Source organism: Erithacus rubecula (genome assembly GCF_903797595.1).
Source record: "Erithacus rubecula genome assembly, chromosome: 6".
Classification (NCBI taxonomy): domain Eukaryota; kingdom Metazoa; phylum Chordata; class Aves; order Passeriformes; family Muscicapidae; genus Erithacus; species Erithacus rubecula.
The window spans coordinates 14,789,372-14,905,539 of NC_136688.1; the positions used below are offsets into that span (position 1 = coordinate 14,789,372).

General features: G+C 36.2%; 1 protein-coding gene across 3 annotated transcripts; it reads left to right on the forward strand.

Moving 5' to 3' along the window:
- The first annotated feature begins 1,337 nt into the window (after positions 1-1,337).
- On the forward strand, positions 1,338-112,496 carry ANO3 (anoctamin 3). Of its 3 annotated transcripts, none has more exons than XM_079310090.1 (27): positions 1,338-1,598; positions 52,979-53,218; positions 54,086-54,157; positions 61,602-61,738; positions 75,951-76,103; positions 77,002-77,102; positions 80,307-80,351; positions 83,289-83,420; positions 85,282-85,388; positions 86,785-86,840; positions 89,609-89,730; positions 90,856-90,990; positions 91,637-91,733; positions 93,991-94,051; positions 97,850-97,932; positions 98,827-98,967; positions 99,323-99,487; positions 100,809-100,845; positions 101,758-101,869; positions 103,001-103,058; positions 103,880-103,977; positions 105,384-105,529; positions 105,636-105,788; positions 106,335-106,482; positions 107,684-107,764; positions 108,598-108,703; positions 109,265-112,496. In XM_079310090.1, the coding sequence occupies exons 1-27, from the start codon at positions 1,430-1,432 to the stop codon at positions 109,445-109,447; spliced, it is 3,138 nt and encodes a 1,045-aa protein (XP_079166216.1). In that variant the 5' UTR covers positions 1,338-1,429; the 3' UTR covers positions 109,448-112,496. The 3 variants fall into 3 exon arrangements, with proteins under 3 accessions (XP_079166216.1, XP_079166217.1, XP_079166218.1); XM_079310091.1 differs by lacking the exon at positions 1,338-1,598 and adding an exon at positions 27,195-27,282; XM_079310092.1 differs by lacking the exons at positions 1,338-1,598; positions 52,979-53,218; positions 61,602-61,738 and having other exon boundaries at positions 54,095-54,157.
- The last annotated feature ends 3,672 nt before the right edge of the window (positions 112,497-116,168 follow it).

Consider the following 116,168-nt stretch of genomic DNA (forward strand, 5'->3'; position numbering starts at 1 on the left):
TGCTTTGTGTTGTGACACTTGCACAAACTTTTCCTGCCCTTGATGTGCATTAATTGAAGTGAAATGGAAGCAAAACTGTCACATGCTTCTGGTGTCCTTGGAAAGTTTCCCCACTTACTGATTTTTTACTTATTTCCCTGTTTCTCTACTTATTAATAATATTAACCTTTTTACCTCAGCTGGGTTCCTAACTGCAATCACCATCTAGACATTATTATAGAAATTCCCCTAACCTAGATATCTAAAGAAGCATCCCACTGGTAAATAGATCTATTTATTTCTTTTTAAATATAATGGATCCTGTTTGAGGATATGTTTATTCTGCAAGCACATGGAACCTCCACTTGCTCCTTGCTTGCATTGAGATTGCTGCAGATGCTGCCCCAGCAGCTCAGTTTGAAACCTGCCATTCATTTAAACCTGACATTGCCTTGTTTTTCAAGCTGAGTTTAGGATTTTGGATTTGTCCTGCTTTTGCAGGACAAGGGAATGTTTAGTAAAAGTTGCATGGCTGCACAGATCTCTTGTTTTTCTTTGCATTATTTTCTTCTCTTTCTCATTGTGCAAAGAGAAAACTGTAGGGATATCAAATTAATAGCTGGCAAATTGCACCTCACCTTTTCTGTAGCTCAGGTTTTTTGTTTGTTGAGATTTAGTTGCATTTAAGGAAACAAAAATAATACTAAAAAAGCTTGAAAGATTAAACTGCTTTCCTTAATATTACTCTTGCTTAATATTTTCTTAGAAAGACATGTTTTTATACTCAGGGCTCTAAAAAAATAAGCAAGGAAAATGTGAAGCATTTCCTACTAATTCTAAAGGAATTACATACGTTTTGGTTACTTATCCTCCTACACACATCCCATACAGTGGCATGAGTGTTCACTGTGGAAATGCAGCTGCAGCACAAGTGCCAGGAACAGATGCCAGGATGGGTTGGGATGCTCTGGTTCCCAGTGGCACTGGCCCCTCCCAGCTGGGGAGCAAAGTGAGAGCTGGACTCTCAAAGTTAGGAAGTGCACGACTTAGCAGACATACAAATGTCTCTGCTTTTGTTTGTCCTTGCTGCTTTTCTGGCAGCTGTTCAGAAATGCCATAACGTGGTTGTCACTGCAAGAACAGCAGAACTTTTTAAAGTAGTAGTTTTGTATTTTAGAGATGCAAGATCTTTTAGATGCTCCAGAGCTGGAAGAACAGCTTCATGGAAATAGAGTTTCTCTGTCATTGATTTAAGAAAAAACGACAACAACAACCCAAAAATCCTGAATGTTCTCCACTGTTAGAATATGGGGTTTTTTGTTTTGTTGTTTGTTTGTTTGTTTTAGTTTTGATTTTTTTAAGTTTGTGACAGAAAATTATTTTCAGACTGCAAATTTGGGCGAGCTGAACTAAAACTCTCTTCTCCTTTTATTCAGTTCTGTTTTATTTAATGTCTGCTGAAACAATCAAAATGTCAGCTGTTGTAATTGAACTGGATAAGATTTCTTCAGATGAGACTGAGAGCAGAAGGGATTCCAAGCCAGATTTTAAGCAAGGGAAATTCTGTCACTCTGATGATCATGGTTCCCAACTTCGCTGCTCACGTTCTGCACCAGCTGGTAAGCATCATTTATATCACTTACTTCCTCAAATCTGTGTCTACTCACTCATGTAACATGAGAAAATTAAACTGTGAGACCCAGCCAGGAAAACAGGAATTGTTGCTGTCATGCAGGCATTACAGGAATTAATTTTGAGTTCATAAAAGGTTAGAAACAAATGGTTGTTTAAAGAGAATCTGTGTCTCCTGAGCCCTCCAGCACATGGTGGGATAATCCAGGAGACTGTCACCTTGGCATTACAGGAATATGAGCTTTCTGCAGTTTTTGTGTAAGTTATAGCAGTCTGAGCTGCTGCTCAGGTAAGAGACTTTGCAAAGTGTGTCTGTAAGCTGTGCTCTCTAGTGGCTCCTTGACTGTTTTTTTTTTATGGGGTTTTTTGTCATATGTAAAGAGGCAAATGCAGATTGCTTGCTTTTATATTGGGCAGGTGTTATGTATAGGTAGAACAAGTTAACAAAAATGTCTAATTTTTAAAAAAATTCACAGTAATGAAAAATATAGGCTGTAGCTATGTAGGATTGTCTAATGTAACTGAGGGAACATGCCTGCATTTAATTCGTTGAATCTCTGTTAATCCCAAATGTCTTCTTAAGTATTGGATAGTTCTTCACCTAGAAAACATCTTCTGAGAATGACTACTCTGATTTATTTTGGTCTACATACATACTATGACTTTCCCAACTCCCAAAGAATAATTTGATTTTCAACATGTTTTCACTTGTCCAGAACAAAACACATACTTAGCAAGTGGAGAATATCTGAATGTAATTGAAACTCTATATCCTGTGATTGGCTAAAGTAGGTAAATATATGAATCAAATGATAATATTTTTAACTCTGCAACAAATATTTGGAACATTTTCCAAATATGTTTATATTTATTGTTATTGTTATTGTTATTGTTATTGTTATTGTTATTATTTTATTTTATTTATAACTATTTTCTAGTTATAAATTCAGTTCTTATACATTAACATGGCCAAATGGTTGGGATCTTGCTTTTGCAAGAAAAGCAGATGACTTGTGCTTTATCTAATAGAAATTTTCTAATTTCTCTTTCTCTAAAGCCTTCAGTAACATTTGTAAAACAGAATTTTCACAGCCAATGGACTTCTGAAATTTTCTCTTGTATGTCAGCAGAGTTTGCAAGGTCAGGAATTAGGTGTCTGTCTGCTCCCCTGGGATTATTAATTATGCAAACTATCACATAATTTTAAAAATACCTCTTCTACCCCACAGCAGTGTCACTAAAGAACTTGTTCATGTGCTCGATGATGTGCTGAGCTGTTTCCCTTAAATGACAAATAAAGCTTCTCAACCTATCTTGTTGATAAAGAATTAAATGAACTTCCAGCAACATACTGTTGTTCAGAATTCTGCATGGAGGTAGTAAAAAAACACACTTTCTTTTGATTCTTCAACTCAAAAAAATTCTTTTTTTAAAAAAAGGATTTGTCATGTGAGTATTTGTTGCAAACATGATTTCATATTCCTGATGCAGAAACAGGGATAACAAACATCTCTGACAAATGTTTTGCCCGAATTTGGAGATTTTCTTTGTTTATATCTTTGCAACATGAGCACAATAAAATAAATACTGATGCATTGCCTTAGTGTTTTGGAGTGTTATGAATGATCTTAAAGGAAATGCCATATAATTTTCTTGCCTTCTAAAATTTTCCTTATATAATATATATATACAAAATAAATAAAATATATTTATTTTACCAGTCTTTAGGCAAGCCCTTTGTAGTTTCTAGTTCTGTGCTGTGTTGGTTGAAGTTTGAATGGAGAAATATAAATGAGTCCCATTTGGCTTCCACCTGTCTTTTCCTGAAGGGAATTTCTACTTGCTCAGACATGGCTATTGATACAAAAAAAGCAGTGCTTAGTTGATGGACTACAATGATGGACCCTATTTCTTTGAGTAGACTATTTACCAACAATGCTGCTTGTCAGGCAGAAGAAAATTTCAAGCAATGGTAATTAACAGAATTTTTTCCCTTAGAATTTATGTTTGGGTTGTTTTGGTTTATTTGATTGGATTTTTTTTCAAATGTTAATATGAAGATATCCAGGGAAATCAACAGCCTACATCTGGGTGCTGCCCTGTGGTTTGCTAATTCAGCTTCTCTGCCCCCAGGGACTCCACTTCCACAGCTGCAGCCTTGGGAATCTTATATTAAGTGTCAATGAACTTTAGACTTTCAACTGTTTTGGTTTTTTGTTTTTTTGGGGTTTTTTTGGTTTTGTTTTTTTTTTAAAGGGTTTTTAAAGGACTCTTATAAAATTGTCCATATCACCAACAAATGGTAGGTGAAAGTATGTAAGCTATGAAAATATAATACTTAAACACTCAGTGACCTACAGAAAAACTGTAACAGGGAACATTTCCTTGTTCTTCTATTCAATTTGCCATTCACCACATTATTTCTTTTGAGAGGCCAATTGTTTAAAATTTATTATACAGTGTTTATCATATAAGCCTTTTGGTATATGAAGCATAGAATCCAATATAGAGAGATTTCACTTGAGCTTTCCATATAGTACTGATGTGCTGCTACTTTTAAACATACAGAAAATGAACTGACAAAGTTAAGTGGTACCCTGAAATAAAATCTGATGCTCAAGAAATGTTTCTGGGACAGAAAAATATTAACCAGATTTTTTAATTTGTTTTATTTTCAGTTATGATGCAATTACCACTCCTGAGGTCAATTTTTTGGGCAGCTGTACATACATCAAAATATACTGGAGATTAATAACACTAGAATAAGAACAAAAGTATTGCTAAGTCCTAAGTACAGAGTAAAGAACTTTTTTCCATTTAGAGGCTTATTGAAATCTTTAGGGGTTTATCACTTGCATAAAAATATTGAGACATTGAATCAAGAAATGAAATGTGCTGGTTTGGCACTAGAGACAGCCCAGGGAAGTGACTTTTTCTTCAAGAAGCAGTTAGATTTTTGTCTGACAAAAGCAATCAGTGCAGTTTCTAGTAATATAGTGATGTTTCTGCCTGGTTGAAGGGAAACCAATGCAAATGTATAACCAAGAGAGTCGATGAATGCCCCAGGGGCAGATCAGAGACTGTTGCTGGCTTCATGGTGCTGGGATTGCATGGGCTCTGGAGGAAAGCCTGAGTAGAGCAGTGACATTCTAGACACAGCAGGTAACGTGGGGACTGACACTTAGAGATGAAAAGCAATCTTTAAAAATCAAGCTTATCTTGATTTTTAAGATACTTATTCTGAAAAGAAGAATTTTTAATACTATATATATATATATATATATATATATATATAACATGAATGCAAGGGTCACAGCCACAGCAGTTTATCTTCACCAATGGAAAACGGGCTGCTCCAAATATAGAAGTAGAGAACCATTTCTTTGTTGTACTGGCAAAAGTAGAACTTCCTCCAAGACCTGATCTATTTGATCTTCACTATTCTCACAGCCAGCAAAGCTTATCTGAATATTGCTGATTTTAATATTTGTGTAGATTTAAACCTTATTATCTCTGATATTTGCTTTACACCTATTTGGTTTTGCATTTAATGTGGTTCTTTCACTGCTGAGTTTTTTGTGGCTCTGTGGTGAATGCAGGTGAAGATAAAGGGGGGAGAATATTAGTTCATACAGGGATGGAAACTGGGGCACAAATTTATAGAGTATGTTCTTGGTCTTCAGTGCTGGCAAGAGTCAGCCTTCTTGCTACAGAGCCTCAAGATGTACCATGAGCTGTAACTGGAAGATCTATTGCTCTTTGGCACTCCCCGCTGAACTAAAATTTCATTAATAAAACACAAAATGAGCCTATATCTAAATAATAATTCAGTTAGCAGAGAGGCCTAACATACTGAGGCATTCACCTCTGCCCCGGGGTCATGACTTCTACCTTTACATGGCTTGGATAAATGGAAACTGAATTGAATATTAAAATTTAATTTATTTTCCCAGAGGCATCATTTCCCTTCTGTGCACTTCCTTCATTTAATGGGCTATTTACTTTCAGTGGAGAATGGGGTTGTTCAACAAACTCAGAGAAAAGACACCAATGACTTATAACAGTGGATTTTATTTCCCAACTATCCCAGCAGCAAAGTCTATGTAAAGAATATGTTGACCTCACAGATCAAACTTTCCTTGATTTAAAATGTGAAGTCAGTACTTACAAAACAGATGAGTCCAGACTTTGTAACAACAGTGAAAAAATGGAAGCAAGAGTGAAGTTTGAGCACTCTTCTGTAGCACAGTGTGTCTTACACTTGCAAAGCCTGAATACAACAGTGAAATACTTGTATCTTACCTGTTAGAAGTGGGTCTGTATGCTTAAGTCCTTTTTACCTAAATAGTGAGCATAAATTCATAAGCAGGTCTCCAGTATATCAGAAGATGCAAAATGACTCAGTGTAGATGAGGAGGTCTCTGAGGAATTTCAGGTTTCTTAAAAGTTAAGTCTTATGTGTCTATATACAATGTATTTTAAAAAACAGGTCTGAAGCTTGTGAGCAGTATAAGTAGAATGGACTGATGGCCATGGATCAAAAACTTTGGTAAATGGAGGATTCTCCTCTGGTGATGCAGAATGAAGTTGTGTTTCATGTTTGAACACTGAGCTAACTGTAAACTCTGGTTGCTGTGTCTAGACAATATGCATTCAGGAAACAAATTATGTAATTCAGTACATTGTATATAAGCTACTTCTTGCAGTGTTAGAAACCCCAAATATGGGTTGTTTCATTGTTCCACCACCAAAAATGTATAGAACCTCTGGTAGACTTTAAACCCTTGTGATATTTGTATCAGCATTGTAATATTATCTATGTTAATTTGCTTTAAAAAACCAAAACAATAAACTAAGAAAAAAAACTTCCTGAAAGCACAAGTTTAATAAAATTTAGAAAGGATATCATGGGAGAGAGGGTTACATGGAGTTATCTGTGCAGGGAGCTGAATGTTATAAACAGAAAGTTCTGAGTGGTTCTGGAAAACACAAGTGCCTTTTTCCGAAAGTACATGGTGAGAAAGGATTTGGCTGCCTATCAGTCTCAGCCCTCAAATGTGATGTTTTGCTGGTAAAATAAGAAATGGGGAATGGTATATTGAGGAGTTATGTGTTCATAGATGCAAAGGTATTTGTAAGCATTTAGATCTCTCATTTAGATTTTTGTGCTCCTGCCTCTGTGGGGGAGAGGGAAGTTGCAGCCCCTTGGATCCAACCACATCAACCTGTTGTGGCAGAACAATTATATCAAAACTATATTGGCTGCACTGGCTGTATAGTTTTTGGAGTCAAGTAGCCTTGGGCTTCTGTTTTGAAGATTTGACAATTTCAGATAATTATTTCTAAAATGTATATATTCTTTTGTGTATAAAAATAAAATAGCTGGCACTTCTAAACAGCACTCTGAATTACATTATATATCATAATTCTTTTAAGTAAGCAAGTCTTCCTTATTCTGCTTCCACACTTTTGTGTTGTAATGCAATGGGCCTTCTGTAAACTCAGATTGTAGTCAGATGCTAATGTTAATTATTTTAAAGTATTGTTAACAAGAAAAGTAGTAAATTGTTAAATGAATTTGATTTGAAGTCACATAATGAAGTATCTAGATCAGTCCTACCTGAGTATTGAAATGCATATTAATTTCTACAGTGTCTTCTTGAATATCTTGAAAAAAAAATTTCTGGTGCTTACTTTTAGAAAATAAGTTCTCTTCTTAGCAAAGTCTTCTTCTGGTAGGTTCATTCACTGTTCTTTTCCTTAATTTGTTTTTCTACCATTCTTTTCCTGATCTAATGAGGAATAACAGGCCAGTCATAGTAAGCATGGCACTGGAACTGTGAATAAAAGGTCTGAACTGATTTTTATTTTCCCTACCTAGGCATTGAGAAAGAACTAAATATCAGAAATTCATGAAATCACTAAAATAACTTGAGTAATTTCACATTTTTCTCATCTTATTTTGATGCACATTTGCTTTTTATATTATAAAGGTTTTGATTTTGACACTCAAAAATATCAAAGGAAAACACCCTTGTAGAAGTAGTTTACTCAATCTTTCCTTCACCCAAAAAACTCTGTGCTGAACCTGAAGAAGAGAATTAATGAATTATTTACCTGAACCACCATCAAAATCTCATGTTGCCATACTCTGGGTTCCTACTGTCTGATTCTCTTTTGACCAAGGATGAGACATACAAGGTCTACAAGTTTTCTCTTCCAGGATCCTGGCTGAGGCAAGCTCTGTTAATGTGGCTTTAAAGACAAAAATACTGAGGGGTAGGGGTTGTTGCTCTGTCAGCTTTAGCAAGGCAATTTTTTTTTTTTTTTTTTAAATTCAAAGCCATTTTAACAGAATAACGACTGGATTTAACAAAACCAGTCTTGCAGAAAGGCAGTTTCTGAAGCATATAAATCAAAGTACAATTATATTGACCTGTGTGTTTCTTAGAAGTATCTGTCTTGAAAAGTCCACAAACTCTGGAAGTACTCTCCCATAAAATACAAAATACAAAAACTAAGTAGAATATGAATTTGCTAGGATGGTTGGGTTTCCTGCTCTTTGTACAGAACACTTAGTGTGAGTTGCCAGTTGCTGCTCACTTCAATTGACTAAAATTTCTAGAGAGAAAATTGGAGTAATTCAGGAATAAGGAACTCTGTGTCTGTATATTTATGCACCTCTTTTATTTTTCTTTAAAAAATAAAAACCTAAGACATAAATCTTCTCAATTCACAGGCAATCAAAATAAGTTGAATAATGTTTATTCCAAATATTGACATCTTATTCTTGTTGAGAGTGATTTTGCCTTGTCCCCTGACTAATTTAACTAAATGATGTAACAAATACTCAGGGGGGTTTATATTTTTTCTTCATTTCTGGAAGAACGCAGTTTGTACATAGTTTTCACACAGGATATGACTGGCTTGCTCACTTACCTCAGGAAGGAAATAGCAAAGGCCGCTCAAACAAGTACAAATAGTTATTCTTAATTTATTTATGGACATCTTGTCATCCTCAAAATTCACAGGCAATACATTTCTGGCATGTTCTTTTTCTGTTAATGGTTATTGTAGAACTAAATGTGATGCCTATTACTTTCCTTTTTATGAAATTTTGTTTTCTGATGTTCTAATTTTGATTTCCTTGTGAATTCTTTTGCTTTGCTGGGAAAAGTAAAGCACAGATAATGGGGAGGTCTGGGAAGGGACTGTCCTTCATAACCCAAAGGAATCCCTATACAGACAGGTCAGAATCACTTGTTTGATATCCTGTTTTGGCAACAATCAGTAATGGCTATTTAAGAGGAAAAAGTAAACAGGAAAGCATGTTGTTGGTCAGGTTTCCATCTTCAGAGATGTCCTATCACTTGATCCAACTTGGCAGCACTGAAGCACTGCAAGAGTTATGGCATTCAGCTGGAGGAAAATGAGCCGCACAAAATGCAGAGTTTGTCGCTGGAGGCAGATGCTCCATATCCCTGCCTTCACCTAGTTCCAGCCTGGGATAAAGGGTGCAAAATGGGTTGGGGGAAAGAAAGACTCTCTGCAACTGATCATTTAATGGTTAGCCCTGAATCCCCTAATAACTAGCACCAGGAATTTGACTCATGATCTTCTTTCCCCATTTTGTCAGCAAAGTTGATTCCTTTCTTTCTATATATCTCATATTTTTCAAAGTTTAACAAAGTCTGTTACTCTCTTTTTTTTTTTTTTCACAAGAAGAAAACATTCTCTTCTTCCTTTTGTTTTAGTCATTATAAAGCACTTGAAACAATCTTCCTCTTTACTCAAATCCCTAACTTTGTTCTTGGCCTTTACATAAAAGTAACTTTTCTCATCTGCCCATCAATACTTTTGGTTTCATTTCATTTGGGACTTTTCACTTTACCTTACTTTTTTTTGTTTAGTTTTCTCATTCTTTTCCACTTTTGAAGTGATAATTACTTGTAAGTATAATATATTTTAAACATGCATTTTTGCTTTCTTTCTTAACAGCAGTTGTTTAACTTTCAGGTGCTTTCAATACCTTAACATTTATTATGCCACTTTTTGAATACTCTGATTTGTTTCTCATTTTGAAACTGCAACTTTTTCTTGTGGTGCCAAATGGACAAGTTTCCTCAGGAATTATAAGGCTTTGTGCTAACTTGGGCTAGAAAACAACTGGACCTTAAGTTTTGACTTCCTTGTTTACTCTTCAGCCCTTCCCATTTGGCCCTTTTCATTCTGTTTCAGGGTTGCCAGTAAGCTCTATGTTTGTTACTATTTTCACATTTAAAAGAGAAAGGGCACAACTGTGGGGACACTTTATTCGGGTCAACATTTGTAATTCTGCAATTCCTTTTAGATTATCTTGATATCTTAAAGGCTTCATTCTTGCAGAAGGTACTCAGATATTACAAGATGCCTTCTCAATGCATGTTCTTTGGCATGATTTTAGTAACTAGAATCAGACAGGCAGAGTGACTGGCAGTGTTTGGGATGGTGTACAAGCCTAGGATTGATTCTTAAATCTCTACTAATCAAACAGTCAGATATGACCATTATTGAGCCTGGAGTTTCCAGTACTTTCTTAACATAAAAATCATAGTCCTACAGTTGCACTGCAGATGAAGGTATAGGGGTGGTGTCTGGTTCTGCTTTGTTTAGAAGTAAGACTTGGAACAAAAGTTAACTTTTTAAAATTTTCTTCTTTTGTCTTTTTATTGGGGTTTGACCTCTGCAGGCAACTAAACACCACACAACCATTCACTCTCTCCCCCACCAGTGGGATGGGGGAGAAAATCCAAAGGACAAAAATGAGAAAATCTGAGGTTGAGATAAAGACAATTTAGTGAGTAAAGCAAAAGCAGTGCATGCAATAAAAATTTTTAATCTTTTGGATGCAGAGCTGGGAATAAACACTGCCAATTATGTCAGGATTGCATTATATTGATTAGATTTTTTTCCATCACTGGCTTTCAGAAACTAAAGGAGTATGCTCTAGAAGAATAGGAAACAAAAAAACTGTGGAAGAAATGTATTATTTTTACCACAGTAATATGAAACACAGGTATGATATGGTGATACAGCAGCAAAAAACCTTCTTCACTTTGAAATTGTACACATATCTGAGGAAGAATTCCAAATGGAATCAAACTCCAAATGCTGCAGAATGCAAATGTTTTATCTGTTGCTAATATGACATTAAAAAAAAAAAAAAAAAAAAAAAAAAAAAACATAAAAGGAAAACTGAAGGCTTAGAGGTACCTGAAGAATTAAATGCAAAATATGGTTTCAGAAATGTAGATTGTATCAGGAGGAATTCTTAACTTCTGCTGTTTAAAGTTAATTTCTTCACAAAATGTGAGCCAACTTGGGGAATAAGAACATAAAGGAGATGGACAATCCAACTTAGTAGAAGAAATAAAATGTGAAATCAGTTTATCTAGAGGGAAAGAGGAAAAACAAACTGAAACTCAAGCTCAAAACAAAGAATGAAAACTCAACATCTTTTTTCATCTGAGGTTTTTTTCTTTTATCCTTTTTTGAAGGTAAAGCAGAACAACATAAGAATAATGAGTCTTTGCCCATTAATAAATTTCACAGTGTTAGCTTTGTTTTTCAATAACAGTTTTTGGGAGAAACTAAGAATATGATTCTATATTTGAGTCTAATATGCCCTTCTTCAAAACAAAGTGGGATTTATTTTTATTTTTTTGGCTGAAAAAATGAACAAGTTCTAGACTAAGTGCGGGCTACAGCTCTGGTATTCCTTAACTAAATGGCAATTTAAATCAGTGTTAAACTCGATTGTGGTTTATAAGGACATGGCAAAAGACAGAATCTTGTTGGTAATTCTGTGCTGGCTGAAATTTTTCTGGGATTGGGAAGTTGGTTTTCTAAAAGGAGAAGGAAGTGCTTTATTAAAAAATTTATTTATTGCAATAGTTGGTTTCCTGGTTCATGTAAATTGATTATAAAATATTATCTTTTACCTTTTATGCTATCTTTTGTCTTTTGAGTACTTAGTGACAAGAATTGTATTTTAAGATGCCCAGTCATCAAGAGGACTCAGTTCTATTGTTCAGAACAAGTTTCAATTATAAAATTTGGCTTTTAGGTTGCACTTAAGTGCACAGTTCTGTAACTTCTAATATTCCATTTGTTACATGAGAGCAAATTCCACTGTTCTTTTCTGTGCAACAGTCTTCCTGTACAAAAGCTATAATTCCATAAATATCTTTGCAACTTAATTGAACTGCATACAAGTATGTCTCTTGAAGCAATACAGATTTTTCAAAATTTTAAAAGGATTTGAGAATTTCTGGTGGTGAACAATTGACTTTTTTGATTGAAAACTAAATTGTCTTTGGAAATATGTTGGGCATCAGAAAAGCAGTTTTCACTGTTTCTACTAACATAAACTCTTTTTTTCCCTGTCCAGTAAGGCACAAGGCAGTTAAAGCTTATTCTTTTGTAGCTATGCCCTTAAGTTCTGTATTTGTTCATATAGTGTGAATTATGATATATTTCTGCTTGCTGCTATGTGTTTTTGTTCTTTTTTTAAACAAAGTCCAATTGTTGAAAGAGGAGTTAGTTTGAAGGCTGTTACTTTATTTGACTACCTTGAGATTGTTCTTTTGGCTTTCTCTCTTCTCTTGCTTTGGAAACAAGGGAGTGGCATAAGAAAGTTTGACTGAATGATACCTCAGCTGCTGCCCTGGTCCTTATTCAGGAGACACCTTGAGCAGATGTCACTAGCTATTTTCAGGTTTCTGGACTCAATGGGGTAGCCTGAGGAACAAATGGTGGAACTAGTTAAAAAAGTATCTTCCTCAAGTCCTTCCTTCCCAGATGCCAGAATAGAATAAATAAGAATTGCTCTTGGTGGGGTGCAGCTTAACTTGGCTTGATAGATGTCACATTTCAAAGACCAGACATGTCAACAGTTACTAAAATGCTGTTTCTACTTTTCAAATAAACAGAAACACGTCTGTGTTTAGCTCTTGAAGGGAAGAATAGAATGCAATTCACAGTTTATGTAATATGTAAACTCCACCTTAGCCTTTTAAACCTAAGCTTGCAAACTGTCTTGAAAATTTTTCAATAAAACTATATGCCTTCTTTCAGATCATGTAGAATGCATAGCTAGTTTTATGAGAGCACTGTTTTCTTCTTGCCTGCTAGAAGCCTGAGCTCACAAACTGACCTGCTGTGGCTGCAAACACCCAGGACCTTGCCTGCCAAACCCTCTGTCCCAGTGTCACTCAGTGTCCAGCAGCCCTGTGTCCCAAGGACCAGCTCCTCTGCTGGGCTGGAATGTCTCTCCTGGGAAAGCACACTAGCTCTTGGTGCCATAAGAATACTTAGGGTAAAAATGTGTTTTGCTGCAAACAATGCCCAAATCTATTCAAACCCTTGAATGGATTTTAGATGAGACTCAACAGACATGAATAATGCAGCAGGGAATCACTGATGATTAAAGCATTAAAAATGGTTTACTCTGCCATCTGGTATTGTTGTTACTCTGCTGGCACCATGACTTGCAGATTCCTGTACATGTTGCCTCTGAGAAGATGTGTAAATATTTTTCTCTGCCATTATCATTAAAAGCTGTAAATATGTTTGGGAGGAAGAGTATGGCCAAGATCAGTTATGTGCAGAGAAAAAAAGAAAATCAAGATCTACTAAGAAATAACCTGTAGCTGTTATCTACTAACACTTACAGCTTTGTCAGTTTTTTGGTGACAGTATTTGGTGTGTAGCTCTTGCTTACCTCTCTTTTCCAAATGAGATGACATGAACTCCAATTTATATTATTACACTTTCATAAAGTGCTGTTCTGAGTTAATAAAAATGTCTGTAGTGTCTCTGGCTAAACCAAACATAGCTGCTTACACCATGGAGTAAGAAATGGGGTTTCACAGTCCAGGGTGCAGGTCTTATGTTTTTGATTGTGTGAGCCATTATGATGTGTATGGTTCTCTGCATCCCCATGGATCCCATGGGCTGTGAGTGGATCTCTGCATCCCCATGGATCTCTGCATCCTCATGGATCCTATTAAAATGCTATAAGCAGTGCTAAAAATTAGATTTTTTTTTTTCCTGTTGCCAGCTAGTCTAGTGTTCTGCCTGCTTCATGTTAACACTCTAATTTAGCATCTCAGATATTTCAGGTGCATTTACTGTAAAAATACCTAGAAATGACACTGTAAAATCCTAAATGTCAGGATTTACCTTATTATTATGTGATGTGCAAAAATTGCTCTTTAAGCAATTGATTTAGAGTGAAGACACAGATGAAACAGATTTCTTCAGACAAGGAGTAGTAACACTTTGCATCCTTCTTTCAAGCATAAAGTGCCTGAAGCATCTCAAAGAATATTAGAAAAGTTAGTATGCATTATAGGGGTTAAATGAATACAGACCTGGGATTTTGTATAGCATCACAGAATAAGATGATGATGAAGAGGACAACTCAACTCTTTAAATTGCTCAATTAATTCAGATTTAATACTAGCAATTTTAGCAAAGATGCAATATTAATGAAAGCTCTGTGTTCATTCATCTGGCATGATGAGTCTTTGATGGTTTTTATAGAGAAGAACAATGTTGCTGTATCCTGTTAACAATTCTGGGCATGATTTTTCAACATGAAGTGTTTGCTTCTATCATTCAATGCTTTGCAGTGTCCTGCCCTTCAGGATTTTTTAGACTGCTGACTCAAACTGTGGTTTCAGATATCAGAATGAAGAAACTGGGAAACCATGTAGTTCAAGTCAAAGACAGAATATCTTCAAAAACCTTTAATGCACATAGAAGTACTGTAGAAATAATTGTAATTACTTCTAAGACATTGCAAAGCTACCAGGTAGAAAACTCAATCTGTTCTCTTTTTTGGAAGTTTTTCCCACTCTTCAAATGAAAGGATGCCTGGAAAGGCTGACCTGGAACAGAGACTAGGCAGAGCAAAAGAAATAAAATAGATATTTATTGCAAGGATTCACCTTGGGCAGGGCAAGAGCCTGACCAGGGCCATACCCAAGTCAAACCAAAGTGGATCCTGGTCATGAGTTTTTACATTTCTATAAGTTTTGGTTCTTCTGCATACTGGGATCTGTGTCCAACCACAGCCCCAGGCCATGAATTTTCAGTCCCCTGTCTTGCCCCCTTCCCTTAGCTGTTGTTTGTGTATTTTGGATACCAGTTGTCCTTGATTCTCTAGTTAGGAAGGGATTGTTTTGTCTAACTACCCAGTGAAGAGGATTTACTAACATCTAATATGAAGTTTCAGAGTGACACACCAAGAGCAGAGAATCTGAAAAATATAAAAGCTAAAACCCAAGGCATCAAAGCATATACTTCAGAAGAAACTTTCCCATTAACTTGCACAAAATCTTAATATGAAGAAACACAGTAATACAAAAAAAATATAATTGATGAGAACTTGGTACTTCCATAGCAAAGGATCTGCTCCAAAGTTCTGATCTCATTCCATGCTGTACCCTGTGGTGGGCTATATGCCATCTAATGACTTTTAAAAATAAAGATGTATTTTAAAGAAGCAAAATCAAATCACAAATACCAAAAGGAGTGTTACCCTGAAAGTTTCTACCATCTCTTGGTATTTGAAGGAACCTTTATTGATATCCATAAGTACTAATCTCTGTCTTTGAGCACGTGCATTATTTTAGCATTATTTTCCCACAGAAAACAGCCAGAAAAAGCTCCAGAAAACAGCCGCTAGCTCATCTGAGACTCTCTTGCCACATTGTGCTTCCTGAAAATGAGAGACACAGAACTGTGGCAAGGAGGGTTCCACCCAGGGCTCTTCCTTTAGGCTTTTAAATTCTGGCTTTGAAGGTATGGCACATTGGAGTTGGGGGCCTTTTAGAACCAACAATATTTTGAATTTCAACATATTCACATCCTAATCTGTTGCCATAAGGCACTGTTTCAGATCACTTAATTTTTTATGACCTAACAAATTCCAATTCTCTTGTCCAAGGTGATGCAGGCTCACTGTCATTGAAGGTCAACACTTTCCCCAGTGCAACCTTATGCAAACTGAATGGAAATATCTAACAGGGGGCTGTTCTCCCCATTTCCATGATGAATAATCATTATTTCTTAGATAATTTCTTCATTTAAGTTAGTTCTTCAGTATTTTAAAAAAAGAACTGTATGCCTGTACCTGTGCTTAACCACTGATGTGTAAATGAATGTCCTCTGGTCTGGTTAGTGACATGAGAATTATACACTACTATAACTTAATTCATTAAATATTTGAAACAGAAATTAATGACTTGGTTTTTTAGTGGTTGCTGGGTTCTTTACCATATTTGAGTAACTAATATGCTCTTGCTGACATAGCACAGCGTTCAGAAGCAATTGCAGGGAGCTTGTGGCACTGGAAAGGATTTCTGAGAGCTGGAGAACGCTGGAGCAAGGAGCTCATGAGCCTGATGAAGTGCAGATGGCCCTTTATGAAAGGAAGGGCTGTGGTCTGGCAATCACCTCAGGGCATGGAGTTTCCTGGTTCCCTTTTCAACTGCTCTGCAGTCCTGCTTGGGTGGCTGTGAGTCAGTCAGGTGAGCTTTGTAAAGCTCTGCTTTCTCCTTCACAAACTGCTTTAGCACCCATGCTCTCAGGGTGCTCTGCATCTCCTGCCTTTCGAGATAAGAGGTTAATTTCTACATATTTGTATGTTGCTGTTCATTATCACTGGGCTCAAAAGTGAAAGGGAATTGAATTTAAAAATGGACAATTGGTTTCAGAAAACGCTACAAAATTTAATTGCAATTACCAAAGGAGCAAAGTCTGATGGTAACTGCCAGTGGTGCAAAACTGAATGTTCAAATCAAGAGAAATTACTGGCCTATCTACAGAAAATATGGTTTACTACTCTTAATTATACTTTTTTTTTGCACCAGCAAAACTGGTGTTGAACTTTCCATTTTTGGAGGTTTATTGTAATTCTATATAAATGTATGTTAATTCATCTCATGGGGCTACAGCAGAATTCACTGTCTTGAAATATATTTGGGTTTTATTGTTTAAATGGAACACTATTGACACTACTTGAAGCTACTCAGCAAAAGATACACTGCATCATCAAAATCCAGCAACCTATGCAAAATAGTCTTGCTTATGTAAATATATTTTCCTTTGGCATTTCATGGGGTTTTTGGTTAGTTTGTTTATTAGTCTAGGTTTTTTCAATTTGATTTGCTTAGTAAAGTAATTGAATAAAGAGGATAATATTCATTCAGGCTGTTAAATTGTACCAAAACACATGGTGAGATCCTTGCATAAACTCCCATTCCTAGCTCTAAATAAATTTGGAGCTCCCTCTGGTGAGAGTTTAAAATACAAATTTTTTCTCTCATTAGGAAGTTTAAAAGTAAAAGCAAATATTTCATTAGTCCATGAAGTACAAATATATTAAAGAAATCGGATAATTATTTTAGATAATTTGGAGGTGGGAAAAAAACTCTGGAGTTTTCTGTTTCTCACCTCTCAGAATGTTGAAGCTGCTTTCCAGACAGTGCATCTCACTTGTTCTTTTCTGTTTTCACAACTAAGTATAAATGAGTTCCATATCTGAGGTTCAGCTAGGGAATCACAAGCAATTAGTTTTACTCTTTTGAAATATGGTATTCCAGTGATTCAAGCACTTACACTTACCAGATATATTTTCTCATGTCTTTTCCATTATTTCCTGCTCCCAGTCACTAGTATGTGAAATGCCTTTCCTGTGATATTTTAGTGCTTCAATGCCTGATTTCAGTAGGAATGTGAAAAAACATGCACAACTGAAGATTTGTCAGCAAGTCCCTCAATCAGGTTAATTTTGGCTTTGTCTTGAGAAATGAGGGGAAGAAAAGGCTCAGATCAACCAGTTAGGTAAGTAAACTCTATTTTAGACCCAAATCATATCTCTCCCATCTCACTTAGAGGGAGTAATATCTGGCTATGCCTATATGTAGTCTTTTTTTTATGTTTGTCCTGTCAACATCCAGAGAGTTCCCCAGAAATAAGATACTCAGTGTAATAGGAAAGACTTGTACTTTTCCTATGAGAAATTGCCAGTGCTCCAAAGCCCTCATGAGCTAAATATAACATAGATAAGGCCTAGGGAAAATTGTCCTGTGGTTTCCACTCTTTTTTCTTACTCTTTGTAAACTACAGTCTGTGTATTTGGATCTTACTCAATTCTTCAGCCTTATAAGATGTAAGCAGTTAGCATGTCAGTGAGTGTGTAATCAATTTTGCTTGCAACTACAAATTATATTTATGTATCTTTATTTTGCTTTCCAAATGTGTCTTTCTTTTGGTAGATACAGGAAAAATGGCATTGGAAAGATGCAGGGGAGGTTTTTACCAAGATATTGCAGGAAACTTCAAAATTGGAAATTAACTTCCTTTCTGGTCTAGCACCATGTAGGGTATCAATCCAGCCAATTTCTTCTGTAGGCAGACATACCAACCCCAGCCCTACCAGTGGGAATCCTCCTGTCTATTTGGCTACTGGAGCCTGGTGCTGTCAGGATACTTCACAGCCCTTCAGCTGAATGCAGCTCACACCAAGCACAACTGCCCAGGAGAACTTCCTAATGCCTTTGGCATTAAGCACTTACCAGTGCTTTTGCTTTAGCAAAGTGGCTGGGTGGGTCATGGCCAATAACTGAAAAATACAGAAGCTGCCATAGCTGTCTGTGATAGTGGGAGTACTGTGTCTCATATAGTGTAGAGGAAATCTCCCAAATTCCAGGTGTCTCCTATCTACAAGATGGGGTTTGCCTTTTGTTTGTTTGCTTGTTTGTTTTTTCTCCTATGAAAGCTATTCTGAGAGCCACTGCTGTGTATAAATTTTTAAATGCTTATCACAGCAATAATTTTCACTCAGTGGGAATAACATGACATCAAATACCTTCTCCTGTGGTCACATAAATATTTAATTGGTGTGAAATTGGCTTTGGGACAGTAGAGGTTTGAATGATTTCTTATACTTTCCAGAGCCATGATATTGGTGGCTGTTTGGTACTGGTAGAGACAGTTCCCTTAACAACCAAGGAAAAGGTGGGGGAAACCTGGGACTGAATGCCCAGGTGTGGGTAGGGTGCAGACAGATAAATCCAAGGCCAGGAAGGATCAGGCAGGAAACATTTGAGGGTTTTTGAGAAACCTCATAATATCCCTAAGATCTTCTCTCTCCCTTACTCCACTGATGGCTAAAACAGAGCTTTGTTAATCCCTAGATATGTAGGACTCACAGCTGGTCTGTGGGCCAGAGGGGGTAAATGAACAAGGGCTATTTCTGAAAAGTATTCTTTATCAAGGCCATTGGCCTGGAGACTGAGAAGAGAAGAGAAGAAGGAGATAAGAGGGAAAGAAAACCTGCAGCAAGGAAAAGTACTTTCAGAAGAGTCTTGTGAAAAACAGAGGTGGAGATGGGTTTTACAGCAATGAATGTGATGTTGATCAATTGTAACCAATGAACAAAGTGTAAACTTTGCAAAGTGTATAAAAGACAGGCAGCTGTTGTAAGAAAAGGATATCAGCCTTCTGAAATGTAGTGTGTCTATTTGTACACTGACGCATAGAGGACAAAACTCACGGATCATGACAGCATGCAGTTTTAAATTGTTCCTTGCAATTCCTTGTAATAATTAACTGATTTATCTGAAATAAATATAAAGCTCTGCAGGCAGTTGTAGCATGCTCCCTTTTTCCTGATGCCTCTCCCAAAATCTGCATCTCAAAGCATCAGCATAAAACTTGACAAGTGCCTCCTATTCAAACAGTTATTGCACAGAGGTGTCAGTGAACATTCTCCTCCCACCATACTTGAGCATTGTTTCACACTTATTATTTCTCCAGTACTGACAGAATGACAGAAATAAAAGACAGGAAAAGGTTCAACCATCCAAGGCCACATTCCTTGTTTACTCAGGTTCTCACTTGCTGCTGTGTTCTGCAAACACAAGTTCCTTTTTGCAGCATAAACTCTTTCCCCATTGTGTCTTCTTTCCTGCAGAACAATTCACCAGTGTCAAGATGAACTGATGTATGTTATTACCATTTTACCTGCCACACACCACCAGGGAAGAGGTCCAGATACATAATGCTTGTAGCAATGGGGATTATTGTCTTTTCTTCCATACTTTCCTAACAGGATAGGCATTTTACAGAGAGGATGATGGGATTTTTTTTTTTTTTTTTTTTTTTTTTTTTTTTTTTTTTTTTTTTAGGGATATGGAGAATAAAAAATAAAAGGATGCCAGAACAACATAACTTTTAAAGGAGCAGTGAAAAACTTTATGTCTTTGCAATTAGCTAGATTTGTTCTCTTTGTTCTCTTAGGATTATTCAGTCTTGGCAACATTTTGCTCAGAAAATGAATATACTGTGTGGAAATACATGCTCTACTCATGACTGAAGTGGATGTACTAAGTTTGGGAGGCCACTAGCCCTGGCAAGCCAAGGCAGAGCCCTGAATGGGGAAGCAGAAGGTGTGCTTGGTGTGCTTTGTTTAAGACAAATCATGCAAGACCATACATCCCTATGCTGGTCTGTACAGGTCTGTGTAGAGATCTGATTAAGTAATGTTACTTAGAAACACCAATTGTGTGGTTGTGCTATTTTTAGCTAAAGTTGAAAAGGTATATATATAGATGTGAAATATATATAGAAATATATATGTGTGATATAGATAGAAATCAATAAATTGGGTCCATGCTTGCACCAAATGGGGAATCTTGTCTCTTCATTATGCAAGTGAGGGTCCTGTCTCTTAGTTGATTGGAGTCAATACTATGCATTGTTTTATAAGTAAGTTTTCTTTTTGCTTTTCTCCTTTTGTATTGAATTCTTCCATGAGATATCAGCAAATGGGAAATGGATTTCTAATCTTTCTTTTTTCTAAATTTTACTTTTATCTAATTTCTCATATAATTTACTTCTGCTTTTCTTAACAGTCTGGCCCCATCTTTTGACACCTGCCCTTAAGAGATATCTGTATACATTGATAAGATCCCTTCTTGACCATCTCCTCTCCAGGCTAAATGGGCCTGTGGTAGGCTTATGATGAAATTATTATTTTCATTTGTGCTACCTCTTTAAAATATTCCATTTGTAGTGATCCTGCTTCTTCTCTATAAGGACATCATAATTTGTTGTCTTAAGTTGCAGCATGTCTAATTTCAGTTAGACCAGTAAACTGAACCTGAAACTTGGGTGTTACCAGTGATCTGCAAAGTATTTTCCTGAAGCAGTCAAAAGCCTGACATTGCTTCCCTGAAGTTTGAAATAGAGCAGATATGTGGTCAAAGAAATCTGTATAATAAGAACTAAGAGGTTCTGCACAGAGCTAGCTTGAAGGTGATGAGAGGCTTGGCTATCAAAACTGTACTTAGCAACAATAGGGAGTTAATCTCTAAATCAGAGAGCTGACAGCCCAGGAGACAAAATCATCTCAGAGAAAAGACAAGAAATTCTTCATAAATCTAGGAAGAAATGCCTAAATGGTAGCTTTTTAAAACAATTAAATTTAGACTATGTAGCTAAGGACTATATCAATGTCTTGTTTCTAAAAGTCTCTAGCACTGTAACTCCTGAAGCTCCTTGTATTGAGAACATGATACTCAAGAAACAATGGGCACATTTGCAAAATAGGTCTACACAATGAGAATAAAGGAGATGATGGATAGTTTTATCACTGACAGTGATTTTTATTAGTCTAGCTGATTATTTTCTTCCTTACTTGAAAAATTAGGCTGCTAATCAGAAATATATTGCAGCAGTTTGATAGCTGGTACTGCAGAGTTAGAGAATAATCTTTCTTGGTGTTTGGTTCAGATAAAATGTAAAATAAGAAAACTGAGATGTGTAATAGAAGACAAAAATATCACAATGTAGAAGTTCGCCTACCTGAAAAATTTGTGTAAGTATGTAAATTGGATGCTGCTAATAAAAATCTGTTTTCACTCTTCACCTGTTTCTTGACATTAGTATTTTCTTTATAATCTTTTTGCATTATGATATAAGAGCTTTTTAGCAAGGGACATTTCTCTCATTTTTGCACTTCTATACAGGCATGTTCCAAGGATTCCAGTGTATACAAGGAACAAGAATGAGGAACTCTTTAGAATTCTAATTTAGTGTTTGAACCAAATATTTAACAATAAAATTGAGTTTCTTTGCTGAGGAAAATTAAATTTTTCTAAACGTGTGGACTATAAAGTTTCTTTCTTTCTTTCTTTCTTTCTTTCTTTCTTTCTTTCTTTCTTTCTTTCTTTCTTTCTTTCTTTCTTTCTTTCTTTCTTTCTTTCTTTCTTTCTCTCTTTCTTTCTCTCTTTCTTTCTTTCTCTCTTTCTCTCTTTCTCTCTTTCTTTTCTTTCTTTCTCTCTTTCTCTCTTTCTCTCCTTTCTTTCTTTCTCTCTTTCTCTCTTTCTTTTCTTTCTTTCTTTCTTTCTTTCTCTCTTTCTTTCTCTCTTTCTCTCTTTCTCTCTTTCTCTCTCTCTTTCTCTCTCTCTTTCTCTCTTTCTCTCTTTCTTTCTCTCTTTCTTTCTCTCTTTTTTTCTTTCTTTCTTTCTTTTTTTCTTTCTTTCTCTCTTTTTTTCTTTTTTTCTTTCTTTCTTTCTTTCTTTCTTTCTTTCTTTCTTTCTTTCTTTCTTTCTTTCTTTCTTTCTTTCTTTCTTTCTTTCTTTCTTTCTTTCTTTCATGTTAGCTTGATAAATTAAACTGCAAAAGTAACTCCATTCAGGGAGATGACCAGGATGAAAACATGAACCTATAAAAATAAACTATAAGCTTAAAAGTAAGCATGCAGTTCCAGTAAGCTACAGAATTGAATCCCAAACACTTTACCTCAGTCAGAAAACACAGTCTGTTCCATGGATATAAGAAAATTCTATCTATAGCAAGAGAAAATGTGTCTTAAATTACCATAGAAATGAAATATTAAAATATGGAAATCAGTGGAATTTCAATAGTTTGTTTCTTAGTAACATAAGGTGAAATCTTTATCATTGTGTTGTTCAGTTTTTAAACTAATCTACTACATACATTAGCATGCTTCAAAATCTGCTTTTTGGACCTTCTCCATAGTGACTGACACCCTCGTGAGAGCTAATCAGTCTATGGCAAAATTCTCATTGTTTTCCATAAGATTTAAAAATTTGGAAACAACTTTATTGCAAATATGGAACAAGATGAATTTTGCATTGCAGACCTTTAAGTAGTACAGAAAAGCTTTTCTTGAGAGGTGGATACAACAATTCCATAAACACTGATTTTTCATCCATTTAAATGGATCAAAAAACTGTTAGCAAAATAAATAATTTCGGATGCTGCTGTAAATATTCAATGTTCTTATTCAGACATTTTACACTAAAAAATCACCCTGTCTCAAAACCTTTCTTGCAAATTGATAAGAAACTGTACTTCACAAGAATTCCAGAAATTAGTATGTTTGAGAAAGGACATTTAATATCATCTTGCTATTTTGTCCTTTGAAAAGCTGCATAAGCATATATTCTATAAAACCCTCCACTGCAGACATGAAAAATTAACTTTATGGTTTATTTTAATTACAATTTAAAATTGTATGTCTACTTCCTGTTTTGCATCAGGCTGGTTCCAGCTCCCTTGCATTTTATTTTTATTGCATCCTTCATTATAACCATTGCAGGTCCAGCCTCCTGTTCTGAAGCTTTGCCAGTCCCATCACCAGAGAGGGTCAGACACAGCTTTGTCAAGGCATGTTTTGAAAACCTTCAGGGACAGATACTTCACCACGTTTTGGGTTACATGCTCTGAGGATGTATCACCAGTGTTGTAAAAACGCATTATTTGTGCTCAACCCGAGCCTCCCATGCCATCATGTGTGCTGCTGCCACTAACCACCCCATTTAGCACTACAAAGGGTTTAGTACTGAAATCTTTGCAAGTGATTTCCCGATAGTTGTAGGCTCCTGGAACCCCTTAGTTTGTTTTTCACACTAAATTAGCCCAGTCTATTAAATTTCTCACAGTCTATTGTAGACCCCTGACCTTCTTGAGTAGCATTTCATGGACCTTTTCCAATTTTCTAACACTTTTCCTAAACTGAGTGGGTGGGAAGTGGGAAAGCTAGAGACAAAATTGCAGGTACAGCTACAGTCACACCAAGTAAAAGGGATTGATAACACTTTGATATGCTGGCCGTATTTCTCCTAAGGTTTTTTATTTGTGATGCAAGTGCACAGTTGGCTGGTGTTCAAGGTGGTGCTTCCCATACATTCTGGTAGAAAGGACCAGAGCTGCTGCTCAGCCTGAATTGATGTGTGGGGATTTTTCAGGTGCAGGATTTTGCATTGCTGAACCTCGTGAGAGTAAGTTTCATTTTCTTTCTGGGCAATAGTTAACAACGGCTATAGTTAACTTTTGAGGTAGCTATATTTCTTAAGGAAACAATTGATGTAAAATACAACACAGGTGAATTAGGTTTTAATTTAGGGTTCTATTGCATCTGACTTTCTGAAAAGCACTGTGGAAGTACAAAAATTAATTCAAAGCATGTCTTCCTCTTAGACAGTTTTAGTGGCAAAACAACTCAGTCCTCCTGTTCTTATAATTTGAAAATTTTACAGATCTCAAATAATACAGAATTTCACAAGGCTAGGTGTCTTATGATGAAGCAAGGCCAAATCTTATTTCCTTATCTCTTCTGACAAAGACTACCTCATGAAAAGGATGTCTATCACAGAGAATTAATCTCACTGTCAAAACTAAAAGCCTGAAACTGAAGTAAAACTCAGTAAGATCAATCTTAAGCTTTTAAATAATAATTTTGATTCTGCTGATTGTCAAAGTAGAGAATTTAAATCTAGTTCTGTTTAATCCTGATCTCTCCATCTTACATCTGTTCTAGAAAAGATTGATAAAAATTTACACAGAGATGAATGTGAGACAGCATAATATAATGAAATCTTTCAAAGAGAGTATTCATCAGTTGTGTTTATGAGGGTAGATTTTTATTTTAATGAACTTCAGTCAATGAAAATGAAGCTTAAGAATGCATGAATTTCCTACATATCTTAGCCATCAATTCTTAATTGTTCTGTGATCTGCACTTTGAAAGGATCTTCAAACTCTGCTTATTTACCAAAGAAAAATCTTTCAGGATCCTCATATGATCATATTTTACAATTATCAAGTTCAGCCAGCTGACAGTACGAAGGACTTAATTTAAAAATTACCTTTGTAGAGGTATTTTTTCTTCTCTTGGTAGACCTTAACCCCAGCTGTCTGACCTGTTTCATGCATTCATACCAATTCATATTCTACTAAAGAGAGTAAAGTTTTATAATTACAATGTATATAATTATCATTTTCTAGTCTGAGAATTTAATCCTTGTGCAGAGTTTTTGAGCACTGCCTTACCCTGGTTTTGTCTTCCACCATTTTGTGTTTTATTAGTGTCAGTAAAATCTTGAATTCAGGAGTTCTGTAAGTCCTTGTGGAGAACCGTGGACCAGAATTTAGGATGGCCCTGAGTACCAGGCAGCTGAATGCCTTTTTTCCAAGAGTGAGCGTGATAATCTCTTTTGTCTGTTATTTTATTTATGAGCCTCTCTTTTTCCCCTCTGCATTTTGTAATTTTTATCATTGGAGAGCCAGTAATGGCCCTCCTTTGTTTTGTGCAGGTAAGAGCAGGAGCTCTACTATTTTACAGGCAAGTCAAAAGCTTTCTCATAGGAAAAGATCTGCCCTAGAACCTGACAAAGGTTTAGACCATTACAGTGGAAGAACTACATTTGCGTTCTGCAGATTGCATATAAACTACTACATTTATAGTTTTTATTATACTCTCTTTTTCCTCCCTGGCGTTCATGGTATAGATTTGGTTTTAATCTCTATGAATCCATTCTGATGGCTACATTAAAACTTCAAAGTAAACAACATTCTACCTCTTTTTGTAGATTGCTTTTAGTTTGCCAGAACTTGTTGACCAGCAAGAGTCAGCTGGCTGACTTATTCTGCCATGCAACATCTGCAGTCTGTTTCTCAGCAGGGAAGGGCTGTTCTCAGCAGCTTTTCTAAAACTGCAGGAGTGCACAGGAATGCCTCATCTATTATCTCCAGTGTGCAGAGAGCCACTGCAGACCAAAAACTGAGTGAGATACACAGCACTAGAGCCTCTGCATCTGTTCTTAAACTAACAACAAACCTTCTGCAAACGTTGCAAACCAACCCAAAACATGGTCAGCTATCCTGAGGGGGTAATTTTATTTCTTCCTCTTATGGTATCAGTTGGATGTGCTAGCTGTGTGTTACATAAGAGCAATATCTGTTACACTCTAAAAAAAATTGCTGGGGAATACCGAGCCTGTTAGGATGCAGTTTTTATTCTGCCTACCGTTCTACAAGAGCCCCGGCAGGGATATACTGGTTTATACATGTTTATTTAGTAAGTTTTCATAGTGGAAAAACATTCTTACACAAAAATAAAAAGTGTGTATCCATCTTGTTTGCTTAACTACACTGATACAGACTAAGTAGCACAACTTTATAGTACAGATCGGCCTGTAGTAAGGGGCGGCAATTATGTAATTTTTTTTAGCAGATGGTATAGACAAGCCCCAGGCAGCTATGGGGAAGTCCTGCCTTTGCTGTCAGAGGAAATCTGACAGCACACAAATGGAGCCACAAACTTTGAAAGAACACTGTAGCAACGTGTGCTAGTTAGGTGATTGAATTGACTTCTGATGAGTAAATAATGTTTGCATCCCTAAAGGGAGAAGAGGATGCAGATACTACTAGATGCAGGCTAGAATATTTGGCTGAATGGAGGACCAAACCCTCTCGATTATTGTGGTAGAAAAAAAAATTAAACCCAAAACATTCCACAGGAATCCAGAGAGAATAATGTGAGCAGAAAGCAACAAAGAAAGAAATAAAAACCTTTTAAGTTTGAATCTTCTGTTGTCTGGAATGAACCTCTTGACATACACTGTAGAGAAGAGGGAAATTATAACACACATAGCATAGAGACGGGCCACATCAGGCTTGAATCTGCACTTTAGCATCTTCTTGTAAAAAATTATATGCAGTAAGGTTGAGACTATAAGTTTTATAAAATTGAAATTGACATTGAAATACACTGAAACGAACATTGAAACAGAAAAAGCTGGCGATGCAGCTTAGAGACGTGGTGCGAGGACGGGGACGGAGGCGATGTCCTAAGAACTCGGCTCACAACGCTGAGATTTAAATGCAGCTGTTTGTGCGTAAAGGAGCTGCGATTTTTATTTCGCTGCCCTTCACCCCAACAGACACCTGATGTCTTCCAAAAGGGAGGCGGGACGGCAATAGGAATAACAAAGCGCTAAAATACAGCGGAGTCACGCACTGTCCCGCCGGTTCCCGGCACAATTCCCTTCCCCGGGAACGGCCAGGGCAGGCTCCGCTCAGCCAGGGCGGGCTCAGCCAGGTCGGGCTCAGCCCCCGGCCCCGCGCCGCCCCTCGCCGCTCCGCCCCGCCCGCCGCCGTTCCCGCGGCTGCCACGGCGCGGCGGCCGGGTCGGGCCGGGCCGGGCCGGGCCCGCGGGATCCCGCCCCCCGCCGCCGCAGCCGCTGCAGCTGCTCCCCGCCACCATGGTTCACCACTCGGGCTCCATCCAGTCCTTCCGGCAGCAGAAAGGTCGGCAGGAGCCCGCTGTCGCCGCGGCGGCGCTGGGCACGGGGAGAGGCTCGGGGCTGGCGCGGTTCGGTGCTCGGTTCGGTGCCCGGTTCGGTGCCCGGTGGCTCCGTGTGCCCGATCCGCCCGTGGTGTCGGCGTGCGGGCTGTGGCTGGTCCCGCCCCGGAGCGCACTGATACTGCGGGATGCTGTGGGATTCTGCGGGATGATGCGGGATGATGCGGGATGCTGCGGGATGCTGTGGGATGCTGTGGGATGCTATGAGATGCTGTGGGATGCTATGAGATGCTGTGGGATTCTGCGGGATGATGCGGGATGCTGTGGAATGCTGCGGCATGCTATGGGATGCTGCGGGATGCTATGAGATGCTGGGGGATGCTATGGGATGCTGCGGGATGCTATGAGATGCTGTGGGATGCTGTGGGATACTGTGGGATGCTGCGGGATGCTATGGGATGATGCGGGATGTTGTGGGATGCTATGGGATCCTGTGGGATGCTGCGGGATGCTGTGGGATGCAGGGCCGGTGGACAGTGCGGCTGCAGGAGAACAGCCCGGTGCACCGGGCCGAGCCCACCCGCACGCTCCTTCCCCCGGGCTCGGCCCCGCCTCGGCCGCGCTTTCCTTCCAGACAGGCGCTGCTGCTTCTCGGCTGCTGGGCAGGGGAATCCAGAGATGCTCGTGTGCGTGATGCTCATAGGTCGTTCAACCTCTAGAGTTCACTGCAGTTGTTGCTGGGCTTGTTTAGTAAAGTCTATTTCAGTCTTTTTTCGTGTCACGCCGTTATCCAAGTACAAAAGTAGAGGAAGAGCATTATCTGTAATTGTGAGCAGGGCTCTGGTGTTACAGGTACAACTTGGGTTCAGTCTGTGTGTTGGGTTGTTTTTTTGGCTGGGGTTTTGATTGCCAAACAGAGGCTCTTTGCTGGTCAGCAAATATGAAGGTGAATTTCCAGTTGTGCTTGCCATCACTGTAAAACCTGTATTGTGTTCATGTTAGAAAAAGGATAATTCTCTCAATGAACTTTATTTTATTCTTTCTGTATTTTTTTTTTCTCTCTAATTCTACTTTGATGGATCAGATGAACTATTTCTCTCACTTTGTTATCTTTCAGTCATTGACAATCTTTTATTTTTTAAATTTATTCTTATAGTGCAGTATGACATAAATTATGATAGGAAATGGTATTCTTTATACATAAATCATGAGCTCACTTGCTGGATTTTGCCTCCTTCAAGTTCTTCTCTTTGACTGGTTAGCTGAAAATAAATAATTCAAAGCACTTTTTCCATTCTGGTAATCCCATAATAAATTTACTTCCTTGCTGTAGAGGTCTTGCATTTAATGCCAGTCTTGTGTGCAGTAACGAGTGGTGCTGTTTCAGAGTGTAAAAAGTCTAATTTAGTCAGGTTCAAAGGCAATTAATTAGTATAAAAACATATTTATTCAACTGTCAAGTCTACATTTATAAAAGCAGTGGAAGCCTTGAAGCCACAGTGTTAGTCCTTACTTTTTCCTAAGACTTACATCACAGCTTACACTACAGCAATGATTAGCAAGGCCCAGAATCATCAAGACCCTTCAGAAAAAATGCTGCTGTTCTGTAATAACCCTTAAAAAAACTATCCCAAAACTAACTTCATGTTCAAGTTCTTTGACTTGTGATCTATGCAACACTGTTTGCACAAGTTATAAAACTTTATAAAAGCTAAGTGAGTTTTGCCAGTTACTTTTTGAGAAGGTTGTTGTTCTCATCTCCTTATTCCTGAGGAAATCCTGATTAGCACATTGCCAGCCATCAGACTTTGGAAAAGAGGGGATGCTTTTATGGAGCTGTGTAGCCTGTGCAGTATTGACTAACACGACTGTCTCTTTCTCAGGCTTCTCAAATGCAGTGTGCTTTGTATGAAATGTACCTGAGTTCAGCCTGTTTTTCTCAGCCTAAAGCTTTTAAGAATGGAGGAGGACAGTGTGAAATCTTTATCAAAACACTACTGCAAAACTAAGCAAACAGAAATTGTAGTCAAGAATTCATCATCTTATCATGAGGTATTGAGAAGAAGCTGAGCATCTGGTACTCTGAAGTTCATAGACACAGATCTCAGAAGCAAAAAACATTGTGTCTTTTATTTCTTTTAATTTAATACTTTATATAAGACTTTATTTAAAATTTAATATTTTGTTTACTGTCATTCTAACTTTCTGTTGCTGAGATTTTGACTAAATGCACTGTTTGTTTTCAGCTGCTCACAAAATAGTGCCCCAAATTCCCCTTCTTTACAGAATCAGTGGTAATCTTCATGAAATGGCCAAATGCCCACAACAGCTGTGCCTTGTATGCTTCACTTGCATTAAGACCAAGCTTCATTTTTTTGGGGGGGGAGAGACATTGAGAAGCCATTATTTTTATATGGATTCTCAGTCATATAGGAAAAATATACATCAGTAAGTCTCATAGTTTCTGAAAACAAATAGAAAATAATGGTAAAAATTATTAAAAATAAATTTTAAACAATTTTAAGTTTTCTTCAGGAACAGAACCTACCTATTGCCAGGAAACATAATATTCAAACTCACTAAAGAGGAGTAACTCTTAAAATGGGACATAGAATGGGGTAGAGAGCATTTATTTTCTCTTACCTACTCTGAGCACTTTGTTCCAGTTGAGAAGTTTGGTTTCAGTACCAAAACTGTTTTTGCAAGGTTTGGAGGAATAAGACTAACTTTGGGTGTCTAGGAGCCTTCAACAGGAAGGAGAAAAGAAAGAAAGGAAAAAAATATGCAGTGGGTTTATGACTGTTTAGAATTTAGGTGTTGCTTTTCTTTAATGTATCTTTCCCTTCTTGGCAGAGTGAGGAGGTGTTCAGAGTAGGAGGCTGCTGCCATCATTTTGTCTTGCTCTTTGTTCAAATTGTGTATGCAGAGTGAAACCCTCAGTTTCAAAACCTCAGCAGAGCTCAATATAGTGTTATAACAAGACACAGAAAGGGTTGAAAAAAATGAATCTCATTCTTCTTCACCCCCACAATTCTTGTTCTTCTCCTTGTGTCCAAAGATAAATGTCTGTTGAGAAGGGCAGTGTCCTAGAGGCAGACTAATCTGTGTCTGCACAGCAGTGTGTTAGATCTGTTTAGCCATCTGTATACTATTCTCTGGCTATTTTTAACTTATGCTTTGGCAGAAGTGGGTTTTTCTGAAATTATTTTCCTCAGTGATATTCTTAGACAAAAACCATATTAATAAATATATACCTTTATACTTTTTTCATTTTTGAAAGGTGATGCAACCTATGGCCTCTGAATTGTCCAAGGAAAGGAAAATAAATGTTTATTATTTACTGGCTTCTTCCTTTACTAAAGAATAATCTTCTTCCTTAGAGATTAATATGCAGGTAATATATGCTGCATGTTACTGTAAATACTTCTTTAATATACAAGTTTGTTTAAAACTAGTAAGTAATCAATAGTTATTCATAATGGAAAAATAAGATATTGGTAAGAGCAAAGATAATCTCTATAATATAGAGATAATAGTAATTTGTAGTTCAATAATTGTAGCAATAATTTGTAGTTTAATAATTCCAGGGAAAGATAGCTAGTTAGGTATCATAATCTTTTACATGTAGGACATAAAAATATACTGCAGCCTTATGGAAGATTCTGTGTTTTCCATAACAGGTGTGGGGCAGGTGCTAAGCAATTGCTTGTTTTATTAGGGGACTCTGCTGAAAACTTATATTCTTTGAAAGGAAAGACAACATAATTTGCAACAGGCTCTTGGTAGGTGGGTTTGAACAAACCTGAGTTTAAGGTGCAGGTCAAGGTAATTGCTATGCTTAAAATTTTAAACCTCTAGGACTTTTATCCTGACACACAGACTACAATTTCCTACATACTTTGCTGGGTGCTTTTGCTGACTAGTGCTGGTTTTTTAATGAAAGAGTTCAATGCTGGGAAAAAGAAAATATGTTTGTGCTTTAAAATTGAGTTGCTTTCATCTTGGCATATGAGATTTATGGACTGTAGATTGAAATCCAGTGGCCAGTTTGGGGTGCTTCTGGTGTTTCTGGTTAAGGAGGTCAATGTCAGTGAGACAGGAAGGAGTTCATAGACTTCAATACACATTAAGTATTTGAGAGTACTGATTTAGCCTCTCAAGGGATTTATTTTGGAAAAGTTTGAATTGAGACTTCTGAAGAAATCAGGGATCTCCATAAAAGATGTATTTCTAGATGTATTCCAGTTCTCATCTGTGCCAAATAATTATTTTCATTTTACATATTGCCACTTGAAACTGTAGTGTGATTTAGAGGGATTGAGGGTTGGCTTGAAAATCTCTAATATCTCTGCCTTCACAGGGTAGCTCATTGCTTCATTGACTTTTTTGTTAAATTACTATGAGAACCTCTGTTGTTGTAGAGTAGAGCTTTCTGTTATGGTTTCTTTACTCTGATTTTAAGATCTTAATGGCCTGCATTCTTTATAAAACAGCTCGTGAAATCGATTTGCATTTCTTGTGAATTTAAATGAGAATTTGTAAACATCACATTTTAAGTTGCTCCAGAGTTTCCCGTGTTCAGGGACTTGGACTTGTGATTAAGAATCTCATGGAGACTTCTCCAGGGATGTTTGGTGCTTCTGTGGCATGACTGAACTCAGTAAACTTAATAATCCAAAGAGACTGCTGAAATCAGTAAAAGATGGAATTCTGTCACCCTGAAATTTAGGAGAGACAGTGCCCCTTTGCCACTGTTCTGCAGAGTTGAAAGGCCAGGTTGTCATGTCAGTGTGAGTAAAGCAATTCTTTTGGCCTCAGCTCTTCAGTTTCATTCCAAGGAGCACTAACACATACAGACAATTTCAAAGCCATGCTCATCTTTACTCTGAAAGCTTAGAGCAATGCAGCTATTAATACAGTCCCTTAAAACAATACTGTACTCCCACAGTGCTACCTAAAGTGTTTTTTGAGGGCACTGAAAGGTCCAGTGTTTGATAATGCTATATTTGCTCTTACTTCTTTTGGCTGATTCAGCTGTTCAGTCCATGATGCACTCCATCTTTCTCACTCAGACCCCTTTGGAGAGTCCATAGTATCTCTTTTTATTCCAGGTAATACTGTCATGGGTTGTAACTTCAAAAAAATAAAGAGCTTTTGGAAAGCAATCACTAAATAGGACATATTAAACCTTATATTATGCAGCTGCATGAGTGCTGTACATTTTTTTTTTAATTGAATGAATATGTAAAATGAGAAAGTTAAGGATATCAGAAAATTTTGGGATGTTGTATAACTCTATCTGGCTACAGATAATGATGCTGTGATTAGATGTTTGGGCATTAACTTCCTACATTCTGTTTTAAGTATATCTTGATATAGTAGTATCTGTGGACAAACCTTGTACCTATTCCACTGCTTTTCAAAATTTCCTAAGAACCTGTGAAAATAACTCTTGCCACCACTCATTTTCCTTAGAACTCTTGTCCATTATATTTAATTGGCTATCACCACAAAATTGAAAGTTCCTGATGTGCCTTCATATTTTGGTTTATTTATTCTGCTTTTTGTAATTTTTGAGGTCTGTTGAATGATTATGATAAATGAAACAGCCCTGTCAGTTTATATTCTGTTGTAGTAGTATTTTGAATATATTGATTTTTGGTGAAAAGTCTTTGCACTTGCAAAATCAGCACTAGTCAACATATTTTATGAATAGAGGTATTTTAAAGTTTTTAAAGTTCCAAAAACTATGAAAAATTGAAACAGTGTCTTAGCTAACAGTACCAAGAGCCTTGCATGCAGATGGCTAAATAGTAACTGGGAAAGTAATGAAAAAAATAAAAGCCATTTTGTATTTTAAACATAGTGTGATGGCAGAAGGTGGATTTGCTGAATTCACACGTTTATTGAGCAGCATGAAGATTACTTGCTTTCTGCTTTGGCCTGTCTAAGGTGAGGACTTGAGTCAAACATGCAATGACATTTGCAGAAAGCATTGTATATGTGGCTGCCCAGATTAAAATTGTTTACCAGACTTGTTCTGGGGTTAGGTCAGTTCTGTATATTCTACAGCCTGTGGTACAGGATTGTTGATCAGAGACAGTGTACTCAGACCCAAACTGCAGTGTGCAGCAATATGCTGTACCAGCTGTGAGCTACACTTAATGCATATTCATCACTGTGTTCTCAGAAAGAGGTTCTGGGTCTGCCTTATTGAATTATCATCTCTCTTGTGAGGGCTTTTAGCCAGTGCAGCTACTTAAGGGAGGAGCTGTTCATTTGTCACAGTTTAATTCACAGTATATTTGAGTATTTAAGTGAGGTTCTGGAGAAACTGATACCTTAAGTTTTCCTTTTGGATCATGTCTAATATTCATACATCAGGCAAACAGTGACATCTGTTATGTAACTTTGATCTGCTTAATGGTAGGATCTTCTGAGTGGGAAAAAAGATACTGTGAAAGCATGCTGAGTTAGATTCCATCTGCAACCTAGGCAAGAAAGTGTAGTTTGAAGAGTCTGCAGAAATCCCTTTTGAACTACAAATTGACACTGTTCATGTGGTTTTCATTGATTTCTTTGGCAACAACACAGGACAAAGCCACGTGTCTTCTGTTGCTTCTCATCTGTTGTTCTTACTGGATCCCCGTGTGGCACAAGAAGGATGCTCAAACTGAGGAATTTAGAGCTCACTCAAATCTGTGTTGAGAAATTTTTAAGTGCATCACAGTTACACAAGTGTAGAAGGGAGTCACGTATGCTCCAGATAGCTCCTGGATGATGGCAAGCTCTGAAGTTAGAATGTTTGAAATGCCATATTCTCTTCTCTGATTCAGTACAATTACTCCTGCTCAAAAATTTCCTTACTGTTTGCTTAGTAGCATCATCAGTAGTATGTGTTTATAATCCAGAAGGTCTAATGTGTATAATATCTCTATTACCTTTCTGATTCATTATACTAACAGAGTTAGTGCTTTTTTAATTTTCCTGAAGCATTAGTTGGTTTTTTTTTGTGTGGGAAGTCTGTTTTTAGCTGTGGGCTATTTGGTTGTCTGTCTGGTTTAAACGACAAGTGTCTGCCAAGGAAGGTGGAAACCTCCCTTGGAATGGAAACCATACTATTATAAATTTGAAATTTTCAGTGCTTCCATGTTTTTACACTGATCTTTATCTCCTAGACTGTCAGAGGTTTGTCCATATCTGAGGAGTGAAACAAACACCATTTAGGATATTACTTTGAATTAAATGTGTTGGTAGGGAATAATCAAAACTTTCTCTTCTTTTGTGGTGTTGGAAAGGAGCATCTATAACTTTTTATTATTTTATATTGTAGGAAATCTCAAAATAAACCTGAGATTGACTTATATTCAAGCTGAGGCATAAAAAAGTATTTTGAAATATGCATTCACAAATGCTTGTACTTTAATGGAAGGATTTTCTTTAGAGAGAAAAATAATTTAAATGTGAGGGTGACAGTAATCTGTTCATCAGTCTGACTGGACTGTTTCCCATCTTGGTTGCTACTTGTAGCTTTTTGTTCAATTTTGACACCTTGGTTCTGGAGTGTTACCTTAGGGGACTACTAATGTCATCATCTAGTTTATGTATAATCTATTAGACATTATTAATTTCATACCTGTGGCCATCATATATATTTGCTGGCTGTCTTTTCTGCCTAAGCAGAAGGAATCCAAATTTCTTGCAGCCTGGAATGGAAGGAAGGCAAAGCAAGGCATGGATTAAACTAGTTATTCAGCATTTTCTCCCTTTACCAAGGGGAAAAAAATAAAGAGAGAAGTGCTTTCAAAAGAGCTACTCCTTGATTTTTGAAAAGCACTTATATCAGTGCTAAACTTTGTCAGGCTTTCCAATTTCCTATTCAGCTTTCCAGTATTTAGTGTAGAAGACTATGCTATTAGGAGCAGCATGTGACAGGTATCTGTTGTTTGGTGCTTCTTGGTGCCATTTCTGAAAGAGGCAGGAGGGAATAAGTGGCTAAAAAGAAGGTCAAGTTTTTGTAAATTCGAGTATGTGAATATGTTGTGTATGTGATGCTGTTCCTTCCACTGCACTCATCTGGTGATCCTTTGCATGACACTGGGGCCTTAAAACAGCCCGTTTCTACATGGTTATGGGATCTTTAGTTCATTTCCAGCATGCTTGCCAAGCTGCCAGATGTCCATTTATATTTTATATATCTGGTGTATATGTCCATACTTCAGGAAAAGGAAGCAGTTATCAGTGCAAAGATGCTACCTTCAAACCATCACTCTTACAGTAATTATGTGAGCATTACTATGCAAAAAGACATGATGACAGCTAAATTCAAATCAGAATCTTTGTCCAGAACATTTCATAGATTTCTTCAAGAGTATCCCCAAAGTGTATACTTCCATGAAAAATACATTTAGTTAGACTTTTAGTTTACTTTTGCCTCTTATATCTTCATTAGGACAATTTCCTCTTGTTTTTTCTCTCCTGATTTGAAAAGCACTGTTTTCTGGAGGTGAAGGTCTGGAGGGGAGAGGGGCAACACCATTTTATTGCTACTATTGTCATTATTTTTTTACTGATTGTTAGGTGATTATTCAATACAGTTTCCACTAGCAATTGTGTATTAGTGTGGTTTTCACTATGTGGTGCCTTTCCTATGCTGTTCTGCTTTTGTCAGGAAAAATAATCCATGATGCCAGAGGTTTATGTCCAAAAAGGAGACAGAGGAGTTCTGTAACTTTATTTGAATAAAGAGAGAGGCCATGGGGCATTACCTGTAGGGTCTCTCAGACTCTTAGAGGACACAGCCTTTTTATCCTGTTTTCCTGGCTTCATTTCCCTCTCTTTGCTCTTTGGCTGGGGTACTTTAGACTTTCCAAATCACCTAATGCAGACCCCATTCCAACGTGCATCCCCTCCTTCTTTTTCTTTGTGTCTCTGCTCTTTTTCTCTTAAGTCCAGGAATTTAGCCTGGCTGAGTAACAGGGTGCGTCAATTAGTGTAATTCCTGTGGAATTTATATTTCCCCCCATTGCTTCTGTCACCTATCCGTATCTGGCTTTATCTACCAGCAGGTCCACAGTTTGTTTGTAAAGACACCTCCCTCTCATTCCTTTCACTTTTCATTTCATGTCTTCTTTTTTTTTGGTCATGACCTATCTTTTGTAGAAATAAGGTTTTCCTCACTGATTCAGTTGCAGTGTCGTTTTATACTTTGCTAAGTCACTAAAAAAACACTTCTTCCTAAAAATGGAATATAAATATTGAATGCCAATACATTTTAGGCTGCAGAGTAATTGCTAAATGTCATTGTTTGACATTGGACAAGCGCCAGGTACTCATGAATGCATTTGCTTACTTTCTTCTGCTACAGTTGAGCAGAGGAGAGGGGAAAAAATAATTTATGAAGAGCTCATGAGTTGAGATAAGGACTGGGAGAAAACACTCTAAGGGGCAAAGCAGGTTCAAATTTAAAGGTGTAAAGTAAATTTATTATTAAGAGAGTCAGAGGAGGATGATGAGATGTGTCTGTCAATAATCACAGATTTCTCTGGCACCCATCTGCTCCAGCGTGAGAACTTTTCCCATGGGCTGAAGATGTTCCTGATGAAATCTGTGAAATGTTCTGGACAAAGCAGCTGATTTGAATACAGCTGTCATAGTTTCTTTCTGCATATTAATTCTCACATGTTTATTGTCAGTGGGTCTCTGCATCCCCTGTAGATTTCATGCATTACAGCAGGACAGTTTGCTTCAACACAGTCCTCACTGTGGCTTGCAGAGGGATTTTGGCTCTGCCACTCGAAGCACCTCCTCCCCTTCTTTTCCACTGACTTTTTTCTTCACTTTTTAATTTTTTTTCCCCTAAGAATTGGTATCAGGGATGGTGATAGGATTGTAATTGCATGTGAGGTCTTTGTTTTCTAAGAAGTAAGCCAAAGTAATACATTTGATGAGAACAACTTTTATCATCTATCAGTATAACAGTATAATTTTAGGGTGTTGTTTTACCTGCAAATTGTCTGAATTTTAAGATTACTTACATGTAGTGATCCAGTTATCTTCAGATTTGTAAAATATTACTTTATTTTTCATTTTTCAATGAAAATACATAATAATACCTAAGAACCTGACCATTAATTTATAGTAGTGAAAAAGAATCATGAGATACTGATAATCTCCCTCTTTCCCTCCATGTTGTTTTTTCCTTTTTTTTTGTATTAGCCCAATAATCTGGGTATCCAATAAGTAAATACTCCATCATGCTGCATTGTAGAGCAGATGGACACTGAAACACTGATGGTTCCTATCCAAGAGCCTGTACTGAAAGAAGGAAAGGTCTGGGAAAGGGCAGATCTAATCCTGCTAGTTATGTCTATGGTAACAATTTTTCCCAATGTAGGAAAAAATACTACTCTTAAAAATAGGAAATAACACTCATAAAGGCCATATGTGAAATTATTCTACAAAATATTAATTTTTTCCCTGTCTTCTCATTTTCCTCCCAGTTTAATGCAAATGTGCTTTGTCAATTTTTTATAAAATTGTGTTGGAGGTTAGGATTTGCATCAATTTCAGTTCATGAAAAGGGAGATCTTGAGGATGGCATTAGGGAGTATGTGACAATTTCTTAAGGAACAGAGTTGTTTCACTGCCTCATGATTGTATGTTCTAAATGAATATATGATGCAAAGGCAATGGTGCAATGTACAAATAAGTGCTTTTTTCAGCACTGGAAGTCATGCAGGACTTCAGTCCATAATGGTGGGACACTGATTGTTCTACATGAAGTGCAATTTCTCTTTCTTGGCAAGTAGGTGGTTTTTGCACACAGTTGCCATCTTGCTGTATTTGGAAGCTGTTGTTTCTTTGAGAGTAACTGCAGTCGGAGTATTGAATGCTTTTGTAACATCTTTTTCTGTGGCCAGGTTTTCTGACATGGGCATTCACATTTTTAATAAAAAAGTGCAGGAAAACAAGCTCTTCTCAATAGACTACTTAGGTAAACCTAAGGTTGTAGAGAAACAACTCAGAGTTACCATTTCTTCAGTTCTATAAAACCTTGACATTTTTAATGCTTAATCTTCAAAATAAATTTGCATATATACTATTAAACTCAAGAATTTGATACTTGGACAGTAAAAGATCTCTTGTAAACACTATCAGTATAAAGAGACCATCTGTCTTATCAGCTTGCAGTATTAATCTTCAGATATAGGAAGTTACGATTTGTAGTTTGTAATTTCCAAATTAAGCCACCATGAATATGCTGGATGTCTGACTAGCAAAGGTAAGTTTCTTTCAGGAGGCTCTTTAGTAGTGGGTATGGCTGTCTCCATTACTTTCCATCTTTTATTTCCTTATTTCTTTTCTCTGCTAGTTTGCAGAATTTTTTACATTCATATTTGACAATTTTTGACTTCTTATTGTCCATTCTGTTCCCTTATTTTGAAGCTTCATCACGAATGAATAAAAAAATCTTCTGTCTTCATTCTCCTCTATTAACTTAACTCTTTACTCTTTCTTACTCTGAGGAAAACTTCCAGAACTTTATAAGAAATTAGGTCAGAAAATGTCTCTGGAGACATTTAGACTAAAAGTGCTCCAAACAGCCCAACTTTGAAACTAGGTCAGATTGCTCAGGGCATTATCCAGTCAGGGTTTGAAAATCTGTTCCACAGTCCTGTCTGCTGTTGTGTTTCAGAGTGCTTTCAGCTTATGACCAGTTGAAAATTTCTACATTGGATCTTCTGTCTGTTCTTAGTCGTCTTTTTCTTGGGCACCTATGTTGCTCTCCCTTCCCTCTGTAATTCCCTTTCTAAGGCAGTGGAGTTATCTTCAGAGTGGCCTGGATGTGCAGATAAGTGGTTTCTTAGACTGCTTTAGTAAGGTGCTGCTTCAGCAGCTGCTTGTCCTGTTCCATGCCCTTGAGCTTTTAACTGTGTTTGTAACCCTCCATTGAGTACCTTCAGTGTGCTGGGGTGTCCTGTACAGAGATGATATTGAAATAGTCTGGAAAATAAACTTTCTAACACAGTTTGAATCATTGTAGAGCAGGCACTGGACATGTTAGAAGGCTGTCTCCTTTAATGTGTGTGACAAGACTTTCTGAACAGGGTATTATCTATCATAATCATACATATTAATTGCAATGCACCTCCTAGCTAATGCATGAACATCACTTTCCTGGAACTGATTTGCATCCATCTGCCTCTTGCTGGAGTCCTTACATAGCTCTGGAGGCTCCTCTAGAGAGGTCTCTGGTGGTTATATTCACTGAATACTTCAATATTACAGGCAACCTTTGCTTGAACTTTTTCTTTGGGCATGTGCTGTTGCTTCTTGTTACATAACTCGCCAAAAAACCCAGTGTAGTTCTCTTTATCTATTTTCCCACTGGTTCCAGCTATATTTATCATCCTGTGTGCATACTTTTGCATCCTTTTATCTTCTTTTCATAGTTAGTCTTGAAGCTCTGTTCAGCAACTCCAGGGGACCTGAAGATTTATATTCTCTGTCTTATTTACCTGGAGGACCCCAAGCTGGATGCTGTTTGAGATGTGGCTGCAGGAGAGTCAGAGAGGAGTAATCCCTTCCCTTGACCTCCTAGCTTCACACTTGTCAAAGCAGCTCAAGGAGGAATCAGCCTTTGTTTCTGCAAGGGCTCCACTGCTGACACCACTGGGAGTCAACCTGTTGATAATTGCAGTGCTAATTATTGTAGCAAATAGCCAGTGCCACGGATTTAAATGCCAATAAATTGAATTTTGTTTCACCAGCCAAGTGAGGAGGAAACTGTTTGGAAGAAGTATGCATGGCCTTGTCAGTTGATGTGAATGGTGAGAGTTTGGCTGATGAAGGATTAACGATTATCTCGAGAAGCTCAAGTTTGTAAAGTGCTTGGATGGGTAACAGATCATCTGTGAAACCTTGATTTCAAGGCTCCAAATGCTGAATGCCTGCTAATCTGGAAATCTGGCTGCAATTGGAAGATTTTATAAGCATGGATGACTCAAAGAAGGACAGATCACCAACTGCAGATGAGCTGTGGTATTTTAATTTACTTTTACCCCAACACACTGAATGAATTTGGCCTAAAGAGCTGCCATCAATAAAAAAGCTGTGTCCTATTAGTAGAAAATCAAAAAGAGAATAAATCCTCACCATTCCTAAAGCAACCTTTCAAAGGCTTTGTTTTGTTTTTTGGCAAGGCTAAAAAAGGCACTAATTGAAGACTTTTCCATCAGTGTGACGATTTGTCAGTCAGGAATTAGACTAGTGGTGACTTCAGTATTTCAGAAAACCCAGTTCTTATAGCAAATGGGTCACCTTCCTGGAGTGTGCAGAGTTACAGAGAGAGCTTTGGAAAAAGTTGAAGGCAACTGGATGTACTAAAGAGGACTAGTTACACTGAACAAAAGCAGTTGATGAGCCCCAAGAGGTGTGAGATGTGTGTGCGTACCAAAACTTTCCACATGAAATCTGTTTTGTGTGCTTTTTTTATTTCTCCCCAAATATTTTACTTGCCATGTTTTCTGATTTTTTTTTTTTTTTAGTTAGTCTTTTAAAATAATTAATTGAAGGCTGTAAGCACTAGTAAACCATTGTACTAGTTTCTATGACTCACACCCAGGATTCAGATAACTTAAGCCAAACATTTAATGGATTTAATTTAATAAATTTAATGGATTTAAAAAAATAAACCCAACATTTAATGCATGGAATGACTTTCCAAATCACATGTATAACAGCCATTGCTATGACAGTGATTCAGTGAAGGCAGAGAATATCTTACATCCACTTTGAAGTTTTATTTACTGAGCATTCAGAAATCAATCTGCTTATCTTATGCAGTGACCATTCTGTTCTCTGGTCCTGGCTGCAGATCTCCAAGAAAATTCCAGTTTTTTCAACGTGAGCTTCCTTGGCATTGCTTCTTCCAGTCTTGTTTGAGAAACTTAAAAGATGGCAAAGTGCAAATGATTTTTCATCCAGGCAATATTTTTTCTAGCAAAAAGGGAATCTTTTAAGAGGTTGAAATTTTAGAGTAGCAGCACACTGAATTCTTCTTTTATCTGATGTTTTTACTTGAGAAGTTCTTTAACTTGAAAATAGAAGCAAATTGTTTTTTTCAATTTGAATAAAATAATTTTCAGACAAAAATGGGCAATTTCCATTATTCATGTGTATCAGAAAAAGCAAACCTTAGATCAGTTGAAGGACATATGTAGTTTTTTTTTCAAGCTAGTTGCAATATACAATGTATGTAACACTATGCATAGCCTAGTTCTAAATGGCATTGTCAGAGCTGTAGAGTAGAAAGCTCATCTTCTGCAACTGCCTCACTAAAATTTTGTGTTAATATTATAGGAAAGCATGGTGCTTCTGGTTTGTTTTAAGAAGATATTCCTGTAAGGTTGGTTTTTTCTCTGGTAGGATAGGCAATATTTACTTTCATTGTCATCACTGTCTATGCTTCAGTAACTGGTCTGGCAAGAAAGTAATTGAAATGAACAGTTCCTGTGAGTGTTTCTGATGATAATGTGCAAAGGTTTTCTATCAGCAAAATTCCCTTAGTATCTTGAAACAACTTTTGAAATCCAGTGTAGGAAGATTGTGGAGACAGCTGGAATCATTGCAGCAGCAGATGTTTAATCTCTTGGCTTCTTTGCAAATATCAAGATTAATTTTTTATTTTATCCGAAGTTGAATCTAGGCAGTTGGTCAGATTTAGTATTATGATGTTGATTCAATATCAGGGTTGAAAAACCATTAGGTGAATTGATTCGTTTGAGAAATTTTGGGGTTTTTTTTAATGGTGTACGTAGAAAAGCAGCTCTCATTGGAAGGCAGATTTGCTTTTAAAACCACTGTCCAAATATGATAAGCAAAATAATTGCTTTTACATAAAATAAAGAAAAAAAGGACAATGGATAGAGATTCTGTTTTTCTTTCTTTTCTAGAATGTATTCTTATTTATTTTGCTATTTTATCTGAAGGAATATGAAAGCAGAATTGTGGGTGCAGCTGCAGAGCTTGCATCTGAAGCCAAGGAAAAATATGGAGGTTTCACAGTATCAAAGGAATGTTTCTGTTGAATTGCTTCATAACAATCACTTCATAAAAAATTAATTTCTCCCTTGTTTATAGTGGTCAAACTCTAAACCACTTTTTTCAACTGGGAATATGTAAAAGTTATTCTTCAAACTCCTGTCATTCCTTTGTCTCTCCCTTGTCTGGTAGCATCTTGCTCTTTATTTTTTTCTTTATTTCCTTCTTTTCCCTCTTGTCTTTTAGGCAAAGAGAACCTACCCAAATGTCTTTGGCATGAAAAATAATTTTTCTGTAGAACGAATTGGTGATTGATTTTTAATTATTTACAAGCCTTTGAGGTATGGAAACAAGAAATAATACTGAAGGCAACTTTGTCATTTTAGCTGACAGACACTTTAGTTGAAAGACACTGGTTTTCCTCTATTTGAAGTGTTCTTCATGGCTCATGAAGTGAAAGGAGGCATCTGTAAATATGAATAATTAGAAAACAATTGTTAGGTCTTGTAAATCATGGTTTATTATTGTTTTATATGCTAATGCTCAGAAATGGTTGTCAGCTGAACATTGCTGTCTTTAGAATTAACATATCATCAGGCTTTTTGTTCAAGTGTGCTTGAAAAGAGACTTTATACATTTTGTCTCTTTTCCTCTTTTTCCTCCTTGTCTTCAACCAAGATGAAAATTTTTAATATGTGATGGCAGCAAGAGCTATTAGTATTTAGTCTACATGGAAACTTACACAATATAAAGCCAGAGGAGCACTACAGAGTTTTGTCATAGCACCACATAAAATTTTGGACCCATTTTTGTAGTCTTAATAAGTTGTTAAAGAGAGGTAGATTTTAGCTGTCATTTTGATGTAATGATTTGATAGAATGAAGAAAAGAGTGGATAGTGAGAAATGGTTTGGAATTCTGTTAGCAGCCTCCCGTTGTCTTCTGCATGGCCCCTGTTAGGGATGGCTGTTGGATTAAGAGCATGATGGATGGAAGTATATAGAAAAATAAAGTTCTTTGGTGGACATTGTGGCTGCACACCAATCTTCAGGAGATAACTCAAAATCAGTCAGACATTAGACTAGCACATCTCAAGGACTGACATATCCTCATTTCCAAAGTCCTGGTATGGCTAATCTACTTACTGTAGTTGATTCACTAATTCCCTGTTATGTTTCTTGGTGGATGCTAGTGTGCTATTTAAGCAGCTTTTTCCTGGGTCAGCATCATTCTTGCACCTTTGGATTTTGGTCACTAAGTCCACATGCTCTGCAGGATGTTTAGGCTGGGCTCTTTAGTCAAGTTTTACTGTGCTGAATTGTGCTTCAGGACAACTTGGGGAAAAAAAATGGATATATGAGTCTTGATGCTAAATAAAATTAGTTCATTGCAGATTATGTTTTTTGCAATCTCCTTAGTGCCAGCTATTCTTAATATTATATTCACTTCTGTTTTACATCCTTAAAAAAATTATTGTTCACTTTTTTCCTCCTTTCATGCATTAACATATATAGACATGGTTTTCAAATCCTTAAATGGAAGTAGTAATTTTAAAAAGGTCAATAGTCACTTCCAGAAAAACTTTTAATGGATTTAACTTAGACTCTGATTTTGTGTTGGATATGCTTTTTCTGTATTTAGTTCAACAGAATTGATTACAATGTTAGTAATTTTATGGACAGTGCTCTAAGAATGAAAGTGAGGCAAGTTTTGCAGTGCTAGAGAAAGTGTGTTTTAATTGTTACCTTAACTGGAAAAGTCAGAGAAGCTTCTTAGCATGTAAGAACTATTTGCAAATCTGAAATGAAAGCTGCAAATTTCAAATGCAAATTAAGAAATTGGTATGAGTTTAATAAACATCTGCTAAACCCTTGTCTTTTCTTTCAGATGATCTAATTGATTTAACTGAATTTTAATTAATCAGGACCATCTTGGTATTTCATAACTCCTATTAAAGTGCCTCAATATGCTTGACAGGTTCAGTAGGATGCTTCATTTAAAAAAGATAAGATCAATCTGTAAGCAATTATGATGGGGGTGTGTGTTCAATGGAGAGCATTATCAGGAGAGACCTTTTGTCACCCCTGATTTCTTGTGAGTGTATGCACATATTAAGGCATGTGTCCTGCAGGATGGATCTGTGACCTCTCAAGAACCTGTTGCAAATAAAATCTTTTTCCAGAGATGTTTGGAAGGATGTTCCATGTTTTTATGAAAGGAGATGCATATTTTAAAAAGTGACAAAATAATGGTTGAAATGAATTTGCATCTAGTTTTGGAAAAGAGAGATAAGAATTATGTTCTAAATCAGCAATTCTGTAATTTCATTAAATTAGAGAACATCATGCATGCAAAGAAAAATTATCTTCTAGTAATATTTAAATCTTAAATTAAGTGCAAATATGAACATAGAAGAGTTACATAGTTCTGTACATTTTGCTTAATTTTGTTTGCTGGAAGGATATAAATTTCTCTTTATATAGCAAGCTTTGAAGGAGCATGGGTAACTTTTTTTTTTTTTCCCAGATATTTAACCTTTAGAGTTTTAAGTGCTTTAGTAATAATCTCAACTTTACCCCTGTAATTTAGGAAAACCATAAAATGACAGATTTTTAAAATAGCTCTGTACACCTCCAGAGCATTGAGCTGCCTACGTGGGCCTGATGTTGAAGCAGCTGAGTTGAGTTTGGTACTGAAGGTTGCTGAAGGAGGTGAAAAAAGGGTCTTTTTGACAGGCTTTCTATTGTGTCTTACTCCTTCCTGCAAGCAGCCTTTGTCACATGCTGACTCTCACCAGTGAAACTGGGTTGCAGTTTGAGCAAGAGAACAAAGCTCAGCTCTTCAGGATGGAGAGCTCTAATGATTTGCAGATGGGCTCTCAGGTGAGCAAAATATTCACAGCCATGAGCTGATAGTACATGAGGAGTGCTGCTTTCATATGTGGCTGTGAGCAACAAAATCACATCTCAGTTTGTTCCAGTGTGAGCAAGCAAATGGGAAAGAGCAAGAACTCCACTTTCTCAGGGGTTAAGGATATCCTCTGTTCTTCCAGGTGTCCCAGTTCATAATTTCTGGGGTCACATCAGCATGCAGGTGCCTCTTTGTTGGCCTTTGTCTGCTCAGAGGTGAAGTCATCCAGATCTGTCTCACCCAACTGCATTTAGGAGAGAAACCTATATAGCTCTGCTTCTAGATGATGTTACTTTGATATTGTTACTAGTTGGCTTTATGCAACAAGTACATAAATTTTAAAGCTTCCATTTCAAAAAGCTTGGGAGTTACACTGAAGTTTCACAGTCAACAGGAGACCTGTTTAATAAGCAAATTTAATAATTGTGATCTTAGGCTTCTGAGCTTGCTTCATCATGTGAATATTTAGAATAGTCCAAGTTTTTATCTTGGTCCACATGGAGGTATATTTATCTGGTGGAACATAAACATGGTTTTGCAGCATTTGTAGGAATTTCTGTTCCTTGTTTTGTTCAAAGCAATTCCCACACAACAAAAGTAGTGTTGCCCATACCGAGTAGAAGATACCAACATCTCTGATTGAAGAAAACTGTGTTTTTCAGTAATGAGATGGCTGTGAAAAAAAATTTACAATTAACAACGTTATTTATTAGGAGAAATAAATATTTTAACGAGATACTTGATTGGTGTAGCCATTAGTAATGCCAGAGGTTATGGTCCCTTTCATGCTTCAAATGCTTGAAACCCTATAGACAGTGTTTTAAAAACAGTAGTAAAATACATTCACCTTTTCTGCAAAAGCTTTTCAAGGGTTAAAAATATAACCTAAGCATTTCAAATAACCTTGTGACAGGGAAAATAATATCACCATGGCTGTTGAAAAGCAAACTGTGAATATACTGAGTTCTTAGTAAAGAAATGTTTTCAATTCCCTCAACAGTAAACTTTGCTTTTTATCTACAGTGTAGGTGCTGCATACCTAGTAGTAGTTTCAGCTACCTAGCAACACATCAACTGCAATCTAATGAAGATAATTATGTGAAATCTGTACTAATTGTGCCTGTTGAGTGTTGCAACTCAGTCTTTTTGCTGCATATTTAAATTTTTTTAGCCAAAAAGATTAAATAGTGAACGAAATTACTGAGTTTCAGCTATTGAAGTAATTTTTTTTTATAAACTGGGTGGTGTTTTTGATGGCACACCATCTCAAAAGATAGGTGATTCAAAACCAGAGGATTCAAAATGTTTGGAAATTAGATTTCTAGATACTTAAGTAATCAATAAAAACCAGATTTATTTTTATCCTATTTACTAGATACATGCAGGATATATGCTAGAAGCAGGAAGGAAAAGGACCTAGACATTATTTCCTGTAAATATAGGAGGGAAAATATGACACTTAAGATACATACAATCTCTGATCCTTTCTTAGTTACATTTTATAGGAGAAACAAGACTTTAAAATAACATTTATTTCTTAACCAGTTACAGATAAATTTAGTTTTGAGCCTGCTCTTGGGAGTTTAAATGTCTGTAACAGTATAGTTCACCCAGGTGCTAAAGACAGTAATCTTGTGCCAGCAAAAGATAGCTGCTATCCAAAAACTGTTAAAACCTTGTAAAATGAGCCATTGAAAGCCTCAAGTACCATCTGACTTAATGAAGTAAGACATTACATTTATGTTTGAAAGTATTAATAAAAGTTGGAATTGTTTGATGTTGTCCTGCTGGTTGTGCAGTGAAGTTTAAATGCTTGACAAATCCAGTGGTGAAAATCATGTCATGCAGAAGGGCTGTGTTGTGGCATTAGCTGCTAGCTCAGGGAAGGGTCTTGTGTCCTGACACTGTTTGCTTCTTGTTCCATTGTTTTATGGTAGGATGATTCCCACAGCTCTCCGCATGGAGAGTGGATTTTGAAATGAGGGATGCTGTGACAATGCTTGATGTGAGAGAGTGAAAACATGTCTTGGAAAGATGTGGGCAAACTTCCATATTTCTCCAGTGCTTCACAGTATTTTGAAGTGTGTCAGAGAGCCATGCTGTGAAAAGCTGTTGCCCACGAAGGAGGCAGAGGAGTGCTAGAACTTCATTCAAATAAAAGGAGAGTCCACTGGGGCTTACCCCATGGGCTTTCTCTCCAGGTTTGGAGGACTCAGGCTCCTTTTACCCTAAACTCATGTTGTCCTCTTCCTTTCCCCATTGGCTGAGGCACTAGGAAGGTACATATACATATTCCTCCTTGAATGTGTGTTGTCATTTTTGGACAACACTTTTGTCAAGGTTTGGAATTTCAGGCTGTGGGTTCTGTGGATCCATGAGAAATTCAGACTGTCTGGGTTCTGCACTAGACTTGTGCAGACCCATTTCTCCTACTACTCTGCAGTGCAGAAGGTCAGACTGTCTGGGTTCTGTGACAAACTTGCTGATGTTCTTAAGAGGCATTAAGACCCATTTCTCCTAAAGATCCTCGTTGTCATTCTTTCAAAACCTGATTCATCCTTTCACACCTCGTTCCTGGAGACATCAGGACCCATTTCTCCTATCAGCAGTGAGGACCCCCACGCCCACTGAGTCATTTGTGAAGACATTAAAACCCATTTTTCATGTGCAGAAGCCAACTGCTGTAGTTCTGCAGCTTTTCCTTCTTTCTTGCAGAGTATAATCAAACAATGACCTTCACATGGGCCTCAGGTTAATTATCTTACTATTGCCTCACATGGCATCTTTAAAATAGTAACAGAAAAACTGCAAAATTTATAACTGAGGAAAAGTGAGTTCCTGCTTCAAGTGAGGGCCAGTGGGATCTCTTATAAAAATGTTGAGACCTGCTCAGCATGTCTGAGCTGTCTCAGAGTTTGTATTCTCTGTATTCATGCCCAGCAAATTCACCACAGTGTCTTCTGCAGAGCTCAGGAGCCTGTGGCTGGTGCTCTGGTCTTCTGGGCAAAAATCCAGGTTATATTCCCTAGACATCATAAATGGCTGACAAACAATATGGATTTGCTTTGTTTTGTTTTTTCCCAATAAAGTACCAGGGTTTTTCTGACTGGTCTAAGAGGCCCTCTTTAAAAGAAATTTAAAAGGTGGCTGAGACTTATGCCAGATACAGAACACTAGGAGAGCAATGTGTGTGTGGTGTATGAGACACACGGGGCACATGGAGGTTGCAGTCATTCAAATAAATGCATTTCTTTTAAATTTCTAATTCCAATCTAGATGATGTTTAATGAAATGTTGGAGTACTGTTTCCCATAATCAGATAACATCAATAGGAATTATTCGTAATACCTCATTACATCTCTTAATAGTATAATATTTTACCCAATTTATTGCAAAAACAAAGTACCAGCAAAGTAGGAAATGTCAATGATTTAGTTTGGATCACTGTCTAATACTGTAAAACAGATGTATCTTACTTTACTCAGAATTGTGCCTAGCATACAAAGTATTCCTTCCCAGGCAGCTGATGTAAAGTCACTGTAAACTCTCTACTTTACATTAAAATACATAAAGGAATGATATGCAATGACAAATACAGTAATTTGGATAGGTACTAAGAAATCTAAACACAAGTGCTTCTCTTCAGGTTATAGGAAAATGTGAGAATGAGTTACATAACAGCTGCTATAGTTCAGAGGGAAGGAAAAGTCTCCTTGGGGTGATGTTAACATCTAAAAGAATAAAAAAAGACAAAAAATTGAAGACAATCTGGCAGAATACCAAATCCCATCTTCAATTGTCTTATTCAACAGCATGGGCTCTGAACCTCTTTTCCAAGTAGGAAAGCTTGAAAAATGCATGCATGCATAGCTGATTTTTAAATTGAGTATATGTTTCTCTTTCAGGAAAAAAATAGAGACTTTAGAGAGTAAATGGGATAAAAGGATCTATCCAGTCTTGCACCATACATCCAGGCATTTCTCCTTGCTGAATATCCCTTTGGGAATATTTGTCCTCCTCCTCTTACCTCAGCAATTACAAGCCAGAAATAATAATACTGGAGCACATTGAACCTGTAAACGCATTAGTAAGAAGAATTGTTGATGGGCAGCTCTCAGTTGGCTTCACACATTTTCTTGGTATGTGTCTGCAGTGGACAAGATGCCCTCAGAAGAGGGTCAAGACACAAGGGTAGGAATAGAGGCTTTTGAAAGGGATGCAGCTGATTTTGGAAAAGCACATTTGAGAGTTAAGATATTTGATCTTGGTGGAAGGTGGATTCAGCTTTACATTTCCTGTAATCATGCATTTCTAAAATTGCTGATTTAGCTTTTAATGCAGTTAAAAAGCAGGAGTAATAACAATCATGGGGAGATGAAGAGAAGAAAAACTCCACCAGTTCTCTCTGTTTTGTTTTATTTTGTTTTCTTCAAATGTGAACCATGTTGCTAAGCGTATGTTCTAGGCATCTTTAAGAGGTATTACCTCTAAATATTTTATAAAGGACACTGAAGATTGCCTTCCTGCTGCATGCTAGCTAGTGTGCTGGTTTTTCAATAATTGATTGTTGTCAAAGAGGGAAAAAAATCAGCCACAGAAGTGATTGTCTGCTAGCAATTTCCTCTGTACCTGGTGGCACCAGTCACTGTCTGGCTCTTAGCATTGGGCACCTTGCTAAGCCAATTAGAAAAGCTAATTAGAAATACCTCTTTGCTAGCATATTTAAGAACAAAAAATTTTGAGGAAAACCCACAAAAGAAGCTCTCTTGCTCCCTGCTCTCTGCTGAGGAGTGGGGGCTGGCTGGGCTCCCCTTCCAAACCTATGAACACCAATAATGTCCCAAGTCAGAGAAAAAGAAAAATGACAAGTGAGGAGAGCGCGGTTGGTGCAAAAGAGGGAGGGGGAGAAGGAGGTGCTCCAAGCATCAGAGCTGAGATTCTGCTGCAAGTTGTGGTGAGGACTATAATGCAGCAAACTGTTTTTCTGTAATTCATGAAGTGCATGGAGGGATGCAGCATTTACCTGCAGCCCATGAGAAAAAGGCACTCATACTGGAGCATGGGAATGCTGAAAAACTGTAATCTGGTGAGAGCTTCAACAGAGAGAGAGAACCCTTGCTTTCAGAAATAGAGGAAGAAGACCCTTGCTTTTGTACTGGAACAGCCCATCCTTAAAACCTGCACCCCATAAATAAATATATAAATATATGGCCCATGGAAAGCATGTTCCAGCTGTGGGGAGACTGCAGGCTGTGGGAGGGACTTCCAGGTTCTGGGTGGACTGCCAGCTGTGAAAATTAAAACCACATTGTAAAAGTTCACAGAGAGCTGTTTCCCATAGGAAAGACCCAAAGCATAGCAAAAGAGACTCCTGTCCTTAAGAGAACTGAAGAAAGACCTTAAAACTGGAAAATTGACTAAAAATCCCATATTTTGTCTCCCTGCACTGTCAGTGCAGGAAGAAAAGAAAGGGAGGAAAGAAAGGCAGGGGTGGGGGAAAAAGTGTTCTAAAGGTTTATTTTAGTTTTCATTACCCTCTTTGAATTCTGTTAATAATCTTTTTTTCTTTATACCTTTTAAAGTTTTGGCCAGCATCAAGGCATCTCACTTAGATTCTAAATTATTCCACAATAAATCACTTATTATGTATCTAAGTTTGAAGATTTTTAGTTCCAGTCAGACCTGAATTCAACCATACGCTATTACAATAATTGTAAACAAAATTTCTGAAGGCAAATTTGACTTTTTTGACTATATGTAACTTAAACAACAAAAAAGACATAGTATATGAATGTGAGAGTAGAATTGTGCTCCAGTAATGCTATGAGCTAAGCCTTCCTCTGCACAGACAAGAACAGAATAGGATAATTGAGGGTTTAATCCTTTGTTTACTAAGCACACAGCAAATGCACAGTGACCTTTGTTTTTCCCCTGTAAATACTTCTCAGTGGATGTAGGCTTTCAATCAGTTTTTCATACAGAAGCACTGGGAAATTTCTGCATTCATCAGAGACTGTCAAGCTAGTGACAGACATGCAAAAAACCTAGTTTCTCTGATTCTGACCTCTTATCTTCACATAGCCGCACATAAATATTGGGTGATGTAAGTTCATCTTATGTGTAATGTGTTGAAAATAATAAAAGGGTTTCAATATGATTTACAGCTTTTGTTCTCCTATAATGGATTCAAATTTATTTCCTTTACTCTTAATGCACTTGAAATGTTTTTCTGCCATCACCATATAAATCATGGTGATTCCTGGTCTCAGCTCTGCATATATTTTGTGTACTTTTTGTTATGGGTCTACTATCTTAGCAGTATTTAGAGGCATTTTGAAATGCATGTAACCATATAAGTAAACCATATTAAAAGTATGAGGAAAAAGTTTTGAAGCCATTACTGTCACTTTTGTAGATAAGCACTTAAGTATTCTTAAATCCAGGGGTTATTTGACTCACATGTTGAGCTATTAAATCCTCATATAAAATGTAGCATGAACGTTTTGTTGATTATGAATTGTTTTATCACAGAATATAGCAGTAAGGACATTTATTCTTATAGAAAGAATTTCTGTTATGTCAGTAAGTTCTGAGGGGTTGGTCCATTATTTCCTTTTGAAAGAGTTAAAGCCTCTAGCACGGTTGCTGAGATAATGCCTGCAAGTCTGTGAATTCTAGTGAAACTGGTGTAAAAACTAGGCCATCTGTAGGAATGGCTTTGGTTTTTTTATCACACTCTTAAAAACACTGTGTAAGCACATCAGCATCCATTTCCCCCAGTCTTTTGAATTGAATTGCCTCATGAAAGCATTATGTTATATTTTTTTTATATGTATCACTTAAATTTGGGTTAAAATTGAGTGCCAGTATGTGTTATTAGTGTTATCATAAATTTCTTTAGTAATAGTGATTATCTTGCAGCACATACTGATTCCAGTATAGATGAAAGAAACATTTCCCTTTGACAACACTCATAATTATGCAGTGGGGCTCATAGTTGCTTGCAGCCTATCCCTGCTTAAGAAATCGATCATTAAAGCATCCAGAACAATTATGAAGTTTATGTCTTTATATATTATTCTGTATTACCCATTGCTGTGTGCAACTGCTGTAGATTTTTACCTAATAAACATGCCAGTTTAGGAAGAGCTTTAGAGCAGACTCCCTAGAAACCTTCAAAGTAGCACAATGGATGTATGTGGCATGGCTCTGCTCATAGCAAAGCATTGTCAAGGGCACCAGCCCAGTACCCACTGTGCTCTCTTCTTTATTAGGAAGCAGAGTTCTTTCTGCACATACTTATTTAAAGACCTGTGGCACCTTCTGAGTCAGTGGAAGCTTACTTGTCTACCTTCACCTGGTGCTGAGTAATTTGACCATGAACAGTTATGCTGTGCTGCAGGACTGGAAAGAATTGTCTTCAGTTAAATGCAGTTCTGCATTTCTTGATAAGAGAAACACGCAGACCAAAGCCTGCTCTGTGAGCTTGATGGAAGTTTTTAAAGAAAAGGCCATTTAAACCTTTCCTATTGTAGTTAAATATGGAGTGTATCCTGCTAGTCGAAGGATCTTCTTTGTAGACTCTTATATGTTCACTAGGTTGTTTTTTAATAACTTCAAACCTTCTAGCATGGCATTTTTGTTTAGCCGAGGAGTTGCTGATTAAGTGGATTGATAATTAGGCATTTATCTTTGTCATGGCCTAGCATGTAGAGCTTACTATGTTATTTTCTCTTGGCTCTTTCAGGTATGAATACAAGCAAGAGCGAGACAGTGAAAGAACACCCATTGAAGCCTTCCAGAAGATCTATGCCATGCCTGGCCCAGAGCCAAACACACCCTCAGAGCCTGAGCAGGCACTGCTCGTTTCTGCAGCCCCATTCCCATTCCCAGCCCCATCCCCATTCCCAGCCCCATCCCCATTCCCAGCCCCATTCCCATTCCCAGCCCGCAGGGGCGGCTGCTGCCGACGCCGTGGCACAGCGAGGTGAGAGCTGCTCCCAGCCCTGATGAACTCTGAGTTACTTAGATATCTAGGGCTTCTTGGAGAAATGGTTTGGCACAAAACACCTGCACGTAACCACATTAGCATATTATCTTTATGATGTTTGAAGTGAGTTTTAAACTATTTTTTTTTTCAATGATGGCATTGTTTCCTTCTCACTGGTAATGAAACAAGAAAGTCTTGCTCATTTATGCTGGAGAAAAGTGTGAAGGCTTCTGTAGTCTGTCCTAGATGAGAAAAAAAGAATAAATATTAGCCTTTTGTTTAAAAAAAGTCTTTATATATGAACATGTAGGAGGAGAGGCATTGGTTCACCAACAGTAGAATCAGGGAGGAGTGGTATGGAAAGAATGAGAATGAGTGGAGAAAATGCCTCCAAATTTTAGCTTGTGTGGAACAAGGAACTACTTTTATTTTAGTACTTCTAACTTAACAGATACACATGCCCTATCACAGAAACTAGTCTAGTTGGAGTCCTAATCACTGTGTGTCTCCTGTTGCCAGCTGTTGCCATCCTCTTTTGCCAGATGTGTGTGAACCTTTGAAGAATAAATTAACTCATCTGGTAGTAGATTTTGATAAGTTTCCTTAATGTTGCTCGACACTGGGGACTAATTATTGTTCTAGTGAGTTATTTTGTTGGGCTAAACTTCTCTCAGGAACACACTGAAAGTCTTCATTAAAGTGATCTTGCTCTTTTTTCTTTTGATAGAAAGTGCTCTTCAGAATTTCAGTCCAAAGTTTTTTTTTTAAGTTACTGACAACTTTAAAAAGGGTTTTTTACAGTAAGGATTTTTTTTACTTACAAAATACATGTGGATGCTGATACAGATATTGCCTTTATTCCAGCTAAAGTGATGGAGACTTTGGAAAACAACTTGATTAAGCTGTCTAATACAGAATACAGTGATCCATTTTTAGGTAAGTCGTTGTCTGAACTGAAATAATGAAAAATTAAGAATTCTTGGATTACATTCACAGTATTTATGCGTTGAAAGGCCATACTTATCCTGAATTTCCATTCTTTTTGAAAGAGGAGACTAAGTATGACTAAAGAAATGTGTGCTGTCATAAATTTCCTGATACTGTCTCACCTTTTAGTTTAAAAGTAGGGACTAAAGACAGAGGAGTGTCAGACACTCAGTATATAATTTTCCCACAAAAATCCTTCATAAAACCTTGATTTTGAACTATGTGCTTGAAACTCCTTTGAAGTTGTTATTATTCACTTATTTTTCCTGTATAGTCATGTCATTCACTACTATCATGGCTGCAGTTCTACTGTTGTTTTTGTTTGTAGATATTTTATATATTTGCTGTAGAGATTTACATATAAAAAGTGTCAAAATTCGGGAAACAAGAAAAGAAGTAATGCAGAAAATGGCCATATTTGTACTGCTTTACTATCATTTTGATATTGTAATTATATCAGAGTAAATAGGAAAGAACTTATTCTTGGAATAATCCCATCCTTGTAACTGCAACTTGAATCTGTAAATGCACACATGGGTAATAATTTACAGATTCCAAGATGAAGTAGTTGTCACCTGTTTTACCCATACACACACAAGGATATTGCTGCACCTTGCACAACTACTATGAAACATCAGACTAGAAATCATATCTTCATGCTGAATGAAAAATAGCTGCTTTCAGGAACCTAGGTCTGCTCACCTCTCACATGATTTAGCATTGATTTTTCTTGATGCCAAAAATATATGATAGATAGAGGCTTCTCAAGGTTTCCTGAATAGGTAATTATTTGGAATAGTAGAATTGATACTTCTTCAAAACCAGATATTCCAAAATCATGCTATAGACCAAAAATTTGGAATGAAGGTTGTATAAGAAAATCATGCCTTAGTAAGGTTCCAGTTAAAGCTGCTGCACTTTTCTAGCATAATTGGAAATGCATATTAGAAGATTTTACTGTTATAATTTCCTTCTTTTTTTTTTTTTAAATATCCTGCTCTGTTTTTCACTGAATTGTTTACACACACACATGCTGATATTGTTGTATATTTATATATGTCAGCAGTAATTCTTTCTCATAGTAAATGATGCTGGTTTTCATTGACATTACTTAGTTTTAACCTGAAAAGATACATGGAGGGCTCAGCAAATGAGAAAAAGATAGATTGATTATTTTCAGTTCAAAATTGTGTTAAACTTCGGTGTGTATGTTTCTTCTCTTCTGACTACAGCTATGGTCTGGAACCAGAAGAAAAAATATTTAAATAGTTGCCCTTTACTAACTTGATATGAATTTGCTCATGTTGAGTCAATCCCAAATTAGATAAGTGAAATCTGTTAAGTTATTCTGTATTTACAGAAATGTGACTGATTAGGTTATTCACTTACAAGCAAGAAAGAAAACTTTATTTAAAAATAAATCCCAGAGGTCAGTTGTAAGAATTGCTTTATTTTTATATCAGCATTTTTTGTTAGATTCATGAAGAGAAATAAGGGACAGTTAAAAGGTGCATGTAGAAAAGGCCTGCACACCTTCAAAATACAGTTTCTTGGTGCTTCAATATTATATTTATGTGGGTAAGAATTTGTGTTAAAATTTTCAGTTTTATCCTGAATCTGGGCGTAGGTCGGGAGGGGAAGTGAAAAATAAACCTGAAAAAGGAATATTGCAGCTTCAACGTTGATCACCAGACAGGTTAAACAACACTTTTGTAGGTACTCTGGCAGGTTCATGGAGTAGTTTCAAGTAGGCAGATTAATGGGTATCATCATCTTAGTGAACATTTTCCAACTGCTCTCCTGAGAACATGAAAGAAAGCTGAATTAAGTGAATGTGGTGAATTTTTAGATAGGCAGTGTTGTAGAAACATTGGCCAGATGGCTTTCTCCTCTTTCTGAATTGTTTGTAGGCAAAATTATTTTGTGTGAAGGAGATTAACAGGCATCAAATGAAAGACTTCAGTGGAAAGCTTCTCTTTTATTTCAGTTGGCTATAGACAAGGCCATAAATCTGTTGGACAAGTGATGTTACTGGATTTATGGAGTAAAAGGCTAATATATTACACCTTTGTTAGTTACACACATAAATGGGATCAAGGACACAGCACGTTTGTGTTGTTTTTCCTCTGTCAGTTTTAGGTGTCCAGTAGTGCTTTTAATTTGAGGAATTGGTAAATTCCATCCCAGTGATAACATACAATGTGAACTCTGAGGTTCTAGACATACTGGAATGTCTCTCTTCCTCGCTCACTCCCTCCCACCTCTGGTGGGAGACACAAAAGGTGGGGATTACTGTGTTGAAATAAGAACAAGAGTGACACTCAGTAGTAAGTAAAGCATCACTTACTAGTTGATTTTTTTCAATTCTGTTTTTACTCCTAACTTAGATTATGAGGATTTGTGCATAATAACTCATCTTTCCTAGCAGGACATTAAATCCTTCCTAGACACAACAATTTTGCTGTGACAGATGCCTTGTATTCTGAATGTATCCTGAATCCAATTACTACAAAGCTTATATATAAAAAACTCCATATTTATGTGCCATGCTGCAGTACAGAGAAGTGACAAATGAAGAGCTGAACCAAAACTAACAATCTAACAAAGAATCATAATAACTGCATGATCAAAACTTTTTTTCAGTGCTCAATTATGGCAGTGCTTTGTAAGTCAATTTTGTGAGGTTACAATAAATTGAAACAGACACATATATGTGTATATCCTGTGCAATACATACAGTGTTTACATAAAAAGAGAGACTGAAGGAGCGCAGAAGATATGATTCAAGAAAACCAGGTTCAGTTTCTGCTTCAACAGAAATGCAGTTTTCCCATTATGCTTTCTAGAATGAATTTTTCTCTGGTTTGTGGTCAGTGCCTTCATAAATGAGAGCTGTCACATCTGTTCTCGTTGTGGAGTGAGATGGCTGAAAAGCTGCATGAGAACAGTTTGTGCTATTCCCAGAGCTGTCCAACTCCCATGTTGGAGCTGGTTCATGCAGGAGAGCTGGCAGTGTGGATGAAAGAGCTGTGCAATCCAGTCAGTGCTCACTGGAACATGAGGATTATCTTTGGACTTAGTATTGCAATTCAAAATATTGATGTGTTTTAGGCATTTAATCTGCCTCTACTGGTTCTGTACACCACCTTAACTCCTCTGAAAAGCAATAATATATGACTGGCTAGCTTTTTAAAAATGAAAAATATTCTGTGTAATGGTTACCACTGTCAGAAAGTTCATAAGAAATTGTATATTATAAAAAGTCTATGTTTGTTTTGTTTTGTTTTTCATATCTAAATATACATACACAGGTAGATGAAAACCTTTCTATATTATCTGTGTAATATAGTATGTCAGGTGTACAACAAAATAAAGTAAGACCTAAATCCATCACAGTGTAATTTATCTAGGTGTTTAGTGATGTTCTTCTCCAAGTTACTTGCTTTTTCTAGGATTTAAATTAGGACAAAAGGGGATTATTTGCTTGACCAATAATCTGTTTCTTACTAAAGCTTTGCAAAGCCTATCCTTAAATGTGTAAAGGCTCAAAGGATTCAGTAAAGAGCCATCATATCAAAGTTTGTGAAACAGAAACAATTTTGGAATATTTATGTTAATTTTCCTTTCCATAACTATGCCACATTTCAATTGAAAAACATTTGCTACCATACACTATGGTGGATATATAAAATATATTGCTGGATTGCATGTTACAGAGAAATCAGGACAAGTGCTTTTTATCTCCTGTCATAAAATTGAAATGCTCTCTTGGCCCTTCAGAAAAGTATGAATAGTAAGAAAGATAGCCAAGCAGATAAGAAGACCCAAAAAGAAGGATTTAAAATGTGGACTTAGGTATCCGTTTCTAAACTGAATACTTCTGCATTTTTGTGTAAAGAAATTCCAGAAATGAAATTGTCTTCAGTGTTTTAGAGGAGAAATGGAAAAATGGTTTGTAAACAATTATTACACTTTTTAAAAAATTCTAGCATAGTTTTGCATTTACAGTCTTTTTACAAAGGCTAAAGGTTTTTTGCCTCACTGAATTAACTGTACTTTAGATTAACTAAAAGCTAAATACAGCACATCTGATCATCTGTCATATTTCAACACGTGAACATTGGTCATTGGACATTTTGATAGAATAGTATTTTAGTGATTAGACCCACACAGTTGGAGTCAGATCAACATTTTTTTAACTCGGTAAGGAGGAAAAATTAATAAAATCCAAGTAAACGTGCTCAATAAAAAAACCAAAACTTGAAGGCTTGCAAGGCCACTGGTATATACAGACATATACAAATGGGGTACTCCTAGCTCACATTGTTCAGCTGTGCCCAGCAAAGCACCAATGCCAGAAGCCAAATTAGGATCTATGTTTTAATTCAAAGATGAATAATTTACTACAAATCCAATAGAAAGACTGTTAGTCCATATCATTGCATTTGCAGCAAGTTTCATTAAAAACACCCTTGAGCAGTACAACTTGAGACACAAGACTCAGGGATGCTGCCTTGCTTTGCATTGTGACAATCCCACGTGGAAGATGAAATGCACAACCAAATAATAGAAAGTGTGGGGGAAAGGATGTCAGAAAATAGTGTTACTTTATAGTCAACCATGATACAAAAATGTCATAGAAGCTTAGAAATTGAAGTTGTTGAAGGAAGTCTCAAGGCCTAAAATCACTGTGCATTTAGTATGCATGTTATCTTTAAGCAAGTATTATTTTGGCTTAGTGAGTGAGAAAATACAGGAAAAAGATTTCCATTTTTAATAAAAGTAGTAGATGCCTTATAATAGAAAAAACATCTGATAATGAAAAATAGCAAAGCAGCCAATGCTATTAGTAGCAAAAGTTAGCTGTTACCTTCTTTTAAATTCTTTTTCTAAACCCAGCATATTTTGTTCTTTGTTCTTTAAAAACATTGAAATTTATCAAAAGAAATTTGCAAAAAGTTCAACTTGAGAAATAAAATGAGTGTCCCAAAATGTATGTTATGGTTTTTCTTTCCAACCTAATCTGGTGTAGAAATATTATGTATTCCATTGAACTTTGATGATTATATTGTTTACATTGACAATTTTCTTTTAATATATTCTGCAAAAGAGGTAAATGGGATGAATAGTAGCCACAACCTCTATTTAAGGGGTTTTGCTGACATTAGTGTCCAAAAGTGCATGAATGGTAAGAACTATGCACACTTTTGAATATACTTTTGAAATACAAATTGTATGGTATGTGTCTCAGTATTATATTTTTTCAGACAGGTGTAACAGATGCTTATTGAAGTGGAATGTTTAAGTGCTAAACATTATTCCCCTTTTTACTGTATTAATATCATTGCATTGTGGGAGAGTGCTTTATGTACATAAAATAAGTTATCAGCTGCTGAAAGCTATAATAGGAAGTATCTTTGAATTTTATATAGGTTTTCTTTATAATTATAAATTTCTTAAATTTTAAAGGTTGTGTTGGGTTTTTGTTTTGCTAAAACAAATTTTGAGGCAACATAGCAGATAGCTCTCAGTGAAAGATTTTTTTTTACAGGAGAGATGCTGCAATTTAAAGTATGTGTCCTTGAAAACATAAAGATATTTAGCAGGTATAGTGTGTTGATCACAGAGGGAAAACTTATTTATAACTTCAAATTATTTAAATAAAAAATCTGAAAAATTGTGCAGAAGTTTTTTTTTTTTTTAGTACTATGTGTATACTTATAATGTGAAATCCTCTAAAACTTCCTTCAGACAAATAGACTTCTTAATATGAGTATAGTGTTCCTTTCAGCTTTAATGACCTAGTTTAGGTTTTGCAGGCCTTTCTCTTCATTTTACTGACTCCTATTACAATCTCTTGATCTTTGCTAAAGCTAAGCTCACCAAACCTAGACATAAATCAAATCTGCAGAATTGCTAAGTACTGTTTCCTAGTTTATATACCTACCACCTGAAACCTTTTTAACTCTGTTCATTTTTGTTGAGCAGAGAGTAAATTGTATATTAAGTTAAAATACTATTTAAAAGAAATAAAACCCCTGACTTAGGCACATTGACAATTGAAACTAGCTGTTTTGTACATTGAGAAATCCCATCACAGATTTACCATAGTTAATATCAGTGTTAGAAATTATCAAGGGAACATTTTGTTTAATCATTATGTAGCAACTAAATTGAAGAAAAAACAGTGCTCAGTAAATGTTCTGGGTTTCAATATTCCATTTCAGAAGTTCAGAATGCTTAGGGTGCATGAGATAATTGTGGTCTGTTTGGTTTTTTTTTAAATTTCTGGGTACTTAGTGTAGAGAATTTAACTGAACAACTTAATGAAAAATACATGTTGCAGATGAAGTTTTATGAATTTGAAATCCATGAAATTCAAGATTGTGGTTCCCACAGCAACCACGACTTTTTTCTTGGCTTCTATTTAGGGTTTGGAATTACTGAGCTAAATGCTGTTCCTAGTCCACCTGACTTTTCCCATGTTGATGAAAGCTGAGATGGGAACTTGACTCAGGATTTGTGGGTAAATTTTTTTGTCTGAATATGTTTCTTTTTTCAATTTGTCCAAGATAATATTGTGTGGCAATGATCATGGCATCTTTTTTACCTTTAACATCTTTTTTCAAGACTAGCCACTTTCCAACATGCATTAAAATTTTCAGTCCAACACTGTACAGGCATTGCCCTTCATTTTACTCCTGTGGGGTGTATAGGGCAAGAATTGCCATGATTCTTTGATGGACAGTATGGGTAAGCTCTGAGGGAGGTCCTCAGTTTCCTGCAGCTCTCCTAGGGTACTCAGCTAAGTTTTCATAAAAAATTCACCTGAGCAATTAAAACTATATCCAATGACAAAGCGAACACTTCCTTCATGAAGGCTTTCTACCTTCTACCACCATCAGGTACACCTATTGAAATGTGTTCTGAAGCACTTACTGCAATATCTTAATGTGCAAATTCTCAAATGCTCTATCTGCATGTGTGTAGGGGAATTGGGCATTTTAATTGCTTGTTTAAATTTAAAACATGAGATTTTACTCTGGTCTCCAGAGTGTGCTGCCTGTTTAGTGAAACATCTTGAGCCTCAGCAAGTGTGAGTCAAGCAGTTGAATATTCGTATTTATTTTTTAGAACTACTGTAAATGAGGTTATTGACTTTTTTATTTGAATACTAATAAAAAAACCATTTCTATAGACTCTACTAAAAATAGCAGTCCCTTCTAGTTTAAGATAAACATGATAACATTTCAAGCATAAAGCTTTAACAGGAAAAGAAACATGTTATTAAAAAGTGCATACATAAAATGAATATTCAACTGTGTCTGTAATAATGCTGTTTATCCACTATAATCTAAAATGAGCCCATTGTTTTCCTCTGGTTTTCCTTCAGATGTAGGAAAGGACAAAGATACATATGCACATGATTCAGACCATGGGAGTTACGATGCTCGAACAGATCAATCATTGCTGATTCAAAATAAGCTCAGCAGGCAGAGAGCAGAACCTCGAACTAAATCATCTCTAAAGGTAATGCACACAAAATTCTATTAAATTGTATCAGCTGTCAGAATGTGCTGAAAATTTTTTAAAATGCAATTTTTAAAGCACTGCATATGTTGCAGCCTAACTAAATGGGTGTCTCATGGTAAGAGATTTAGATGGCTCCCAAATTGTTAAAAATTATAAAACTTCTAAAATAATTTTAGTTAATAGTTTTAAATAACTTTTAATTATTGTTTGAATTAATCTGTATGTTAATTAATCTGTGTGTTAAGTCTTAAATCACTTTTAGTTAGCATTTAGCAAAGTTGTCATGAACTGCTGTTGTGGGAACAAAACTGCATAAAATTACTGAAATTAGTTTTGTTAAACTAAACATGATATGCTTCAATGAAGAAAGCCTGGGAGAAGAGAGGTGTATTGTTGAAATTGGATACAAGGAGTGCAGAATTTATGGAGCACAAGATCATTTTGCAGAAACCAGAAGAAGAGGCTAAGTATGTGCTAGAGGAAAGAGATACTAAAAATATTAAAAATACAGACTAATTAGGATGCGTAAAGAGAGCTAAATAAGCAATAGAGGATAGAATATTAGTTAATGAAAGAGAATTATGTAACTTAGAGCTAATGAACACTAGTTTCTTTCTTTGCTAAAAAATGTATAAATAGGTTAAAAAGTTTTGTATCAATTTTTGTTTGGAGGCTGGTGTTGGAAGATAGTTTGTAAGGGTGGTGCAGAAGGCAATTTTCCCCAATGGATTACAGCTCTACTGATTGCTGAGAAGTGCAGACAGCCTTGCCTGCCCAAGGAGGATGGGGGTTATGAAAGAGAAGTAAGGGACATGTGGCTGTGCAAGGGACAGGTAAGGTGAGAAGATGTGTGGGGGACAGAGAGGGTCAGGAACCAGGTGGGGGCCAGCTTGGGGTTAGCCAGTCATGCAGAAGGAAGGAGGAGTCAGTGCTTTGTGGAGCTGCCTGTGAGGAAAGGAGTCTGAGTGCATGAAGAAGGCATGAAAAGTTTTTAATAAAGGACTGATGGTGGTGTCAGTGCAGTCCATCTTGACATAATTGCTACATAATGGTGATGGCAGTGTGACTGGGACTTGGGCTGCAGGGGGAGGTACAGCCAGAGATGGAGCCCAGTGGAGCTGAGAGCAGTGGGGAAGCTGCTGGTCTGGACACCTGGAGGAATGGTTATCCAGGTGAGCCACTGGGGACAGACCTTTATCTATATGAAAAACTTGGGGGAAGAGGGTATTAAGACCTCTGACTGCAGGGTGTTATCTGTGTTATTTTGGCTAAGCCACAAGATTTTGAGACTAATGCAAGTACTGCCTTGGGGTGTTAAAGATTATTGGACATGGTATCCAAAGGGAACAGGGCAGCTGCAGATTTGGCTTCCACCTGGAGATTGCTCTGTGAGACTTTAAAAGAATGGAAAACAGAGCAGGATAAGAAAACAACAGCAAAATGAGGTTCAGCTTGCAAATGTGCCTGTCCGTAAAGTACAGCCTGCTAGAGTTGCTTCTGCATCCACAAAAGACTGTGTATCCCTCTCCTGCACAGCAAAAGGTTGAATTAAGTGCTGAGTCAAAATATGTTACTCCTTGGCAGTTAGTTAAAATGATTTTTAAAACTTTATAACTTCATAAAAGCAACAAAGCTGAAAGGAACAAGTGAAGTAATTAAAGCAACAAGATTCAGGAAAAGCTGGAAATGTTAGTTCTGTTCTTCAGTGCATTGTGTCAATTTGATGGTGAAACATATATATTGTATTCATGAATTGCAGTTTTCTGATTCTTGAACTTTAACTGGAATAAATTGGATGTGGTTGTTTATCCTACTGTAAACTTTTACTTTGAGTAATGAAAATGGAATATATTGGTTATATGTGAGGAGAAACTGAAGTTTTTATTGACTCATCTAAGAATGGCAGTAGCCTTCTTTCAATAGACTTACATTGCACAAAATTTAGGATATAGGATTATGAGCATGGAATGGAATTCATATCATCTGGGTGGCCTCAGAATTTCTGAGAGTGTAGAAGAATCATGTTCACATAGCAAATGGTCAGACAAGAGTGATCTAGATAGAGTACAAGATCATTCCTCTAAGCAGTATTAAAATGGTATCCAGACATAGTGAATGAAAGGTAAAACTCACCTGGACATAAGAGAGTTTAGGAGTATTTTCAGGAGTCTTAACTAAAGCACTGGAAAAGCCACCTCCTTTTCCAAGATAAATCTTGCATTCCATCTTGTTTAGTAAATACACAACTGTAATAATCATCACAATGAGTTTTCTCCAGCAGTTAATCCATTATAATGTCAAAGAATTATGATGAAGTTTCTGTTCAAAGCATGTATCTTTTTTTAGCCATACTTTCAAGTAGGAAACCCTTAATTCTCCTTTCCATGAAGCATAATTGCTTATGTACATGTGACAAATGACATCAACCTCAAGAAATTCTGAATAATTTTCTTCTTCATACACTGGAAATAGTGAATTCTGCAGCACAGGGGGTTTTTTTGCCAGTGATTCTGTGTACATGGCTGTAGGCACCAGTAATCCTGTGTTACAAATCCAGTAATGCTTTGAATCACTGTAAGATTCTGTGCTGTACACACATGCTCTTTGGGAGACATTATAGAGTTCTTTCATGGATTGTGCCTGTGGCACTTTGTGATGTTGGATTGAATGCAAGAGTCATGTACCAGTTCTAATGCTTGTCACACTCATCACCATTACTGCAGAATTCTGGAACTCAGGTAGGTGTGGCCTCTGAGACTTCATTTCATAGGATTCTTTTAGAAAAAAAAACTTTTATAGTAGTAGCTATCTAATAATTTTAAAATATTTCTAATTTTTAAATTGTATTTACAGATTGGAAATCTGTGATGTGAAAATGAACCTGAGGAATGATATATGTGATATATATGTCATATATATATATATAACTTTTCCTGGGTTATATTCTAACCTAAACCATTGCAATGAGAACTTTTTGTATTCAAAGATTTATATTTTTTTTGGACTGTTTCTGCAAGACTAGCTGAACTAAGACAAATAATAATGGATGTTCTTGTTTGATTTTGTTGACTAAGTAGACAATGCCTTTTATGTAACTGTGTTGAAAAGGCAGAAAACCAATGTGGAGTCTGTAGAATTTAGATCATGTTACTGAGCACTAAATAGATTTAATGGCAGGTAAGGCTGCTGCCAAAACAATCTAGTAACAGATGCTATACTGTATGTCTAGTAACAGGGATTTCACTGTGCTAAAGCAAAGTGCTTTTTTTTTTTTATTTTAATGTGAAATATAAAATAACCACTAGTTATAATTTCTCCAAGCCTTGCATTCAGAATGGTTATGAGATTCATAGTCAGCCAATATGCTAACTTTTTTTTGCAAAGTTTTAAGGAGAAATGTTTTATTTATGTTAAGTTTAAATAAAAATATACTTTTTATGTCTCAGTCTGTGTGTGTACTGACCTATTGAACAAATTGGTTCAGAGTTTAAAAACAGTCAAGGCACATCTGACTTTTAGCTTTGCCAATTCCTTTTATCACAGCAACTGCTCTGGAAATGTCCTTCTACATTTAGGACTTTTTTTGCAGTCCTTCTGCAATAAGGTGTTTTGATTTAACCTCAGATGGGTCAAACCCAAAATTCAAAACACAGCCCTGTACCAGTTACTGTGAAGAAAATTAACTCTATCCCAGCCAAAGCCAGCACCTGAAGCAACCTGAAGCAGGATTCTCCTTCCCTTTACCTTTGCCTGCTTCCAGAGGAAAAAGGCAAGGGCAATTTAGATTAGTCTTATATTGGAAAGGAACACTACTGTTTTGCCTTTCGATTATTGTACAAGTCTTTGTGGCAATTAGTTTAAAAAACCTTAGGGAAACTTCTTCCCAAAATGGATATAAAAACAGCAAAGGAAAGCTTCTAATTGTTTCTGTGTGAGCAGTTTGAGACTGCTGAAAGCCCAGAATACTGCAGTGCAGCTTTACAGCTGGTAAGTACTGTCACATGTTTAAAATGTAAACCTGTCTGTCACAATGAAAAACATCTTCAGTCTGACCAGATAATGAGAAACACTGCATTGGCCAGGAGTGCAAGGATGAAAGTATATTTTTCTTCTCTTCTTTTAAATGTTCCTAATTTTGGCTTGTTTTGGAAGGGTTGTTTTATTCTTGAGAGACTAAGGGGAAAATTGCTAAAAAATTTGTTTGCAATTACTGCTTGGTGCCATTATCTTTCCCAGCAATAAGCTGCTTGAATACTTCAGCAGTAGTGAATGTGATGATGAAATCTGACATGATGAAAGCCAATACACTTTTTATTTCAGGAATTGTTTAGTTTTTCCTATCACGTGCATGATACCTCCATAAATCTGATTCTTGTTTGGAAAATCAAATCAATAATTTCCTTATAGCAAGCAGATGCCAATGTATTCATCTACTGTTCTTGTTTCCATGATTATGATTTGTAACTGGTAGTTTCCTGTAGTGTACGTTGGTATCATTTCAGAATCCACAGATTTCATATTGAAAAATTGTGAGTTGCTCAGATCCATGAAAAAGCCATCATTATCCATCTCTGCCAACTTTTCATCACAGCTGCTCTTGAAATTGCATTGAAAGTTCAACTTCATGTGCTGCCAAGGGGTCTCACAAGGAAAAATGGGGCCAACAAGGGTCTGTTAAGCAAAAACGAGTAGTGTCTGCTTTGCAAGGGCAATGCAGCAAATGAGTGGGAATTTAATACTTGAAATGTTCTAGTTTCCTTAAGAAAGGGAAGAAGGCTTAAAAAGACTTTATCACTTCAGTGGAAAGCAACATTTTTCCAGAGAAGTGGCAAAATCAGTAGCAGCTAATTCTTTATTTATTGCCATTGCATGTATAGTAGAAAGATAGGAATATTTGAGGAATTTCACTTCCATTTCCTTCCATTCACTGCATCACTGTTGCTCTCTTTGATCTAATAAATTTTTTATCTAGGCACTGCAGTTATAAAGAAACAGGATTTGCATTATTATCACTGTGGATTCAGGAACTGTGAAGAAATGCTACCTATACAATAGCTTAGTTGACTGCCTTTTTCTGGTAGTCCAAAACCACAGTCTAATAACAGAATAGTGAATAAAGCCTAAAAGAATGATAACAGATAAAATCATTATCCCAGAATGGAAGGATGGGGTCAAGTGCAGCAAAAGTTGACTTCATGTTTGTGCCTCTAGTGCTTGGCTCTCATCTCCTGTGAGATTTTTTTTTTTTTTTTAAAGAAGCAAAACAAATCTTGGAAAATATTTCAGGAAATGCAGAGTAAGAGGCAAGTAATCTTAATCTAAAGAAGAAAATGTTTGAAAATAATCACGTAAAGAAAAGTTTTCAGTGATCCTCCTATTAGACCTCAAGAGCAAATAGAAGAAGTTAAATATTAAAAAGCTTCCTGCTGTCTCCAAACATCCTCCATTGCTGCTCCCTCATATGGTAATATTGAACAGACTTCCTTTAAAAATTATGCATATCACCTAACCCACTCTTTTCCTGAAGTCAAATATGTTTTTCATAATATATACAAATGCATTTTTCATGCTTACTCTGAGCAGAATATAAATGGAAAAAGTGCACCTTGTGAAGAAGCTAACATACTTGCTAATCCATTAGTTTACTCCTAGAAAGTTAAACTGCAGTTTAATTAGGAAGGTCAGATATTGCTGGAAGTCTTTGTCTCCCCAGAAAAAAACTTTGTTCTGCTCAGCAGTGCAGTCTCACAGAAATGCAGCAGCGTGGGTAATTATGGCAGCCTAATTATGGCAGCCTGTCATGTTGGCTTTGATGCCCAAGATAGTTTGGATGGCTTTGCATATGCAAATATGTCCCCAATTTTCTTTCCTAGGTTGTTTGCACAAGAAGAATGCTAAGCCAATATACATTTAAAATCATCCAGCTATTTTTGAAATGAAGTAATTGAAAGAATGATTCCAATAAATCTGTTTATGGTCTATCCATTCCTACAAAAACAAAAAGATGAAGTTTAACTTAGATGTGTGCTTAGAGAATTTCATGCAAAGCATGCCTTAGATTATTCTTAACCAAAGTATGGCTTAAAATTCAAATAGTTGCTCTAGTACTATTTAAAAACACTTCACAGCTAATTCCATATGATTTTAGAAGTCTATAAACTTATTGAGGTCTCAACTTTGCTTGCTTTATTTCAGGATGTTTAAAAATCATTATTTAGGTACCCACTTTAGTTCATGGGAATAAATCCACTGTAGTTGGCATCAGATGTATTTATTTCCATATAATACTTAAGGTATAATTTGAATCATAAGATCTGAATTTTGGCACTAACCACTTCCATGGTGGTATCTCCTTTGGTGTGAATAATCCTGGAGATGTTAATAGTATTAGGGTGAATTAGTAATCTAAAAAAATGAGATGGTTTTCAATGAGTCAGCCAGTAATCTTGCAACCATTAGCATCTTATGAACAACAATAAATTATATTGGAAGAAAGTTTTCTTTTATAAGAGAGGACCATTCTACTCAGAGATAGAACAGGAAAGCTGTTCATGTAGACTTTTTAGTTTCAGGTAGTTGCCATGCTGAAGAAGTTAACAGATCAGACTTTACCTCTGTCAGAATTCCAGCCCTAGTTCTTCAGATTGTTTCCATGGTTATTTTTTCTTACACATGATTTAATAGTCCAGAATTTTTCTATTATTATCTCTGAAAGATTTTTGTAAAACCATAAAGAAATACAGAAAACTGCTTTTCCTCTGGTAGCCAGTGTGTTTTTGCATTTTAAGTGTTTTTCTGCTCTTCTTACACCTCTCCAAGCTGATTTTCCTTGCAAGTGTACAGAGTGATAGTGTATTTGCATGTGTACATATATATATATACATACACAAATACATATATATATGACAATCCATACCATCCTTTTTGGGCTCTAAGGTACCATACCAACATATAAACATCATTTTATGGTGGTTTTTACCAGTTTTTAAGTGTCAGCAGTGCATCAGTATTTACATGAGAAAGCAAATACATTTCAAAGCCTGCTTAATTGTCTTTGCTTCTTCCTCCTCTGTTTTCCCGCTTCTACAACTTTTCCCTGCGTATTTGTCTCTAAAAAATGCTACTGGTGAGGTGGTGCTACTATGGAGTGGTGGGATTGAGACTCAGTGCTTGGATTCAGTACTTGAATTTCTGCTGGTGAATTCTTCCCTTCTCAGAGTTTCCTTGGGAAAGAAACTGAGACACTTGAGTAAGTGTCTCTTCAGTATGTCAGCTCATTATTGATAAGGGTTTAGTCAATTTTTTCTCCAGCACATCTAGCATCAGAATTCATGGGCTGTCTTAGGAAGAAAATGAATTCTGTTCCAAACACCATCACCATAAAAGAATTTTGGGGAGAGAAATTTAGTAAATCTAAGTGCAATTATAAAAGAAGCCTCCTGAGGCCCAACTGTGTGTACCCATCTATCTTTTATATCCCAGGCACCAGTCTGTTGGTATATTTACTTTCCTTTATATAATTTCACAAATGTAATCCAAATGACACCACCCACACAGAGGAAAGCTAAGCTTCTTTCTCTATACTGTAGAGATAAAATAAACATATTTTGCTGTGGGAGCTTAGTCCTTGTGTACTGTGTAAGTTGTCACTTGTTTAAGTGAATGCTCCTGTTGCTGGTTGTGACTGACAACTGACCTTTTCTATGTTTGTATAAATGTGAAACTTTTTTGTATTCTCTTTGCTAAGTGGACAACAGTCCTTGAAGTCAGAAACTGAAATAAACTCTTCAGTGCCTGAGCCACACCCCAGTGTAAAAGTCCTTCCTCCCTCTCTGGGTATGTGCAGTCAGAACAGCCTGTTCTGGGCTGAGTCCCAGGGGCTCTGTGCATCCTGCCAGAGTAGCACTCTTGTTGTGCTTTCATTGATGGTTTATTTAGAGCTGCTGAATTCCAGGGCAGTAGATAAAACTATTTTCTAGATATACTCTGAAGTAGCTAACAAAGCTAATCTGCAGCAAACTACTGAGAGATGTTGGGAAAATACATTCATCAGCCTCTGTGTTCATGTGTACAGATATATAAAATATGTAGAAATCATGCTTATCTTCATTGCCATCTCTGGAAAATTTCAGGAAACTGTTAAGCAAATAATTAAATGTAACTATTGAAAGTCTTATTTCCAACTTTTAATTTAGCATTTATGTATGAAATAATGGCAATGAAAATTTTATGTGAGACAAATGTGTTATTTTGTGTTGGACTTGATTTACTGGATGTTGATACTAAATTGGAATAAATTAATGTATTAAAATAAAGACCTGTATAATCTAATACTGCAGTATTTCTAAGGCTAAATTCATACTGAAGTACTTTTATTATTTTCCCTGAATAAAAATGCTCTTGGTCACTATTCATTACTGACATGCATTTAAGCAGGCATCAAGTTGATCAATCAATAGGTTGAATTAAAGAATTGCAGATTAGAATCTCAGTTGCCTATAGTTCTCACTTTACAAAGCAAAGGCAACAAAATTTAAGATACCTCAAATGTCTATTTAACTCATCCCCTAGGATAAACAATGCAACAAAAACTGACCCATTTTTGGAAACAGCCTTTAGTAGTGGCCAGAAAAGTAGGGATTAACATTGCAGGCTTAAAAGGACCAAAGGTCTCTTTGTATTGTGAAGCTGAATGTATAGGAGTTTCTTTTTGCTTTGACTTGAATGCTGTTAAATGTGGCTGAATATCTAAACCTGATTTCAATCTATATTATTAATATAGTAAAAGATTATATTATCCTATTGTGATATATAACATTTGCATAGTAACATATTTGTGTATTTTTGCACAATAATATTTCATCTGCATCCATATTTTGTTAATAGTCATGTCTGACTAGCTAATTGTCAAGTTGAGTAAGAAAGTCTGTTGTAAGAGGAGGAGTGTACAGGTTTGGGGAAAGAATAGTGATTGTTTTAAACATAGCCATTTATATGATGTAACTGAGGGGTGCAGTAAATTTAAAGGGGATATTAGAGTAAAAAACTTCATCAGTTTTATTAAAGTGATGATAAGTTTCTCCACAGCTTAAGAAACTATATGTATTTCATGGCAGAATTACAGCAATGAAGCAAACTTGCCCTGAATTTGAAACAAAGAAGAGCAAGCAGTTCTCCCAGAAATGAGCTGTGGACATCTTAATCAGAGAGTTGTAAAAGATTTGTTTGGGTTTGGGGGCTTGTGGCCAATGCTCTGGAGAGTTACTGAATGCACAGGAATCTGAGCTGGGGTTGGCTGAGCAGTGGGCAGGTGGTGGAGTTTCCCATTCCTCAGATGTGTGCTGTCTGCCAGGCACTGCCTTTAGTGTGTGAACAAGTTAGAACCTCCCATAGTGGTTTGAATGTGCTTGGTATTTAGATGTTGCACAGTTCAAGCTGCAAACATTTGAACAAGTGAGTGGGAAATTTCTTAAAATTCATTAAAATGTAAGCACCTTTGGAGATTTTGCTAGCCTTGAAGCCTTGCTGTTATTTATGTTATTCTTGAGGAGAGTTGTCAGTAGAAATTTATGGTTACAACATATATGTATAGTTCTCACTAACCTCTAAATTTACCTAGCTAGTGTATTATTATTCTCTGTCTTAAACGTTTTTACCAGTATAAAGTGGAAAACAAAGAAAGCATTCTACTAAATTAGGGTATAGTGAATGCCATGTAACTTACTCTTACATAAATCTAAAATTTGCTTCTGTTTTTGAGAATGGTTTCTACTCTTTAGAAATACTTGTTTGTCTGTATGGCATGAGAAAATGATTAAAGTTTAATTTGCAGATCAGAACAGCAGTGAGACAAATGAAATTTAAATAATTATAATTACTGGATTATGCTACTTAAATTAATTGGGGAGAGAAAGATTTAGTAAACCCAAAGTTCCCACATTGTAAAAAGGGCATTGCTAATTAATTAGAATCTGAAAAAAAGTTTATTGAAAAACCCCTCCATATTGGCTAAATCCAATGAAGTTTTTATACTTTTTAGTTTTTCAATGGAAATATAAACTCTTCTTATTATATAGCTTTGCTAAATATTTGCATTGTACTTCCACCTTTTTTTGCTTGAGCCAAAGCTCCTTTTTCTAGAATAAATTGGTCAATGTGTTTTGCCTTGTGTGAACTTCAGTTGAATGATAGTGGCAGTATTTTGAATTTTACACTGTCAGACTTCAAAGCAGCATATCATGTGATTTGTCATACCAACCACAAGCTATGAAGCCACCAAAACTGCTGACACATACTAAAAACAGGAAACTGCAGCAGATCTGTGGTATCAAAGCCTCAGGTAATAGTTTGCTGTGATGCAAACCAGTATATTATGATTCTGCATAAGGAACAAGCTTGAGTGAAGTGGTACCTCAACCTCACAGCTCAAGTTGTTCTTTCAAAGTCTTTAAATAGAAGAAGGTTAAGTTAAATTGTTTACTATCTGAACTATATTGCAATACTCTAAAAGGAGTTTTTCAAAACAAATGAGTTTTCATATATGTGTAAATGTAAGAAAGCTTAACAGGTGGATGTTGTTTCAGAAAATCTGGAGGAGTGAGGTGGTGGAGAGGATAAGAGAATGTTGATTAGTCCTTTTATACACATTTTTCAGGTGAAACAGGAAATCTTAAGCAGAATAGAGGGGGCTAAGGTTTTTGCACTAAATATTTCTAATGATGCTTTTCTCCTTTTCTGATCCTTTTCTCTGTTGAAAAAGGTGAAAGAATGAATTAATATATTGGTCCAAACCAGCAGATAAATAATAAATGATCTGTGCTTGAATGCCCACTGTACTAACAGCTGATTCCTTGTGCTAGGTGTATAATATACCCTGACTTACATGTTTAATTGAAATTACTGCTCCCTACTGTCCTTTCATGTTATGGAGCTCTTTCAGATCAACTGAAAAAACCCAACTAAATCACTCATACAAATCAACCATATAAATTCTTTTACTGGTGCTTAATTACTTATGTAATTACTATATTACTGCTAATGTAGGTGGTCAACATTGCTTGTGAATAGCACAAAAAGAAAGGAATGGTGTCAGAAGCATTAAAATGAGTTAGTCATGAAATCATTGTAATATAGGCCAGGTTCACTGCATGAATGTGCTGAGTTTGAGGCTTTTCTGTTTAATTCTCAGCCTGTGGGGGTTGTTCTCTGACAGTGGTCTGGGATAAACAGGGATAGAAGATTTCTTTCTACTGTCTTCACTGCTCATTGTGTCTTTAACAGTGACCCCAAATAATTGTTTGATGTTGATGGATATGAGTCACATTTGGATACTGTCATTAATCTGAGAAATAAAGCATGTTTTTCCAAGACTGAAGAAAATCAGATGTTTCAGAAATGAGGATGGAAAGACTAGAAATAATAATCCAAAGAAAGGCAGTAGGAGTGTATTACAAAATGTAGATGTGATTTGCAGCATGCCTGGACAGGGATTGCACAGGCAGAAAATGCTTTAGAGAAGTTCCAGATCTCCCCTTTGGGGGAATTTTTGGCCAGGCTTTTTGTATCTGATTGTTCCTGCCTCAAGAACTGTAAAAGCAGCCCTGGTCTGGTTTTGTAAAATACTTGTACAGGAATCCTTTGTTGTTGAAGAGCAGATCCATTGCTCGTGTCTTGAACCCAAAAAGGTTTGTCTTTTATGAACTTGTATATTCAAACTTGCACTTTTGAACCTTCAGTCTACTACCTCACCTTCAAACCTCTACATCTTACAGATTTAGATAATTAAATTGGTAACATTCTAAAAATAAGAAAAACCAATATTTTTACTACCATTCCCATTCAGAATTCTTAGAAAGGGTGACAGACCCTATATTCACAGTGTTGGTTGGCACTCTCAACTGCCTTAATTTGGATTTCAGGTGTTATTTTTCTGAATATGAAGAAAGATATTGAGGTGCTGGGGTGTGTTCTGAGAGAGATCCAGGGCACAAGTCTGATATGGAGTGGCTGAGGAAGCTGGAGTTACTAGTTTGGAGAAAAGGAAGCTCAGGCAGGGTGTTACTGTTCTCTACAACTATCTGAAAGGAGATTTGGAGGTTTTGGCCACATGGGCGTCAGCCTCTTCCAAGTGACAAGTGACAGGACAGGATGAACACCCTCAGGTTAAGCCAGGATGTGTTCAGGTTGGCTGTTAGGGAAAACTTCTTCACTGGAAGGGTGCTCAAGCACTGGAGCAGGCTGTACAGGGAGGGGGTGGGGTCCCTGGTTATGTGACCCTTGCGGACATGGTGTAATGGTGGGTTTGGCAGTGCTGGCTCAGTGGTTGGGCTCAATGACCTTAAAGGTCTGTGATTCTAAATTGAAGTTTAATGTACTTATATAATGTTCCCAGGTGTAAGGTGATGCACTCTCTGTAACACTTAGATGGTCTGAGACTGTCATTGTTTTTTAGTTTGGGAGTTAAAAAAGCAGAGAGGAAGAATCTTGTTAGAATACTCTAGGTTTTGCAGACTGAGGAGTTCTCAGAAGCACTAAATGTGTAGAAAGCTGGCAGTGAGAGATGTAGGCATAAGAAAAATGTTTCACATAGAAACAAGTGAGCTGGTAACCAGTATTTATAATGCTGGTATCATGCATTGGTACATTATTCTATTTATGAATAGAGAGTGTCTCTATTTGGTATAACTCTGAATATTATAAATGTCATTATTTTCTAAGGCCAGCATCTTATTGTTCAGAAGATGCAGCATTCTTAAACATTTGGTCCCATATATGATGAGTGTAATGTGTACTACTTGAAACTAACATTCTTATGGATGGTTATGTTTAAATGAGTGCTGCATTCTCTGGAAGATGACAATAGTTCCTCAGTTTACCTTTTCAGATTTCTAAGTTTTCAGGACCTGGCTGAATATGAGCCATCAGTGTGCCCAGTTGGCCAAGAAGGCTGATGGCATCCTGGCCTGGATCAGTAATGCAGCAGGGCTGTGATTGTCCCTCTGTGCTCTGCACACACTGAGTATTGTCCAGTTCTGGACCCCTCCTTTCAAGAGAGACATTGGGGTGCTGGAGTGTGTCCAGACAAGGGCAGTGGAGCTGGTGAGGGGTCTGGAGAAATTAAGTTTTATGAGGTGTGTCTGGGGTACAAGAGTTATTTAGTCAGAAGAGAAGCCTCAGAGGAGTCCTTACTTCTCTCTAAAGCTCTCTGAAATGGGGTTGTGACAAGATGGGGGTCAGCCTCTTCTACCAGTCACCAGGACAAGAGGAAATGGCCTCAAATTGCACCAGGGAGCATTCAGACTGGACATCAGGAAGAATTTTCCACTGAAAGGATGGTTAAGCATTGGAACAGACCACCCTGGGAAGTGGTGGAGTCACCATGTGTGGAAGTGTTCAAGGCACAGCTGGATGTGACACTCAGTGCTGGGATTTAGTGGTCAGGGTGGTGTTTGGTGCTCAGTGCTCCTGGAGGTCCATCCTAACATAATGGTTCTGTGATTCTGTAGTTTGTCATCAATTGGTTTGGTCTCTCACAAATCATGCAAAGCACAGAATGCAAAAGCAGCTTGCATTGGCAGCAGCAGCATGTAAAGCAGGGTTTTCCATATCAAGGTCAGGTAATTCATTGTGTTTGCAAACATGGTGGGAAGGAACTAGTCAAGACTTAAACATTGCTAACATTGCATTGAAAAAGCACTTCAACTATACTGTCCACGCATATGCTTCTATAAATAGCATTTCTTTTTAATTATTTTTAGATTTATTTGTATCCTGGAGAAATAAAACACAAGCAAGCACAAGTATGTTTGTTCTGTAAATTTTTGCAGAGGTACAAAGCTGAGAAAATTGCTCTAATTGTCTTACCTTTATTTTTTCTTTTTACTTCCTATTTGAAAGTAGGGATTAGCAAAAGTTCATGTCAATACAAACCACACAAGAATTTTGAGGTTTTAACACAGCTGAAATAACTGGAATATGTGTTCTATGATTGAAGCTGTGAAGCTATTTTATTTTGTTCTAATTTAAAATCCTAAGCAATATGTGCATATCACTTTTTTGTTCTTCTGAATTTATTGCATGTTCATCCTTCAAATATGTGGATATTTCCATAGTTTAGGAAGTGCTGTGTTAAATACAGCTCATGATGTTAAATACAGCTCATCATCTTTATAGATTCTATATTTAGAGTGTTTTCCTTTCTGTTTGCTAGAGTGATTCCATGGCATCCTCAGGACTCTTCTTCAAAGATGGCAAAAAGCGCATTGACTATATCTTGGTCTACAAGAAATCGAGCCCACAGGTGGAAAAAAGAAGCACATTTGAGAAGAATTTGAGAGCAGAAGGGCTGATGTTGGAACGGGAGGTGAGTCCTGTTTATGCTCATGTGGCATAAATAACTAACCTGACTAAAATCTGGTTTTAAGGCATTTAAGAATTATTACAGTATAGTAGTCAAAATCTTGTTTTGTTCCAATTTAAAGAAATAGTAAAATCTTTGCTTTTGTCACTTCAGAATTATTGACCTTAAGAAACAAATGGTTTTGTAAGATCTGAAATGTTTTAGTATTTTAGTATTTAGTATTTTATTTTATCCACATCTTTTGAGAAAATAAAATATTTAATGTAGTAGTGTGGAACTGTGATATGTCTTCATGAATCTGGTAGGTAAAATTGTAAACATTGTAAGTGCTATTAACCTTTTAACTACATTTTCTTTTACCTTTACTTACCAAACCTTGCAAACTGAAGCTTTTGGAGACTTTAATCAGAGTCAACTAAAATATCTAAGTATCTACTTATATAATCTCAAGCAGATGTATCTGGGAGAAGGGTGGAGAACTGAAGTGTTATATGAGAAGGTGAATATAGAAATCTGTAAGGTTGAAACTTGTTTTATGTACAGATAAGTGATGAAAAATATTTGTATAGTGTACACATTGTAATTTAAAAAAATAAAAAGGGTGATTTTTTTAAATTTAAAATTATTACCAAGTAAAGTTTATTCCACATTAGAAGGTGCTGCATGAAGTCTTTACTTTTGTTCATGACCAAAGATCTTTCCTTTTGTCCCTCTAGTCTACACATACTGCTGTTTGTGAGGGAAAAGGTTCCTGATTTTCCTTTCTCTGGAAGAGCACTAATTTTCAGAGTTGTATGTCCAATTCACTAAAATCAGAATTTGACTGAAGAATGCTTCCAGAAGGGGTGGCTGCCATGGGTTTAAATTATTAAAATGTATTTGCATGTTATTGTTTTTACAGCCAGCTGTTACCAACAGTGATATCATGTTTGTTAAAATTCACTGTCCATGGGAGACATTATGCAAATATGCAGAAAGAATGAACATCAGGATGCCTTTCAGGTATTGTGGAAACTATTTTAAGAAACCTACAAGTTAGTGCTTAATATTGAAAGTTCATCATTGACTTAAGTCTAGAATGAAGTCTTTACTGCTCAGGAGCCAGGCATGCTCATATTTATTTTAGTGATGTGATAGGGAGAGAGGAGAAACAAATAATAAGTTTTTCCTCATTTTTACACAGTACTCTATGTTGCTTTTGATTTCAAACTTCCCTTCTAAGTCAAGTTGAGCATATGTCATTTTAGAAAATAGTAGTTAACACATTGTTTTGGATGTTCTTGGCTGAGTTCCAGATATTCTCCATCTGAGCTCAAGTATCCTCCATGATTTTAGGGTTTTTCTGAAGTCTTGCTGAAAGACAAGTGACAAGGCAAAAAAATCTAATATCTGCCATGTCTCCAGTATAACACACATTGTTGCAATTTGAGTAAAATGAGGTCCAGTAGCTTTCTTTGGGCAGAATAATGGAGTTCATTGTCTGAATACAAAACAAGTTCTATTGTATGTTTTTGCAGTAAATATTTTTTATTAATTTGTGGGACAGGCTAATACTTTTTGCAACAGAACATAAGTCTAAAATGTGAAAATGTGCCTTTTCAAATAGATTAATAATGCTCTTGGGGAGAGAGCAGAGCATGTAGTGTGCTGTAAACCTCCTGCTTTATTTGGAGGGCATTCTAGATCATGTTTGTTTATTATATTATTAAATGACATGTAAATATATTCTTTTTAGTATTTCCCCAAAGTGTCTTATTCCTGGACTGTTGCTTTAGCTTGTTTTTTTCCAATTCATTTCAGTAAACCAAAAGTAGGTAAAATACTAAATTGTGCAATTTCACCTTTTTGGTAGTTTTGCTGTACAGTGAAATACACATATTTGGGAAGAAAATTTTCCACTTCTACCTCCATTATAGAACTGTGAAAAACAGTAAATTGGACAACATTATATTATCTTTAAAAGTATTTTAATAGGAATTTAAGTGAAATTACAGTCTAAAACTTATGTGAATATTTCAGTACATTTCTTGAATTTCTGTGCCTTTTAAAACAGAAGGCTCAACACAATTCTGTTACAAGCACAAACTGGATGTAGCACAATTGAAGAGTGGTCTGCCCTGCTTTGCCAGCAGCCTTTACCAAGTGTCCCCTACAGGAAATGAGCCATTTTTCATGACACCTTCTCTATTTATAGAAGGCTGTGCTTTAGAAACTTGCTGAGACAAAGCTCAAGTCTTAGCTTTGTTCATATTTGCCCAGGTGGTTTTTTCATGGATGCAAAAATATAAATCTGCACTCCTGTAATAACATCCTGTGACCTCACAATTCAATTACATATTATGTTGAAAAAACCGTGTTCTTGAAGGGTTGAACTTGCTTTTTTTTAAAGAAACGTTTTCTACCTGAGTGGGCTACATTGTGTTCCTGAGGCAACTGTTCAATGGACAAAGGAACCTCAAATGAGGCAATTCTCCCTCAATTAGTGTCTTCTACAGTGTCTTCCTCCCAAGAAGTTTAGTCATCCTTAGATTTAAGTTGATCTAAGAGAGTTGGACATGTGTCCAACATGATCTTTGTGAGTCCCTTCTTACTTGAGATATTCTATAATTCTAAAAAACAAATTATTTCTCTTAGTCTTTATCTGTTTTATCAGTGTTTTCTGAGTGGTTCTGGTATATAAAGATGACAGGTAACCTTCCCTGCAGTATTTTCATGCACTACACCCATTTTCTCTTCCACAGTCTTGCAAAATTTTGGCTTTTAATTATGGTCACTAAAATATACCATATGTCAGTATCATATATGAATAACACATGAAGAATTAAATTCATACTTTTTGGTTTCATTTTGCTCAATGCAGGACTCTAAACAAAATCAACAGAATTGTTTTCACACAGGTTACTTCTTTGCTCTGTTTCTGAAAAGTAAAAGTACTTCTGAGATTCACCCACAACCCCAGAACTGTTTTAGCATGACATTATACCAAAATGTGTTGGCAGATACATAATATGTATCATATCTGCAATATAGAAGAAATCCCAATGTTTCAATTGCAGAAGGAAATTTTTCTGAAATTTTGATAGACACTGTGCAGTAATAATTATTGTCTTGTATACAGCTGACTTTGCAATGCTGCTTTATTTGGAAGCATGTGTATATGGTTTCAAACAGGGTTTGTGTAAACATCAAAGTTAGATCATGACTGATTTACAATTTTTTAACTTTTATAGGTGTAGGAGCTGTCAGTAAAAATGCAGCTACTATTTATGCACTATAGTGTAGATATATTTCCCAGAACTGTGACAAAACTTTAATTTTATTTGTCTACAAGTATTGTGAGGCACATAGTTATTATTGTTTGTAATTTATAAATTATTTGTATCTGCAACTTAGCTGAACTGTGTAAAACAGCTAAGGTTAACTAAAGGGAATTAAACAAGGGTTCTGTTTATAAAAAGTCAGAAAACTCTTTAAAAACCCTTCATTGCTTCATTTACAATTCTGCCTGGAAGTGCCAAGTGTCAGGCTGCCAATAATCTGCAGATTGGTAGATCCAAAATTTTCCAGGGAAGATGTCTTTCACCCTCTTTTTAATTTTTATGTATCTTTCTAATTGTATTAATTTTAGTGGCTCTTCCATCTCAGGAATGTGCTTGAATAAATCTCAATTGCTGCCCAGGTGTGTGGTTGCAGATCTTGCTAACTCCTGAGGAATCTGCAATAATCAGGGATTTTGGGGAGTTGAAATATGATGGGAAATTATAGGAGGAAGCCAGAAAAAAAGCCTGAAAACCTGAAGCTAGATGTGGAAAATACAGCCATGCAGCAAATAAATCTCCATTTAGTTTCAGAATGACTGTTCTCAGAAGACTTTACTGGGAATTTCTGGTCATGTTTCTCTAAGTGTCTATAACCAGTGAAGGGTGGAGGAAAAGGAACTGTTAAGTGACTTACTGATTAGCTGTCATTATTCCCAGTAGCTGCAAATCTAAAATGTAATTTTAGAACAAAGATAAAACGTGAAAAATGTGAAACTGTTATTGTAATGGCTTCTTCTATTTCAGTTGCCTTTTTAAATTATTTTTCAGGTTTTTTGTCTATGAAAATGTATGTTTTATAATACCTAGCATTCTTTTATAATGTATATATCCTTTTCAGCTGTCTCCTACTTGATTAATCTCAGCTGATTTTTTGCTGTTCTTTCAGGAAAAAATGTTATTACACTGACTGGAGGAGCAAAACCATGGGCAGGTTGGTGGGTGATGTGTAGCTTCTAATTTTGTCAGATAGTCACCCTGCTAAAGAGAACCCATTCGCAGTTGTAAATTTATCCATGAAACTTGGAAAATCAGATTATTTTCCTGAAAACTCAAAATGTGTCAGCTCAAAGTGTTAAAATATTCATCTGTAACAAAATATTTTAAATGCTTTGCCAGTTCTCATTTTAGAAATGTAAAAATGTTTATGCCAGGGAAATTTAAAAAAAAAAATTAAAAAAAAGACCTTATCCTCACAGCAGCTTTAGTACCAGGTCTGTGTCTGCCATTACATCTGCTGACATGGAGGAATCCTTCTTTAGCATGAAGGATACTTTTGAGTGCATGTCTCAGATTCTGGCAGTCAGCTGCTTCCTCAGATATGCAAACATCCTTTCTCTCCTGATGTCCTTGTGATCAGGAGCAGATCAGTGCCCCATGCTGAAGGATGCTTTGGATTTTTATTTGCTGACTGAGAGAAGAACTTGCAGAACTCACCTGTAGCCTGCTCCTGCTGCTGCTGTTAGTGTTCATGTCAGCCAGGAGAAGGGTACAAAGGAGTCTGGAGTGGGAATGGGGGATGCTGAGCTGCAGTTACTCCCCATTGCTTTAGTCAGATGTGGTTATGTCCTGCAAATCCTAATCCCCAGCAGAAAAGAGACATGTAAACATTTCACATGAGGGAAATCTCCTGGAAGAGATTTCCTGTCACAGGTTTTCTTGAGGTGGGTCTGATTTTGATTTAGGTTCTCTTCTTGTTACTTTAGATGGTAAAGAGCTCTCATTTCTCAGGAACAATTCAGGGAGTCTCATGATAAGTTTCCAAGATGATCAGCTAACAACAGAATGCGAATGGTAAAGGGAGAACTTGAAACACAGAGGCTGATAAGAAATGTTGAAAAGAACCAATTTATGGCATAGATTTACAACTGCATTTTGTCCTCTTCCCAGTTCACATGCTTGCCCCATTTTATCATGCTTTATGGAAAGTCTAAGATGCTTTTAATAAAAGGCAAAATCAACAAGCTTTACTTCAAAATTGTCTTATTTCATCTATGGTCTATCTGGTCAGTAATGGATATTACATAAATTTTGTTTTCTTTATTTAGAATGATAGATGTCTGAAAGTTGCACAGTACCTGTGAATTGAGTATTTAGTAATTTTCATGCCAGATCAATTTTGTATTTTGAGATAAATGCTTTTATCTGTGATTTACTTTGTGAGAAGTTTGACATGAATATTTTGCTGCATATAATTTCTGACACTTTTTATAATTCAGTGCACAAAAAAAGTGTGATACAAAAGAAATAAAAAAAAGCTATATTTAAAATTAAAAGCAAGTCTAAAATTGTTGGTGTACATACCACATGCATTGTTATTGTTATTGACTGTCATTGTTACCTTGCATCTTACAACTTTTCAAGTTTAACTGCTTCTCTGTAATTTATTTAATCTCTTGTTTAAAATTCTAAGTAGAGTTTATATGAGCTACAATGAACTGTATTAAAATTATTGTATATCAAAATATTAAGATTATAAAGTTTCTATAATTAAAGAATGCAAAGTAACACTATACTAGACCTTCTGTGACATGTACACTTCTCTAACTTTATTGTCACTGTTTTATGATAGATATATATGTATCCATAAATGTTCTTTAAAAGGTCTGCAAAAGATCATTAGGTGCATAAGTGAAAGGACAAGAAAAATGTAATAATTAATTTCTTTTGCCTGGTGTGTCTCTATTTATCTATATACCTTTTAAAAGCCCTTACCATTTTATTTAATTCTATGAAACTTGATTTCTATCTATAGAAACACACTATAGAAATAAATTTATCTTATTTTGTATGAACAATATTTGGAAAACCTTCTTCTCAAAGGAAAGTAATATACATGTAAATAGGGTAGATATCAAAAATTGTCTGAACTCTCAGATTGAAGACTGAATAATCTAGTAAAACTGTCTTGTAATTGCCACTTTGGGCCTGCAGATTTCATGCTGATAAAGGATGGCATCAAGGACAAGAAAGTGGAAAGATAGTTGTCTTAGTATGCAGCTTCACTCTGCCCACTTAAATGTTAAAATCACTTAATACTTCTAAGGATAGAGAACCAAAAATAAATTTGCTTAGCACCTGATCTGCAGTAAGTTTGCTTTGCAAAACAACTTTTTAAATCTTTTGGATTTCAGTCTACACACCCAAGTGAAATTGTTGATATCATTGCATTAAACAAAAATACTCTGATTTTCTTCTTTTTCTAGTGATGATTGTGTCTGTACATTGAGCCTATCCTGTTTCCCATTGCAGTGCATGGAAACACACTGTGTCCATGTACTTTGGTGCCATAGAGTTGGCACTTCTGGCCAGTCTTGAGGGACACAAACACCAAGCAAACTACTGGTGATGACTGTCAAAGCTGCCTGGTGGGGCTGGTGAACTTGCTTAATTCTGCTATCTCATTCCATGGCTTTGATGAGATAATGCTAAGATCATCTATATCCTGTGTTCCTTTCCACAACAGTCTGTAATCTGCAAGTATTTTTGGCTGAACTTGTTCTGCAAAAAAAAAAATTAAGCAACCAAATAAATCAGAACAATATGACAAAGAATGAAAGTGGAGCAAAGCTGGAATTACAAGTATCTTCATAAAATATTAAATTGTGTAGCTAAGAATGAAATGCATGGGCATTTTAGAGTACTAACTCTTACTTCAAGGTGCACAATGTTCCAGTAGCAGCAGTGGTTTCAATAAAAGCAATTGCAAATATTGTTCATTTTGTTTTTTAACTCTTCATTTTCTTTAATTTCAACGTGGAAGTTTGCTGCTTTATTTTCGTTACTGATATGCTGTCACTAAATATGCAAAGATTGATGGAGGTAGCAATAACAAGGAATTGAGAGCATTGAATCTGACTTACTGTTGCAGTTTGCAGAGGAATATTAGAGAGCTGAAGAGCTGGCTGCCCAGGAACCCAATGAAGCTGGACAAGGAGGCTTTGCCTGATCTGGAGGAAACAGATTGTTACACGGCGCCCTTCAGCCGAGCGCGCATCCACCAGTGAGTGTGGCCTCCAGGAGAGCCAGGGAATCCTGCAGGAGCACAGGGGATCCTGCCAGGAGCACAGGGAATCCTGCAGGAGCACAGGGGATCTTGTAGGAGCACAGGGGATCCTGCCAGGAGCACAGGGAATCCTGCCAGGAGCACAGGGGATCCTGCAGGAGCACAGGGATCCTGCCAGGAGCACAGGGGATCCTGCAGGAGCACAGGGATCCTGCCAGGAGCACAGGGAATCCTGCCAGGAGCATAGGGGAATCAATCATGCCAGGAGCACAGGGATCCTGCAGGAGCACAGGGATCCTGCCAGGAGCATAGGGCAATCCTGCCAGGAGCACAGGGATCCTGCCAGGAGCACAGGGGATCCAATCCTGCAGGAGCACAGGGATCCTGCCAGGAGCACAGGGGATCCTGCAGGAGCACAGGGGATTCCAATCCTGCCAGGAGCACAGGAGAATCCAATCCTGCCAGGAGCACAGGGATCCTGCAGGAGCACAGGGGAATCAATCCTGCCAGGAGCACAGGAGAATCCAATCCTGCCAGGAGCACAGGAGAATCCAATCCTGCCAGGAGCACAGGGATCATGCCAGGAGCACAGGGATCCTGCAGGAGCACAGGGAATCCTGCCTTCCCACAGTATCACACACACACTGCTGGCAGATGCTCACTGCCAGTACCCCGTGTCATAGTTGGTGTTGTTCTCCTCAAGTGGGAATCTGTTCTCTCACTGCTTGATGGTCACTCGGTGACATGATCTGAAGTTATCTGAAAAATTAATGTTGCCATTTTAGTTTAGAAGTTTTTATTTCCCTTATTTTACAAAATGAAATATTTGCTCAAGTTTTCTGTGCTTATTGCTTATTAGGCAAAACCTGATACAATTGTTGAAACTTGAAATACTGGAAGCGAGCTAAAATCAGTGATTTTTTTTCTCTCTTATCAAATCTGCATTTAAAAAGATTTTTTACCTCTGAAAATCCAGATATATACAATGAAACCATGTACATTCACATCAGCAGGTTTTTGATAATGCTCTTAATTAAACTGTGACATAAATTTTTTCAGTACCCATAAAGTTTGATTTTAAATTTCTGTTTCTTAATTTTAAAGTTATTTTGTGGTAACTTAGTGAAAATTTAGTTTAAACTAGAAATATTAATTAGGATAATCAGGATTTTTTTCTGCTCAGTAAAGAAGCCAAATGGTAGTGAACTGACTTTACCCAGAAAAACAGAGTAATTGCATTATAGTCTCAATTTTTTTTCCCCAGTAACTTACCATACTGCACTGGACAAATCCCCTTTTGGCTCTTGGTGTTTTCTTCTCAATCAGCTCAGCTGATGCAATTAATTGATTGCAATGGTGTCACTTTTGGCACAGTTGAGCAGGAAGAAGGTCCTGCATTTCAGATATCTGGTTGCCAGGATGGAGCCATCTGGCCAAGGATGCTTCACTTGGCTCCATCCTGGGATCCTCTGAGAGGAAATGGTTGTGGAGCTGCTCCCCAAGTCTCCAGTGCTTGAGTTTTGTTATTTTAAATAGTTTTGGTGGTTCCACTACACAGACAGCTGTCAACTCATAGATTATTTAAGGTCACCACTGTTACTGAAGATCTTTAATTTAATTAATTATATCCAGAAAAGAGATTAACTAGATAGTAGGATATTTTTGTTTTTAGCTTTAGTTTTGTTTTCCCAAGAATAATCTGTTATAACTTTATTGGATCTGCTGTAAGGGTGTAAAATCTTACATTAAGGAACATAAAGATCCAATAAATCACAGTAAAAAGAAAACACTTGAACAGCAGCTGTGTTTCACTGAGTGTGCATTGTTTTGTATATTAAGACATTCTTTATCTTAATAGTTTTACAATAAACAACAAAGACAGCTTCTTCAGCAATTCCACAAGAAGTAGAATTGTGCATCATGTGCTACAGAGAACTAAGTATGAAGATGGAAAATCCAAAATGGGTGAGAATGCTCTATTTTTTTACCTAACCCAAAGCAATAAAAGTTTTCGTCTTTAATTGCCTGAAAAATACCATTTGAATAAACTCAATTAATTTTTTCCTGTTCTTGAAATCTTTTCATTCACACAGTAACAAAGTTATGTCCCCTCCTTTTCTACCTAAATATGTCAGTGAAAATTTGCAATATTTTTTACTCAATTACTCATTCATTAAAATAAAATGGAGGGTTTATCATAACTTTACATTATTGAGAGCCACAATAAGGTTACATATACCTGAGAAAGCTGGAAGTGTTTTCAAGGACTGATGCTCATATTTCAGCTATTATCCATCAGTTTCAGCCCAGCAGAATCAATGTGTGCTACACTTGATTCATTTGAGGTCTCTGTGTAGCTCAGAGACAGTTGATCTGAAGATTAAATTCAGTTTATATCAGCACTCCTAATACAGTGTTAGTTTTTATAAGGTCTAACTACCCCTTTTCATTTTCACTGACCAGAGGATGTATGCATGATTTTCTATTTTTTCTGAAGGAATTTAATTAATAGAGATTAAATATGCAGAGATTTGGATGACACCAATTACAGAAAGTTGTTGCTTGAGTTTCTGAACAAAAGCAGTAGCAAGAAGAACAGGGAGAATAAGTATTCATATCTAACACCTTTGCAGCTGACGATGGCAAATTTCATTATGAGATTAGTTTAGTATAATTTATATATTTGAGGAGACAAATCTGTATTCCACTATACATACCTGTTTCTTGGGGAAACTTTTGGCTACTAACCTGCTCTTAAAAACTGTTGAATCTTTCTGTTGTTCCTATCAATGTTTATTTATTTTTTCCTTATTTATAATGTGCTGTGCTAGTACAACAAATCTGGTTTTAGGAGACTCTAGGAGCTGATCCAAAATGCAGTAGTCAGTCTGGCACAGAGCACTGCTCTCATATGAATTTGTCAGCTGGTTTATATTTAAAAATACTGGGTTAGCTTTTAAACCTGCAGGGGTCTCAGTGCCTCAGGGATTGTCTGCCCATGCCACTCTCTGTTATAAGAGTTCATCTGGTCACCCATAAAATCTGTATTTTATTCTCTGGGGAATACATTGTGCATGTAATTATCCTCTCACACTGGATCTGGTACAAGCACTCAAGCTTAGAGAAAGGGTGCAGACTTTGGTGATTTGGCAAGTTGCTGTCTAGTTTGACAGAGCCAGAAATCTTGATCAGCAATACCTGCTGAAGTAGTTGCTTGGATTATTGATTGCCATCTTTAACTTCATTCTTATAATTTAACACTAAATTACATTCTCCAAATGCAGCTTGAAAATTCACACTACTTGAAAAATGTGTATAAAAATTGATATCAGAAATAATGCCTTTTTGGGGTTTTTTTTAGGTATTAATAGGTTACTAAGTAATGGAACATATGAAGCAGCATTTCCACCACATGAGGTAACCTGGTTAATTTGGTTTTTAGTTCTGTGTTTAAATTAAAGCTTGCACTAGTGATTTGGGATCTTACTTTAATTTTGTCCTGCAAACTTTTACTTTCATACTGTAATTTGTTGATGCTTCTTTTGTTTATAGCTTTTACTTTAATACTGGCTTTTAAAATTTTCTGTATTTGGATAATTTGGATATTATGATAATTGTATTATTATAATCCTGAACATTTTCTAGTTGGGCTAGGATATTATAATTCTTCTCTGATTGTTATGAACTGGACATTGCCTGTTGAGTTCTTAGGAGAGTATAAGTTGTTCCAAATTGTTCCAGTTAGTTGTATTAAATCATTTCTGCTTGCTACCTACAAAAGGTTTTGTATTTCTAATGGCTTGACCACTTGATTGCAGTTAGGGAAGACTTAATTATTTCCTGTTTAGTATTTTCAGAATAGTTCTGGATAATTTCTACTTGCCAATACTTTTTCCAGTAGTTTAAAGTCTACTAAAATCTGTAAACCCACCAAATAAACCAAAAACCTGTGTATGACTTAAGAGGGTTTTTAGAAAATCTTTTGATGTTAAAAAGAAGAAGCAAGCCACACATCTTTAGTCTTTGAAATGCTCTCAGGAACATGGTAGGTGCAGCTCTGAACTCTGGGTGTTTCAGCTGAGTATTGTGACTTGGTTTTGTGTTTCAAAGGCTTTACTAATAGTTTAATAATAGAAAGTACTTTTTAAATTATTAAATACTTCAATGTTTAATGATAAGATACTAGGAATATAGAGAAGGAGCATTTTCAATAAATAATATAACATCATTGTTAATGTTTCAACTGTGCATTACTGACTTCAGGGAAAAGCTGGCTGTAGTTCCAGGAAAGCCCATGAAGCTTTGTCTGGCATCAAAGCTATGCTGTCATCTCCATTTTATATGTTCCTTTGTTATGGCATAAGCTACTGTTTCCACATCTCAGTTTAAATTAGTGAAATCATATTTTTAAGCCACTCTTATTTTAATTGCTGCTTGACTCATGCTAAGGACTGGTGGTAGAACACTCAATTTATTATTTTTTTTTCTTTCACACATGAACAAGTAAGACTGCAAATTCAAGTCTGGTGGGAATACTGAGACTTGAACTCTTTTATGGATAGCAGTGCAGAAAGAGGCAGGGAGAAAATAAAACATGCAATGTTTTGCAGTCATTTATGCAGCCTGTTGTGAGAATGAGTTGATGTTCTTTTCCTGGGTGTTCCTAGATGCTGCACAGGTCACACTCAGCGTTGGTATCTTTGTTATGCTGCTTTGCTGACTGTAAGGAGAAAGGAGCAGGCTTGGACCCTTTGCCATGTTTAGCTTTAACTCATTCTTAAGTCAGAGAATCAGCAGATTGCAGCAAGTAAATGGTGTTCTTTGAATTTTGGGATATGCTCAAGATTTCAAATACATGGTAAAATCTAAATGGCTCAGTCACCTGGATCTACCAGGGTCAGGAATCTGTGTGGTCACTGCCTGAAGTACAGAGCTGGAGAATTCTGCTCTCCTCACAGGAAATTACTTGGCTCACTTGCAGTCAATTGATGAAATATTTTCTTTACCATAGCTGAGTAATGAAAGTTTTTTGGGAAAAAGTTCAACTAGGGGATATGTCCTACTTCAGAATTGGAGAAAAATTACAAATGCAAGAGATACTGCTCAAGACTGTTCTAGCAAATCTTTGTGTTACATTTTGACTGCCAAGCACAAGGCCAATTCTTTAGTCTGTTAGGTGGTCTCCAAATGTCAGACAAGGCCTTGAAGGACTCCTTTGGATCAGATGGACTCTGCTTTGCTTTAATGCCTTGAGAGTCCTGAGTAGCTTTAAAGTAATGCCAGTTCTGTTTCCTTCATCTTAGAAAGTATGTACCACAGCAAGAATGTATTTTTCTATGCCTTCAGCAGCAGTGAAAGCATGAAGAGAGAAGACAAAGGGCTCTGCATGATTCAATGTGAATCAAGCAAAAGCCATTTATTGTGCTTCTAAACATTGTCTACATGTACTCCTTATCTTGGATTGCACAGTCACACATGATTCAGTTGGCAGCTCTGCTTCGTGCACACATCTCTTGATTGGTAGCTCTGGATTGTCCACAGGGCAAGCATGGTCTTTTTCTTAATCTAATTAGTTGATACTCTTAAGTGTTATTTTACTCAGGCTGCCACCCATGTCTATGTTTGTGAGCAAGTTTCTGCTGCTTCTTCTTGCAACATCATCTTTTTTATCCACAGAGGTGACCTCATTCAGAAGGTTAGGCTGGTTCATTTAGTACCTGTCCATTTTCCTGTAAATATGATCCTACAAAAGAAAGTCATAGAAAATGCCTAGGAGAAGAGAGCTGACATACTAGAAATTTCTAAAATTTTATATAAGAAGTAAAAGTACACCACAGGTATTTCTTGAAAAATTTAAATAGGCAAAAGCATACAAGTAGGCATCTATTAGTAAATATTGAGGTCATATAAAGAGTTGAGTACTTCTTTATAGTCTTGTATTAACATGCTTCAATTATTAATTTTTTGAGAAACTGTCCATTTCAGAAGTGCATGTAGCCCTGTCTCTTATGCCAGGCTTACATTAGCTCCTGATGACGTGTTCCAGATATGCTCAGAATAAGAGACCTATTTATTAAATATAAAGAACATTTCTGTAAAAATTATAATCGAAAATATCTAAGAAACTTATACATTTTCCATAGTGGCTGGTAATGTACTTACATTTCTTTGTGTTTTTTTTCCAGGGGAGCCACAAAAGCAGGCATCCCATCAAAACACATGGAGCACAGAATCACAGGCACCTCCTGTACGAGCGCTGGGCACGGTGGGGAATGTGGTACAAATACCAGCCTCTTGATTTAATCAGGTATTAGTACTTTGAAGATTTTCTCTGATACAAAAACCCTGGTAACAGTGTGCTAACTGTAGTCCTAGATTCCTTATGCTTTCCTATACGATTTAGCTATTCCCTGTTGTTGGATAGGCTGGAGTTCTCTAGGTTGCTTTTTTAGGGTGGTCTTTTATAGGTTAATTTCAAATGAGTCTGTGTAAAGTACATGAAGTTCCAACTGCTCAGGAATTTGCAGTGTGAAAGTTAAAATGCAAACCAGAATGTGGTGTGCTGATGAGGGACACTTGCCCCTTGTGAGAGTACCTTGAGAGCAGACTCTCATCCACATGGACACTCAGAGTTACCAGATGCAGAGGACCTAGAATGCAGCCCAGTTTTAAGCTTTTCATGTGGGTTTAAGTGCACTCTTAATTAAATGTCTGAGACTTAGTGTCATAGGTTACCCAATGTAAAATAGATAAATATATATAATTTAAGTTTAATAATGCTGATATTTGGGTTTGATAGTTTCCTCCTCTGACATTGAATACCAACAATTCATTTTCCTTGCTGTAAGTTTTTATTCCTGATCTGAGTCATAACTGATTATTGGTGGAGCTAAGCATGTGCCATGGGAGAGTTGTATGATGCATCATCCTTGATTGACTTTCTGATCACTGCTATTTCATCTGTTCCAGCAACTGATACCCAAGTTTTGAAGTTCAGTCTTCAGTTTGTCTTTTCAGATAATTGTTTTCACTAAGAGAAGTTTGAAACATATTATATATGTGTGATTATCTATCATATATGTTTTTTTAAATGGTCATACTAACTTGCTTTATCCCTTTCCAGATTTTTTGTGTCTGTGTACATCTATCTATCTATCCTACATTTAATAATGTTTCTACTAGTCCATATACTTAATCATTGCAAGGGCAGGAAAATTACAGAGGAATTGTAACTTGTTCTCATAAATCTGCAATTAGTGCCACTAAAATAATATGCTAGCCTGAAAAAAGCCTGTTTGGTAAAGTGGCAATTTTGTCATAAACTTGTGGTAATTCCTTGTTAGAATTATTTTACTACTGTGATAGCAAAGATACATAAAGGTCACCATACAATTTAATTTTAAACAATGATGTGTCTTTCCTTTTCACGTAGGCGTTACTTTGGTGAAAAGATTGGACTGTATTTTGCCTGGCTGGGATGGTATACTGGAATGCTTATTCCTGCTGCTCTGGTTGGGCTCTTTGTTTTCCTCTATGGGTTATTTACAATGGATTCCAGCCAAGTGAGGTAAAATTCTATGCTCTAATATATAATAGCCTATTGGAAATTAGGAACAGTCTGGCACAACTTAGGTTGCTCTACTTTTAAATATTTGCAGATATGGCAATAATGTAAAAATAACCAAACTAGAATATTGAGTATTTGAGTCAAGTATTTACACTTTGTATATTTGTTTTGCATCAAGCCAGATGTGTCATGCTGGCAGTTGCCATTCTTATCTCTGCATCTGCAGTGATTTCCATTCAGGAAAAACAGACCAGTCTGTAAGGACCAATTCTCATGTTGCAGATGCTTTCAAAATTGTTGATCTAATTAAGGCTAATGAGTGAAAAAACAGACATATTCCCTCATTACCTCCATCTTGCAATAACTTCCAGAGTATAGTTCAGTTACTAAACTTCAAGTTTTGCCTGTCTTTTTTTTTCTTCTTCATTAATAGTGGCACACTGGGAGTCTAATACAATTCTTATTCATGTCAGTGTAATTTGCAGCCAGGAGACTCGGCTTCAGGGAGATTACAACCATATGAATTGAGCCAAGTTTCCAAGTTTCCCACTGTGGTGACTTTGCTCTGAGAAGGGTTTTTATGTCAGTTTAGGGTGGTGAGGGTGCTCAGGTGTTTCTGTAACCTCTGTTTCCTGTGCTACTGAAGCAGAGAGATCTGTGAGGCCAATGAGACCATCATGTGCCCAATGTGTGAGCGCAACTGCACGCTGCAGAAACTCAACGAGAGCTGCATCTATGCCAAGGTAATCACTGTGCCACTGCTGCCTATTGCTGTGGTTATTGCACTGTTCATTATGGCAATTATTGTCCTGCTGCTAGCAGGAGAACTGTGATTGTGTAAAGGCTGCCCTGGCTTCAGCCAAGTTTCCTGAAAAGCAGGTCATTTTTCTACAGATGTTGTTTTCAGCCTTTGTGATTCATCTAATAAGGGAATGCCCTGAAATGCTTTGAGATTTTCCTAAAATTGCTTTCTGTGAGCATTTCCTTATTAATAAATTCCTATTATTTTCATTAACTTAAGTCTCCCATGAGGCCATCATGATAAAACCTGTTCTAAGGGTTTTTTTCCTGCTTTCCTCTGTAACTTTCTTATTACTGTTTCCCTTGCTTATTTAGTATTTGAATTTTACCCCTGCTTTGCTCTGTGAAACTAATGCAAAGATTTTATACAATTAAATATTTTTATAAAAGAAAGTATTCTTAAATAATCTTAAATAATCACAAGGATCTCTGTATACATGCAGTGTTTGGAAGTGAGCAATATATTTTGATGTGTGGTATGTTCATAATGCTGGAAAGGCAGCCCTGGCTTTTATCTTTGTACTCTATCCCACAGAATAAATCTTTCTCAGAAGCCTATAAACCATGTTATAAAACATATTGTAATGCCATGGCATTACAACAAAACTGCAGCAGTGTCAAAGAGAAAATTGATTTTGTATTAGATATCAAAATTTCCTATCAATATGACCAATGCTGAGTAAAACTCAACATTTCAAACCTATCTGTGAAAATATTTTTAAAATTTATTTATGTTTACCATTTAATTTTCTATTTTATAATGCAAAAGTGAAGAGGTTGTTTTGTAACAACAGCAATAAATACCACTAGAAATGCTGTACTTAAAGTGTTCTCTGTTTTTAAATACTGCACCCTTCCACTGCCATAAGGACAGGCTTGTTTCCATGATAAAAGCTTAAAAATTGTTTCTTAAGTCAGCAAGAGAGTCAATATCAGTGGAAGGAAAGTCTTTTCATGATGTTCCACCTCAAGAATTTTCTCTATAGTTTAGAATAATACAATTCATTCCTTTTCTTTCTGTTCAGGTTGTCTTTTAACATATGCCTGTTGATAATTTTATTTGCTCTAGTATTTTATAGGGATCTGTGCTTTTAAAATTTTTTTAAATAGGAATTTAAAGCCTCTGCACTGCTTAATAATTGCCAGCAACACCTTAAGCCATCTCTTTTTTGAAGAAATGTAAGCCCATTATCCCTGAATGAATTATATTGCTACAATTTGACAACCTTAAATCTACTGAAAGGACATTGATCTTATCAGCTTCCTAAATACTGTTTCATATTATGGGTAGAATATTAGAAATTTCAGATTTTTGTAGTATAAATTGTGGTGTTTTCATGAGACCATAAATTCAGCCACTCAGATGTTTAAAAGGCATGCAAAACCTACTTTTCAATCAATACTTGTTTTCAGAAAGCATGAACAAATAAAGAAAACTAAGTATAAATAATAAATAAATAAATAAATAAATAAATACATTCAATTTCAATATTTATTTTCAATCATTAAGCCTTAGACTGTGATGCTGAATTGCAGTTCTGACCAAAAAAAACTTAGAGTAAGGTAAGGGATAAATCTAACTAAGAGAATAGCATTCATAGAAGAAATTACCTTCACAGTTTAGAGTTATGGAGACATGTGTGGAGTGGTATTTAGACACAATTTAATGTTTGTTGGAGTTTAGGTGCACAAGCCTTTTAAGAAGGAGAAGGTCAACAGTTTGAGAGGCTGAGGTGTTTAGATAAAAAGGAATATATGCTATTTTTAAGTGCAGAGAAATGCAAAATACCTAGGCAGGAGAGCAAAATGGAATCAAGAGACAGTAAGAATATAGAGGGAGAAAAGTGAAGAGTTTATTTAGCTCATAAAACCCTTAAATATAAATGGTTGAGATTAAGCTTGGCCTACCATATGACAAGAACTCTGCATGAAATTTTAGCCTGTCTGGACATGGACAAAACAGCTTAGTGTCTGTGAAACAGCATGGCTGGTGATGCATTAGTGACAGTCTGGAGCAGCAGAGTTCAAATTGCACTGTGAGTCAGAGTGAGGCACTGACAAACCTTGGTGTGGAAGCATGTTAGTGGGGCTGCTTAGGAGAGTGATTAGCTTTGATTCCTGCCACCAGTCTGGGATTATCTGGGGCAAATATCAGCAGTCAGTATTATTTTTTCCTGATGCGTTTATTTTTTTATTCAGGTTACACATTTGTTTGATAATGGAGGGACTGTCTTCTTTGCAATCTTCATGGCAATTTGGGGTAAGTGCATTTTTACTTGTTGGGGTGGGGTTGTTTTGTTTTGGTGGTTTTTTCTTTGTTTTGTTATGTTTTGTTTTGTTTTTTTAAAAGTTCACCTGACCCTTTTAGATGATTACTTGACAAAGAGCTATCTCTTGATAAAAGTTAAGGAAGGATTTTTCAACACAAGCTAATTTTTTTTTTTTTTCGTTTTCATTAACTTAAATTTCTATGCCAATAATGGGTAACACCTTTTACAGATAATGTAATTATTTTTTTTGTCTTTAAGCCTGAATTTTATATTTTTCAGGCCCAAGTCCTTTTAGAGGAAAGCGTGTAGGTTAAGTTACTAGTCTTGAGCCAATATAAAAATCAAATCTTGTAGTGGGTTCTTATAGAATAAACAAGTTTTGTGGACAACAGAAGCACATCCTCATACATGCAAAAATTATGAATGCGTTGTTCAAAATTAACATGGTATAACTAAAGGGCACACTTTGGTTAGTTACTGCATTGATATTTCTTCATTTACTGCTAATCTTAGTATTAATACTTTCCACTTATTAATTATTGCTTTCAAAAATTCCTGACATTTAATGATACAGTTACCAGTGCAGAGAACACAGGTAGCTTCTTAGCATCTCTTCATCTCTATCTCCAAGTTCTCCTCCAAGAGAGCTCTCTCCATTTTCATCTCAGGCCAGTATCCAAGTGTAAGGAGGAATTTGCTCGTATGATGTTAATTCTCATGAAGTAGAGGTGAATCTCTCTCATTCCAGTGTGATACCAAAGTACAATGTTAGAAATCAGGTTCTGGTATTGATGGGCCATGTGCTGTTTTTATGGCTGAACTCGAAAAAAATGGCAAAACTGCATAAATGGGTCGAAATCTTTAACATTTTAAATAAATGCCTGTTTTGCCTATATTCAGTGTGACTGATGTAGTTTCTCTCTGGGGTGTATGTGCATGTAATTTACTCAGATATTGAATAAAACCTCATTGCAGCTTTCATTATCAGCTGGATAATTCCATTCTATCAATGTGATCCACAGCCCCCACACTAATTAAAGCACTTAAGCAGAGCATAATAACAAGGACATACCCCATATGTGTAGCTTTCTCTGCACTTTATTTTTCTTATTCTATGCCTTTTCAATTGTTTCTTTTACATATTCTTTCTTTCTATTTATACATAATTGCAAGCAGATGAACTATGCAATTATTTGCATTATTCTGCCATAATTTTACACTTTAGCTGGACAGAGCTGGACCATGCTTTTTAGGATACCTATACACATATCAGAGATAATTCCTTTCCTCTCATGTTAAGTATTTCTTGTATCTGATTTGTACTGACACATTTTAAATAATTTCTGCAGCCTGCAATTCAAACAACAGATCTGTTTGACAGAAGAATAAAAACTTCTAATCTTTTTTCCCATTGATAAGGATATTAAATCAGGTCATCCAGTGAAAGGTTAGATTGTATTACTCAGTAATTCCATTCTCCCCAACAAACTTCAAGTAATCCAAATTAAATAGTCCAAATAAACCTAATCAGTCTTGTCATATTCACTGAAGAAGGTACAAATGTAAATTTGGGAATATAATTACCTGAGCAGTTTATTGTTTAGACAGCAATTTTATTTGAATAGAATAGTTTCACTTCAAAGTAGTTCAGTTGAGGATTTGAGGGAATAGTGGGGGCTTAGGAAAAATAAACAGGCAGCTAAATAAGCTTTTAGTCAAATAGAAAGGTTTCAGATTTAATTACTGAATTAGCTACAGTTTTTAAATTAAATGAATAACCAGTAATCATTCTTTAAATGCAATTATTCATAAGCATTTAAGCCAGCAGTTAAAATTGCAGCCTCTGAATTTCAATTTGTGTGTGTGCTATGTTAAAAATCCGGTAATGCTTCTTGCACCTGTTTGATTAGCAGAGTAAACATATTTCTTTAAAGATTTTCCCTCAAATTCATAAAACTTTTCTTCAAGATATACAGTTTTTCTTGGAACTGAACTTGCTCCCCAGCTCTCCTTTTTCAGGCAATGTTATTTAAAATCAGGTACATTGTAATTATTAGCTGTGCATTAGCTATGATGGGGAACATGAAAGTCTGATGATCCTTCAGTTCTTAGTACAAAGTGTACTTTCAGTCCTGTGTTAAAAGCTTGAAAGCTAATTAATGCAAAAAATTACTGTGCCTTCTAATCTTTTCTTTTCTTGAAGACCTGATTCAGAATAGCAGAATAGAGAAGTGCCATGACAGTTTTATGTTCTGTGGTTTTCCTATGCATACTTAACTTGGTAATTAAATGCACAATGAGTAATTCCTTTGGAAGTGTTTATAAGAAGTCATATTTGGTCACAAAAGTTTCTGAACTTTAATAAATTTATGTGCTTTATGTTTTAAATCTTATTTCTACATACCTGCTTTGATGGTCCATTCCAGTGTAAATAGGCAATACCTGTAACTAGGTTCTCCCACTGTGGGAAGTGGTAAATAATGAATTAAAGAGTAAATAACTTGAAAAATACATGTTTTTACATATTTGGGTTAAGCTTTAGTTTTATTCTGTACTATTTTTATTTTATTCTGTTTTATTAAAACTAAGCTTTAGTTTTATTCTGTACAACACATAGTTGTCTCATAACGTGTCCAGTTCAATTAAAAATGGTTTAATTTCAGCATTATAATTTTATTAAACCAATTGGACTTTAGTTAGATCCTTATCGTCATTGGCATCTTGTGGATTAGGTGGTGCAGTGGTGCTGTTCTTGTTAAGAGCATCTGAAATTTACATCTGTAGATCCATGCTTCAAAGAATAAGGGAACATACTACCTAGAAATAATATTCAGTGACAAGTTCCTTTCATTCAAAAAGCCATTATTTATGGGTAGTGGTGTGGTGAGCTTCTGCCAACTTCTAGTTGCTGTGCTTTAATATATTATATAGATCAATCATGTATACAGGTATAATATATATAACCTCATTAGGATAGCTAATTATGTATCAAGTATGTATAGAAACCTAGGAAAACATTAAACACAGAAATATGGATTAAAAATAAGAATATGAGACCATCCTGTTTATTTTGCATTAGAAATATTTCTTCTGAGCAGTTGGCTTTCTAGAAGGAAGCAAATTTTCTTACTTCCTATTTGAATTCATTGTTTTTCAAGGAGCAATTGGACAATTCTATGTTTTGTCAGGAGTCACCCCCTAAACAAGGTGTCCTACCCTCAGTGGCAGAATACAGTGTTTTGGAAATTTATTTATTAGTTGTAGTTCTCTTATCAAAAGCCCTAAGTACATGGAGTATCTGATTATGGTCTCACAGCTAGTTTAGAAATAATTGTCTAAAGAATTATTCTAGTAGGAAAACAGTTACAGTATAAAACTGGCATAGCTGGGAAAGAAGAGAGGTTGTCTTACTTGAACTGAATAAAATGAGATAGCTCTTAGCTCTTTATTAATAGATATAATTGTGTCTGTGTATCCTTGTTTCTTCAAGAGAAGATTTTCTTGTTTTGAATAAAAATTAAAAGAAAAATGATGAATGTAAATGGATGGCAATGCCTCAAATTGACAGGTACCTATCTCTGTACAGATACTGCAGACAGCAAAAGTATGATTCTTAGATAAACATAGTCAAGTAATGTTTTAAATTTAACAAGGATTTTCTCTGAAGAGTTTTCAGATTCTGTGGGGGAAACTGCCAGAAAGTGGCTAGTGATAAATGCTGCACTGCTGATTTTCTTGAGATCTGCATGGCCCTTTTTCCCTCTTGTAATTAAAGTTGTCTTCCACAGCAACAGTCTTCCTAGAGTTTTGGAAAAGAAGGAGAGCTGTATTAACTTATGATTGGGACCTCATAGACTGGGAAGATGAAGAGGTAAGAATAAGCAGAATTAAACATGTAAAGCCTTGCTGTCAGCATGGGTGAAGTCTCAGTATCAATCCATATTGTGTGTCAGTCATCTGAATTTTCATTCAGATCATTTTTGTATTTATAGTACTATTTGCAGAATACAAATGCTTGAGGTTGTACGATGACACTTTGCCTTTTGCAACTAACATTACAATTCCAAATATAATTCTACATTTATTAAAAGTGTCATTGGAAAACCTGAGTGGAAATACTTCGAGGACAGGAGCTGCTTCTGGTGTCAGCACAGCTGCCTTTCAGTTCCTTGGCTTCTTGATCTGGAAGTCCCTGATCTGCATAAAAAAAGGACCAAGACAAGCAACAAGACAGAAACTAGATTTTGTATTCTTTGGAGTGGCATAGCTTTTCCTTGAACATTCTTGCTATTGGCATCAGCAATAATAAAAATCTGTTATTCCATAAATCACTAGTAATAATTTACCAATATTGGTGATTTAATTGCAGTTTAAGTAAATAAACCTCATTTGTTTTACATCTTTCCATGGATGTGTAGATAGCAGCTGGCTTTTCTCATAACTCAAAAAGCACCATTTTAACTGGCCCTAATTTATTGTTTTTTATCATTTTTGCAGACAGTTTAGTGTCTAAGTCAGCAGCATGAGCCATGATTCTTTTGTTACACCCTCACATAGTGGGGGAGGCTCCTGTGGTTTCTGTTCTTTGCTTGACTCTGGCACTGCTTCCAAGGATTTTCAGAAGAGCAAATTATTTAGGTATTTGAGTTGAAGCATTATAAAAAGTCATTCATATCAGTATAATGTTCTGCTTTATAGCACATGTATGTCTGATTCTTGGGGGAAATAATTAATACAACAAATGGAATCCACCTTGTCATTCCAGGAGGAGCTGCGTCCCCAGTTTGAAGCTAAATATTCCCAAGTGGAAAGAGTAAATCCCATCACAGGAAAACCTGAACCTTTTCAGCCTTTCCCTGATAAGCTCAGTCGACTGATGGTGTCTGTCTCAGGGATATTCTTCATGGTGATGTTTAATAACATTAGAATTATTGTTTTGTAATGCATTTTACTGTAATGTAAATAGTAACTCAGCATGAGTGCATTCATTAAGATTAGTGGATTTACATAATATGGGCTAAACTGATTATCTGTCTTACTGCTTGTTCAGGGATATCTTTGTTTCACAAGATGAATATAGTTATATTGTATAAGAACAGTAAAGAAATGTTTTAACTCTTCCAGTTTTTTTGTTCTCTCAAATTCTGCTCTCCAAAACAAATACCATTCCCGAAAGCACTTACTTTATTATTTCAGTGGATGTTACTTCAGGTGTGATTTATTCTGTCCTAACACCCCTGCTCATTAATACCTTCCTGTAGATTTCCCTGGTCCTCACTGCAGTGTTTGCAGTGGTGGTGTACCGGCTGGTAGCCATGGAGCAGTTTGCTTCCTTCAAGTGGTATTTCATCAAGAAGTACTGGCAGTTTGCAACATCTGGCACTGGAGTCTGTATCAATTTTATGATCATCATGTCACTCAATGTTGTAAGTCTTCTGTTCTTTTAAAGGAGCAATTCATTTAAAAGAGTCATTTTTAGGAGTTTATTGAATTAACCATGTATTAGATGTGTGCCTGCTTATTTATGTAGAAGATTCTGAAGCTAGTATTGCAGTGGATTTTTCTCCTCTGATACAATGTTTGTTAATGTTTTTCTCTAATTCCTCATTAATTTCTAGTTCCTCCACTACATCTTTGCTTATGTTACCAAGTTACAGGGGTACAGATTGCTGCTTTTCACATTTGTATTTTTTTAATACTGCCTTTTGCAATAGACCTCTAATTGGAACCACATTATTTTCTTGACTGAGAACTTGGTTTCCAGGTTGTTTTTGATTAATGACTTTGCATTCTTCCCTTTCTTACTAGAATGCAGCTGTGATATCAGTGTTGCACAGTCCTAGAATCACTCTGATAATTGATTTTGGTGTTTTTTCTGTCATGTAGCAGTGCAGATTTGATAATTTATTCTTATAGCATTACATGAACAGAAACTCTGTTCTTTCAACTGCATCACTGTTTATCATCTTTCTGTTCCCATGCAACCACAAACAGATAAAAAGGAACAATAACGCAGCAAACATTGGCTTTTAATTCTCTTATGGAATTGGACTTGCTGCAATAAGAAATCATTCTTCCAATCAGGGTCCTGTAGTTGTTTCTGTTATTATATATGATCACTCCACATCATAAAACATACATTCAAGTGAAGAAGCAAAGCTGTCAAAAATAACTTGCTATGTATAATATACTCAATGAAATATATTTCAGAGTTGGCAACTGCCTGGGGCTGAGTGTCAGTTAAAATAAAGACTAGAGATAGTCAATATATGGAGAGATATGTTTTCAGTACAAGGCTGATATCCTCAACCAATATCCATATCCATGCAAAGGAAACCTGAACTGTGTCAAGGCTTTTTGCCTTCTTTTAGATTGCATAAGTCTGTTCTTGAAATTATAGGATAAACATCTGACTGTTGATTAAGAAAACTGTTGATATCTGAATATTTCTCTTGATCTATCTTTTTGTGTTTTATCTTTATTGTGTATTTAATGCCTGTTTATACATGCTTGTATGCATTTACATGGATAAAGGGACTGGGACTGAAGAAGTTCAACAGGAAGCTGAAGAGTTCTGTAGGAAGCTATGCACATTGCATAGTTTCAGCATTTCTCTCCTTTACCTGCCCAGATACCTTGGTGCTTAGAGCAATAGAGTACCATGCTTTTGATGCTTGTTCTCATTCTGGATTTGCCACCACAACAGCCAGGATGTGCTGTACTTACACCATGTCATTTCTGTTCTAGGTGTATGAAAAGGTTGCCTATCTCCTGACAGACTTAGGTATGTAGCCCTTTACTAATGGAATGGCTCTTCCTGGCTGTGGATAACCTTTATAGTGGATTTCTTTGTTTATCTTTAAAGGAGTGTTTTGAAAACTTCATCTATGAAGTACATTTCTGGCATTTCCTTAAGCAAGTGAGAAATATCACAGAAAGAAAATAAATTATTATTTCACTGGGGAAAGGAAATAAAACTAAGGAATTTATTCTTATATTTCTGCTTTTAATGCTTCATAGTATACATTGAAAAACAGTAATCTTGTTTTGGAGCCAAAGTCGAAACATATTCTTTCTTAGCACACTAAAGGGTTTTTTCCATTTCCCCCAAATGCTTGGGGGTTTTTATTAATTTTTAAATTGATCTTTCAGATGGAAAAGATGGGTTAAGACAAAATTGTCTCAAATAAAAATGTAAAGTCATGAATTTTAAAGTAGCTCCAATTCTGTAATATTAAAGTTTTATACCGAAGCCTCTAGTTATGATTCAATCACAGACATAAAGCTTTCTAGATTATAGAAAACAGAATTTTCTATAAACTGAGTTTAAGATCTCTGGCTGTGCGTTACTGTTAAGTGTTTCATTTTACATGCTCTCTTTTCACCCATGTCAGAAAATGCAAGTGATCTTGTCTTGGCTAAATGCCAGCTGGCTGCTTAAATTCCACAGCTCCCTCTTTTGGTTAAAGTGTTAAACGAGGTGCTCAAAACTTTATAGTGCTTCAGGCAGTAGAACAGACTAGAAAAATTCAGCATTTATAGTCAACTTACTCAAATTATTAAAGTATTTTAAAGGATTTTTTCAGATCAGACTTATTTCCATTCCCTTTGAAATATTTTGTATTGTTACAGGAGTAAACTTATGTATAATTCAATTTCACATTGTTTATATAATGTATATTGTATCTTTCTGAAGAGCACCCTAGAACAGAATCTGAGTGGGAGAACAGCTTTGCCTTGAAGATGTTCCTCTTCCAGTTTGTCAACTTGAACAGCTCCATCTTCTACATTGCCTTTTTTCTTGGCAGGTAAACTATCTTTGCACTTAAAAGAAAACTTGCGCAGAACTCAAAGTTCACTAATTTTACAGGTTTGAAGAAAATACAGGGACAGTTTGAACTGTAATGTTTAGGCATGAGTTGTTTCTGGGCATAATTAAAACACTAAATATTTCTACATGTAAGGAAGGGTTGCAACCTTTAAATGTTTACTCATGAAACTAGAGAGTAAAATTTCTACTTTTTTATGGGGGTGTATATGACTTTCCTAGTAAATCAGAACTCAGAACTTCTGGAAATCCACCCCCTTCCTAGATGTGAGTCTGTATTTAGTCCTGTGTTAATAGGTTTTGTTGTTTATTCCCCTTGAGTTTCAAGAATGCATTTCTGTAAATAGTAAATATTGTCTGGCAAATCTTATACAAGGATAGGAAGCAGAAATTCTGGCTCTAGTTTTTGTGTGTCTCTTTAGGTTAGAGCATGAAATACAACACAGATCTAACCTTGCTTGATCTTCAGTTTTGTTATGGTCACACTTCCATTCCCACAGAACCTACAGAATATTTCAGGGTATCTTCTATAAAGTTTTATAGTATAATTTCAGTTCAAGATTGTTGGGAAAAAAAACAAACAAAAACAAGCAAAGAAACAAAAAAAACTCATAAAGGCTGTTGGTCATAATCTGTTGCATTCATTGGTGTATTTGCCATACAATATCAAAATTCCTTTATGTCTTTCTCTCTCCTGTATCTAATAGGACCAGGCATGGGTTTCTTTCTCTCCTTTATAACTTCCTTTGAGATTGTCAAGAACTGGGATTTGTTTAAAAATCAAATGTGCACTTCACATGGGCAAGCATATCCCTGTGCTGCAGTTAATTCCTATTAATTGTAATGGCTTGCTTATCTTACAAGATTAGGGTTTGAATATCTAAAATCTAAAATCTCTGATTTTTATTCAGGACATAATAAAAGTTTAGGATCACTTGCAAAATTACGGTCTTTGCATTCTGAAACTTCCATATGCTGCAGACACCAGATTTAAGCCTGTGTGATTTATTCTGTTGATATTTCCTGAACTCTGTGGATGTTATGAAACAGCTGCTGATACAGGGTGTTGTTCCTGGAATGTCCACTGAGAAACAGAAATCTTATTTTCCAGGTTTGCAGGCCGCCCAGGAAAGTACAACAAGCTTTTTAACAGATGGAGGCTGGAAGAGGTAAACAATCCTGTTCTGTGTTCCTGTGGTATTTTCATGAGTAAAAGGAAATGACTGAAGCCCAGTTTAAAGATTTTATTATTACAAGTACAGCAAATACTAAACTCTCATTCATAGCAAAGGATAGGATAGAGGAGATGGGTTTTTCCTTCTGTGCTCTCCAGTGTGCTGAGCCCAAGACACACAAGTTCTTTCTGCCTCTGGCTTTGGGAAAAGCCATCATTAATAATTCCTGACCTCACAAGCACTGTGAGTCCTACAAGACTGGAATCTCCCGATACTTAGAATTGCAACTCACCAGTATGCTGAGGTTTCCTCTTTTCTCTGAAAAACAGATTTCTTCTGTTGAAACTTGAAAGCCACAAAGTAAAATACCATAACTTCATAGTCCATTAATTGAAAAAATGGTTCTGTAATTACTTAACATTTTAATATGGCAGTACACATATATTTATAAAGCTAACATACTAGTACCAGAAATTCTCCTAGTTGATTTCTCTTTAGATACAGATTATTGAAAATTAAATAATTTTTTGCAAATGAGTAAGTACTTGTTGGTCTAAGTGAAATGGTCTATATGCTTTATCATATATCTAGCAGACATACCTTTAAATTTGGCAAAGTGATCTAATATCTAGCAATATGTCTAAAGGTTGCTCAGCTGAAGTCTATTAATATTTATTTGTTAACATTTCTTTTAATGTTTCTGCTGATGGAGATTAGTGTTCTTCAACACATAATATTTTTTATTTACAGACTGAAGAGATACAAATAAAGAAATTCTCTGATTTTAACTATTGATCTCTTCCACTTCATTTCAGTGTCATCCCAGTGGCTGTTTGATAGATCTGTGCTTACAAATGGGAGTTATTATGGTTTTAAAACAAATGTGGAACAACTTCATGGAACTAGGCTATCCGTAAGTTCAGATGTTAAAGTTCATTTTAAAGGTTGTAAATGCATGTTAGCATGATGCAGTGATGGGGAGAAATGGTTTGGGGAATGTTTTCACTCGTTGCACCTCACGTATTGCCACTTTATTCCCAAGGAAAGCATTAATTTCTGCTCTAAGATAAACCTTCTCAGGATATGTTAAGCATCTGAATTGTTTATTATGCTGTCATTTTCCATAATACAGAGCTGGTCAGCCTCTGAAATGACTAATGAGCTGAGTCTTACACTTCTTTGGAATCTGTAAGAATATGTTTCCAATAAAATGTTGATCCTCAAATATTGATCTAATTGAAGTCTCAACCTTGAAAATATGTTAGACAGGATTTTGCTCATAGCATGCAATTGCAATTGTTCTGCACATGAGGGACTGTGTGCTGCATCTTGTGCAATGAGAAGTTTTGAAACTGAGAAACCTACTTGAACTGCCTGGCTTCCTGTCTTCTCAGCCAAGCAGGATGTTAAATTTGTCTAAAATTTATTTTAGAACATGCTTATATTCTGTTACAGAAAGAAATATTTTGTTTTGATAAAACCATTGTTTCCAGCATAGGGAACATTTGTCTTTCAGTAACAAGAAAGATAAAGAGCCAAACAATAAATTAGCTTGAGAAAAAAGAGCAGCCTTTTAATAAAAATACTTACAAGAAAGTTATTTCCCATCTTTTGTCTCTTTCTCATAATATCTAGAAACAAATAGTAGTCTTTAGTTGGTGCTGGATAATATTTTTTCATTTAAATTACTATCTCCTTAATATTTATGACTACTGTGTGTGAAAAGATCTCTGCTCAGCTTTATGAAGAATATGAAGAATAAATACTTCAGCATTTAGCAACAGCTTTTTAAATGCTTTTTCCTGCTTTAAGAAAATAAATATTCTGTAGGGCATCTAGATTTTTAGGTTTGTTCAAAAATATATGTATTCTGCTATACAGTTTATTTTAGTATGGTGTTCTTACTGAGTTCCACTGACTTGGTTTGTCTTTTACAGGGTTGAAGATAAAGCATTATTTAATTTTAGTGCTCTTGCTATGCATGATTCTTTTTTTCTTGTTCTCTTTTTTTTTTAGTCATTCATGGAAATCCTACCAAAAACAAACTCTATGCAAGCATGTTCCATATTCTGAAAAGGTTATTTGTACAATGATGAAAATACTACATTAAAGACATTATTAAAATTATAATGCAGAATTTTGAGATCTTTTATAAGTTCTTTGCATTGTATCTAAGATGGTATTGTAAAATTTTTCATCAAATACCTAAGTAATCATCCAGGTGCTGTTCAAAATAAGCCCACTTATTTCAAAACAGTACCAGAACATGTTTTAAATCTCTGAGCAGATAGCATTTAATACTCTGTTTTTCTAATAAAGTTTATTACAGAACTGGTGGTCACGACGCAAGATGAAGAGAAGAGGGCAATCAGTGGAGAATAAAATTTCTCTTCCTCAGTGGGAAAAAGATTGGAATCTGCAACCCATGAATCTCCATGGCTTAATGGATGAATATTTAGAGATGGGTGAGCAAACCTGGGAGCTGTTGGTTTTTTTCAGGAAGTAGGACTGTGTTGCACACTAAAAGCCTTTTTGAATTTCCAGTTTCTAACCATGGAAATGCCTGTCTAGTTTTACAGTTTGGCTTTACCACCATCTTTGTTGCTGCCTTCCCCCTGGCACCTCTCCTGGCACTGCTCAACAACATCATAGAGATCAGGCTGGATGCCTACAAGTTTGTCACTCAGTGGAGGAGACCCATGCCTGCAAGAGCCACAGATATAGGTGAGAAGTTAACCCCTGAAGTACCCAATGTGTCAGATTTCAGTGGCAGCTTGCCTTTTGGGCAGCAAAAGGATGGTTAGTTGCTTTGCTAAGAGGATTCCTCCAGTTTGTTTTCCATTTACAGTAAGGAATCATAATATTTGAATTTTGAAAACAGGCTAAAAATATTTCAGGCTTCTGATTTATGGTCTAAACTTTAGAAAGCAAGTTAAAGGACTGAATTAAATTTTAATTTAAATTTAATTAAATAAGAAATATCTTTCCAGAATCTCCTATTTGGCCTTCATAACAAAAAGCTATGGTTATGCCTTTGTTGCTTAGCTGTGTCTTCTCATCAGGGTGTGCCCTATTGTCAGATTTCATTGGGGTGGTGGCCAGAATGTGGGGTATGGTTTAATCTTGACTGGTTTTTCTGTCTCATTACTCATTCTCAATAAGAAAGGAAAACTGTGTGACTAGTAATGACTTTATTATCACTAGTATGACTTTATATGACTTAATATGACTATTAAAAACTGACTTTGTTGGCATTTCTCTTGTTCCTAGGTATTTGGTATGGAATTCTGGAAGGAATTGGAGTTCTGGCTGTCATCACCAATGCCTTTGTTATTGCCATTACTTCTGATTACATTCCACGTTTTGTCTATGCATACAAATATGGTCCTTGTACAGATCAAGGGTACAGACAAGAAAAGTAATTAGGATATTCTTTATATATACATGTATTTTTCAGTAGAAGCACAATTGATGACTGTATTTCTGTGATAACAAATACCAGATAAATTTCTTTTACATCTGTGCAAACCTTCACAGATGTGAAGTGCCATTCCAAAGAGTTTGCAAAGTAGCTAGTTATCTAAGTGGAAAATCATGTTTTCCCTTCTGAATGCAAAGAAAACAAATTGCACATTGCATCAATTTTCAGATCTTTTCTAGATAAGCTTTTCTTCTTCTCTGCAGTAGGTTTTTACTGTCTTCTCCCAGTACATTCCCAAGCACATATATATGCTCCCAAAAATGGAGGTTTACTCTTCCTGAGCTGTCACAGGAAAAGAGAGTTTAAGGGCAAAAATAATGAGATGGGAAAGGATGAAAAGAGACAATATCAGAAAAAATGTTAGTGCTTGATGCACACTACCCATTTAAGACAGAACTATGTAATTCTATTTTTTTTTTTTTGCTAGTAGTGATTTGAGGTATTACAGCAAACCTGAAGATCCAGATTATAAAAGGATTCCTCATGCATCTCTTCTTAAATCTCTTTTGACTTTCAATTGTGTTTAAGTTGCAAGAAAAATTTCATCGAGGATAGGTTGCTTTACATGTCTGTGGTTTTCAAGCAACAGCTAAAATTCACTCCTGCAGTCATAGATCAATATAGTTATATGATTTCTGTAATTGATAGTAATAATATTTTTTGCTTTAATATAGCTGTTTGGTATATATGCACTGTTCATTTTGCTGTTGGTGAAAACTCAGAAATCCTGCTATTTTTTTTGTATATGCTGCATTGTTGGTGGCGGATTCTGCAAGAATCTGATTCTGTGTTAAATTGTTCTGCTCTCTGCCTTTCCATCCATTTTTTCAAAGATCAGTAATTAAAAGCACTGTAGCAACAATCTTTGGTTTAGCTCTCCCAGCAGATAAGAAGCAAAACTATAAAAAGTGCTGAAAATAGACTTTTAAACTATAGACTTTTAAGTGCTATACCTGAAACAGATGTTAGTCTTTTTTTTCCAATGAACTTTGCTTCTCTGCATGACATTTTAGAATTGTTTTATCCTGATTAAAGTATCATGCTCACAGTATCTGATAGCAGAATATGTTTACATACAGGATGTTTATTGCATAACCCTTTATTCAGAAAGTGCTGCCTGTGTGTCTTTTTCTTTCAGATGCTTAAAAGGATATGTTAACAGCAGTTTATCAGTGTTTGATTTGAGTGAACTTGGGATGGGATACTCGGGATACTGTCGGTATGTTTCAGTGCTCTTACTGTAGCACAGGCACAGACCAAATGCAGACAGTAGATTGCTGGCAGTGCTTAAATGCAGAGCTTCAATTGCTGGCATTTCTTGTTTGCCCTTAAAAGCCTTGGAGTTCATGTTTGTTCAGCACAGAAGCCTCGGGTGCAGAGTGTGGTAGAATATACTACTAACATTGGAAATCTGTGTTTGAAGCTTTTGCAGGAATCTTGCAAGCAATTATCTCTCATGTCTCTATGAATTATTTAATTTAAAAGTTTTACCAGCTGCCACAAAGGGTAAAAATCCACATTTCAATGCTGTTAAGCATTCTGAAGTCAATTAATTAAAATACAGAATTGAAGTTTTTGTTACCTCTCTAACCCAGGCTGAGACTGCAAACAGCTATGCAAGATGAATACAAGAAATGCAGCATAAAAATGAAATATGACATGAGTGCACTCCTGTTTTTGGACTTAGTTTTGCAGTGGGTGTTAGTTTAAACTGGAATCATATTTCATTTAAGCAAGCTTTGTCTGGAGAATCTCAAAAGCTTGTAAGCAAAGACAAGAACCAGTTTAGAATCAACACCCGTAGCACTCCAGCTTTGTAACAATAAAATAAACTGTTCTGCATTTTTGGAAGCAAAAAGTGCTTTCTCATAAACAGCTTTATTTAATAGCCTATATTCTGGGCAGTTGCTCTCCCTTTGTTTAATTCCTCTTGAAGTCTACTTTCACTTTAATTTCTCTCCTTTTAGCCAGATCTGGGATGATTAGAGACCACTTGACCGTGTCTGGGTTTTTGAGCACAGGTCACTTGCTGAGTTTCTCTTTGCTTTGCAGGTATAGAGACTACAGAGCTCCCCCATGGAGTTCAACTCCCTATGAATTCACTTTGCAGTTCTGGCATGTCCTGGCAGCAAGGCTGGCCTTCATAATAGTGTTTGAGGTTAGTCATGGAAGGGAACCATTCCTTTCTACCTCTTAAAAGTCTGGCTTGATTTCTTACTGTACTCTTATGAGTAAATTGTCATATTAATCAATTGTTTGTTCAAGAGAGAGAAAAAACATTGTCTTCCCCCAGCTGTTGTGTGTCAGCTGCTTCAAACAGAATTGACAGAGCATGCACTTAGTGTAGAGCCCCTCTAAAATCCTATTTCCTTTATAGTCATCTTATCCATCGTGTTGGTTCCCTGCCCAATCTTCCCTGTTTTACTGAAAAAGAAGAAATGCAAGTTTTGTCTGTATTAGGCACAGTTATTGCAAGATAGAATCTTTGTCAGGAAAATGATACATGATTCTAGACTAATATAAAAGTAGAAACATATGAAGAACATATTGCATGCTACCCAGGAGTCTGATTACCTGTTTCCTTTGTAAGCCCTGAACAAAGATTGCTTGAATCTCAGTTCCAGTTTTGCCATACATAGACTTTTAGGCTCTAAAATGTAGTCCCACAAAGGAATATTTATTGATATGTTAAGCAATTATTTTTGTTTTTTCTTTTCAGCACCTTGTTTTTGGAATAAAGTCTTTCATTGCCTACCTGATTCCAGACATACCCAAAGACTTGTGTGACAGAATGAGAAGAGAGAAATATTTAGTCCAGGAAATGATGTATGAGGCTGAGCTGGAACATTTGCAAAGAGAAAGGAAAAAGAATGGGAAACAGTATCACCATGAGTGGCCTTAGTCACTGCCATGCTACAGTGAAAACACCATTTGAAGCTGGAGAGTGAAGTTACAAAATTAAGCCAGTCTGGAGTCAGTTGGGGTTTGGTGGTGGTGTCTGTGTGTCCCTTAGGCAGTGCAGTTGCAGACTTTGGTGAGCACTGAAAATTGGGTGTTTCCAATGATGGCAATGAACAGCCTTACCTGTAACTGTGGTGAGCTCCAGTGACTACTGGCATTGAGAAATGTTCAGACAGATTGAAAATCTGGACACTGTTTTAAAAAAAGGCATGGATTTTCATGCTGTTTATGAAGATACTATAAGCATGACAAAAACAGAAAATTACATGTGAACCTATAGAGTAAGGGCATGACTAAAACCAGTTTTACATGATATTGACCACTTTTACAGCTTCTGATTGCTCAGCTGCATTTGTTAATGCCTCTAAAAAAGAGAAGTTGTTGCCTTTGTGGCCATGACTTGATCTTTCAGGCTTACTGTTTTGTCAGGTCTCTTGTTGAGATTGTGGATGTGGTCCTACCCTACAAAAGGGGTCTGTGGCTGCTAAATATATACTATGCAGTTTAAGATTTGCACATCAGTATCATTAATTTATCCATCTAGTTGAAAACCAAAAAGTCCAAATTCAGAAAGAAAACAGCAACACTAAGCCAATGTAATTTTCTGTTTGAAAATTACACAGCTGTTGAGTTGTCCTTCCCCTGTTGTGTGTGGAAAGGGCATCTCCACACACTTCCAGGATGGAAGAATGTCATTTTCATGCTGTGTTACTGTTCCTCTTGATCTGTCTGGGCAATGACTCCATGACTTCACAGAATGCTAACTTGAAAAACTCCCATGCAGTGCAAATGACTTTCTCTTCAAAATACAATTTTATCTTTATAGTATGCAAGCTTCTGCAGATAAATATGAGACATGCCTACAACATTGTGGCTTGCTTGTTCAGGGAAGGAGAAGAAGAGCAATTTGTAACAATGTTCTTCTTATTGTAATAGTAAATGTTGCATTAATGTACACTTTTTTATTGGCCTAAATATGTCATAACACTGGAGCTGGATACAGGCAAATATGTATACAGATTGTAAATAAGTGCATACACACAAGCTGGTTATTCTTAGATTTAGTAGTAGTTGTTGCAGTAGTACTTTGCCTTCTTACACTTGGGGGAGATTTTTTGATAAAATCACTAAAAAAGTAGATGTCCTTTGAAGTATCAAATTTCAGTTTTTATGTGCAAGCAGCATACTGCAGCATTGCTTGTGGTTAATAGTCACATTTTGGTGATGAAATTGTCTGTTAAAAATGTTTCATAATACAAGTACTTAATGTTCAAACTAGTTTGAAGGGACACCTGGCAGGGAAAGGAGTAGATAAACAGAGTTACAGTTGTTCTGTTTCTCCTGTACAATTATAAATAATGCCTCTCTATATTGGATGAGAAAAATATAAAAAACAGAGTCAGCAAAGCACAGTAACTACAAAGTTACAAATTTTGACATTATTTTTAGAGATAAAGCTGCCTCAAAATCACTGCTGACAGTTATGAAAATACCTGAATTTTTGCTATTTACACTATCCTGTTGAATTAAAAAGTGTGATTTCATTATTCAATTACATTTATTAACACACTAGTTGTATTTTATTTCATTGAAATTAATTTCAAGAGTCAAGAGCCCATCAAAGTGGATAAATAGCACCAGATTTTTAAGACATTCAGTTATTTCACCACATTCATGAGATTTCTTGGTTAATTTTCTCTGTGTTACCAGACAAGGCACTTGTGGCAGTATCTATAGTACTGCTTGAAAGGAAGGAAGAAATTTGGAGGTCTGGTCCAATCATATACATTACCCATTTATTCTGTGATGAAGGGCTGGTGGAACTCAGCTTGCCGTATTTTGGAAAGGCTGTTTTATTCCTCCATATTCTGGTTGTGCACTGAGTTCCTCAGGAGTCAATATCAGGCAGAAAATTACTGCACTCCCCTCAGTGCTAATAGACTCACAAGGTTTGATTTAAGTTATTGTCTCTCATTCTATGGATTGCCAAACACTGTTTGACAGCATTAGCCCTGTGTCACAGTTTTTGTTTCTGTGCCACCTAGTGATAATATTTCAATTCTTCAGAAGTTCACAGATGAGCTCTTTTTAATATTTTCTCTAAAAACAAAATGTCTTTGCTGGCCCAAGTTATAAAGATACAGGGTAAAATCAAGCAAAAATCAGAATTACTATTTTATACTTTCTTCTTTCTGCTGTTGATATTGACACGTGTCAATGCATACCTAGGCAAATTCCAATTGGATTTGAAAAGCTACATTAAAAAATCTTTTGTATTTGATGTTTATATATATGTATTATGAATTTTTTCAGCACTGGAATATAGAAGCATATGAAAGGTGAGTCTGTAGATCTGACAGGGTGCATTTTATGCACTGGAAAAGCACAAGAAGTTTGAAGAAACACTCTGCCTGTCCTTTGCTTTTGGAGGGCATCAGCAATGTGTAAAAATTTGCTTAAGCTGAGAAACCTTTTTGCTGGACTTTGCTTAGTATGCTGTTTTCATGGACTGCACGTTATTTTCCTAAAGAACAAGGCACACACTGTCCTCAGGAATAATGTATTTTTGAATGGTGAATGATCTTTTCATATTCTAAATATTGTCTTTTCAAAGAAATGACTAGTATGACTAGACTGTGCATGCAGGCTGCATTTGTGAAATTTGACAAAGCTTTAGAACCTAAATTTGTGCAAAAATGCTTTAGATCATTGCAGATCTAATCTCTGAAAACTGTACTCTATGCATGCGCCCTTAGACTGCATGGGCAACTAGATTTTTTATACTGAAAATATTTGTTCAAAATGTGTTACTTATTCTTAACCAAATTATGCATCTGGGTTCAGACAAAAGAAATTTCCATTTCAGAAATGGCACAAAGTCCAGATACATTATATACACCTCATTTCTTACGACTTTTTATTCTAAATTTGTGCCTAATGTGTGAGATCTGAACTTTGGTGAATAAAAAAAGTTTTATTTGCCATCCCAATGAGAAGTTCCCTGAATTTTGTCTCTGCAACGAGGGAGGCATTAAGAGTGTTCACAGCTAAGAGCTAAGGCTTGCCTGGGTGCTGAGCTTGGGCTGCACAGCCCTGACTGAGCATCCCTTGGTGGGTGTTTGGGAACAAGGCATCAAAGACACCCTCAGTAAGGGTCAGGTGGGACAGCAGGAGGAATTTTGTCTTTGGAAGCATTGGAATTGGCTGCCCTGAGAGGTGACAGAGTCATCCTTGGAAGTGCTCAGGGAATGACTGGGCATTGCATTAGTGTTGTGATTTACTTGTGATATTTGTTGATATTCAGTCAAATATTGGACCTGATAATTTTGGAGGTGTTTTCCAACATTAATGATTAATTTCTTTCCTAACCCTTTTCATTAAAGCATTTATAGAGAAAATTATGGCAGGGATAAAATTTCAACAGTGATGGTAGATGATAAGTGATCTTTGGTTTTTTTGTTAGATGTTTCTTTGGAAATACGTATCTTCACTAGCATGAAATGCGCATCAGCTGTGGCTGTGCCCTTTTCCAACAACAACTTTTCATAAATTGTGTTCTGAGGCACAGTTAGGCTCAGTGTGTCCTGTGGAAAGCTCAGAAGGAAACTAGTCTAGACAGACTAGTAAAACTAGGTTAATAGACAAATACCTTAATGGAAAAATTCTAATTTTCCAGAAGTTTCCTTCATAAAAAAAAAGTTCTATAGAAGGAAAAAGTATATTGGGAAACATAGCTTCAGGGTTTGTGTTAATATGGGGAAAGGCAAGAGCTTCAGTGATGTTTTATTCCTAATGTGCCATTAAGATGATCATATGCATAATGCACATCTGCTCTTTCCTTGCTGCAGATTCCTCCAATGCAGACTCCAAATGGGAGTGTAGCCAGAGAGGGTTTCTGGAGCCATGGAATCCATTGGAGTTACCTGCCATGTCCTACAGGGCACTGTGGGACTTGGCAAACTTTTGTATTATGTCACAGTTGGAGGCAAATTAGCATAGTTAGCCTGTAAATGTCACCAATTTTCATTAAAAATATTATAAACTGGATTTTTATATTTATACTGGCCTTATAAATCAAATTTTATACAAACAGCTACTTGTGAATGCAATAAAGTTGATGGAAAATATAAAAAAAATCACATTTTCTATTTAGTTTCTATTTCTGTTAAGAAAATGGACAGAGATGAAAATTGTGGTGTCAGTATTCTCTTAAAATGCAGTAGTTTGAAGCAAATATAAGGGTAGCACTTCATAATAATTATTTGATTATTAATCAGTTAAGACTGATTCTAGAATTCAAACAGAAGTCTACTTGCAGGCAGACCTGTTATTTTGTTCCAATGCATACTTTGTCTGACTAAAATGCATAATGTGGCACCTTTTGGAAGTGTTTAAGTGAATTCTAATTTATATTCCTGTAGTAGGAAATCTAATAGCTTAAAAAATTCCCAAATTATTTTTGTATTCAACCTCATGCTCACAAAACCCCAATCTTCTTCTGAAGTAAAATTCAGGAACCAGCAGGTGGAGGGTGAGAATGAGTCAAAGCAGCAAAGGGCTCATGTTCACTCCAGCAGGTTTTGCTCCAGAATTGTAACAGGCTCTGAAAAATGAGAGTTTGAGGATGAAGCATGGGGAGAGGCCTCCTGATTTTTTTTTTCCTCCTTTGGCTCATTCTTTACTTGTCCTCAGTGTTTTATTTTATTCTGGGTGACAGTCCAATTTCCAGGGCAATTCTGTAACAGCAGGTTTTTTTACAGGCTGTATTTGGATGTCCCTTACTGAGATGCCAAAGCAGAAGGTGAACAAGCACAATTGTGTCTGGTGCTTTTCACAAACCTGTAGCATTGGATGAAGCAGGGTGAGACAGTATGGGTACCTCCACCTGTGCCATTTCACACTTTTTTCTCCTTACACATGCATCCTAAATACCCTGCCCAGCTGTATAATTTTTAAATTACTATAATGGATTTGTTTTATCAGATTTTTATCGGATATTGCCATTGCAAACATATTTCCTAGAAATCTGGGTTGTCATAACCTTGGCATAACCATAATAGCACAAAGCTACCAGAGCAGCACAAAGTTCTAATGGCACAACAAGGAGCAGTAGGGAAATCACTCTTCCATGGTATATAGGAACTTCTAAAATCCAGAGATTCAGTCTAGAAATGTCAATGTATTCCCTCCTCCCTGCACTCAGAATGGGCTTGTGTCAGTTCTGCTGGCTCATTCTGTATTCTTGATGCAACCTCTGTGTTGTTCTCTGCATCCTTACTGACCTGAGCTGCTTGTTAGGATGCAACAGGGTGAGAAATCAGGATTAAACCCACTGGAGCTAAAGCTAGTGAGATTTTAACCACTGAGAACACAATGATTTTTCTGTTAATAATGAAAAAAATAAATCAGATCACATTTTCTTTTCATGTTCTATTTAAATGACTTGGAGTTTTGTATTGAAAGATCTTCCAAACTGTTGGCTCTAATTTTTACCTAGAGTAGTATCACTGAAATCTCAGATCATTGAAATAATCTCATGTAAAATCTGACTGAATAAAATATTTCAGTCATTTTATTACTCCCATAGTCCTGGCTAACTTGCAATATCATGATCATGAGAGATTTCTTAAAATGTGTATATATTTGAAATTTGTGTAATGTTTAAATACAACTTGATTTCTAAGTAAGGAGTAAGAATAAAATTTCAGCTATTTTTTCTACTCGTAAATCTTCACTTTGTAAGTAATATTTAAAACAAGTTTACAGTATCAGAGAGCATTTTGGAGAAATTTACTTTTCTGTGCAAAAGCTATTTCCTCCAGCATGTCAGCTTTCAGTTTCTTTTGTGTTTTAGGATTGCTTTTACAAGCAGCTATGTACCCCAGAAATAAAAGAATTCACTGAGAAAAAAAGTTGTAAATCTGATTAACTATTGTAAGACACTTTTGGCATAAATTTGTCTTTGGGATGGTGTTTACTTTATCAAGGTTTACATATACAAATGCAACTACTTGCTGTATCATGCACATTTGATTATTACTTTTTTTCAGTAATAAACTTGGATATCTTTGAAAAAGGCTGTGAGCTTTATTATTCCAGATATTCAAAGATAATTAAAAGCAGTTGTACACTCACTATTAAAGTGAGTGGCAACTGTACACTTGAAAATTGAGTGCTCATGAGCATTCACACCATAGTCTTGTAGGAAAGTAATTTCAGGGTCATACTTGACTCAGGCATTTTTAACAATTATTCAATTATTTTGGCCTCAAGACACTGCTAGACTGAGTTGTCAAAGCAAAAAGCAAAAGCAATGCTGGGGCTCTTCAAAGACATACAAGCCAAATGTGTCACCTGAGTCCATGAGTCATCTTTAGTATTTTCATTTAGTCTATTTCATTCAATTGTGAATTTTGTTTAAAATCAAATATATTTAATGAAAAAGTATATCCAGTTTTATCAAGATGAGAGGTTGACTTTTATTTACAAACAACGTGTTTTAGAAGAAATGTGTTTCACTGAAAGAGAGCCCTCAGTGGGCTCTGCTTCCCAGATAGTGTACCAGACAGATTATTTCCCTTTTTATGTGTCTTTTTTTTTCAAAATTCAGCGTGAATTATCAATTAAGAGTCATGATCATCATTAAATTTTGGTTTATTTTC

What these genes read in the sequence shown, in the direction of transcription:
- ANO3 (XM_079310090.1), top strand. Translation starts at nt 1,430, where the DNA reads ATGTCTGCTGAAACAATCAAAATGTCAGCTGTTGTAATTGAACTGGAT. An exon ending in AGATGGAAAATCCAAAATGG is followed by an intron (nt 85,389 to 86,784) that starts GTGAGAATGCTC and finishes GGTTTTTTTTAG; the next exon opens with GTATTAATAGGTTACTAAGT. An exon ending in AATCTTCATGGCAATTTGGG is followed by an intron (nt 94,052 to 97,849) that starts GTAAGTGCATTT and finishes TGTCTTCCACAG; the next exon opens with CAACAGTCTTCCTAGAGTTT.